At 40.0% G+C, this 143798-nt stretch overlaps 10 protein-coding genes across 11 annotated transcripts in view; 3 read left to right on the plus strand and 7 right to left on the minus strand.

Annotated features, from left to right (window-relative positions):
* The first annotated feature begins 1723 nt into the window (after nt 1-1723).
* Nucleotides 1724-9238, plus strand: ttll10 (tubulin tyrosine ligase-like family, member 10). The gene is made up of 11 exons (XM_062426609.1): nt 1724-2018; nt 2183-2315; nt 2483-2601; nt 2850-2970; nt 4167-4252; nt 6062-6248; nt 6507-6678; nt 7622-7762; nt 8063-8179; nt 8269-8362; nt 8550-9238. Exons 1-11 carry the CDS (start codon nt 1724-1726, stop codon nt 9236-9238), a joined length of 2154 nt encoding a protein of 717 aa, XP_062282593.1.
* Nucleotides 9239-9928: 690 nt separating this feature from the next.
* Nucleotides 9929-18679, plus strand: LOC133988102 (uncharacterized). 2 transcript variants are annotated; one of them, XM_062427644.1, is made up of 11 exons: nt 9929-10322; nt 12088-12202; nt 12942-13091; nt 13426-13512; nt 14663-14750; nt 14843-14979; nt 15080-15226; nt 16413-16499; nt 16786-16861; nt 16963-17039; nt 18167-18679. In XM_062427644.1, exons 1-11 carry the CDS (start codon nt 10228-10230, stop codon nt 18296-18298), a joined length of 1191 nt encoding a protein of 396 aa, XP_062283628.1. In that variant the 5' UTR covers nt 9929-10227; the 3' UTR covers nt 18299-18679. The 2 variants fall into 2 exon arrangements, with proteins under 2 accessions (XP_062283628.1, XP_062283629.1); XM_062427645.1 differs by having other exon boundaries at nt 12945-13091.
* A 59-nt stretch (nt 18680-18738) lies between these two features.
* On the minus strand, nt 18739-39060 carry arhgef19 (Rho guanine nucleotide exchange factor (GEF) 19). The gene is made up of 16 exons (XM_062427080.1): nt 38852-39060; nt 27053-27764; nt 26461-26952; nt 25324-25450; nt 25148-25233; nt 24799-25055; nt 24515-24675; nt 24252-24404; nt 23823-23952; nt 23562-23636; nt 23375-23464; nt 23086-23249; nt 21827-21985; nt 21533-21612; nt 21342-21446; nt 18739-21183 (listed from the first exon to the last, which is right to left on the minus strand). Exons 2-16 carry the CDS (start codon nt 27741-27743, stop codon nt 21029-21031), a joined length of 2925 nt encoding a protein of 974 aa, XP_062283064.1. The 5' UTR covers nt 27744-27764; nt 38852-39060; the 3' UTR covers nt 18739-21028.
* Nucleotides 39061-47107: 8047 nt separating this feature from the next.
* On the minus strand, nt 47108-60879 carry ano11 (anoctamin 11). The gene is made up of 22 exons (XM_062427032.1): nt 60699-60879; nt 60029-60161; nt 59706-59905; nt 59506-59613; nt 58379-58515; nt 58229-58286; nt 58039-58149; nt 57793-57958; nt 56996-57086; nt 55176-55272; nt 54918-55061; nt 54583-54720; nt 53055-53153; nt 52703-52805; nt 51318-51429; nt 51176-51230; nt 50578-50675; nt 49234-49370; nt 48867-49072; nt 48616-48752; nt 48274-48364; nt 47108-47361 (listed from the first exon to the last, which is right to left on the minus strand). Exons 1-22 carry the CDS (start codon nt 60828-60830, stop codon nt 47170-47172), a joined length of 2745 nt encoding a protein of 914 aa, XP_062283016.1. The 5' UTR covers nt 60831-60879; the 3' UTR covers nt 47108-47169.
* Nucleotides 60880-64414: 3535 nt separating this feature from the next.
* plekhm2 (pleckstrin homology domain containing, family M (with RUN domain) member 2) lies at nt 64415-83932 on the minus strand. The gene is made up of 20 exons (XM_062427031.1): nt 83406-83932; nt 81191-81297; nt 80754-80863; nt 80479-80578; nt 80221-80308; nt 79952-80126; nt 79244-79303; nt 77252-77537; nt 76363-77169; nt 76203-76272; nt 75409-75499; nt 73685-73749; nt 72561-72649; nt 71986-72118; nt 71488-71675; nt 70485-70550; nt 70172-70331; nt 69332-69511; nt 69088-69204; nt 64415-68921 (listed from the first exon to the last, which is right to left on the minus strand). The coding sequence occupies exons 1-20, from the start codon at nt 83463-83465 to the stop codon at nt 68784-68786; spliced, it is 3090 nt and encodes a 1029-aa protein (XP_062283015.1). The 5' UTR covers nt 83466-83932; the 3' UTR covers nt 64415-68783.
* Nucleotides 83933-84815: 883 nt separating this feature from the next.
* Nucleotides 84816-91147, minus strand: ddost (dolichyl-diphosphooligosaccharide--protein glycosyltransferase subunit (non-catalytic)). The gene is made up of 11 exons (XM_062427535.1): nt 90894-91147; nt 89530-89640; nt 89323-89409; nt 89127-89230; nt 88939-89033; nt 88443-88536; nt 87974-88122; nt 86301-86448; nt 86071-86191; nt 85853-85959; nt 84816-85491 (listed from the first exon to the last, which is right to left on the minus strand). The coding sequence occupies exons 1-11, from the start codon at nt 91126-91128 to the stop codon at nt 85342-85344; spliced, it is 1401 nt and encodes a 466-aa protein (XP_062283519.1). The 5' UTR covers nt 91129-91147; the 3' UTR covers nt 84816-85341.
* Nucleotides 91148-92502: 1355 nt separating this feature from the next.
* Nucleotides 92503-101976, minus strand: zbtb17 (zinc finger and BTB domain containing 17). The gene is made up of 15 exons (XM_062426610.1): nt 101002-101976; nt 99304-99566; nt 98979-99158; nt 98147-98488; nt 97950-98039; nt 97495-97772; nt 97074-97216; nt 96667-96967; nt 96379-96466; nt 95411-95527; nt 95168-95288; nt 94765-94895; nt 94386-94649; nt 94153-94242; nt 92503-92951 (listed from the first exon to the last, which is right to left on the minus strand). Exons 2-15 carry the CDS (start codon nt 99506-99508, stop codon nt 92503-92505), a joined length of 2799 nt encoding a protein of 932 aa, XP_062282594.1. The 5' UTR covers nt 99509-99566; nt 101002-101976.
* A 702-nt stretch (nt 101977-102678) lies between these two features.
* hspb7 (heat shock protein family, member 7 (cardiovascular)) lies at nt 102679-106187 on the minus strand. Its single transcript, XM_062427530.1, has 3 exons — nt 105830-106187; nt 103533-103657; nt 102679-103358 (listed from the first exon to the last, which is right to left on the minus strand). Exons 1-3 carry the CDS (start codon nt 105993-105995, stop codon nt 103179-103181), a joined length of 471 nt encoding a protein of 156 aa, XP_062283514.1. The 5' UTR covers nt 105996-106187; the 3' UTR covers nt 102679-103178.
* Nucleotides 106188-111419: 5232 nt separating this feature from the next.
* On the plus strand, nt 111420-135963 carry clcnk (chloride channel K). Its single transcript, XM_062426909.1, has 20 exons — nt 111420-111441; nt 119436-119552; nt 120455-120586; nt 120775-120903; nt 122287-122426; nt 122546-122623; nt 122827-122902; nt 123347-123472; nt 125027-125111; nt 125582-125683; nt 126389-126473; nt 127033-127191; nt 127952-128021; nt 128223-128333; nt 128655-128871; nt 133992-134125; nt 134585-134655; nt 135099-135179; nt 135625-135711; nt 135925-135963. The coding sequence occupies exons 1-20, from the start codon at nt 111420-111422 to the stop codon at nt 135961-135963; spliced, it is 2061 nt and encodes a 686-aa protein (XP_062282893.1).
* A 5544-nt stretch (nt 135964-141507) lies between these two features.
* fam131c (family with sequence similarity 131 member C) overlaps nt 141508-143798 on the minus strand; it is a 10414-nt gene continuing 8123 nt past the window's right edge. The window contains exons 4-6 of the mRNA XM_062427895.1: nt 142344-142589; nt 141985-142074; nt 141508-141776 (exon numbers count right to left, since the gene is read on the minus strand). Of these exons, the coding sequence (XP_062283879.1) occupies nt 141508-141776; nt 141985-142074; nt 142344-142589 (605 nt within the window). The remainder of the gene's footprint in view (nt 141777-141984; nt 142075-142343; nt 142590-143798) is intronic.

Below are 143798 nucleotides of genomic sequence, written 5' to 3' on the forward strand. Positions count from 1 at the left end.
ATATGATTTATGGTAATCCATGAAAAATAATGAGTCGAAGAATAATTGAAGCAGATGAATGCTGATATAAAATGATAAAACGATGTTAAAACAATGTCTTTAGTTTTTAGTTCGCTCGAACTTTCAGCTTAAGTAATTTCTAAACGTTCTTATGGTGAAATGTATTAAAATGTTTGATATTTTTACATTAGATAATTGAAAACATATTGAACATTTTTGAACGTTTTCTACCATAGATGAATGTCTCCTGGACAGATTTAACACATTTTTATAATGGCACTTTTGTCATTTACAGATGCTTTTAGAACATATTATTTTACCTTTTGTGTCAAGGTATAATACCCATTGAAAACTGGTAAATCCATTTTGATTGACACTCTGCTCTCATGTTACCATATGGTTCACACAACAGAGGCTTACAAGCAATTAATATTGAATGAAGCTAAACTTAGAGGTGGGTTGGGTGTGGGATACATAATCTTGAGTAGTTTGTTTGTCTTGAGCTGCTGTTGTTGTAAGATTCAATCTACAAGAGGCAACCGTTGCTAAGGGTCCCATTACCAGAGTAACCGCTGATTGTTTACATTGGTCTAGTGGGTTTTCTGAGTTGCAGTGTGGCAGACTATGGCTAATTTCAGTGGGCTAAACTGCAGACAGGCCATGTGATTTCACCTCTGTCAAGTCCATCCTTCTGTGGGTTCGCTGTGTGTCTGAGCCCTGCTGTTAGAGTGCAAGGTTGAACGCACATGGCGGAAGAAGAATAGGCTGAGTAGATTTTCATGGAGTCTGGCTGCCCATGTGTGACGCTGGAGTTACAGGTAAAACCCTTTTGGCTTGTAAATGTAGCTACAATAAGCTTCACCATATTTATTTGGGGTTTGTATTTATTCTCATTATTTTACTATTTGAAATATACATACTAATGCTGAAAGTCCTGAACACTTTACAGGTGCTAACAACCCTAATAGACTGAAAATCTCATTAACCTAAGACAAAAAGTTTTACTGCTCATGAGCCTTAAAATGTGAGGTTTGTTGTGATGGAGGTGCTGAGGGAAAGTTCACGAGGTTGTTACAGTTACGATGAGACAAATGAAGATGCAAATTTCATGGTAATCTCCTTTTTCGGTTGTGAAATATCTCACATACATGGTTGACAGTTTACTCTGATGGTGCTATAAGAGGAAAGGGATTAGCATTCTGGAAAATGCAAATATCCACAGCAGTTTAAAATATTGTGTCAGTGGCCAAAATGTTGGTCAAGTAATGGTGCAAGACGAAAGGTCAAGAGGTCACCATCATCATTGGGAAACACCATGACCATGAATCCATCCATCCCTCCAATAGTTGCTAATATTAAAATTGTATTTTCTTCCTTTTGTTCTTTTGCTCCTTTGAGCAGACAAATGTGTATTACTTTTCATTAGAGCTGAAGAAACAATGTGTCCAGATGCTTTGAACTCACTATAATCAAAACTGCTCTCATGTGACTGTACACAGACTGCGCAAAAACAGTATTATTAATGATGGTAAAATGGTACTTTTCTTCTTCTCCTCTCAAACTTTTTACCAAACATTCAGTAACTGACTCACAATATAAAAAACACCTTATTCCTGCTCTCCGTTTCTGACTGCAGGGTCACCGCATACCAAAATAGGTCCACCTCTCTTCTCATGTTGGAGCCTTTCTAACCGTCTCCAACAGTCAGCTCCAGCACGAGGTCATGTCGTCTGAGCGCTGGGTGGAGTCCTGCAGTGAAGGTCAGGCAGTGGAGAAGCAACAAGGGGAGGAAGTGGAGCAGGAGGAGGAAGAAAAAGTGGAAGTTCCCTGCGGCGACAACCATCCTGCAGGAAGCCTGAGGCAGGAGGAGCGGCCTTCGTCACTTGACCATGGTGGCATGCAGGAAGTGACATCAGAAGGTGGACTGGAGCAGGTCCAAAGAGAGGAAAAGCAGACAGAAGAGAGGAAGAGGTTTACTCACATGACTGTCAAACAGCAGGGCCGAGACAGAGGGGCAGGTGTGTGTCAAATAAGATGTCAGATGAGATGTGAATAAACTGAGGATGAAGACTTCGCACAAATGTTTGCATCCACATCACAAAGTATATGTGATAGAATCTACATGTTTATGAATGTATGAGTGACTATGTGCATCCTTGACTTCTGTTTGTTTGTGTAAAAGGATCAGGTGCGTGTCTGGTGGAGCGATACCTCCAGAGGTCCATCCCCAGGGGCTTGTCGAGGGAGCAGCAGGCAGAGGAGCCCCGGGGACCTGGGCCCTTCTACTATTTTGGAGGATCTAATGGGGCTGAAATGTAAGTAATATATGAAGTAAAACTGTTGAAGTTATCCTCTTTCAATATAAAATTAGAAAGGTGATGACGCCTAAGGAGAATGAATTTTAGTCTTATGTGTAAGTTCTGTTTTGTTGTGTGATTAAAGCAGAAGTGTGATTGATTTCATCTGGGATTTTTTCTTTTAGAGTGAGCAATTACTGTGAGAGCAGAGGATGGAAGAGGATTTACAACAAGCACAGGGAGGATTTCAAACTCAAGTGGTGTGAGACCAAATCTCAAGCCAACTACTGCAACTTCAGAGAAGGTAGTGGGAGTGCACTGCCTTCAATAATTAATCACAGCACGTAATCTTACTATATTTACTTCTCCATACAGTAAAAATGAACCACGTTGATACTTAACCTGAAGAAATGTCAAAGAAAAAAAATTTCAATCTTGAATGTCTTTGTTTTATTTCTGTTTTCATTTTGCTTTTAGAAAAGCTTTTTAGAAAAGAGGTTAATTGTCTTCCGTTCACATGAAAAAATCATGAAATCCTCATGTTGCTTCCAGGTGAACAGCTGGTGTACCAGATTCCCAACAACAAAGTGCTCACCACGAAGATCGGCCTCCTCAGCAGTCTGCGGGAGTACGAGCGAGTCAGCAGCAAGGTCCATCACGGTCGAGTATTGAGGTGAGGTGTAAGCGGACATCTGTTTTTAGCTGCGTTTGTCTGTATTTCATCTCTTATCCAGACTATATCCAATAGTCCAACAGTCTATTTCCTTTAGAGGCTTTACATTTGTGCCACAGATCTCCTAGCAACCACTCTGGTGCCATCATTGAAGTTCAACATAGGCTCGGCTCTGCAAACACTGATTGGAAAACATATCAGCTGGTTATATTATTTATTAAACAAAGCCGAATTGCATCATTAGAAATCAGGCTTTTACTCTGACTCACAAAGGCTTGGTATTGAGCATTTTGTGTGTCAATGATATAAACTGGTGGTTAATCATTAACAGTTAATGAGTACAGCTTTAAAACCTGATTCATTATACTGGCATGTTAAATGTCTGGTGGAGATTAATAACAAAACATTTGTTTTAGATCAAAGATGATCAAAGTTCAGCTGTGACATTTTGTTTTAGTGATTTGGCCTGCCTCTTATACACGAGTCACTCACAGTACAGTACAGTAAGAGTCGGCCTCAGTTAAATTAATTAATATTGCTTCTGCAACTGTTATATACATTTACACACCAGAAACCAAGGATTAAGTCGATAAAACAGAATTTGAAAAGCATAATTAAGACTGAAAATGGCAGAAATAGATTTTGGTCCATTTACCACAAATCCTGCATACTTTCCAAAAGTAGTAGTTTTTTAAATGGTATTTTTAATGAATTGTTCATCAATTCTGGGAAGCCACTGTCTTTCATCCTTTTGGAAGTTCAATTTTCAGAGATGGAAAACTTGCTTGAGTCAATACATCACATTGAAGATTATGTCTGGGACTTAAAATCAATCTGCAGCAACAAAACACACACATTTCATCTTTGAATAGCTACAACTGTTCAAACAGTAAAAGCAAACATGATGATCGCTGTAAAGGAATATCAAACTCAAACAAGTTCTCATATTGCAGTTGAAGACAATAATTGGAAAGCAAGGCTGTCTGAAAGGAAGGTTAAACATGTAAAACATTACAGCTTGCTTTGTCAAATAAAGCACTGCTATGGTCCTTTAAACACCTCATAATTGTGTGGTTTAAACATTAAGTGGAACTTTTTATTTAGTTTCGATGTTCAGTTAATGAAACACATGTCTAAAGCCCGCCATAAAGGCAGTTTGAAACATTTGGACTTCCTCCTTGTGTTTTACTTTACAGGAGGCTGAAAATGGAAGAGTTCATTCCTACTACCTTCCGCATGGATGTGAAGGGAGAGCGGGAGGCTTTCTTTGCCCAGCAGGAGGGTAAAATACATCCAAACATCTAACCTCCATTAATCTCTAACATTCAAGTGTCCTGATGAAACAACAACACAACACTGGTTCAACTGGATTTGTGTTTGGATAGTGGGCTCCAGTTTAAAATGACACAGATCAAATTCAACCTCTCGTGCATCAAAACTGAATAGTTTGTGCTCTGCGGTGTTAAGACAACAGTTGCCTTAGTGATTGTTTAATCAAGAGGTTGAGGATGTTGGAAAATAATGCACTTCACCTCCCATAAGGCCCTGATAAAATCACCAGGGGAACATGCTGTTGCCATAGAGATGAGTCAGCAGAGGGCAGGGCTGAGACAGAAACACAAGGAGAAACGGTCAACAGGGTGAAGATGTGGTGCTGCTGTAGCACAGGACAGAATGAATGAAATACATTAAAGATTACCACCTTTTTCATTAACATTAAGAGATGAAATGATTCACTAATGTCTGGATTGTTTGCAATAATACAGACACATGTTATTATGGTGAACAGGTTGTGGCAAACATGGTTATCACTAAGTAAACAGATGAAAGACACAGACAGCTGTTTTAGATCTCTGAGTGATGAATCTGTGGGAGAGTAGAGAAAAAAACAAGACAACAGAACCAGGAGCATAAAAACAGTCATCTCTATTCTGCACATAATAAACACTGGTTTATGATCATTAATTGGCACCATCACTGACAAGTATCACACAAAGAACTATTGAAATCTTCTTCAGATCTTAAGTATTTCTTTACATTAAATATCGGTGACTGAAAAAGCAACAATCAAAGTTTATTTTTTAGGTATTACTTGTTTATTATTTAATAGTTTAAACTCAGCAACCCAGTCAGTCCCATTTATCAGGACTGTGTGGGTGTGGTTTAGTCAAATATTGCTAAATCTCGATTGGTGCAGGGAAGTACATGACATCACTGTTTTCCAGCTGAGCCCTGTTCACTTTAAATTAGTCAGAGGAGCACAAGAGAGAAAAAACAAACAAAAGCAGAAGTCTCTCATGTGAAATAACCAAAATTGTTTCATCTTTGATAGAAAATGGTTTGTTCATGCGATTATTTTACTCAGAAACTTATTTCATTAAGAAAGTGACGGAGAAAAAAATCCATTTTCAGGGCATTTGAGTTAAAGTAGAAATGCTCAGTGTATAGGTTTAGTGCATTACAAGTAAAAGTCCTGCATTCATAATTTTACTTTAAAAGTATTAGTGACAAAAGTACTCGTTACACAGTAGAATAACCCTCATCAGAGTGTTACATTATAGGATTACTGTTAATCTGAACTACTTTATACACTGTTAGGTAGTCTAAGTGATTTCTTTTTTACACACATCTTCAGAGTAATGGAGTAAATAAAGTACATTTCTTTCCATAATGTAGTGCACTCCAAGTATAAAGCAGCAGAAAATGTGAAGTACTTGAGTAAATGTACTTAGTAACTTTCCACTACTGCATAATGCTTAGTTACACATTTGGCACAAGGTGAAGGATTGCGTAATAGGATTTTTAGGGAGGACCATGTTTAGATTTTGAACATTCAAAAATCAAGTTTTGGAAAATAAATACAATACACTAAGAATTAATAGATCAAATAATGGAGTATAAAATAATAACAAAAAACACATTGAAATACAACAGACAACACAACACAGCAATTTAAACCATGTAGAGCGGGACACAAACACACAAACAATATCTGTAGACTAGACTAGTGTATACACAACACCTGTACATGTCATGTGTTTTACATTAGCAGGACAGGAGTTTGTTAATGTAACCATATAACTGTTGCCAGGTGTGAGCAACAACAAGAGTCACATGTGGATCTGTAAGCCCACGGGTCTGAACCAGGGCAGAGGGATCTTTCTGTTGAAGAGCCAGGAGGACGTAGCGGCCTTCAGACTGAAGCTGCAGGACACGGAAGTCAGCCAGGCCAACAGGAAGACGCGTCACCGCCGGCCTCAAGCTCGCATTGTCCAACAGTGGGTAAACATACACAACTACTGGGTCTTTAAATATAGTATCATGTCCCAGTTTTCAATCTCCAAAAAGGAGGGAGGAAAATATCCTGCATCTATTTAAGACTCAGTAAGTTTTGAGAAGCACTAAAACACTCAAAAAGGCCGCAACATAAGGCTACATTAAATAAGAGGAATAACATACCTCATATGAGAAAGTGGACATAGACGTAGCTGTTGAAGTTGTCGGCTATCTTGAAGGTAACTGACTTTTTCCTTCAGTTACATCCAGAGTCCGCTGCTCCTGAAGGGGAAAAAGTTTGACGTGCGCTCTTACCTTCTGATCGCCTGCACCGCACCTTACATGGTCTTCTTCCGCCATGGATACGTGCGACTGACCTGCGACCTCTACGACCCCAGCTCCAACAACCTCTCTGCCCACCTGACCAATCAGGTAGACCCCCATACTGTCCAGACTCAGGTCAACATTTTAACCAAGAGTCCCCACACAGGATTAGATCATCTGTGGTGATGTCAGATTGAAACAAATCAGGCAGTTAGTAGAAAAACAACACATCCTATCAAAGAAGATTTAAGGAATGAATTATGACAATGGTGCTTCTTAAAGAGGCTTAACCTGTGGCCATTTCTGGGCACTGATACAACAACAATAAATCCGCAGGCACACAGTATACAGTAATAAATCAGTCACAGCTATTTAAACCGAAGGGCTTTTTTATTACTGTCTCATTATCAAAGAGGCATACAAACATCTTTGAAGCTGCTAGATAGTAATTATCTAAATGGAAAACCTAAACAATGCCCATACACTGCTTGCTCTTACTGACTCATCATTGCCACCACAGATCACTCTGCGGTGGAAATGATGTCAGCTGCTGGTACAGTGTGTAAGTCACTGAATAAAAAGAAGAAATGGGAACAAACGAGCAGTGTGCTGGCATTTTTGGTACTGTACATTTTTAAGGAAATGCTGCTTCACAAATTTCGTGTTACTAAGCACTCACCAAAAGGCCACATGACAAGACGGGGATCATGCAGAGGTCTTGAATTTTAGACCAAAAGATTTACAGGCACTCTGTCATTCATTCACCAGCTTGACAATAAATTGCAGGTTAGTTTTGATTCTTTGGATTTTACTTTCATATACATGTTAACTGTTTATGACTTCTTTATAACAAAAAAAAGTGTCATCTCTCAACGTAAATTGAAAAGGACTCAAACATGAATCATAATACTGGATAATAGCAGTTTGCTATTTAGAGATATTTGCATCCCACCCTTCTTTAAATCCAGACATGTCAGCTATGGCATTAACTGTCTCTGTGCCCCTGCTGAATGCTTCATGTGTCTCTGGTCCCCCTGCTGTCCGTCTGCAGTACATGCAGAAGAAGAACCCTCTGTACAGCCAGCTGAAGGAGGACACTGTGTGGACCATGGAGAGCTTCAACGCCTACGTCAACGACAGGTTTCAGGTTGCCAAGGACCTGCCCAGGGACTGGGTGCTGGGCGTCTTCGCAGTGAGTGCTGCTGTGTGCGTCGTAGCTCTCAGGGACCAATTAACGTTATAATGATGGTTGTTGGCACTTGCCGCTAATTGAGTTTGGATGATCTCACTCCTATCTGAGGATACATCATCTTATTACTTTGATAGAATATCACATGTGCTGGAAATACAACCAACTACAATGTACCTGTTTAGTTTAACAGAACCTTTGTATCACAAGTAAAAGTTTATATATAAGTTGCTTTTTCATCTTTTCTATCTTAAAGATGGAAACAACAGATTGACAGATTGTTTGTCCCTCTCTGTGCATCAGAAGCGCATGCAGCAGATCATGACGCAGTGTTTCTTGGCAGTCAAATCCAAGTTAGATTGCCGACTGGGATTCTTCGACTTGATTGGCTGTGACTTCATGGTTGACGAGGATTTCAAGGTGTGTGAGGCCTTGCTGAATATATTAACAGTGGTGCGTTCATGCAGCTTGTTTTTTGACTAAACGCATCCTCGTGTGTTCCCGAAAAGGTGTGGCTGCTGGAGATGAACTGTAATCCAGCTCTTCATACAAACTGTGAGGTGCTGAAGGAGGCGGTACCCAGCATTGTTGTGGAGACACTGGGTGAGCTCACCAGCTGATCACTTTAATCAAATAAACACTCAGTAGATTTGTTAAATGTAACTTTAAGGCCAGGCTCAAACAGAAAGGGTCTCATTTGATGTCACTGTTTGCATGGTACACTCACTGCAAATGTGTTAATGATGTGTGACACCACCCAACACATGACTTCTTTAATGTTCCTCTTTAGATTTAAGCATGGAGATCTTCAACAAGTGTCGTCTCAGACAGAGAATCCTTCCCCTAGCCAATCAGAGGGAGTTTGTGCTGCTGTACAACGGAGTCTCTCCTCTTGATTCAGTGCTGGCCTACAGCAGAAGCAATACAAACAGTGAATTCAACCAGAAAGTCACCAAAAAGACTCAGCCCAGGAGGTGTAAGTCAGGCATGGAGGGTAAAACTGTGCCCTCAGAGTCCCCTGATAATCCTGTGAATGTCTCAGCAAGCGGTGAAGGAAGTGGGAGTTCAAAGTCTGGCAACCGTCTCTCCGCCTCCACCTCCACCTCCACCTTACCTCTCCATCAAAGCTCTCTGTCAGCACCAGGACCTTCAGATATATGCATCAAAAACAGCACACAGACCGTTAGGAATAAGAAACCCCCTCCTCCTCGGGTTGAACTCAAGCTTAGCAAATGTTCTTTGCATCATCACTTGAAGGAAGCAGATGACTTGAGACACTCAAAGGCTCACATGAAGGTCATCAAGTCATCATCACCAGCGCTGACTGAAGCCATACCCATCTCTGTCTCCGGCTCTCCAGAGGCAACAGCACCACTCCCTCCTCACGAAGGACCTCCTGTGTGTGTGTGGATGAACATGGGGGAGGAGGGGCACCTGGTGAAGAAGAGCCCAGTCTGTGAGAGGAAAGAGGAACAGTGATATAAAAAGCTCTGTCTAAAAACAGATCATCACTTTTCACATCTGGTGCTGTTTTGTTATTGCTCAGAAATGTTTAATATGACAATAAAGACCATATTTATCACTTTAGTAACTGGTTTGATTTTATTGTTGGTTGTTAAGGAATCTGCCATAAAGAGCATCTTTGATTTCAATTGAAAACAAGCTTTTCCTCCAGTAATGGTACACTTAACTTTAATGCAATCACACGTCCTTCATCCTCAAATCAAAAGCAAGTGGAAAATGGAAAATACATCCATCAGTCGTCTTACACTGAGTCTTGTCACACTCCTGCCCTGTGGAAACACCAAAACAAGCAGAAATGACTGTGCAAAGCCTCCCACCATCTTACTGTAATTGTAACCAGATAAACACAAGGCTCCATTCTAGTTGTTGTGGCTTGTTGTTTTGACTGCAGCCCTTCACCTCTCAGTTTCCTAAGTCATAATTATCTCACTTGACTATCCATATTCCAGCCCTGTGCATGTAAACACAGGCACAGCATGGGCCGATCTTTCCTAACACGATGCTTTGAAACTGTTTTTGTTTGTCATGCTGAGGCATCAGTAGGTTCCCAGTGTGAATTCAGAGTGTAAAAAAAAAAGAAAAAAAAGTGAACTGAGGAAGCTGCTCTGTAAGACAGCCAACTGACAGGAAGGAAGGAACAGCTACGCTGCGACTCGACAAAACTTTTATCTTATTCCTCTTCAAAAGCAGCATCTTTCGTTCTCGGGGCTCTATGGAAGTACACATGCCGGCAAAAAGGGGGAACTAGAGCTTAGCAGCACCCCCTCCCCTTTTCCAGTGGACAATATCCTCTTTTGGACCCAACCAGCCCCTGCTTTTATGTCATCTCTTTGGCTTTAGTGTGGCACGCACACAGTGAGGATGATTGCACTGGCAGATGGTGCTCAGTGTGAGGACTAGAAGCTGAAGCTAAGACAAGGCGGAGAGGGACAGACTCGTCCGTCATGGGATGCTGCAGTGTGACCCAGAGGCATACTGGAGTGGACGAGGTGGGCCCTGATGAGATCGAGCTCTTGGAACTCTCTGGAGACAATTTAGGGTAAGACACAAATACCAGATCACAGTTTAAAGCGAGATGCAAATATAGAAATGTACTGGTGGGGGATTCACACACTTATGACTTGACTTGGATCCTGGATGAAAATATGACAGTGGAAATAGGAACTTCAGGGATACCAACATGACCATCCAAAATATGAATTTCAGTCTGCTTTGTTGTGCTTAACATCACGGCTTCAGAGTTTCATGTTTGAATGTGGTTTGGTTTATTGTGTGTCGTGCAGGAGGAAGCAGAGTTGAGTGTGTGAAGTGAAAAGGGCACATCGTACCGTAGCAGCTTCTCTTTCTACCTCTGTGGTTTTCTTTGGCATTTCATGTGTCACTGAAAATGTAAAAAACAAAAGGGAGGCATCTTCCTCCATAACCTTTTCTATAACTGCAGTGTATTCAGTGATACAATTTCTAGGATGTGCACATGTATATGCTTGTTTTCACATAGTAACAGAATGTGCTGTCAGACAGACAGCTACAGGCAGGTTAGTGAAGAAAAGGTTCAGTTGTAAAAAACCTTTTAACCATCATGAAAACAGCTGCAGGACAACACGTTATATCCACAGGATTTCCACCCACCAGCACCAAGCCGAACAACAAGAAAGGAGAACTAATTGGCTCCTTTTTTTGCTCAACGTGAACTTGGGAACTCAGTGATGCTGCACTGATGTGATTAGGAGATTATTATAAAGACAATAGTTGAAGCATGGAGGGGGTTAAGACAGAGTATGGGCGGGACAAATCCCCCGCTCATTCTAAAACTGGGAGATTAGCAGAGGCTAATCACAACAGCAGCCAGCAGCCCTTATGTGTGGCTGTTCAGGGGTTACAGTGCGTAGACAACGAAATGCAACATAAACACACACACAAATATACACATGATGAGATTTTTTTTGTGTGTGCTGAGATGTAACAGACAAATCCATAGCTGTGTCCAAATTCAATTGTTTAAAGTATAAAGTGCTACTCACAAACTGCCATGGCATGAACTTACAGGAAATTATGCAAAATGTATGCTCATTCACAAGACTCCACTGACAATTAGAATGAACAAAGAAAAAGCTAAATGTGTTTCCAAACACAACCCAAAGATATTCATGTAATACCAGTTTCTTTTCGATCCAATTTAGATGTTTTTCAAATGTTTTGCACCCATGAGTAGCTGCTCTACTTCTTTCGTGCATGCAGTTGTGTATATCAGCATCCCACTCACATTCACCAATCTCTCACTGATTTCAGTATGCTAAAATTAGTCACTTTCACAGTGCATATTCAGAAACTCAGAATTAGTGTGTAGTAATGAATTGGAGCACACTTCATATCTGTAAGGCTAAAAAATATATGGTGGTGACGGGTCAACAGGTGCATCTGTGTCTGCTCTGACTGCTGTAATCTGATTATGTCTGTCTGCTGCAAGGGCTGCCAGGGGCTAAAGACACGTCATTCAAATTGTGGTCATCACGCTTCATTCTTTATTTATTTTATTAAAGGCTCACTTAGGACTGTTGACAGTGTAAACGTGCTGGGGGGAAAGAGAAAACAGGCAGGGCACATGTTTTTCACATGTCAGAGTCTGATGTGCCCTTGAAGACAGCACCAATAGGAAATGTGGTTTAACAAGCAAACTTTACAGAAGACACCAGAGGCGGAACGCATGTACGTGCTACTGTGAAGCCAATCTCAAAACCACTAAGCACCCAGCACCGACTGTTGCAATGTGACTAATGTGATGTGGTAAAATACGTGTTTTTCAGGGTGTGGAGTCTAGGAGAAACCAGAATTCAGTTATCAATCAGAAGCAGCAGAGATGACCTGCAGCCACAGCCACCACCACCACGCTACCCCTCAGTACGACACCTGGAACAAGAGGTCAGTATGTTCTTTGTGTGTGTGTGTGTGTGTGTGTGTGTGTGTGTGTGTGTGTGTGTGTGTGTGTGGTAGTAGAAGACATAAGCAGAAACTCACAGCTCGTGCTTAATTTTGGCAAACACTTTAACACATTTGGGTGTGTTAAGATGTGCCAGTCAACAGTTTCCACACTGTGCTGTTATTTGTGCTGAGACACACTCTGCATACACACTGTAGAAACTTCCATGACCAAAGTGAGCGATCCTGAATTCCCTGTTTAGTATGATTCAAACTTTACAGGAAATAAAGGAGGGAGGAAACACACTTTTTTCCACTTGAATGAGAAATTGTATCAAGGTATACAAACCCCAAACCGAGTGACACAACACAGCCCTCAAGTATTTAACCCAAGGAGGCCAGACAATGATCTTTAATTTGGTTATGAAATTCCCCTGGTTGCACAACATTTTGCTTAAAGAGCAACAACTGGCGATTTGCAACAGTGAGACAAACTCCAGTTTGCTGTATTACACTTGACTCATCATTCATGGGAAACATGGTGATACTGTACATTTATCATGTGATATCAGAAGATAATATGAGAAGTTCCACAGAATGCAGAACAGCAACATACCAAGCATCAAAACATAGGGAACATGATAAATAATTAAGTCAATCTGGCAAATTATTATTATTAAGTGTCATTATCATCTGAAAATGATCAAATCAACAAATGTGGGCTTATGCTGTTTTGTGCCAGCAGGTGGTGCTGTGGGGCAGGAGCAGACAGGAGCTACAGCACAGGATTTACTCCCAGAAGCCAATCATGGGTTGGGAGGGCAAACCTCCTCACATGCATGGAGACATCATCCATTCCTCTCTGGTGTCTCTCTACAACAGCTACAAACAGGTAACATGGCACCACACTCATGGGAGTCAGCTGGGAGGTACTACAGTAGGTGTGACTCCACCATACCTCATCCTGGACTGGAGACGCAAATCCTTAAACTGAGTTTAAGATTAATTTTTAATACTATCTATCTGCTCTAGTTGGTGGAGTCTAATGCAGCATCCCAAAATGATCTTTCAGTTATATTGTTGTGTGTCTGTATGATCGAGCTACTGATCAAACAGTTAATGAGCCTACAAATCCATCAGGAGCCAAGACTCAATGCTGAATGATGTTTTGGTTTTGCTGCTTTTTTGGTGTTAAACCTTTGTCACAGATTCATTTGTCCTTACAGGAAACCAGGGAGCTCTTCCTGGTTTTATTCTCCTCCCACCTGCTGCTCCTCTTCCTGGACCATTCTCAACAAGACTTCATTTATGGGGTATTCTTTTTACTTCAATGTCAAATAGTGCTGACAAGAAAATACATTTGAGAAAAAACTACACTACTACATAAAAAACATGGTCCTGGACAAGAACACTAAAACCTATTTAACAAAAACTAAAATGAATTCATTTTTGCACCGCAGGAGAGCGGTGCAACTCACTGAGTTTGTTTGTAGGTTGTTGTTATAGGGAAGCAGAAAGCCACTTAAAAGTGCACTAATCAGTATTTTAACATAATGGCTATTTGTAATGTGATAGGTGTTGCTTATAGTGGCAAATCCACTGAAACTTACCACCCAACTCTCTGCTGTCTGCGTGATGTGGAAAAAGGCCACTACTTGCAAATGCTGCGTTTATTGCTCGTCTCGCTGACTTCTAGTGGCCAAAAAAGTCAAAAGTAAAAGGTGAAATATGTTATGGGTAACATTTTGAACCCGGTCCTTAATTCATTTAAAAAATGTAAATAAAGATGCAGCTCTCAGTATACAAATCTTTCTTTTAATGGGTTAGTCCTGTGATTTAGTATTGCATGTCTATAAAGTTTAGGAGAACAGATGAATAAAAGTATGGTTAAAATCTAAACAGCAGAGCCCTGGATCAAACACTGGATATCCTACTAAACTTTCATAATGCAACTCAGTAGTGCCTTTGCCTGGTAAATGTCGACATCTTTAAAACTTCAAACCAAAGTGTGCAACGCAGACATTCTGTTATACATTTTTAGTCTTTAAGCCTACACGAGATGACATGATCAAGGATTATTTTTACAACCTTTAGCCCAAAAGACATGACACTTCGATGTATTTTCAAAGGTTGGGTATGACTCTGCATAAACTGATCTTGATGTGAAAAATTGGCAGACTGCCCCTTTAATTTTTGTTCCCAAACTGGGGCAAACAGACTGTAAATAGTTTTATACTTTATAACACCATTGAGCAGCTGCAATGAATCTGACTAAAATGTCAGTATAAGTAGGAACACAGGTAGGTAGATCTGTAGACAACTGTAACTGGGCAGGGAGTGATACTACACTAGAGTGAATACCGATATAAGTGCTTGTTTGTGCTGTTCTTCTTGGGAATTTCTGCATAAAATGTCTCTTTTATTAACTTTTGTCTGCTATCATTGTTTATTATTATCTTGCAGGGCATCCTTCCCCTTTCTGGACTTTCTTTCCAAGCAGTCTCTGTGGCCCCTGACGCGTCACATTCACCACACATGTTTGAGATCAGCAGTGAGTCACTGGAAATAACCAAGTTCATCTCAGATCTGGCCACACAGTGTAAAGTACTGACACTAATGTATGCTGTTCATTGTTTTATCCAGGCCAGATGGTGGACTCTAAGGTCTTCATATGTTCCAGTGCTGCAGAGTTACAGAAATGGATACGTCACATAGAAGACATAACGTACCAGTCAGCGACACAACCCATGAGTCCTTCCCACTGCGCTCTCTCCTATCTAGTAATAACTCACTGCTGTATATCTGGTCACAGCTGCATATGAAAAAGCTGTCAAGTTAAGTTATAGTTAATACATTGTTCACATTTTTCTCCTCCCGTAGTTACCCTGTAATGAGCACTGGAAAAGAGAGGAGCTGAAGATGTACTTAATGCAGGCTCCAGTGTTGCAGTGGGAGGGCTCGCCCATACAGCACATGGGCCAGCCAGAATACCTATCTGTCGTTTACATCATCAACACTCAGAGACAGGTAATAAATAACTCTCTGACACTGTATTATTAATATCTATATTTTAACATGAACTTTTTTATAGTTTTATTAAAGAATGTTAGTCTTTGTCAGGTGCTCCCCTACATGTATAGAGGACCAGAAATGACAAAAAAAAATCAGTCGACAATAATTGTGACAATTATGACAATGAAAGAACAGGATGAAAGTGAAAATACAGAATACATTTATTGTATGAAACAAGTTCAGTCATTCATGCTTTCAAATTACTTTATTTATGCACACAATGATTTAAACATATGCATTGTATAGTTCAGGGTTGTCTAAGATAACAAAATGTTGTAAAATCTGAATTAGATCCATATATCTCCATACAAAAACAAAACAGCATTAAAATGAACATGAACATGCTAATTTACTGTGTTATTCCATCCATAGCCTGAGAACTTTCAATGTTTATTTTGTGCTGCCCTGACACGAAGATCTCAAGAGTATCTCAAAATCAAGACCACATTTCTGACAAGCTTATTTCCCTTCTGTTACAATGAGATTGTATCTTTTAACCTTTCGGATGTGGCTGAACCCTCCTTTGGTTTTTGAGTCATAAAGCACAAAGCAAATCAGGATTCATGCTACATTTGACCTGCTGGCATTGTAGAATGCAGATTGATTTGTAGATGTTAAAGGATAATTCAGGTTTATGTATTACCTACGGGCTTAGTTTATTAGCTTTGGCCATGTTGCCAACAACATTGCAACACTGAAGCCTGATGGAGCAAGAAACACTTGAGATGACAAGCCAACAGTGTATCATGATCATTTAAACCACTTCGTTAGAATATAAAACTGAAAGTGAGTGCACCCAAAATGTCAATAATAAGCTCTCATTGCACATGAAGACTGTCTTCATTCACCTTTGTTTTTACTTCAAATAATTTTAGTTTGTTCACAACCTGTATGATCGTGTGACTTATTTTCAGTGATGTCGGCACCTTAGCAGATAGCAATTAAATAAAGTACAATGATCATTATTAAAAGGAATGGTGGACAAAATGGCAAAAATAAGAGAATTTGCAATAAACTGCAGTCATTGTTTAAAATATAACTTGTGGTACATGTGAATTTGTAAAATAATATATCATTGTCAGTGGTTTGAACTGTATTTGACAGCTGATACAATAATAATTATTGCCTTTGTTGTTTGCAGGGACCCCAAGAAAGACTGATGGTTCTCTTCCCTCAAGACGTCCTGCTGCTGTCGGCTGACAACAAGCGGCTGAATATAAGATATGAGGTAGTGTAAAATGACTCTATGGGAAAATCCCTTATAATACCTCCTCAACCACTGTGGCATTACTGCTTGTCCCAGTAATCATTACACAGTGTTTGTTCTTTTGACACATGACTTATAGCATGGCTGAACGTTAAGTAACTCAAACCAGCAGCCTGCAACATCACTGAATGCATTTCGATCAGCAGCTGAAATCCTGTACATCATACTGTGATTATATGGAGGTAAACATTCTTGCACCTGATTCCACTAAATGATTTTTCTTCTTCTTCTGTTTCTTCTCTAACAGGGCAGGCTGGCTAGACAAAGCATCAGAGCCGTGGAGAAGTTTTCATTGTCTGGACGCCTTGACTTTGAGCTCATAGGTATATAAATCTATACTTTTTTAAACATTGGATTTCATTATAACACAACTAATCTGCAGTGAAGAATACAGTCATCTCACACATTAACTTCTGTGTTGTAGGTGACATGGTGGAGCCCCTGCATGTCTCTTGTACCAGCCTGGAGGATTATCAAAACTGGATCTTTCAATTACAACAGGTTAGACTGATGTGTTTTCTGACATGGTATGGTCCTTTAAACTGAACATATACACACAAACATATAAGATTAAATTAACATTATTTAGTTATTTTTGGCCAGTTCGGGCACTTAGCAGAACAACCTGAAAACACATGTGACATATCATCACCAAAGTTGTCACAGCTAACATGTTAGCAAGCTGTCATTTGGATTAATGTTTCTGCTTATTCTGGTAAAGAAGTACATGACAGTGGTGTTTGTTAGGCCGTAAAACAGAAATAAGGAACTTAAAGAGGCAAAAGGCTCCACACAGATGAGAGGAACTGCTTTTGATCTATTGGAAATATAAAAATATTGATAAATGCACCTTTCAGGTTGTAATACAATCAACATTCTTAATTACAGTGAGTATGAAACCCATCCAAAGATCTGTTGACATTTTTTTTTTTAAATGCTTGTAAATGCATGTATCACTTTATTAGGCAGATGGGCAGGTCAACCAAAATTTGGATTTCTCAAATTTTGTGATTGTACCATTTCAGATGGATCCTTTTGAAATTTAAGCTCAATTAGAAAGAACACACGAACACACACATATCTCCTTTCTAATTAAACAATTAACAACCCTACCAACTTATGTTATGACTTCTTGGGAAGCTTTTGAATCTTGCCGTACTGTAGACGCTGCTGCATGCAAACTGTACTGTGTAGTGTTTTACAGTCCTTTGTGTAATTTAGTTTGCTTCCAGGCAACCACTGGTTTAGTTTGGTATGAAAATCAACTTGTACAAACTTGTTTGAGATCTAAAGCGTACTCTGGTTTATTTGTTTTTTTGGCAATTTTGTTTCGGGATTGCTCGTTGGAAACATTTTGAACGTCTTCAGGATTTGATTTCCCCACCACAGAAGTTGTGTTGGTGCAGTATTGATAAAACACAAACAGCATGTTATGGTCATTTGAACATGGGATACATGGGAACTACTTTTTGCAATTTAAAGTCAGTCACAGTTTTTCTTAATTCAGGAAAGGAGATTTTTAATTTTTTTTTAGTTTTTAAGTTTGTGTTTGAGAGAAATATTGAAACCATACTTACTTAAAGCGTGAAGCAGCTGTGCATCAATGGGACTTTCTCTTTCATCCTCAGCCAGACAGAAGCAGCAACATTACTGTGAGTCAGGCTGCACCTCCAATCATGCCAAAGCTGCAGAGGAGCCGGAAGGAGTCCCAGGAACCGATGATAACAGCTGACCAATATCACATCAACGGACGCAGCTGACTCATCGAAATGTGGAAAAGCTGGAAATTTCTCAGTCATTACAAATCTAAAACAAAATGTGAAGATAGCACAGTATGTATATATTACTTATTATGTGTGCCACAAAATGCAAGAACAGCAGTGAAGAGGTTCTGAGAACTTCTCAACCTAATTTTGATGTATTTGGGGGATTTTGTCACATGCAGGGATCGAAGAGCTACTAACAGTTCTCTTTCATGTGGGGGGGAAACGGAAACAAGGCCATGACCCAGTTTAAGATCCCACCACAGCTGAAGAAATGTTAGATGAAGTGACCGTAGAACTGTAAGGTAGAATGAAGGAACTGTACATATTAGCTTACCATGAGATACAGAATGGTTTACTTTTTGACAATAAACTGTTTAAATTGTTTAAAGACTTATTTATTCAACACAACATAAAATGGAAGTATCTGTATTTATTCAATGGTTAAACATTTACAGTAGTGTGCGGAGACCCAGTAAACATCCAGTCTATTACAGTATTTATATTCATTGTGATATTAGAAATTAATCTGACTGCAAAGTTTATAGTTATGGAAGGTCATCATAATTATAGATTCTTATTAATATAAATTACAGTCATAAATGTAAATGAACCATTTAAAAATGAACCAAATGAATCATTCTTTATACATGTAGCCATCTACAGAAAAGTACATTTACATCAGAATCTCCTTAGAGAACAACCAGCTAGAGGAGTATAAATACACATGCTGCAACAGCAACCACTTAAATTACAACTAGCAAAGTAGACATAGAAAAAAAAAATAGAGTTATAAACATTTCATGTGCCACTGGAAGAGTTTATGTTTGGATGTTGATTACAGTGGTTTGTTACAACAGGTGTCAGCTCAGTTACACTGTGCTATTGGTCATTTGTGGATTTTTACACTTACTGAGGGGAATGATGTAGATGACGTAGGCCTATATGTAATTCAGTGCTTATTGTATAACAGTAAGATTTTATCCTGTGTTATAAGTGTAACACAATAATGTCTAGCTTTTATTCTACTGGTGCTAAACTGGGGCCAGTCAATGTTTTTTTAATTGTAGAAGTGACTCTTAATGTAGGTGTGAAGCTGCACATTTACCACACAGGTGGTCAATATAAAAAAGTCTCAAAGTGGATTTTGTACATTAGTCCATTTCATGTTTTTTAATGGTTAATGCTTGTATTATTTTACATTTTTCTTGCCATGCCACGAAAAGACAAAAACCAACAATGGTTCCCATCACCTTACCCTGCGTTACTCTCTCAGCCATAAACCCAACGTCTTTAAAAACAGGTCACACATGTATAGTTTCTTCTTTAAAAAAAAAAAAAAGCTCGGTAATCAGCTGAAGCAGCTGGGCACTGTAGTTTTTGCCTAAGGTTACTCAAACAGGAACAACTAGTGCATTTGTTGGGGACTATTTACAGCTGCAGATTTGTACACATTTGGTGCTCAATGAGTATTTATGGCAGAAGTATGTGGTATGTGGGAGAAATAAACCAGTGTGTGTGCTTATGGTAAGGAGGGAACGTGTCTCTCAGTACAGCTGACGTGTTTTTAATAGTTTTTGGACAGTAATAGAGCTGTATGCATACAGTAGCTAGAAAATACATGTTGGTGTTATAAGTTCATTGTTGGTTTGAGTCTTTTCATGGGATTTGTTGACAGTAAAAAATATATAAAATATTGCCAGCTTAATCCTTTAATCAGATTAGTGGGTTGAAAGAAATTAAGTATGTGTGTAGTGAGGCCTTGTAGAGAGGATATTCTGCCTTTCATTCGAATCCTGAAAATCATCTTAAAAGTATTTAATCACCTTTCTGTACTTTTCAGAGGCAATTTACCAATCCACATCTTTGAACATGCAGCAGTAAATCATCTGTTTGTTGTATTTCCAGCTATTGGATGGACTTAAACACAAAACATGCATCAGGCATTCATTTCTTGTAACTACTCTACAACAGAGCAACATTTCTTATCTGCCTTCCAAAAGTAAAGCAGAACTCAGTGGGAATAAAGAAAAAAAAAAAAAGAAAGATAAAAGGCCTCTGATGTGTCCTGATGCAGCTCAGCAGCAGGATCTGCCTCGGGGTGATTTTATGATGTTGCAATGTTACATGAATGAATCTCCTGCACCTCACTAAGATCAGTTTACTGCCTAAGACAGTCCAAAGAGAGATTCTGGCCACATGAGACATGATAGAAGAAAGAATGTAGTGCAGACTTTGAGTTAGCTTTGTGCAACTGTTATCCTCTCACATGAAATGAGAAATGCACACATTTATCTTTGGATGTGTTTACATGTACTACCTGTGCTGGTAAATGTGCATGCTTATATACCAAGTTTATCATAGAAATGCTAGAAAATCTCACATTTCATGAGATACATTCACAGGAAGCATGCAGAGTGGCAAAACTGTTTAAAAAAAAGATCTGAACTTCTGTCAACAGACTCTCATTGTATAAAAGCCTTTTAAACGCAAAATGTAATGGAGAATGAAAAGCCTTGCATTTGCATGTATTTACAGCTAGCATGCTAAAGGAAAATGCTGCTACCAAGTTTAGCAACAATGCAAACAATGCTTAAAAATGTTTTAGCATGTGCACACTATATGAAGGTCCCACATCCATCTAAAATTAAAACGATGATTCAGATATTTAAAAATGTAGCTTAGAAATTGAAATGCACCTTTGACACACAACAAGTTGCAGTAAAACTAGTCTTCTCCCTTTAGTTTCTGCGTGACACATTTGATGCGGATATTCTCTCGGAGATTGCGGAGGCGTGCGCTGCGACTTGTGATTTCCTCCACGTAGGTTTTGGGGAACCAGCCCCGTTCCCCGTCGGACAGTCTGATGCCTTCCACCCAGCCTGGTAACGTAAAACACTCTTTAGATATAATCAAACCAATACACATAAACATCTACTCCTAGTTTAAAACTCTGACAGACAGTAGGACACACCAACCGAAATTTTTATGGACAAAAGAAGTGTATTTCATAAGTTATTTTGATTTAAGAGGACCTTACCATCACTTGTGATAATCTTAGCATGAAGAATATCTGCCTTTTCCAGTGTTAACTCGTCATGCTCTTGGGCCTGATAGCTTTTGATGCATTGAACTTGCGATATGTCTGAAAGGAAAAGACATGAAAATAAATACATGTAAGGATTAAAAGGTTTATGCTGATTCATGGAGAACCTCCAACTCTATACTGACCAACATTCTCATTGGCTTGCTCGATGTCTTCCAGTGGATTAGATGGAAACATTGCTGTGATCCATCTGTGCTTACCGCTCCTTGGTAGAAACAAAACCAGAACAATTAGAATAACATCTGCTAAAGCAGTGATTCCCAACCTGGGGGTCGGGATTAATCTGGGGGTCATGAAATGAGGGATCCCAGGCAGACTTTGCTTTATTTTAAGCTGCAAGCCAAAATTTTAAAGCTGACTTAAATTGACTTAAAGCTGATTTATTGTTGACACTGCTTTGACAGAGTGTTGTTACTCACTCAGTATGTGATTTGAGCAGGATCTGGTGTTTCAGCTGCTGGCCTTCACACAGTTGCAGGTGGAAGATGAAGCCAGAGATTCCCTGCAGCTTCTGACTGAGATCCTTAACTTTGAGCTCTCCTATCTTGGCATGGACGAACACCATGAACTTCCATGTGCTGCAAAAAAAAGATAAAGATTAAGAGCGGACAGTGTGTGTCTAAATATTTCACATTTAGCTGGTGAACCTTTAAAGGGTACCTATTATGCTTTCCTTATTTTCAGTATAATATCACAATGTCGGATGTTCATATTAAACGTGGTGAAATATCAAGGTAAACATATGTAGAAGTAACCCTATGAGCGAAAAGCACTGGCTTCAGACTGCTCTGAACACAGCTTTTCAAACTTTCTGCTCATGTTTCATTTCCTGTAAATTCTTCACAATAAAATATCCAAGTAAAAGCTGTTAAAATGAAGAAATAAATCAGGAAATGTTGGGTTTGCATCAGCTGAAACTTAACACAGCTTTGATATGGCCAGGCTTTCTGGAAAGCTTGCCAATCAAAACAGAACGGGTCAGTATAAGATAAATAAGGAGTTTTTTGAACTGTGTGTCATACAAAGCTATTCTAGTGGAGTCGTACAATACAAATATAGAGCTGGAAATGAACATAATAGGTGCCCTTTAGAAATCCCCTTCAGAGATGTTTGAAGTCATATAAAAATGATTTGCTCTGACTTAGAGTCTGATAAAGTCTGATCTGGTTTTTCCACAAAAAAGTTATCAATTCCACACACTGTTACTTTAAAAGGTCGGTTAGAATTTTGTTCTAGTGTCTCCTCAAAGAACTGTTTAACATTTTGGAAAACATGCTTATTCATGTTCTTATTGAAAGTTAGATGGAAAATGAATACAGTAAATAATAAGCTTCACTATTAAACACCTATAAAAGCACAACAAGATGTGATGTATAAATTAGTACGTTTTGGAGGTGTAGGTACCTTTAAACAGAACCAGGCAAGCTGTTTCTGCCTGTTCCTAGTCTTCATGCTAAGCTAAGCTAACGATTGCTGCAAGAGAACCTGGTTCTCAACTTTCTTGACTAAATAAAGGTTTTAAAAAAGTTCAGTTAACACGCATTGTATTTCAAAAGACTTAGAATTTGAACTTAGCATTTACAGAAAACATACTTTCTAAACTTTTTTAGTCCATGGGTCATGAGTTAGTGAAAAATGTTGGTTCTGGGTCTCTTTGTATCTACTGCATGTCACTTACTCTTTCCTCCTGGACAGTAGGAGACAATCATTGAACAGGTGGAGGTACACAGGCTTGGTGGGTAACTTGAGTTTTGATCCCGAAATACTCATCATTTGAGTGTCCACTTCCAGGAGTTCACCATGTTTCACGAGCCAGCGTGATTGAGAGATCAGAGGAAAGATCTAGAGAGAAAGGAAATAACTTGCTGGATAAGAACCACAGAATAAAATATAAACACTGATGACGGAACAAAAGTATTAACAGCAGACTTCCTGGGCCGACATTTCTAAATATGGACATCAGTCACCTTTCCCTCAAAATTAATTTTCTTATTGAGGTGGATGAGTTCTTCCATCCTCTTCATTGACTGCACACTGGAGTTACATTCTTTGATGATCTAAGAAGACACATACCAACATGGTTATTACTGTTGAGCCTCACCAGTGATAATACTGGTACTCATCCAACTGGCTATTAGGAATGATAATCACTACCTTTTTTAGCTCATTAAAAGCTTTTGTGGCAGTGTCCTCATCTCGAGATCCTGGTGTCGTCCTCTTTAAGATATTCTGAAAAAATACAGAACTTTTTGAAGACATGCCAGAGCAAAAACAATACTCTTGTTGTGCAACTGTTGGGAGAGAACTTGCTGCGGCAAATTGCTTGGCCGGTTCCAATAATACCCTATTTAAACTTCCTCGCAATTAGGTTTCAAGTGCGAACATGAGCTCTGCAGTGAATGTTTAATTGTGTACCTCCACCAGCATTTTAAGACGAGTGATCCTCTGGAACGGGAGGATTAGAAAAGAGGTCAGAGGAAGTCTTTGGCAGATAGGGTCCTCCTCCAAACGGGCCAAGATGGCAGGGAAACGAGGGTTCTCGTGCCTGAGAGAATGAGACGTGGACATTTAGATCAACATTTTAATGTCTTTCAGTGAAACTAAGTGGAAATTCCAGCATGCTTTTTACCCTGAGAAAAATGTTCAGCTTACTCAAGATGAGCCATCTGCAAGTTAAGTCATGCAGGCGTAAAATAACACCTGAACAGCCTTAGAGGAAATTATGGACATCCAGCACGAAACAATTGGATTAAAGCATTACAGCTATGAATGTGCACTATACATATCTGTTCAGATCTCCAACAGCTAATGTGTTACAGACATACAGTGAAAACAGTTACTCACAGCAAACGCTGGTACGTCTGCTCTTGGTACGCCTGGTTGGTTACATAAGGTAAATAAACCCTTCGCAGAGCTGGGCAGTGATCCAGGACAATGTCACACACATCAAAACGCAAAATGTCTTCCTCCAGACGGTGCTCCAGGTCCTGAAGAAACCTACAGGCAATGAGTGAGCAAAAAACACTCAGAGAAGGAGCCAGAGTGACTGAAGTGTGAAAACAAAGACTTGAGGGCAAAAGAGGAACATTAGCAGTACATCACTTCACCTCTCACTGACATCTTTGACTTCAGGCAGTTTGGAAAAAAGCCACTGCCTATCCTGAGCTCCGAGACACTCGGCGAGCTCTTGTGACAACATGAAGTGGTCCACCACGATTATCAAACTACGTATGTATGATGCCTCAGACGTCACCAACTCAAACTTTGCCTGAATCAAGGAGGACACAGATTGTTAGCTCCAGACAGCTACAGTACATGAACTAACAGCTGGGGCAGCAGAGAAAAGAATAAGCCACAAAGACAACTACAAGATCTGAAGTGTCTTATTCACCTCCTGTAATTTCCTCTGCTCATTGCTGAAGTTATCGAGCTGACCGCTGGTGCGAACATCAGGGATGTCCTGCCACAGTGCAAAAGCCGAGCCTCGTGAAGAACGAAAGGAGCTGGATGGAGACAGATTGGATGGAGACGGGGTCCCGTCTGACCCCTCGTACCTGAGCCCCTCCTCCTCTGTGCCTGGCTCCTTCCCCTGCTGCCTCTGGATCTCTCTGTTGATGGCGACATCACTGTATTCTTGGTACAGTATCGCTGCAGGAAAAGGCATCCAGGTCTCAGTTTAAATACTGTAGGTGCAATAGAAGGAAAATAATGGAAAAAACTAAAATTTCAGGGAAACTTACAACTAGGCAAAAACCGTGATAAGCGATTTGAACTAGTGACAGTTGAAAGTGTGCACAAGTCCTCCTCTACGGATTTCTTTCGCATTCTGTGAAGGAAATGTGGAAAGACATTACAACATACTGTATCATTTAATCTTCACTGTTTTTGCAATTAAGTATTTTCAGTCTCTGTTTACCCGAGTTTTGAGCTCCACCGATGCATCCCATTGTCACTGCTGGGCAGTGGAGGATCAGGACCTACAGGACTGTGGGGGGCACTCTCACAAGAACCTCCTGAGCTGCGGTGCCTGGAGTTGGATTTATCTAAAGAGAATGAAAAGCAAGTAGTGCAGAAATGAGGTCCAGGGAATATACAAGAGATCAAAGACTCATGAAATGACTCTCAGTTTGAACCTTTCTGGTTTTGAGATGGCTTTATGACATCTTCCACTGTTTAAGACCTGCTTGTACCTTCTTAAACAATCTACAAAACCTGCAAAATATTTTCAGGCATTTTAGCCTGATGTGTAGTATGATATGGAACTAAGTCTGCAGCAAGACTTGAATCAGGGACCTTGCAATTACGTGGGCAGCATCTTAGATCTCAATACCCCCACAAAGCCCAACACTTTGCATATTTTCACAATCGATTAATATCTTAATTATTTTTCCAAATTACAGAGGAGTAATCAGTAGCCCTTCTAAATTGTCAGACAGCCGTGAAAGAATGCTCATCACAATTTCAGAGAGCCTGAGGTAACTTTTAATTGCTTGTTTCGTTTGACCAACAGTCTAAAACCTGAAGATATTCAATTATCAATGTTGTAAAACAGACAAAAGCAGCAAATGTTTGGCACTTTTGATTGATCAATGACGGCAATGAATTCTAAAAAGTGTAGTTGATTAACTTGGTCAGTGGACTCATTGATGAAGTCATTATGGTCTCTTCCACTGTATTAGAATATGCAATTTTTATCTAACTGTTCCACCACAAGCTGATGGCAGGTTTTATTTCCTACAACAGAGCAAATATGCAGGTTTGACATTAGGTGATGTTTCTGAGACAGATTCTAACCAGGTCTGAAAGCTCCAATCTGACCTATACTCAAATAAAGATCATTTTATGTTGTTTTTCCCGCCAATTTAACACATATCTATGTATCTATATAAAGTGCCAGTCAACAGTTTGGAAACACTCTCTTATTCAAAGGAATGGGAAGGTCTATCCACCAAGCTCATTGCCTGAGAAGCTGTTTTGTCTGTTATCATCCAGTGGGTTGTTTTGGACATTGTTTTGATGAAAAGTTATAAAGATGGTTCTGATGTGTACTCACTGTCTGGGTTTGGGCTGAGGCTGTGGGAGCTCTGTCGGTCCTTGGAGGAGACCCGAGCAGACAGCGACTTCCCCAGCTTCAAGGTGAAGGAGTTCTTCCTTTGGGACAGCTGAAGTCTGGATATCAGTTCTGAAGCTGAGAATCGCCGGCGCTCATGGTCCCCTTGACGACCACGTGACAAAAAGCTGCCCCCTGTCGCGTTTGACGTCTCTACACTCCCGCTGTCCTCCCCCACCCCTGGTAATGAGTCCTCTATTATTTGCAATGGTTCTGCAGGTAGATGTAAAATATCATTGTTATTGAGGTTTGGGAGATCTGTAGCACCACCTGTGGATGAAGGACTTGTGGCGGTCTCTAGTGAAGATAATCCACTGAGGTCCTCCTCTAAGAAAGATGCAAAAGGTCCGGGGAAGATGTAGTCTGCATCCAGGATTGGGCTGCTGAGAGATTCATCACTGGCGCTGTCTGGGGAATAAACCTGCATCTTTCGCCCTGGAAACAAGAAAATGACTTTAATAGAAGAGAAGAAATGTTCTGAAGCTCAATTTGTAATGTCAACTTTTATCAAGAGTCAAAACAGCACAACACTCACGGATAGACTTCTCTTTCAGTGACCCCTGTGATGTTCTCCTCTGTGGCTGCCTGGAGTTAGGGCTCTGAAACTCAGGACCTTCAGGTGAAGATGGGGAGCATAGTAACTGAGAATCCCACGAGTCTCTGTTTGTGTATAGCGAGGACAGAGGGAACGATAGAGGGAGGCTAAGAGCTGAGTGGAGAGGACGACATACTGTTGTGACAGTTTGTGGTTTTTCAGGCTGCTCCTGCATAGAAATCCTGATGCCATCTTGGCATTCAAGCACACCGTCATCTGCAGGTGTACAAGAGTTCAAATTCAACCTTGTTTCATGCTCATCGTCTGTCCTTTGGCAGCTGTTCTGCATATCATTCAGTTCGTTCAGTGTGTGGCTGTAACCGTTGAGGGGCAGGGGATGTGTTGTGCATTGTGCGTCTGGAATAACAGTCGGCCTCGGACAGCCATGACCGTTTAGTTTAGGAGTCACTGGTGGTTGTAGCTCAATAAAAGCCAAAGTTTCCTGCTGGCACACAGCGACGTGCTTGTGGTGGCACGGGTGAAGGAGAGACCTGTCCTCCTGGGCCTCACTCAGAGCTGGGGACTCTCCCGAGCCAGGGATCCACATGCTGGGACTCTCTCCTCGGCAGCGAAAAGCGTGAAAGTGAGGTTGGAAATCAGGAAAAGGTGAGAATCCATAACCAGGGAGCATGACTGAACGAACACATGGGAGCTGCAGAGGGAAGAGGGAGAAAACAAAACTTATATAAAGTCACAGTTCCCACAGCTGCAACACCAACAGTCTAAAACTAAACAAAAAAGGTACACATTTCTCAACACAGAGTGACAATGCTGGTTGTGTTACCGCAGAACATAATTTACTGCATAATCATCTTACACAGTGATTCAATTTTGCAAGCTGGAGAAGGAACAGGAATGTAGAAACAGCAACCATGAAGAAGTATCAATATGTTTTGGTAAAAAAAATGTCATGAACGAACAGCTGGTCACTGTTACTATGACAAAAAAAAGTAAAGTTTACAAGCCTTATTAAAATGATGACTTTATTTTTAAATTCAATATTTAAAGACAAAGAAAATCCTTTAAACACATACATGAAGATACTGAAGTAGATGAATATAAATGATATAGGTCCAATTTCTGGTCTGTGACTTCAGCAATAGGGATATTTATACTATAAGTGAGTTACGCCACAATATATAACCTGTTTAAAATGTTGTTATCTGTGATCACTTGTTATATTGATAATATGGACAAAATGTTGGTTAGGATGATTAAACTGTCTGAAAACATTTGTGGATTTCTGCATAAACGCCTGAATCCAACAGAGAAGCAAAGGGGCGTGTCCTCAAGAAATAACTGGTATAATAAAAAAAATAATACAACAATGAACCACTTATCCAATCAATAAGGCTGACTGAACACAACTCACTGTTACAAAGTTGGCTTAATGTTGCCACGGGATACCACGGACTCAACCAAGTGTTACACAGTATATTCACTTGTAAATGTGGATGTTTAGTTGATGTCACTTTTTTGGGATTCATTCAAATTCATTTAGGATGTGTAGCATGCACACAAACATACACACACACACACACACACACACACACAAGCCCACACACACGCACACACACACACACACTGAGCAGACAGTCCTGGAGTTAGTGACATGGACCCTGAAACTAATGACACATGCAGGATGTGTCCCAGTCAAACCGGTCTTCACACACACACACACACACACACACACACAACTGTGGATACACACACACACACACACACACACACACACACACGCGCATACACACACACTTAAGTCTGGTGCAGTGTGTCTCCTGAGCCGTGTCTTCCTGCTCTAATTAAAGACCTCTCTTCACGCAGTATTCAGCCCCTGTACTTAACATCTCTAGACACACACACACACTCACACACACACACACTCACACACACACGCACACACACACACAGACACACACACACACACACAGAAACACATCACTCCAGACAGAATACCACAACAGACGGACACACAGAGGAAGAGCGGCACATCCTCAGCACTCTCACCTTTCACCTGAGATCTATACTCATCTATCACTCCGGTTGTTGGTCTACTTTCCTGTCAGCCCGACTGAACATTTACAGTGAGCGTCTGTCAGAGAGTCCGCTCTGCTGACAGCTTGTTTAAACACACACTAGTGGATCTGGGTCTGCTTCCTGAACAGGTAATCCTCAACTTCTGACTTAAACACCAGGTAAAATGAATGGTGCTGATGGTAACTTCCAGCACGCACAGTCTCATGTGCACGGAGGGGTGCAGAGTAAACTAGTTTTATATGTTGTATGTAGCACACAGTCACAGACCCACTTAATTTATTAATTTATAGCGGCACCTTGTCGCCAAAAGAAAAGGTGGAGCAATACAAATATAACGTATTTGTTCTCCAAAGTGATATAATCATAAACCTTTGTGTTTTTGTAAAGCAGATAACTAGTAGTGTTTAGCCTATCAATTAGCCTGGCAAGCATAGCCACTATAACCTACTTTGACAGCTTTCACAAATTTCCTGTGTGAATATAGTTGTGAACGGTTTCTACTATCAGAGGCTGTTGAACCAACATAGTCATCACACCACTGTTTTAAATATGCTCCACTTTGTTCATTTTTATTCAGAACAGTTAGTGACAGTTGGTGATGAAAGAAGTTGTAGTTACTCTTTGATGCCTGTGGACAGGCAAAAGGTAAAAAGTACTAACTATAGAGAAACTATAAAGATCCTCTTCCAGTTGTGTTTTAAGACATCCATGTAAAATACACTGCTTGAAACAAAAAATTGTGTCTGATATGGCTTTTCAGCAGAATAAGTTCAGTTACCTTATTAAAAATCCTTGAAAGGACAATTAAAAAATCCAGAATCTAGAAAACTGATATCACTTTTTTAAGTTGTATACTGGACCATGACTGGCTCCAAAATAGTAGCGATGTCATAAATCATGATCGTAGGTACACGCCTCAAACTCACATTTAAGGTGAGCACAGAGACACTTTCCTTCTCATGCAGCTGAGTGTGAAAAAAGCTCTCTAATGTCAAACTTGCACGTACATCATTCTGTACAGTAAAGCTCAAACACTCGGAAAAAAGTAACGGAAAAAACCCAAAAATGTTTTCACTTGGAGGAGACTTTACCTATTTGTTCTCTAAGGTTATATGTCTTAGCCCTGAGGCTTTGTTTTAGTGAAAGTAGGTCGGGTAGCAATTACCTAGCAATGAGGTGTGTTAGCATAGCCACATTAGCTGACAACTTACAAAGTATTATTTGTTTAATTTTGTGTTTTTTTAACTTGGAGCAGCTCCTCCATTTCTTTATGTGTTGTGTTGTGGGATAGTAGTATCTACCAACACCTTACCTAAAAATCAAATGGTTTTAGTGTGCAGGCCTGTGTTTTTAGCCACACTTTAGCTAGTCATTTTTCCATTGTAAACTGCTACAAACTCTCAAAACACATAGTATTAGTATACAGCGTAGTGTGTAATTTGGGGCACAGACAAGGTCACAGTCTGTGAGTGTTAATTGTTAACTTTCTTATCTCTTTTCGGCAGGTTCTTTGTTATAGATAATTCTGTGAAATTATACCCTTCAATCACGCATTTCCTATTTGTATAGAGTCTAATGATTATACTCACTAAAAATTTTAATTTGACACATATATTTTACATTATAGTTAGTAATATCAAATTAAACTGGACACCTGTAATTAACATGAGTATATGAGTGTCCCGTAAGAGGATAAAAGCATCAATTAATCCTTTTCTTGAAAGCATAACTTTGTTCATGATGGTGTTTGTTTGCCTGGTGAATCATAGTTTACTCTCCTCTTTATGGAGCGCACATGTGCAGTATGCTGTGAATATGAGGCTGTTGAAAAGCCACACCTGTTCTTGTGGCAACCGTAGGCAGCCCACTCAATCCTATCTCTCTGTTGCACACACACTCACACACGCACGTTTGCATACATGTCTGCGCGCAAACACAAGTGCACACACGCACATACACTAGTGCAGGCACAAATGGTTACCTGTTCCCTGCTGTAGACAAAGGCAGCCTTTATCTGTATGCCTGGGCCAGGCTGCCCTGAGCACAGGACACCTGAGAGGGTGTGGGAACTGCTTATACTGATCCACTCATATAGTGCAGCCACTGAGCCATATAAACACAACCAGAACACTGTTGCATAATGAGTTTATTGGTGTCAACCTGATTATATTGTAATCCTGCTGTAAACTTTATTTGTTCCTCGCCGCAGTCAAATCTAAATTAGTTCCTTGTTTATAACGTGCTTCAGTTTCCACAATCATCTCAACTTTCAATGCAACTTAATGCATGAATGTTCACATAATCCTCCATCAACAGCCAAGTTGTCATAAATCAACACACAATAAATCAACTCTGTGTAGAGAATTAGTTATCAGCTCATTTGATCAAGAAACCTCAAAGATTCCAAAAACTGACTATAAGCCACATCCCTCAAAACATGAAAGCATCCGATTACACGTACGGCACATTCCTCGCGCTGATACAATTATATCACGCTATTAAAATTTCAATTCCAAAGACGTGTAATTTCCTTTGTCATAGCAGGGGTGTTATTTGTGACTGTTATGGACGTTGCTGCCAGTGTTTCCCCTGTAATTTCACTAGGCTGCTCTAAGACGGTGTGTCTGCATACAGTTAATGAATAGCACTCTGGCATGCGTCTAATGCCAGCAGCCATACGAGGAGCACTTTTAATCTTAAACATTTTCCATCTTGAAGGACTCAGAATAATCCTTTAATGGAGTGTATCACATAAATATGAGCATGAATCCACTTTGGATTCAGCTCCATGACAGAGCCAAATGTTGTGTAATCGCATAATTAAAGTTGGTTTGATGTTTGCCGGGGGGGAGAGGGTGAGGGTGTTAAAACAAATGGGTTTACAGTTGGAATTGTTTGTGGTTCATAAAGGTGAAGGCATACATTTTTATGCTGTTTACTTTTTTAATTTCGGGGAATGTGTCGGTATCGTTAATTTAATGGTTTGTGGAGGAAAATCACCGCTCTGTGCTTGGTTGATAAGAGTTGATAAGAGTTGGCAACTACTACTCTGGATGTGGATGTGGGTTTTACTGTCAATAAATAATGGAAAACATGATTCTGCTGAATTTTTTAGCATGGAAACAGCAGTCTACTTTGTTTTGCTTGGTGTGGTTCTGCCAGGCTGATAGGGTACGTGCTTGGATGTAACATCCCAGTGCTTGGCTTGGACATCATCATACCATCAACATGAACTCTCTCTCTGACCAGCTGACTGACTATAATCCAAGCAGACTTTTCAGGTCATTGGGTCAATGGTGGTTTTCAATGGTTCGATATAACCAGCCTTAATCTGAATATGTGCATTTCCACTGCAGCCTCACAACAGGAGATAACTGCACTCATCATGTCATCCATACCTGGAGTAAAGAGTCACATTGACGGATTATTTAAAAGTTGCTTGCAGTTTTGAGGAGCGGGTGAAGAAATTCAGGATGCATAACACCGATGTGGTCTTCCATTTTTTTAAACAAAAAGGAAATCTCCTTTGGAAAATAGCGTCCGTCCCTTCCCCCCCATGCACAGTGCGTAAGTCTGGTGTGTTTGGTGAGACAGACTGGAGTGTCCTGACAGTGTGGTGTGAGCAGCTCATGTGTGTGTGTGAGATCACAGTTTAACTCGGTCACATTGGACCACTAATTGCCAAGCAGTAGACTAAAGAGCCCAGCATTGTCTGCCGAGACAAGACACGACATCATTCAGCGTCACTTCTGGGAAAACTCCGGGCTATCCCTGTTTTGTGAAACCAGATTTTGTAACATTTTTCTATCAACTCTGTGAAAGTGAAGACTGAGTTAATATAGTTATTGTGTGTTACTGCAGGTTCAAACTACAGTACCTAAAAATGCAAACCTCAAATTTTCCACAAACATTATGCAAGCTTGTGTGCTGGTTTTCCATCCAGCTTTTTTGATGCAAATTAGATGAGTTGAAACAATTAAAGGTAACTGGGGACATGTTGATAAAATTATACAATAAGCTCTTATGCTTAGATGTTATGATGGTAAAATCTCTATCTCATGTATCGTCCCTTATAGTTAGCTGATTGTTAGTTGAACCGTTGATAATAAAGTTTCACATTAGCAAGTCCGTCTGAAAACTTTCCCCTAGGTACTGTTGTGCTTACAGTGTCAATTCTTCAAATGCTTTACATTTCTTCTTATAGATGTGTGATTGGATGGGGGATTTGCAACAACCTAGCTGCTGGCAACGCACATGACTTTCAATGTACACTCTGAATACCTGAATGCAAAGCCAGGCTGTTATCTTCTTGGTATTTTAATGGGCTTGATCTCAATCGCCCAATCGAAAGAAACTCTTCAGTGAAACTTGAATTCCAACCTGAGAAAGCGCACCACATGTCAAGGAGACACGTTAATCTGCATTTTTGTTTGTAAGATCAGACGCCTCAATGGTGCGATCATGGCTGAGTGAATTCAGGTCAAGCAGTTTCTTGGTATTCGTTCCTCACTGAGACAGGTGAGCACCCCAGAGGCTACAGAGGAGGCGGGCTGGGTTGGGGGGTTACCCGAATGTTTACACATGGTGTGGGTCCTCCTAATCCTTTACTACAGCCTCGGGCAACTTACCCACGACCTTCCGAGACATTATAAAGATGCATGCTGACAACCCGGCTTACAATCACAAAAAAGCAAAGACATACACACACAAGGCGCACCTGAATGTGAATGTGTGTGTGTGTAAGACGCTATCTGCCTTTGATTGAAAGCGACAAGACGTAGAGAGGCCTTTCCTGACCTTGTCCCACCCGGGGGAGGGGAGGGGAGGGGGGATTCCCACTAACAGAAATGGACAAACAGCAATCTCTCATTTAATAGCCTGAAAAAATGGCGACCATCTCACGCGTAAACGCCAAGACTTTTGGACCTTTAACCTTCCCTTCCCCCCTGTGCACCCCAGCTTTACTCTTCCACCATAACAACTGCAGCTGAATGAAGCTGACATAGAGACACACAGCCAGACACAAAGGAGCTATTGACAAACTTATGGAAATAACCTGATCTAATTATGGTGCTTTGTCATAAGTCACAAAAGCTACCAAGTCGATGGAGGGCCAAGGATCCAACACGCGGTAAATCCAGAAAAGCTCATAATCAGTACCTTATGACAGATGATGGTTATCTGTATGCAATGAGATTGTAAGAAAAGGAGTGCTGATTTAGGATGTTTTGGCAGGTTACATTGACATATGAAGAGTTAAATCCAACACATTAGGAAACCTTCTCAGAAAATTTAGCACTGTCAGCTTGTGCTCCTTTACTCAGTATCTTTAAAAGACACACCTGACTCCACCATCCACCTAATTTTACCACTAACCCAGCACAAGTTCATTTTATGTTTGCATGAAGCCCGAATCAATTATTTTTTTTCCAGTAATAGATACCAGATGCTTTCATGGCTGCAACAAATTTTCATAATTGATTCCTCTGACGTTTCCCAGGGCACTCAGTGATGTCATTAAATTTTATTCCAACCAGCAGTTAGATATTTAATTTACATAATGATATATACCTAATATAAAGCAGAAAGTCCTCAAATCTAAGCTGGAATGAGCAAATGTTTTAGAAATTTTGCTTGATAAACAACTTTTAAGCATTTAAAGGGAATGGGCTGTCGGTTTTCTACATTTTCTTTTCAATCAATCCCATAAAAACATAGAAACCAACAATGAATTCATCCTACTAACAAGTATCTTCTGTTTACCAAAAATCTATTTTATACCTCTGTGCCACAAAGCTCCATTGTTGTCCAAAAAACAATTAAAACCACATCAGTGAGCCACATTTTTGCACTGGGAGTTCCTTCTTATCACGAACATGGCCGATGTTATACTGAATCAATCCTACATTCACCATTCTGCTGCTGTAAATACACACTAGAGCACCAAGAGTATTAATCCACAGCTGAAGATAGTCCATAACAAATGCAGTATTTCCTCCTGTTTTTGTGAAGAACTACAGTGCCCAGCTGTTTCAGGAAATACTTTTGCCTTTTTCAAAGATAAAATTTTATGTTTTTGACCTATTTTTAAAGATGTATGTCTTCAGCAGGACCAGTGGGCTTTGGGGCTGACTGCTATAGACAGGGTAGGAAAGTCATTAATTATTAACACCAGCCTCATCATTTTACAAAGTTACACTTAACTGCTAATAATTGTCTGTTCATCCACTGATCATACCAGCACCAGAAACTCACCAGTAGCCCATGAAAAGAGTTGTTCACATATGTGCTGTTCTGTCTGCTTTCTGCTTGTTTTTATGTTTTGGCCTAAATTCATCAGAAAAGAGGATGCTGGGTTTTCTGGACTCAAACTGTCATCAGAGCACTTTGATTCCAATCTGATCCTTTGCCACTGAGCTCTCAAAAGCCTGACCTACTTCACAACAAATTGCTGATGCATCTCTTGCATCCATCTGCTTGTGCGCTCACTTGTACACTCTGCCTCCATGTTTTTGACTTTTTCTGCTCTACTTTTCCCCAGCTGAGCACCAGCAGTTTCTCTTCACAACACTCCCCCCCCCCCCCCCCCCAGCGCCACCAGCCTCCTCGCTTTTATTATCTGGACAGGTATGGACAAGCCATCCGTTGGGCTGCTTGTTGTTTTGAAATGTGATCGTGTAAAAGTGGAACACACCCGACGGAGCTGACCATCCAGAAATGATTCTACTTTTAGCCCAGAGCTGAAGCTATAAAGTATTCAAAAACCAAAACTCTGAATTCCAGCAGCGTCATCAGGATTAAAGCGATGAATTGAAAGAGAGCCAAACGCCCTAAAGAGCTGCTGCTGCTGAACGTGAGAGCAACACCTGGTTTGAGATTTTGTTTTTTTTTTCTTCCCTTAAGTGCAAAGAGGCTCAAAAACCAAATATTTTTTAGCCAAGACACATATTATACCGCATGAGTACAAATGTGAAACACACACCGCGTCGTATTGGCCGAGCCGCAGTGTGAAACAACCTGAGGGCTACAGTGTTAGACAGGTGTGCAGCCACGCAGTCAGGGCAGCGCTCGGCACACATCGCCTCGAGGCTGAAGTTTCTTCTCATCTGCTTTAACCTTCACATATCAGCCAAATATTCTCTGATATTAACTATTAAATGACAGAGCCTGTGTGCTGCTGCCTAAAAAAAAAGAAAGAATGATTTGTGCCCTCGAAGGGGGGTAGGAGCTCTCTCACTTCCAAATCAAAGCCAAACACATTACTGTATCATTATTAACTGAGTGCACAACTCAGTAGGTGGTCCCTTTTATAGTCAAGTTCATGTCCAACTTTGGAGGTGCCCCCCCCCCCCCAGATGAGACCCTCTGACACACAAGAGACACTTTTCCACATTCCCTGGATGACTCGGCACGCTCATTCCTCTGAAATTGACCGTTAAGCCAAGACAGGAGACAAACAAAGAAACTCAACTGTACACGTGCAGGAGAGAGGGCTGCTATTATGGGCTATTAAAGCCGCTGCTATTTAGGCTTTGAGCCAAAAAGCTAGGAAAAGTGACCCAGTCTGCTCAAAAATGTCGGTGTCAGTGATGTTTAAATAGCAGGGTGCTTACAGTCAATGATACCTAATGGTTGTAGCCTAGCTGTAAGAAAAGAGGTCAGTGCGTAAGACAGGGCAGAGACAGTCACATTCAGGTGAGCAGCTTAGCATGTGGGCACGTGCATGTACACACCATAGGCAGCACAGGTCTTATTTGCATGCACACAGTGAGCTGGGGAGGGGAGGTGAGGGACGACGTGTCGGGTGTGGGAAGGGTGAGGTGTGGCATCCTGGATCGTTTCCCCACAGCACCTACACACATACACACACACATATACACAAGCACAGTCTGACTGGCAGGTGATGGGGCAGGTGCTCTCCAGACATACGGGGGGGGGGGGGGGGGGGGGGGGGGGGGGGAGGGAGGAAGTGGGAAAAGAAGGATGGGCCCTGTGGTGTGTTATAAATCTGTGTGTGATATGAGCAGGCATGCAGAGTGAAATCAAATCTAGCGCATTTACATGCTCAACAATTAGAAATTCAATCCCAGCTGCATGGATTCAGGAATACTAGATTTGTTGTTCTTTCCAATTACATAAAATAACATTAATAATGATAACAATAATAATAATAATAATGATATGATACTGTTTTGAGATGCCCGCCATCATACAGGATATCTACAGCCTGTAATAAAGTGCAGTAAAACAGGTCAAGGTCTTGATTTATGCCTTCTGCCGGTACATGTCTATCCAATGTGCAGGTGGTGCGTTCAAGTCAGACATACCGTAGTAAATCAGATAATCCAGAAAACACCCACAGCTATCTATTTGTGTTATAGACAAAATATGACTACCCATACATGCAGCCACGCAGCAGCAGCTGTGAGGTCACAAGACAGTACACTTAGTCATCAAGGAGGCAGACAGAAAGCCAGCCATCACCTCAGATCACCTTGTTGGTGAAGGAGTTTGAAAGATGTTGACAAAAAAGTCCCAGTCACCACAATGAAAGGAAGGGATCAGCTTCCCTTGTATTAAAAAAATGATAGGCTGGCTGTTGAATGTCACAAATGTCTTATTGTTTATGCCTAATGAAGTGGTGCCAACAAATCTGGCTCCACATGAGTGAACAATTAAGTTATGTGGCAGGGGTGAAAGAAAAACCCAGATCACTTTGCACTGAGTCTGGGAAACACACATGTGAATCTGAATGTATGAACCAATACAAACATTCACACACATTGGGGCACTCACTGTCTGTCAATGGTTGTGTCCTCGCCTGAAGCTACGGAGGGGGGGGGGGGGGGGGGGGGAAGGTGTTTGAGCCTTATGCCAAAATGTCAAGCAGAAGAGAAGAGAGCAGAGAGAGTGTGTGCGAGCTGCGGCGCCAAGTTTCAGCCATGTACAGTTTTTAACAACCCCTCATCCGACATACTCCAGACATGCACTTACCTGCCCCACTCTGCAACAACTCATTGCTGCACTGTAACCATCACATTCAAGGCTCACCTAACTCTGCACTGCATTGGGAGCCGCAGGAAACATTACTGATGCAAACAGCGACTTCTTCCAAGAGAATATATTAATAGAGAAGCTGATAAAGCCTCTGGCGGAATCTCTTTTAGCTGGATATTTGGTTATCTGCAGCTTTAGTGTTGCAGGAAAGTGAAAGCAATGGTAAAACTGTCAAATTTAAGACATTAAATAATGCTTTTTATTTCCAATCATGTATTCCACTGCAATGCACGTGCATTACATTCAGAGCTTTATCTAAAGAGCTGGTTTTGTTAGTAGACAAAACAACATCCAGAGGAACAATGAATGTTGTGTTTGCCACCTGATAACCCATCTCAGATTCGTGTTGTCTCTTGAAACCCACATACAAACAGTATCTAGCTTTGCTTACAGTGCATATATGCTGTCAGATAACAGCAATGCACCTGACAAGCTGCACAGCACCACTTTCTCCAAGTGCACCGTACAAAGTAGAGCGTGCAAATCACACAGCTCAACTTTCACTCGCAGCACCAAAATTCTCCCACTTGAAGCAAAAAAAACAAAACAATGGTATTGACATGAAGATGAAATGTTCGAGTGCAGATTTCTCTGCTTCGCTCATTTCTCTGTGAGAGTTGCTGTTGTTGGTTTTCAGTACTGTACCTCATTGGCGTTTAGCAGCCTAGTGTGTGTGCTGGATGGTGGCCAGCAGCAGTGTGTGAATCCAGGCCATCCCAGGGTCAGGGTGAGCCACTCTGCTATCCATTGCTGCCTTGTGTTCCTCCCGGCTTCTCTCCTCCCTTCTCCTCTTCTTCAGCTTTTTTTTATTTTTAAACGCGAGGTACTTTTTAAATGTTGTGCTCCAGCTTCTTTTGCCTGTTTCTTCTGCTTCTTTTTCCTTGTTCGCTTCCACAAAAAAACAAAAACAGGTTGAACAAACAGCCACCACTTGCTGCTCTCAGAGCTACTTACAATGCAGATCCCTTCTCTAAGCTCCTCTGCTCTCCCTTCCCTCTCGCTCCTTTCCCCTCCCTCTCCCTCTCCCTCTCTCTCTCTCTCTGCTACTGTTGGGAAGTGCTCTCTCATTTTCTCTTATTCTCCACCCCCTCTCTAGCTCTTCCACTAACTAATAGTTATTTAGTGTCTCATTTCAGCACCTGCTTTAAGACAGAGAGAGGAGGGAACAGAAACTTGGAGAGAAAAATGTTGCTCTTCTGTAGGAGTGTGCAGGAGTAAAAAAAAAAAAAAGTGCATGTGTGTGTCCATGTGATGGTGATGGGGTCTACTTTACCAGCAAAAATGTATGTATTGTGTGTCATCATGTACTGTTTGTTATTTGAATGTGTGAGGTGTACATTTATAAACACACATTCGAGATCTGTGCAAACAAAAGTGTACATTTGCATGGTTGTCTTTGTGCATGCATGCATCACTGTGTATGCTGGTTGTTGTGTTTGTGAGCGCCTGCATGTAGCTTGCACTAAATGTCAGACTGTGAGTTGGTGACAGAGAAGCTGGTAAGGCATGCTTGAACTCTCATCTCTTTCAGTGCTCCCTGCTTGCTGCTGTATCAACTATGTTCACTAATCAAACATGAAAAGAATGGGGGCAGGGGGGATAGGTTACCTCGGGACAGCAGTTTACTCAGCAGTGGCGGAAGTCTAATTGTCCCCCTTTTTTTTCCAGAGGAAAACAGGTCGCTATATATGGAAGCCTACATGGGACTATATTAAAATGATGATGTAAACTTGAATGTAAAAATGTAATTCCACAATAGTCAAATGTTGTTTTAATTTTCAAATTGTAAGAACATGTTAAATTTTAATTATGATTTAAATAATGCTCGTACAAATGGAAAATTAGGCTATTGTTTATATTGCATTTTAATTTTCAAATATGATTAAACTGGTTGTCTTTGAGTGTGAAATGTCAAATGTTTTCATTTTCAAAATTGTTAGTAAATGGCTTTTTAATTTTAATTGCGACTTAAAGGTGCAGTGTGTAGAATTTAGTGGCAGTGGACTTGGAATCCATAAATATGTTTTAATTTGTTGTGAAAAATATTGTGTTTTCACCTTAGAATGACACACATTGTTTATGTTGCATTTTAATTTTTAAATTGGAATGAATGTTTGAATATTGCCCACTGTTTAGCAGGGTATGACTGTGAAGAGCTTTTCCATTTTCATTTTAATATGATTAAAGGACGCCCATATGAGTATGTGAAAATGCAAATATGCATTTTCATTTAAATCTTTACTCAAATAATGTTGAATTACACAAGTTCACAATACCATTTTAATATAGTCTCCAACAGTCTTCCATAAATGAAGGCTTGAGAGTTGTCTGTGATTTTCACTGAAAAAATATGTTTTGAAGTGGTTATGCTGATGACAATTTAAAATAGTCTATGCAGAACAAAATGTAGGATTTTCAATAAGATTTCAAATAAGTCAAAAAAAAAAACCTGTGTCAAGTTTGATCAACACAGCTGTTAAACCCATAACATATTATTTACCCTTAAGTAACTTTAAAGCTGCACTAATCATTATTTTTATATACACAATGGATCACATGACTACGAGTTGTGAAAAGTCTCATTCTTAGTGACAAACTTGCAGGAAATTTTCACCCAAGTCGGCAGTTACTCCGCACTGAGCTATTTAGCCTCATTGTTTTGGTTTTCCAGCCTGCAGCTCTGCTCTCATCAGCTTTGTTTGCAGCCACAGCAGGCAGTGAACTGTTGTCAGTTAAAACAGATCTGATAAATCCACCATGTGCTACCAAGTGTTAAATGGCTGATAGTCAATGTTAGCACCTGGCAGAAGAACACAGTGGAGCATTTAAGCTGTGAAAGAGTCTGATATTTCCCTCCCTCAGGAGTTATCAGAGACTATGTTATACCATTGAATCAGTCTTAAAACCTATGCACATAAACAAGGTGTGTGCACGTGACCTTTTATTGACTGTGTGGTCACTGACACAGCTGAAGACTATGTGTCCCTTTGTTCTCTCAGGTAATTGCCTGTCTTTAACTGTGTTAGTGATCAAACCAAAGATCCAATCAAAGGCCATGGTCAGTATTCAAAGTGACCACTTAAAGGAGCAGAGCCTCCTCAAAAGTCTCAAAAGTCCCTCTCAAGGATTTTTTTCTGTTTTTGGATACTGCTCCATGAAAGCGTATCAGCTGCACACACCTGGTTTTCATGTGTGCAGGTTTTGAGACTAATTAAACACCATACTATATGAGCTAAGAGGAGAGTGCATTGTATATACGGGCTTGTAGTATGTAAAGGAGTGAAAAATTGGACTTACATTTGTAAGGTGGCCACAAGCAAAACTCCAAATGAATGCAAAGGCTGCTCTGCTTCTGCTGGACGTGTGAACTGTTTGCTCGAACCTTCTGCAACTTTATAAGATAATAACATGTCAATGCCATGTTTTCATGGTTACTTGCTCCTACCTTCAAGTGGCTCAAAAAAATGGATTAATATAGTTTTAACGTTCGGAGTGAAATAATACCATACAAGCAAATTAATGAGGTTTTAAGGGAGTTACTAACATGAACTGAGCCTGTCCTGATCTAATTTCTTATACTGTTTATGCTAATCTTTTCAAATATCTGCAAAAGGCTGCAGGATAAGATGATTATCAACCTTCAGTGGCACCGTATCTGCATGAAATGATCACTGATATCGTAATACTGAGTTAAAACATATCTCCCATCCATACCTATGTGCATCATACTTTTTAAAAGGACCTTTTCAAGGGAGTTTTTCTCACATGCCACGCTGCAGTTCCTTGTTTGCAGCATTGTTACCTCGTAGCTGTTTTTGCAGCCTGTGCATGCAAGCGTCTCCCTCCTCACTGCAGCAGTCAGTGAATGAGCCAGCCGGTGTCCGCAGTACATACCTGTGCTCACTGACATGTACTAACTCACTCTTCCTGCAGGCCATGGCAGAGGAACGCACAGCAATCATAACAATCAGAAGATGAATGTGGCCAAGAGAGAGGAAAGGGGGAGAAAAAGAGAGTATATATTAAAAAAATAAGGGTGAGAGGTAGAAGAGAATAAGGGTGAAAAAAGGGTGAAGAGGAAGAGGAGGAGAAGAGGAGGCAAGATAAAGTATAAGTCAGAAGTTGCCCAAGGCCACAGCCATTGGTGGAGTTGTGAGGGGAGGAGGGAAAGGAAGAGAGAAATCATTAAAGAACACCTGTCTGTTTCTGACTCCTAATAAATCAGTGTCTTCTTTATCTGTCTGCAGGTTTCTCTGCTGTCTGGAGAATGTAATGTTCTTTGAAGGAAGGGCAAGATGGAGAGAAGAATGAGAAAGTGGAGAAGGTAGATGGGGAGGCATGATAACGTTTAAAGTTCATCCCTTTAGCACAGTGAGTACAGAATCACTGACACATCAGCATTTCAGAGTCATTTGCATTCATCAAACTAGATTTATTCTGGTCTAAAAGGTCTAAAATGCAAACAGCTCACACAAAATATGTACTATATCAACACACTATTTCACTCCACCATTGTACACGAGCAGCTCTCAAAAATCCTCCATATAAACACTGTGCCGAGGATTCAAGTAGAAAAGACAGACATGCTCAGCATCAATGGACAGTAAACAACATTATATATACAGTACTACAGTGTATGTGTGCGCACGTATACAATAGGGTCCAATACAGTCTGACACCACTCTCCCATGAGGAAGTGGTCTCAGACTGTACATTCATCTCAAAGTGAAGACACCACATCATCTACATAATAATAACAGTTCTGTGAGCTCACAATAAAAGCATTGTAAATGTTAGCAGGAAATAAAATATCTTAGTGTATCAGCAAACTAAACTTTGATCTCAAGTCACTGTTCATAATGAGTAAAGAACCATAAGAGTAAACTCAAATTAAAGGGGCACTCTGCTGATTTTGCACAAAAAGGTCACTGTAATAGTCACGGGAAGAACTACTCATCCTGTGAAAACAGTTTCTAGAGAATTTTTGTCAAGGCTGACAAAACAAACCCTGAAGATGTAAACAGGGTTATCTCAGCTTGGGTTAGAACTGTCCACAGTTTGTAAGGGAGAAGACTGGTGTGGAGTTTCATAGGCATTTACCAGGCAGGGAGGGTCTTATCAAGTTGCAAAGTGGATCTTTGACTCGAAGAACCAGCTATTTTCAATGCAGCTGCTTATCGTATTGTACTGATGATTCAGCCACTATGCAGAAAATGAATTTCCAGAACTTTGGATGAGTGAAATAACTCCTCCCATTGCACAACTCTACGAAATATGCTATTGTTTGATTTGGCCACTCTGCTGCATTGTCCCCAAACTTTATGAGAGTGCAATACTAAATCACTGGAGTACCCCTTTGCTGTCATTTAAAAGCATTTAACATAAATGTAATACTGTGATGCATAGTAGAGGACACTGGACAGACTGGAGCCCCAGAGGACCCACTCAGGGTCTTGGGCCCACACTTTCTAGTCAACCATTACCTTTGTAACTATTTAGGAAACTGTCTTCTCACACATTTGACTTCCTTTCCTTTTGGACCAAGTTACTGTTGGATCAATTCCCAGTTTGGGCATTGTGAGTCCTTTTCAGAGCAACACATGTGTTTCCTAACATTTAAAGATATCAAATGCATAGGTCTAGTATGAATATTCAGTGCATCAGCCTAAAATCGTTGGTTTAGGTGAGTTTAGCCTCCAATACACACCTGCCCATCATAATGTTGACAGTATGACAGTCTTTACTTAGGGGAAAAGTTCACTAATGTTATCCCAGATGCAAAGGAGTGTCTTTTATTCCTCAAATAGGCCCCCCCCCCCTCCATCCCACCACTCCTTTTCCACACTGGAGTCCTAACTCATGTTTCCAAAGGACGCGTCACTTGCTTCAGGGAAGGCAGTGCAGTTGGGTTTGGACACGGAAGGAATGGGGAAGGAACAGAGAGAAAAAGGAGAGAATTAGTTCTGTCAGACTGACTTCTGTAAGAGGCATGAAAAGAGAAAAAAAGCTGACAGAGAATCTTTTCTGCAACAGGTACTGAATTATCGCTTACCATTATTATACTGTATTCTTGTGGCACATTCTGATCGTAAAAGCGACACTGGAAATAAACATATTGCCTCAACTACTACTGTATGCAACATTTTGGGAGTGAGACTAGAAGATCAATGCGAACCTGATGCCTGTGTGTTAAGTATGAAGCTGGAGTCAGGATCCATTTGCTTAACTGAGCATAAAAACTAAAAGCAGGAGGAAACCTATGGTCAAAGTAAAAAAAACACCAAATAAACACCTACTAATACCTCTAAAGGTGACTAATTAACATGCTGTAGCCCCTAACATAAACAGAAATGTGTGTGGTTTCATCGGAACTCTACAGAGACCAACACTAAAACTTGTGCTTTCCAACTTTATCTAGTAATCAGATACAGCGGAGGAAGTATTGGCCAGATGGATAAACTACTGCGTGTAAAGAACGCATACCTCCTTCTAAAATCACAAATTGTGTTTCTTTTATGTTTCTGTTCATGTATAATGAAAGAAACCAGACACAAGGGGTACCCTGGTAGCCTACTGGTTAAAGGTGCAGTGAGTAGAATTTAGTGGCATCTAGGAGAACATACTTACACTTAGTGTATCACCTGAAAATAAGAACTGTTGTGTTTTTATTACTTTAGAATGAGGCCTTTATATCTACATATAGAGCGGGTCCTCTTCCAAGGAGGCCGCCATATTGCACCGCCATGTTTCTACAGAAACCCAGAACAGACAAACAAAAGTCTGGCTCTAGGGAGGGTATTTTGCATTATTTGTGAGTTTCGCAGCAACCATAGGTTTTCCTACACTCTTGGAAGAAGGAGGACTATTCTCCATGGACAATCTGAATTTGTCCATGGAAAATGTTTCAAAAAATACTTTTCAGGTGATTACTACTGATTACCACTACCTATAACCCTCTTACATTGTGAGGCAGCTTTATTCATGCTGCTGATTGTTGCATAACTTGAAGTCTGACAATATGGATACTTGCGTGATCTTGTGAATCCAGCTGCCTTGCATGGTAAGGGGCTAGGGGAGATGGCTGACAGAGGAAAGTATCAACTATGCTAACAGACAGAGTTAGGCTGTTTCCAGTACTTAAGCTAAGCTAGGCTAACCATGGCCTGTATCCATAATGAACACACAGGCACATAAGATAATTTATAGTGAGGCTATGGTGTACATAGGGCTGGGCAATTCAGTATCACTATTTATTGAATTTGAGTGGTGTCACTTTTGTTAATAAGATAATATTGTGTTAGTCTTAAACAATAGTGCTGTCCAAATTTCAGCTTTACAAAAGATTTTAAATAAACATATTTGAAGAGTTGTGGGTGATGAAATAGAGTGGATCGCAGTTAACTGCAGTTGACATCAATTTAATAATTTTACATGTGACTTTTTCATGATTTGCAATACAATACATATCTATTCCAAAACATAACTGAAAAATACACTAACTGTATCAATCAGCCCTTGTTGAGCAGCAGTAAAATTGTGTCCTCAGCATGCATGCAGTCTCCCCACATCTCACCCCTCCTTAGCAATAAGACAATCAGCTCTAAAACTGAAACACGGGCAGCCCCACCAGAAGACAATGACTCTGACAATTGTGTGGTACTCACCTGTCCTCCTGCGGCAACATTCACTACATGAAACACACGACAACAGCATGGGTCAGAGCACAGGGACACACACACACATGAGGAGGAAAATACACTCTATAGGACTGTATCCTCACTTAAGAAACTGTGGATGTAACAGGCTTGGTGTGCTCGGGTACAAAACTTGACCATAGACACGGGCTGTATTTGAACTGTTCTACTGCCTACTGTTTACTTCCTGCTTCAATGTAATGATTTTTTTTTTATTCTAGTGAAATCATTCTGCCGTACGTTGATGTTAAACATCAACAGCAGTGCCGACAGAGGAAAGTATTAACTTGGCAAACAGACATCAGCCCACAAGCTGTATGGATGTAATAAAATCCATCTGATGCTGATATATTTAGGTCAGATCCCACATAGATTACCTTTAATGATCATGTTGCCTGCAGTGTATCGAGTTTATGACAGCTAGTTGGGCCGCAGGTGCTCTGTGGAGGTGTATATGTGGGTGGGTGAGCTTTTAAAAGCCTTTAAAATCTGGAATTTACTTATGGGAATCAACAGTCTCAGTGACAGGTTTATCACTGTGAACACTACTGCTGCACTGTTTCAATGATCACCTGTGTGGAACCATAGGGACAACATACATGTTATTGTGATATTTTGGGCAGATATCATTAAGCTAATTATTTTATTAGAAACTATTAATACTGTAGATACATCCATACATACATACGTTTTTCCAATGTTGTTTTGCAGCACTTTGAGCATCATCAGTTCTTTTCACCTCTATTAAATCTGGGGCAGCAGATATAATTAGTTATTTATTTGAATTGAAGAAATAAACTAAGATAAAACACAGTCAAAGACAAAGACAATACAGAGGGTTTATGACCAACAGATTAGCTAGGTGAGTCAGGAAAGTCAGAGTGAGCACATGAAACTGAAACCTTTGTGTGGCGGGATTAAGTAAGAAAATGTTTCAGTGAGATATGGTTGAACTGATACTTGACGTTTCTAGATATGATCAAAGATAAGGTTGATATCCTCTAACTTGATATCAATCCCACTTATGATATATCTGCATATATCAGCGTGATCATGCTCTTAAATGGTGACTTCATTGGACTACTGTAATTCTTTTAAAAAAGGGTCTATGTGAGCTTTACAAAGCTACATTTCCCTGACAATAAAATCCCCTGTTCCAGAAATCCTTAAAATCTCTTTCCTTAAATATTCAATTACAAAACTGGAATGTAAGGTTTTATGGATGTGTGTGTTGAACTGCATTGTGTGTGTGTGTGTGTGTCCCATGTTCTACTGACCTGGGCTGGAGGTGCCTGGAGAGACAGGGGCGGCACCTCGGCCTCGACTCACCAACAGGGCCTCCTGATTTTCGGTCAGAGCTTGCTTGGCCAGGTAGCGCTCCCTCTTAATCTTCAGCTCCAGGGATTCGGGGACATCAGGTACGATCCAGTCGATGGCTCGCAGTACAAAGAACACTACATGCTGGAGGAGAGACGCAAGCAGGCAACGAGACATTTAAACTTCCTTGTCAGACTGACAAAAACTGCCTTTCTGTCACAAAATCATATCGATTTTAAACTTACAGTTTATTGCACTTCACACGTGAAAATATGTGCATGTTATGTACTACTACTGAATTACTTTGTCTTTGTACCTCAGGATTCTCATTTTGGTGAAATTGTATTCAGCTCCATTTATTATGCTCTGATATTCTCTGATATCCTGAAGTACTTATTGATGACCCTAATTTTTCCTCTCTGGAAATACACCTCTGAAATATCCATTACTTTCCCAAATTTCCATGGCAGCCAAAAACTTTACTACTTGCTCTATAAATCCCCTCCACTGTGTCCCTCTCCTTTCTCCTGCTCTTTTCCTAGCACTTACATGTTTGTTCAGAAAACTGCTAACCCAGAATGCTTGTCCTACTTAGTTCTGGACGTCTGGGTTTACATTTACTCTACTTGTGACCCTTTAATGAAAATGCAGCCAAATGCCTGAAATGTCAGTGTAAACGAATAACAACGAGGAGAAGCTGAAGGAAGAAGGGAGAAATGTAGTGAGTCAGAGTGAAAATGGATGCAATTTAAAGTGAGGAGAAATGGTAAAACCACACAGAATGTCAGCTCCAAAATAATATACGAAATGAACTACTGATTCAGGTGAGTATCATATAGGATTGAAAAACCTACAAAATACAACAATAGAGGGTCAAATGACCAGTGGTTGAAATATGCACCTGGGAATGGAGGCACAGCCAAGGACGAGATGTAGGTGAAAGATAAAAAATGAATGACGTACATTAAAATCACTTGAACGAGCAGAAGGAAACAAATGTGCCCTAATAAAGAAAACAAATAAAGCAGCAGAGAGGCAAAGCAGCTTCCTTCATACCTCAAAAGCAATGATAAAACCAAGTCTGACAGCAAGGAGTTCCCAGTAGAAGAGTGAGTAGTTTCCATTGTTGTCTCTGAATGCTTTATATCTAAAAAAACAAAATATAACACAGTTACTGCAGAACTCACCATGTAATAGTCGGTGTATATGATATGTTGGAGTGGCACATAAGAAACCTGAGCAATGTTAAACATCAGTAATACTACCCTCTATTGGTCAAGTCTATGACCTGAAAATGTCATATGAATATGAAAATGAAGATGAAAACTGAAACGTTTTGAAATTTTGAAACAAGGATCTTGCAAAAAGTGACATGAAGTCAATCAACATATTGTGTACCTGCACATGGGGTCATCTGAGTAGTTAAGCGGGGCGTAAGCCAGTGTGAAATTGACGTATCCACTGAGATCATTATCAAACTTGTACTGGTAGAGGAGGCGAGGTAAGAAATCTGATGTGAAGGCGATTAGGAAAGCCTGCGGATGGACAAAACATAATGTTGAAAATCTATCTGGTATTATCATGACACTCATCCACACTGTCATGCTTGCAATGATGACATCTTGTAACGTCGTTGTCGGTCGACTCACATTGGCGATAACGGACAGGTGTGACAGGGCTTCCAGAATGTTGAACCAGACTCCGATGTTCTGGGCTCGCTCGGCTACGGGCCGGCGGTACTCGCACACAAACTTGTGGGCGTCCAGACGGATCTCCACCCAGTTGTTGAGGAGGGCGAAGAGCGGAGCGAGGGGGAACGCAGCCACGAAGATGGTGATGAACCCGAACTGGAGCACTGCAGCACAACAGTCCGTTTTAACATGTGTGATCAAATCTGACACTTGTTTTTTAGTTTTAAAAATGTTCATCATACTGCATTTTATTGAATTGTTAATGCAGTTTATTGTAGAACAAGTGACATTATATCTTCAAGATGCAGCAAGAGAGGATACTTGCCCATCTCCAGGTACTCTTCGAAAAGGCCTTCACACTCCACCAGCTGGTAGTCTTCCTCCCAGCGCTGAGGTTCATGGGATGCCTTACCCCCGAACACCTTAGCCAAAGACCTCTTCTGGCGCCAGGCCTTCACTTTACTGTCAGAGCAGAAAGGCAGAACGTGTTAAAAACAGCCTTGTGATTTTGTAACTGGGCCTACAAAACCACAAAAGCTCAGCTGGTGAGGATGTTTTCTCTTCTGTGTACATACATGCAATTCTGAATTTCTTCACACTGCTTTTCATTACTGTTAAAATATCTTTTATTGTTTTTTGTGTCTTTTCTGTTATATTGTCCACATGTATTACATGTGGACAACTGAATTAGTTTAGAGTATTGATGATGGGTTTTTATTTTTGTCATAATGGACTCAAAACTGCACAAGCAAAGGGTGATTGTTCTCCTGTGGCTTTGCAACTGATACCTTAGTAATACATTCTTCATATAAATGCCTCAAATCATTACCAATCACAAAAATAGCACACAATAGTCTTTTATTTCTCTTGAGATAATGACACAGGCTTCTCTGTACTGTCTCTGATCCCGAGGAGGAACAAACACACTGTCACACTCACAGCAGGTCAAAGCAGGTGTTTTCCACCAGCTATTCAAGTGAAAGCACCCAGTATGCCAGCTACAATATATGATCTTATCAGTCCAAAAGCAGCTGCATATAAGACATCACTTCTGGGATTAAAAATACATGATGATTAATGATGATGCTTTACTACAAACCCTCATAGTTCTCTTTTTGGAAGGCTCCTAAAAACTGAAAAGATGGTTACACTGCATTACAGCGCTACTAGTGGTCAAAATGTCAAGGAACACTATCTTTAAAATTTCTTCAAAGGTTTCCTGACTATCTGTGACAGCACTTTGTTTACTGAAGTCCTCTATAATCCTACCTTGGCTCTAGACACTGTTTCAGTGCCACAGAGCTACACTAGTGGGCTTTACTCTACTGGACAAACTCCTCTGCAATCAGGATGCAGAACCATCTGATGCAACACTTCAAAGCATTACGTCATGCAGGTAAATTGTAATTTTGCTGGTTCTGCTGATCCTTGTTGTCAGATATATCTAAACCCACACTGATGATAGCTATTATCTTTACAACAATGTACAATTCAATTTCATGAAAGTAATCATTTTAACTTGGTAAATTGCACTCCAGTCAGTTTGTAAAGGCCTCTTTTTGCAGTGGTTTATAATGTCTCCTGAAGCTGTTAAGTAAAAGCAAAGAAACCGTGAGATAAAAGAGACAGACAACATCATATTTTCAGTAAAAAACTGAAGGACACATACGGTAAAATGAACTCCTGAATGTTGTTGATGAGTTGCTTTCCCACCATGATGATGAAGAGTTGTTCAGCCAGTTCAATGAGACAGCCACCAGGACCACACTGCAATATAAAGACACAGAACAAACAAACAAATGTTTCTATGTTTGGATCTGTGATTTGTGATATTTTACCTGTGACATTTATTGTGATAAACCTTCCTATTGTGTTCATACTTTCAAAGACACTTTTATATTTTCTGATCAAAATAAGGCTCTTACATCCTCCACAATGGCCTACTGAATAAAATGGAACAAACACACACACACACACACACACACATAAACACATTGATCTAAGTGATTTTTGGGGCCATTGCATAGACTCACATTCACTTCCTGGAGTCCTAACCTAACCTTAATCTTAACCACTGACCCCAAAATCAGCCTTTTCTGCTCAGAAAATGGATTAACATACACACACACACGATATAATAATAATAATAATTTCAGCTTTTTTTTTTCATGCATGCTAATGAAATTAAACATAGGTCAAATTTGAGCCACAAACACACTCCTTTTAAAACACAATAGGAGGGTTAAGATGTAGAAGAAGAGACTCACGTCTTCATTTCTCATCCCAAACAAGGTCCCATAGTTGGTAGGGTAACCAACAAACCTGCCCACACAGAGGTAGGTAAAGGTAAATACTTTCTTTCTCACACTATATTGTTTGTGTGATCGTTGTGACTGACTCATGTCTCACCTTCCTTTAAAGAAAGCCACATAGAAAGGTGACGAGTAGAAATTGACAAACTGGAAGATGTACACCTTGAAGATGAGGGCATTGTCATACTGGGTTTGTGTTCGGTGCATCTCTGCCACAGAGAAAACAATAACACACAGTGTTAAACACATTAAGCCCACTATAATCATTTTAATGTTTCCCTAATGTTTTCTCTTTCAAATATGCTTGGCTAACAGGAATTTTTAAAAACCTGTCTGATCATGTGACTACTCGTTTTTTCCCCTTTTGACTTTTCATAGCAGGGTTTAGAAATCTAAGCAATTAACATGGCAAATCCAAAGGTTATTTTAGCCAATGAAAGTGATGGCTGAACCTATGACAAACAGAATAGTCCTATTCTTTAAACTTCAAGAGTGTAAATAAGTATTGACAACAACTCTGAACAACTTTCATTAGAATGAATGGGACGCCATTTTGGAACAGAAGCACTAAACATTTAAGCTTAATATCTGTGCCTTTTCCCCCTGTAACTGGGAGTTTCAGTGCTTATACATTACTGTTTTCCAAGTGGAGATGCCAAAGGATGGCAATAGCCTACTGGTCAATCTGTCTGTCAACCACTTGATTGAGAGAGAAATGTTGATTGGATTGTTACTACATGTGACATTTATGTTCCCTTGACTCTTCATCTAAGCTAGCACCATCAACTGGTCGATTTTAAATGTTTAAAGGTTTATGACCACAACTCATGACATTCTCATCAGCCTCAGCAATCATTTTTGTTTAGTATTCATTTTCATATCAGCAGATGTTAGCATGCTAACACACTAAATTATTAAATTGAACATATGTTAGCACGTTAACAACTACTATATTAGATTTACTTCACTATGACTGCTAAGGATCAAAAACAAACTTTTGATCTTTTATGTATCTTACAATTTTTTGTCTTACAGAGCTACTTACAAACTGTCTTTAGCTAAAAGATAGCTAAGTAATAGTACCTGGATATCATCACTATCTTTCTAAATGTGACATAGAAGGTTGATGTGCTGTCTAGCTGTAACTAGCTAATAAAGTCTCCCTAAATTTGACATTTTGTAGAGGCTAACTGAGTTGAGTGTCTTTAAGAGTTTAGACAAAGGTTAAACTTTGTCTCTTGATGGAATCTAAATTTGGAAATGTTATCAAAGTTGTCAATATGAACTAATTAGAAGGTTGTCATTATTTGTGTATCTATTTTTCCTGTGGACCACCATAATGCTGCCAGATGAATTCAACTTCAAGGTTTTCATCTACTCTGTGAGGAGCTTCAACTTTTAGTTAGTGGAGATCTAATGAGAGGCTGATATCAATGTACAGTATTATAGTTTGAGGTGTTTGAAAGGATTATTGTTTCTTACCCCATTTAGTGAGCTGCTCAGCTAATGCAGTGTAGACGCGGCCCATCAACAGGATTAGGCCTAGATTTACAATACTGCTGGAGATGTTGGCAATGGTACCTGCCTGGAGAGGAGAGCACACAAATGTATGGAGAACCAGTATACATACACACATAAACACACACCCACACACACACACACACACACACACACACACACACACACACACACACACACACACACACACACACACACACACACACACACACACACACACACACACACACATCACAACCTTTACAACAAAATGAAATGAAAACAGAAAAAGTTAAATCCACATATCCGTCTGTAGCTCCATGTAGCTCTGATATACCTCTGTGCGCAGGACGGGACTCCCAGTATGGAACATCATCATGCTGATGATACCGCGGCACATGACGACCGTCACCAGGAAGATCATCACCACACACAGCTGAGAGGGAAGACACAGGGATAATGGGTTAAAAGATTAGGAAAAAAAGCAGAAAATATACTGAACTTTGGAACTACAACATCTCTCTGAAGCAGTTCATGAGATTCATGCAGGTTTCCCCACTCTCACCACTGTAGATTTACTGCCTGCACACCATCACTGCCAAAGAAAGTGCAGCGAACAACATCATCATCATCACTCCCCACAGCTTGCTGACTGGTCCAGTCTGCTTGCTGCCAGGCTCAAATCAGGCTTGACTCTTAATGAATGATTTCTAGACTAACAACTTGCAGCATACACTGAGTTTAGGTGATTAAGTTGTTAAGGTGTGTGAGGTTACATGTGCAAACCTCTACTGATAACACCAAGTGATAGATAATAAGAGCTCTTGTAGGAAAAACAACAGTTCTGCATGGAGATCAATTACAGTAATTTTCCTAAAATGTATACTTTTTCACGATTGTTCCTTACAAATTGTTGCTTTGAATGGGAAGCCCTGATTAGTATAATACACAGTATGTTTCCAAGGCTATCCCACAGTGAATCACGCAACCTAATTTTCACAGGCTCTAAAAAAGGAAGAGATGATGCTTTGTACATATTTTAGTACCAGTTTAAATTCACTATCTATTTATTTCAGGAGGAAACATTTCCTTGCTTTGTTTTCAACAGTAAAAAAGAAAGCTACCCTTCAATGTCAGACAGTCCTCTTTGTTTGTTTTCCAGATACGTGATCATGGATACTGTTCTATTCAGTTTCCCTTTACAGGCTGTGTGTGTTGGTGCCATGGCACCATTTTAATTTTTCCACCTTCGTCACTATTGTCAGAGGAAGGGTGGGGGAAAGCTGATCCTCAGATCCCTTTTCAAGAACAAGTTAATCCTGGATTGAGCCTCAGTGTATGACTGAGATTATCAGATCATATCCAGCCCTGTGGGTGAATGACCTGGATGCATTATTAGACAAGGGCTCAGTTACCACTGCAGGATTCACTGGAACAGCACACAGGTGTAAACTTCCACACTTCTTTCTCACCAGTAAAATCTCAAAAGACAGTGAGACTCTCCAATGAAACTACGTACAATAAGAATGACTTAGAATAACAAAAATAAGCACATGTTTTGTACATACTTGTATGGGATCTGATTAAGATTTTGCATCAAAAATAAATCATGGAGTGTGATCATTTCCAATCAAAATAATCAAACAATCTACATTGCATTAAACAGATTGGTGCCTCTGACTTGCCAACGCCTGATTCATGAATAATTGCTCATATTACCAAACCAATATATTGACGTATCCCTACAAAATGTATTACAGCTCTTAAAAAGGTCACAAGGAAAGAATGTTCTGTTACCTCAAATACTCCATTTACAGTAATGCTGAATTCATAAACCTGAAAATCATTTTTAAACAGTGTCTCACCATCATAATGATGACCATGGAGCCAGTGAACATGCGGGACAGTCTGGTCTTCTCTGGAAAGTAGGGCTCTTTGACTCCAGTCACTGGGTTTTGTTCCATACTCGGTGCCATAGCTGCAAATTCTGGTCGAGGTCGCTCCTGAGGGAACCCAGTGATGATATCAGCATTAATGGATAGGCTCTTTGCTGGTTTTCTGAGGAGACTACAACTGCAAACTACATCTGGGGACCTAAAACAAAGTAATGCACCTCACGCCAGTGCCAGGAGAACCCCACACTATTCCCATTGTTCTGCAGGTCTACAGGCTACCATAAATATAGCATCAAAGAAAATACCTCTTCTTCATGGAAGTCCATGCAGTCCCAGTGATGGGCCAGGGTGGCCATCTTTCTCTTCCAGTACTCCAGGAATGTTACTGCCCAGAAGGACATGAACACACTGAAGAGGACTGTGCCTGGGTGGTCAAACAGGTAGCCCAGCTGCAAGGTAGAAAGGTAGAGTGCATTAATTTGGGAACAAATATCAGCTTTAAGCTTTAAGTTAACCATCTGCAGACTTCTTAGTTTCAGTAAAATGTTGTGAAAGGTCATTACCTTGGCCATGGTGCAGATTTCAGACAATTTCCAGGCCGTACATGTTTTACAGAGAGGACACATCTGATAACTAGCTCCGCTGTTACAGATTTCTTTACTGTTGACAGACACATAGACACAGATTAGTTACAATAGAGAAATCACATTTTAAAGCTCTCAAACCAGGATTGCTTTTCAGATTTGGATGAATCAAGCAGATATAACAGAAATAGAGATATTTTGATTTTAAATCACATGTAGTCATAATTATTAATGTGAGAACTAAGGGATTAACTCTAATAGACTTTGCATGCACAGAGTACAGTGTATATTGATTCCTGGATGAATGAGAAAAAGCATCAGATAATAGGTGTTGAAATTAGTGTGCAAGCCTGCTGCCTGGGAATAGAGCTGCATTTTCCCTTATTAAAGTTATTCAGTGAGTTATTGAAACCATGACTACACGTCTGCTCCACAAATAAATCCGGGAATCATCAAGAGATGCCTTTCCTCTATATTCATATAAATGGAGATTAAGCTGCACTAATTGTCCATTACCACGAGACGTCTGCAGTTTATCTTTCCTGCAGACTGGCCTGCACCCTGTCGCCAGTCATCAATGGCTTTAATCTACAGTGTGAACTAATTAACTCCATGAATCTGAGACATTTGACTGTTTTCTTTCCTAAGATATTGACTCATCTTCCATTCTCTCTAAACTCCCTTCTTGCTTTGTAGGGGGATTCATTTTCCGTCAATGACACCAACAGGATTACACAGCAACAGATTGGTAATACACACACACTGCAACATTAGGGGAGACACACTGAAAGTACATGTGTGTGCTGTGTCAGTATAACCCACTGTGGTGCTGAATAATGTGTAATGAATTGGGCACAGACATATCCCACGTGGACTGTATAATTATGAGGTTTGTTTTTATGCAGAACAGGCTGGGCTTTGATGTATTTGCATCTCAAACTGTGCTTGTTTAAACATAATTAGGGGAAAGTGTGTCAGCACAGTTTTACATTTTGGCCAATTCCTTAAAGGCATAGTTCAACATTTTGGGTAATATGCTTATTATCTTTCTTTCTGGGAGCAAAATGAATGCATTAATACTAATCTCATGTCTGTGTGTTAAGTACAGAGCCAGACTATGGCTATGGTGTTGGAAACAAGATTGGGTCAGTAAGCACAGGATTTGGTTTTGGTCTTTGTGCAGACACGTTGGTACCAAACCTGGCAACCTCACTGTAACGACAAGACCTCGGAAAGTAACTGCGCCCAGTTGCTGCTGCTTGCCAATAAATTGTTTCACCATATAACTCACACGAAAATCACAAACTGCCTTTGAAAGTGCTATTGAATGGTAATTCCCCATTGAATTTCCATTCATTTCCCAGGATTTTCTTGAGACTGTTGCTTTATAGACATCCTCATTATGCGTCCTGACTGAGAATGAGTGGAATGTGACCACAAACACACCTAGTGAATTATAGACTATTATGTTTGCTTATTTTACTTGTCGTTTTAATTTTGTGAAACAACTGCTTAAACGTTTATCAGTGACATAATAGCACTTAGTGTAACAATAGCATAAGTATCAAAGAGTCACAAGAGAATACTCGACCAGCTATGTTGCATAGTTCCCCTTAAAAATTTGACATCAACTAAATGTTACAGTCACATAATCGTCACTTCATTAATCGTGTTTTAAAATGTTGATTTCTTTAGCTCTTCATGCATACATTTTGTTAATGCTACATTCCATATAGTTCCTTGTCATTTTTTAAAGTTATGCAATAATATAACACTTTCTGTGTAGTGTGTGGACTCACGCTGGTGTGTTAGTGCCCATGGACATGACTCCAGACACAAAGACCAGGGTGCCAACCAATGCCGCAGGGAGCAGCCAGGCTGTGTAGTAACCTGTAGAGACATAAAGCTACTTTAGGCTGCAGATTTTAGCTTATGTGCAATTACACTGCAGCATGCCGCTGTTTAATGCTGGAATATCCTTGATGAAGAGACTATATTGGGATTTCAGAAGGAGTGTGTCTCGTGCTGCAGATTATAGTTCTATTGTCTCAACATGAACTGTAGTTTGATGTTCTGTAAATAGTAGAGGCCCCTTTAGCAGCAATTACAGCATTTAGTCTTAGTGAACAGATGTCCACAGAAGTCTCAGCTGTCTGTCAAGAGTATTGCAGGATTTCCTAGCAGATCTATTTATATTTTGCTGAATTTATTTGACCTCTCCACCTTTACAAACCTTCCAGGGTGAGAAGCATCAACAGCATCGGACCACAGGATCTTTTTTACTTTAAGAGTGACCTTCAGTCCACCGAACACAAAATTCACAAACCAGCTGTTGGAGCCTTCAAGTTACAGATGTATTTAATCTAAATTACTTGTGTCACCTTCAGTAAAATCAGATTTAATTGCCGTTTTTCCATTTTTATTTTTTATGTTGATAATTTATTTGAATTGCTGAACAAATCTTGGATGTGAGCGGGAAGGCTGAAGGTGATCTCTATTCAACTTCATGTTTACCTGACTAACAATTTATATTTGAGGAGGTCTGACTTTCAAAAAAAAGGAGAAATTGTCTGACTGAATAAGAATTCATATTTACCCAGCCAGGCAAAGTAGAGGGCAATCTTCTCTCCATAGTACTCCCTGATGTGGTCCAGTGGTTGGTACTTGTACCATTTCCACCAGCGGGCCCAGTAGTGGTAAAGAATCTGCCTCTGGTTCAACTCGTCAGGACGGATTTCATATCTAGGAAGCTGAAAAGGGCCCTGTGGGATAAAACATGCTGAATCAAAAGGGAAAGCAGTAGAAAAAACAGATTTCAAAGCAGATATAAATAATATCACACCTCGTGCAGGGGGAAAGCTGCAGTGTACGCCCCTTCATTTACAAGTCTGTCCACGCCAACCTCTGCCCTCTTCCTTTTGCCGTACACCGTCCCGGCAAGAATCTCATACACCTGAAATAATACGCAAACTCTCACTCCATGACAGAATAATTTACAGTACATACAATGTGGAGGAAGCCCAGTTACTCACTACACGGTGTCTCTGTATATTAGTGAAGTAGGTTTCATGGTTGTCACAGCCAAGGAATCTAAAAAAGACAGACATTCACTTAGCCAATTATACTATACTGTAAAATAATGTAAACTGATCCTGTTATTACTAAAGTTAACCAGAACTCACCTGTTCATCTTTGACTTGCGAAAGGCACATGTGTAATAATCCAACGGCCTGTTTGGTACTGACTCTGTCATTGCGTTAGGTATGCATAGTCTTTTCAGTACCCGAGCAGACGCGTTTAAGTCCACATTTGGTTGTGCCTGGAAGCCAAACACACAGTCATTCAGCATCTCAAGTTTTATCATCAATGTCTTTATAAAGTTATAATTCTTAAAGGCTCAGTTGATTTGGTGACTCTCATGGTTACTGGTGTTAATGCCTCAGAAATGATACTGTGGAAGCAGCAAACATGCCTTCAGTGGCTAGACTGTCAATAATGCAACAGAAGAAGAGCAACCCACATCTGTTAACAATGCAGCCACACAAACTCTGAGATTAGAGGTTTTGTAAATAAGAAAAGGAAGACAGCCAACAATGTCCTCCAACAAGGTAATCAGAGTTGTCATCAGCTTTTATCCTCTGCATCGCTTCCAGTGGGTAGTGATGCAGTTTTAATGATGCAGTAGTAGTGATGTACACTTTTGTGTCCTGTCAATCCTTTGTGCAGGGGAACACATTTGAATCTCACTCAGGATAGGCGAACTCCATCAGTAACAATAAAAGCTGCAGTTTGATGTAATAACAACACACAAGAGACTGCAGCCATGCTAGCATCTCTGTGAGGCTGTGTTTAGGCAAAGAGGAGCTGCTTTGAGCTAAATGCTAGCATCAGGATGCTCAACATGCTTATATGCTCAAAAATGCTAACATGTATACTATGCTTATGCTCATGTTAGCAAGCTAAGGTACTCTAATTAGCACTAAACACAAAACACAGCTGAAGCTAATGGGGTGTCATTAGTTTCGCAGTTATTTAGCCATAAAAGTATTGAACAAATTCAAATGTTGACCTAATAATGAAAAGTTAAGGGACCCTGAGGGGGACGTGAATGTGTCTGGCAAATTTCAGGACAATCCATCCAATAGTTGTTGAGCCTCAGTTTTGGACCATTTCAATTTGGAGCAAAATGGTGGACCAACCAACCACCTGACTGAGAGACTGGCATTGCCATCCATAGAGACAGTATACAAATCTAAGTATTATAACTTTAAATTAGAAATGTGTGATAATTATAAACAACTGCACTGACCTGTAATGGAGCTCTCAGGCAGAGCTCCTCAGCATAATACACCATCACATCCCAAGGAGCACTAAGTTTCAGAAAGTGTACTGTTTTTTTTTCATTTGCAGTTTCCTCCTAAATGAAAGAAAGGTAAGACGTTCAAATAAATATTGAGCAGACTGAGAACTTTTAATAAGACAAATGATCTTCAGTCTAATCTTCAGTACCTTCTCCATCAGCAATCCAGCAACCTCTAGATTCTGAACAAACTTCTCCCGCCACTGTGCCAGCTGTGCCTTCCTTCGTGCAGACCTGCTATTTTCCTCAGTGGGCGCAGCCTCCCCGTCCTCACCAGTCACCTCATCCCTGTCCCTCCCTTTGCCTCGCCGTTTCCTTCGAGAGCGAACCTCCCACACCAGCACAAAGTCTACAGCCAACATCATCATCAACATTAAGCACACAGGTCCAAAGGTTAAACGAGGGACTCACTCCGTCATCCATCATTGAGCTTATGACAGCTAATACAATGTGAGCTGCTGATGCTGCTTACCAATTTTGGTTCTTCCATCTCTGAAGTAATTCCCTGGCTGTGGAACCGGCTGGGTACTTCTTGTATTGAAGTGAATATCGATTGGGTCATTATCATCCCTATCCGCATCATCATCACAAGCTGCGGCTGAGAACTGAAAGTATTCACGCAGTTTAGTTATCTAAATTTACAAATTAAAAGCAAGTGATAGCTGCTGTCTGTTTTCTGCTCCATTTCCTGCATGTAAACCCACTGCATTAGATATGGATAGTTAATTTCCTTTGCCATTACACAACAGCATAAAAGCCTCTACTTTGCAATAAAGATTCCAGAAAGATGAGATGGAAAATGACCACTGAGCTTTTTACAGCATGCTTGAAAACAGTCTTTCACTACAGCAAAGTCATGTTTCACCAAAAGATAATCTTTAATTCACAAGTAATATACTGCACCTCATAATACTTTATACTCCTGGCACATATCACACAGAGGATAAAAACCCTTCTAGATACCCTTCCACTGCAACACCTCAGAGATGTCAGTGAAGGGATGAGGCAGGGGAGCAGGGTATTCAATGGCGGCTGTGTGAATGTCCACTTATTTTCAATATTTATGTGATTCATATATGAAAGGGTAACACACTGCAGTATATGTAGGGTTCATAGGAAAAATAAAATAAAATAGTGCTTACATATCTTGGCGGGATGAAGCACCCATTCTGCAGACTTCCATAGCTGTCTGTGGTTTGGGCTTCACCCCCATAGTCCAGATCCAGGAGGACATCTCGGTCTCCTTTCAGCAGCTCTGAGCCCTTCCTCAACATGACGTGAGGATGACAAAAGGTCCTGCAGATTGATACACATACTGAGCATTGAAATTGAAATTAAACATGCACATGAAATTAAACTGCAAAAAAAAAAAAATCATTGCTTATTGCCTAATTATTTCCCACTACGACTACAGACATGATTTGAAGGAAGGGACTGAAAAGAAAGAAAAAAAAGGGTGATACTCTACCTTTGTTGTGGGGAAGACGAGGCTGCTGATAAGGTCTGGATTTTCAGCAATATGTGCTCTCCCTGTCCTCTCCCTCCTCTCTATCTCTGCATCCGTCATGCTCCTCTGCTCCACAGCTAGATAGCTGTGGAATACCGTAATGGACCTAACATGCAGGCAGCAACTTGTACTTTTCTGCGTTTCAGCATCAGGATATACAGTACACGGCACATCCCCACATAATAAATAATGTAATAGTCAGTCAGAGGCAGAGGGTGGGAGAGTAAAACCTGAGCTCTCACTAGCACGCTCATGATGAAGAATAAAACATGTGAGGGGGGATTCTCTGTGATATTATTGGGTATTCCTTCATCCATGCAAACTGTTTCGTACATTGCTTTTAATTGGTCTGGAAACGTTCACACAGTTATTATAAATTATTAACAGAACAAGAAAATGAACTCCACCCCTCCTGATATCACGGGCAAGACACTGAGATTGAGCCTTCAAATGCTGTTGGCAAATATTAATGAATCCATCCACATCCACACTAAAGGTGACATGTTTTTTTTTCTCCAACACTCCTCCTCCTTCCTCTCAGTAGACCGCATTGCTGCAGTCAAAACAGAGCAGAATGTAAAAAGAGTGTGAAAGGATAAGCAAAGAGGGGGAGGGAAAGGGAGATGGTGGGAAGAAGCAGGGAAGTGTATAGCTAACGGACTGCACGGTATTAAAATTGCATAAGAAGAGAAGTGAGAAATTGGAGAGCAGAATCAATGAGGGAAAGCACATTAAACTAGCTTTAAACACTAGTTAATGGGGGGAAATGTGCTGTCTGGATAATTAATAGACCAGAGTTCACTGCAAAGCAGCATTGCAATTCTGGGGGTGAATCTATATACATACAATACACCACTCTAGAGGTCTCAGTCTCTGCAATCTGAGATTCCAAGTCTACTTTTGAAAGGAATTAATAATGATAATATAAGAAATAAGTTCTAACTGGGGCTAGTCAAATAAATTCTATATTACTATAAACACTCAAATGTTGTATAAGTAATAACTGTAATATTATACATAAAATACCTGAAATATCAAAATGTGCCAATGTAGTTTCTTTGTGAAAATAAATGTATTTTCTGGAGAGAAAGTGAGGGGGCGTCAGTGTACTTCCTTCTTTACTGATCAAAGATGTACAGACATTTACGGAGCACATTCACGCTCCCCAGAAAATGAACCCTCTCCATTTCCAACACTATGAGCTTTCTTATAGCCTCAACCTCAGGACAAGGTGTAAATCTGCATTTAAGATACCTTGTAGTCCAACAGGCAGATTTCCTTGAAATTTGATGAGCACATTTATGGATCGAAGAGGATTAATCCTTTTCATTTCAATGAGCCCATGGCCTCCCCTGAAGGATCATTCCTAGGAAATTGTATCACTACTGCTGGTAAGGATTTAATCATCAATATGGCTTTAATTGCATCCTTAGTAGGGCAGGGTGGTCTGAATGGTGGAAAAACTGGGTTAAATTATTAGTGAAAAGTTCCTCCTGTTTTAGGGCCACAGCCGTTTTTACATCTTTATTGGACAAATAATACTTTTCTCTTTCCTTTCTCTTAAGTTTGCTTTGTACCTCCCATAGGTCATCTATCTCATCAATCTGACAGCGTTTCTCGTCCTTGACTTGATATTTGCTGAATCATTCTGTGATTGTGATCTTTCTCCCTGTAACTTCAGCATCCTTTTTTTAAATCTGTGCTGCTTTGTTGCAATCATTTGAAAGAGGCATTCGTGTCTTCTTTATTGTTCTTAGGTTGTGTTCAGTTCCCTGGGTGCTGGCTGATATCAGTACTTCTTTACTGTCGCTTCTAGTCTCGTGCTGTGGTCCCATTGAGCACTTTTACTACAGCACTCCTGGAAATAAGGATTAAAACACTTTCCTTTAATCGTTTTTAATACAGCTCTGTATTGCAGTGAAAACAATACAGAAAAGGAGAAGAGTTCATGCTTGTTGAAACCATGGTAACAGCACAAGTACACCTATGGTGATATTATTATGTTACGAAAATGATAAAAATGTATCTAAACAGGAGAAGTGGTAATTTTTTGTTTCCCTAGCAACTATAAAATAATAAATAAAACCAGAGGCTGTGAACATTAACAGCTCGTGGCTGTGTTGAATGTTGTCTTCTCTTCTTTTCTCCACTTTAAAATCACCCAAGGTTCCTAACATCTTTAGTTATAATGAACATACATTTAACTCAACCTAACCATCTGTAAATGCTCTAAACATTTTCAATAATTCCTAATTGATTCTTAGTAAAAAGTGGTTTCCATACAGAAAATGTCCACCTCTGCTGTTTTAGCAAAGTGCTCCAAACTCCAAATTACATAATAATCCCAAAGATGACAGCTGGAGAGGCGTACACTATTTGCTTTTGCTTTGATACAATTAGGAAGATGCTGCAGTGGATCAAATAAAATCAGTTTCAGCATTTTACACATTTCAAAATAAATAGGAATCCATGGGTTTAAAGAAAAGACGTGGTCTTACACAGAATAACTTGTCAACAGCCCAGTAAGTAGGGTACCAACCTACATGCTGTGGTGAAGCCTCTCAGTGGTGAAAAGGTGCGAAAGGTAAGATGTTGTCCTAGTTGTGCCACAACAGGAAATACAACTAATATGAACACATAACAGAAGAACATAAGTGCTCAGTAGCTGTACCTTTAATGAATACACTACATAGTAAGCATACACCTGAACATATAAACCCAAGTGTGACTTTTGAACATTTAAAACCATGGCCATTAAATCTGCTGCTATGACAGCCTCTACTCTTCTCTTCTGGGAAAGCTTTTCACATGACCGTATAACTTAGTTGCAGGTTTGCTCCCATTCAGCCTCAATAACATTCATGAGGTCAGCTGCTGATGTTTAAATGATAAGGCTTGGCAGGCTAATGGCACTCCAATATATCCCAGATAGGCCGAACACCTGATCCTAGTTTGAAACAGGTTTCAAGAGAAACTACATGACCTCTACTGGTGACTGGGAGGAACTGCAACATCATAAAAACTAAATGTATCTAAGACACTATATCTGAAAGAGTACAGTAAACTACAACAGAAGACACTAATTAAGCAGTGTTTTGATTTTAGCAAAAAGTACAGTATGCTTTTCACCTTACACACAGCTGATCCCTTACCTGAGAATCTTCTGACCCTGCTCTAACATGACTGTCCTTATGTTTTCAGACTTCTTTCTTTCTTCGTGCATCTTTGCAGTCGGCGAAGATCTGCCAGAAATCCCTACTCTGTCCTTATGTTTTGAATGCATTGTATTTCACTGGTTTGACCTGTAATAGAAATGTAGATGTTAAAGCACAGATAATGGTGCACAGGAACCAAGGTTTCATTTCAATTTATTCAGTTATGCCATCCATTTCACAAAGGTTTTTTTGTACATGTATTACCATTATGAACTGTATAAAATCCTCCGGACATGCACGTCTGTATGTGTGAGTGTGAGTTAAATTTGATTAGTGCTCTATTTACAATTCAATAAAACTGCTAAACATAATACAAATATTACATGCAGTATACATTTATGAACAAAAATCAAAGAGTGCTTCTTTTTTTCAAATGCATCGCTTAAAAGATGTCATCCATCATTGGCCAGCAATGTCCCACATTCAAAACACTGCTCAGAAAGACTAACTTTGACTTTTTCCTTTATATACACTTCAAGGGCCATAACTCCTCCAAGCAGTAAATGTCTTCTTTTTTTTGATAATCCAACAAACATTTCAAGTAAGTCCAACTATTGCAACTGTGCTCTCCCGGGTCAAAAAGCCCTTCAGTAATCAGTGAGGGAAACGATTCCAACTCCTCAGCCATCAAATCATGTTTGGAAATCTACTGAATTATTAAAGGACTTTTAGGTAAAAACCTTTTCCACCATTTAATATCACTTTGCAGCCTCCTCTCTGTGCGCAAAATAACTTAATGTTCCATGGCGCATGCAAGGAACCAAAAAACAGGGATTTAAAAAAAAAAAAGATGAATTAGACAAAACAGCAGTAATATTAAAAAAACCGCATGGTGATTTTTAAGGTTTTGGATGTGAAGTACCTTTTTCACCTGAGATTAGATTTCTTTGTAAAGGAACAGAAGATAAGTGAGACCAAGTGGCACTTAGAAAAGGCTTAAAGCACTGATTAATGCTGACAAGAGTATTACAGTGTAGCCGAGAGAGACATACATTTATACAAACATACATATATGTGACATATGTTTGGTTCTTGGTATTGTTTGAAAGTTTTTGAGACTGGTATGAATTCAAAACCTGAATTTTTGTACATGACTGCCATTACTTCTGTGTTTGTTTGATACTTAAACCTACGTACAGCACGTATTTTGACTTGTCTCACAAAAGAAACCAGAACCACAACATGAACATTGATGATTGTTTTAAGAATTCGAATAAAGTCAGCCACATTATACGCTGTAAGGCAACTACAAAAAGGAAAAAAAGAAAGAAAAGGTGATTCATTTAGTTTAAACGAATTGGCCATATCATCCGATTTAGTCAAGGTTGTCATAAAGGCAATATTGTCCTTGCAAAAGAAAACTCACACTTATTTGAGCCTTGCAATGCAGTTACTGCAGTTACACACTGCAGTAGATTAATCAGCATTAATGTCAAGGACGCATGCATTTCCATCTACTGACCAAAACAGTAGGGAAACCAAAAAGTGTTTGCTTTCTAATTCTTATTCTTTCTCCAAATAAAGCATATTATTATATGATATTACAGGTCATTCAAAAGCTTTCATCTGTTATGAACAGATGCTATACTTGCTCTAAGTTGAAAGGCTATATAAAAGGTATTATAAACCTCAAACATGGTCCTATACCACTATATGACAGCTAATGGCATGATCTAATTTAGTGGAGTGGCTGGATCTTACTGTGCAGTACAGTATGATGCCACCAACCGCTGGTGCAAAATATAATGGAGCAGCTAAAACAACTGGTAGCTCTCCTTTGTTAATGCTTTGCTGTTTGTTTTTTCACACAGACCATAATTCTTCTCTAACTATCCACACTACTGGGGAAGTATACTTCTGCTAATGCAGACACACAAACATCTATATACCAAGAAAATATTTTTTGCCACCACTCCAATTATTCACCACGCTGAATAATTTAGTTACAGTTGTTCCCACTTTCTCTAAAATGGAAATGGACAAAAAAAAAAAAAAAAAGATATTAACATAAAACCACAACAACTGACCCCATTCAAAAAAGACAAACAGCGAAACAATGTGCAAGTCTGCATGGAAGCCTCCACTCGTCTCTACACAGTGGAGAAGAAGGCAAGTCTGTTGCATTTCCTGATAGAATTCATGACAACATTTAAATTGGTAAAGCGAGATCTCAGATCGAGGAAACGAGCATGAGCATGTCATGTAACAGTGCAAGAGAGAAATACATTCGGTTGAAGTCGGAAATTTACATACACTTAGGTAAACTCATTTTTTAACCATTCCACAGATTTCATGTTAACAAACTATTGTTTTGGCAGCTCTGTTAGGACATATATGTTGTGCATGAAACAAGTAATTTTCCCAACAATCATTTACAGACAGATTATTTCACTTGTAATTCACTATATCACAATTCCAGTGGGTCAGAAGTTTGCTTACACTAAGTTGACAATGCTTTTAAACAGCTTCTAGCTCATCATCTCTATGCTTGACATAGCAGGGAAATCAAAGAAAATAATCCAGGAAAATGTGGACCTCTGCAAGTTTGGTTTGGGAGTTATTTCCCATCACCTGAAGGTACCACGTTCATTTGCACAAAAAAAAGTAGACATGTATAAACACCATGGGACCCTGCAGCCATCAAACCGTTCAGGACGGAGACACGCTGTCTCTTAGAGATGGGCGTTCTTTGGTGCAAAAAGTTCAAAAAAAGTTCACAGAACAACAGCAAAGGGCCTTATGAGGGTACTGCAGGAAACAGTTACAAATGTGTCTATATCCACAGTAAAACAATTCCTATAATGACATAACCTCAAACGCTGCTAGCAAAACCAGACTACAATTTGCACAAGGGTACAAAGATCTTAGTTTTTTGAAAAATGTCCTCTGGTCTGTTGAAACAAAAATGGAACCGTTTGACCATAATGATCATCGTTATGTTTGGAGGATAAAGGGAGAGGTTTGTAAGCCAAAGAACATCATCCAAACTCTGATGCACTGGTGTGGCAGCATCATGTTGTGCTTTGCTGCAGGTAGGGCTAGTGCAGTCCGCCAAATAGACGACATCATGATGAAGGACAATTAAGAGGATATATTGAAAAAAGTGTGCGGGCAAGGACGAACAAACCTGACTCAGTTAAACCAGTTCTGTTAGGAGGAACAAGCCAGAGGTCCAGTAGCTCATTGTGAGAAGATTGTGGAAGGCTATCAGACATGTTCGACCCAATTAAAAGGCAATGCTACCAAATAGAAAACTTCTGACCCACTGGGAACGTGTTGAAAGAAAAAGCTGAAATAAATAATTCTGACATTTTACATTCTTAAAATAAAGTAGAGATCCTAACTGACCTAAGAGAGGGAATGTTTATTAGGATTACATGTCAGGAATTGTGAAATTGTTTAAAGGTGTATGTAAACTTCCAACTACAACTGTATGCGTGTGTGAACGTGAATGTACACGCACACACACACACTTCATATTGATATCCCCATCCTCTCAGGAAAAAACAAAGTTATAATAATTCAGTGTAGAGGTTCAGTACGTGACCTTCGCCAAACCAAAACCAAATATCCGACACATCCAAACCCATTAGTGATTACAGCGCCCACTTGCTCTATAATTGTACCACAGTTAAAGTTCAGCAGAATATTTTGGAACTCTTAGAAAGCAAGGAGTGAGTTTTATCTGCACATAGTTGTACGAGCCACAGTAAGCATTACTGATTTTTTTCAGTTTTTGTTTTGTGCAAGACAAGTAGTGAACTTTTCCACATCGCAAACAAGCAGCTGCTTCCCCCCTTCATATATGGCTTTCGCTATATATACACACCACAAGAATACAGATTGAAATCATGAATAATTATTTTATGTCACTGTGCAGGGAAGCTGTGGGATCCTTATCTAACTTTAAATCCATGTCTTCATTCAGGTTCCTCAATGTGGTTTTATCATTCTCAGTCCTGTCTTCACCTCAGAGTCAACAGTTAGAAGAGGAAATCTCTATTTCAGTGCTCATTTTAAAACAATGACTCAATTTAGCAGGAAAATACACATCACATCATGTGACACCGAAGCTTCCCCGAAACCAGCCGAAATACCACCATTTGTCACTAAAGGTCAACCAGTGATTCAGCATATTTTTTCTATATTGCAGTTATTTCTACATATATAAAATCTGTTGTAACTTTGTGATGGAGGTTTAATTCACTTCGTTTCATGTGAGAACATCTTACTGATGCATCACTCTGTTGGGATTTTCCATATGCATTGTTACTCCTACAGATGTTTCTTTAATAGAAACACTTAATCAGTGAATTAGAGGTGCGTCACCGGTTTACCGCTGTGGTACAACAACCAGTAACCATATCCCATTAGTTTCTCAGTCTTTCAAGTTAGAGGTCTCAACTGTACCCAGTAACAGAGTTAAATCCATGTATGCCAGAACTAAATTAGACTGTCTCACTATCAGTCTGTGTCAGTGGCTACCCACAGGTTAGTGTGTGATGTCAGCACCAGGGCTCACGCTGGGCTCTGCCACGGGCCAGACTGTCTGCCCGCTGCCAGGCGCTCTTCATCAGGGCGAGGGCCTCACTACAACGCTTCTGCACCGATGGATCTGATATCTCATTGTGGGGAAGGTCAACCTATGAACAGTAAGGGAATGCATGACAGTTCAATCAGATGGACAGCCAATGGCAGCAGTTGTTGGATTTAAGCTCTGATATTTTGGAAGAGCAAATGTTGGAATTATTGTAATATCACAGCATTTCTTTCTCTTAAATCTCTGATTACATCACCCTATCTTCCCACCTGGAAAATGGCTTTCCATGTGTTGTCCAACACCTCCAGCAATCGATCTCTCTCTTCACATCCACTGAAATACAAGACCCATGGAGGGAGGAACTGAGAGCGATCAGCTGCAAACTCCTATCCACAAAGCAGCGGGAGAGAATGGGCAAAAGCTTAGTGTAAAAGTTTATAAAAGGTCCTTAATGAAAGCTACTTCACACATTACATGTTCATTAATCATTAACACCTGGAGACAGCCACTTACAATGACACAGTATTCCTTGTTAGCCTCCACGCAGACAGTGGTGACGTCAGAGATATCAGCGCTGCCCAGTGAACGGAAGAAGCTGGTCTGACAGTCCTGATGGCAAGTTAGCAGCTTCCTGTCTGTCACAACCAGGCAACATGGGATACAAGGGGTGGGCGCCACACCCTGAGGGATGACCTGAAGATGAGATGGTAATTAATCTATATTGATTGACACTGTGCATAAAATAATTTATATAAGCAAAATTCTGATGCCTAATGAGCTTTTTCAGAGAGGAAACATTATTTACAATGCATGCCGACAGGGAATATTTGTCAAGGAGCATTCATGTAAGGTAATTTCTGGTTGACAGCTGTGTGGAAAGCCAGTTCAACTTGAGTTTAATGAGCTTCCCACCAAAGCTTGATTTAAGCATAACAATGTGTAAGTTATGTGTTATTATCACTAAAACAAAAGCACTGTTTGTTCCATTTCAACATGATTGAATGATTTTTCCTTTATGTTAATGTGAATGGAGCCCACATGTTTGCATTATTCCTGGAAAAATGGTCACAGTTCAGACAGACTAACTCCTCTGTAATAGCTGAAGGCACGGAATGGACAGAACATGTGACTGATTGCTGTAAAGTATCTAGGCTTTCATCATGTAATACAAAGCTAAATATAAGTCTGCTGAAGCTAAATATAGGTCTTTTTATTGACTGTTTAAAACCTGTGTGCACTAATGAAAAGACTGTGTGGCACCCATTGCTGTCTCCCCACATCCATCTAATATGTTATATTCCCAATACTAGATCAATACTGGGTGCAGTGCACTATGTGAGTCTCCCTCATTACCCCTTTGGAGACAGACTGGCAGAGCACCAGCATCCAGTCGGCCATGTCCTGTTCATTGTCGGCGCTGAGCTCCAGTGGGGGGCGCTCTGTCAGGATGACTTGGAAGGCATGGGGACGCTCTGTGCTGTTTGAGCGACGGCAGCCTCCACAATGCTCTCCTCTGATAAGGAATGAGGAGGCACAAAGAGCATTAAATTATATCAGTAAACATATGTTCTCCCCATCTTTCCCTTTATGTTGTTTATTGTTTTTGAACACTAAACACATCACAGGTTTACTCTACAGTGTAAACGTTCAGCAAGTTGAAGCTTACCCCATGGTGACTGACAGTACGGGTGCCACATCAATTTTTTCTGCATACAAGTACAGAATCCCATTGCTGCAAGGAAATAAGGCAAATATTTATTATTCAACTGGTCAGAAGCTCTTAAATCATGTAATATAAAATATCTAGAGAGCCTGGACAAAATAACAGGAACATCTTACAAAAGTATACAATTTAACAACAACCCACATTGTAATGTTTTATTTTTTTTGAGATGGTGGCAGAGGGGTGTTGATTCCACTTCATACTAACTTTTGAGGCCACACTTTTTTTATTGGTGTAACTGAAATCATGCAGATGTCAATATTGTAATGATTTGTCTGAGCCTCTAGTGTACCTTTTAGGATTTTAGTCTTGCTTCTTATAAAGATGCATTGCATAAATAAATTAATTATGACCACGTGAATTTAAAAATATTATTATTCCTGTAATAAAAGAAACCATCAGCCCCTACCATGTATTTTATATTATATTATGAACCACTGCACAGACTGGCATGAAATCTATTAAACTGCTTCGCTCTATAAAGGGAGCACAAACAGAGCTCAGGCTTTCAGCATGTCTGGAAAAAAGCAGATGTTGAAAAGCGTGAAATGCCAAAAGGACACCTCACTTTTAATATGTTTGGCATTTTTTTCTAAAGCAAAGTGTGAAGTGGGGGAATTAAGTACTAGGGGTTGTGGCAAATGTGATCAAACCCAATATAGTTTTGTCAAAATACAATATTTTAGTCCATAAATGTTACAATAGAAAGTGACATTCATACTTACTGCATCTGTAAGGGAAAGTGAAAATGGCAACATACTTTTAATGTCAGATTAACATGTCAGATGTAGAATGGAATTTATATATATATATATATATATATATATATATATATATATATATACACACACACACACACACACACACACATATATATGTATATATATTTGGTAGTGCATAATAATACCAGTTGAGAAGGGGACTGATGTCTACAACCTGCCCATACCTGAGGACGAGGTAGCAGCTTTTCCACAGCTCTTTACCCAGGTAGGAGTTTCCCGCCCGGTAATGTACAGTCCCCTCCTTGGTGCTGGACGATAATCTAGAGCTTGGGACACCCTGGGGTGACAAACTCATGTCCATAGGATCCTCCCAGTGGACCAGTGAATACAGGTGGATAGACACTTCGTATACCTGGGGAAACAAGAAAGCATTGGTTTACCACTGCTTTGAAAGTCAGCACAAGAATAGAAGAGTGATAAATGGAGACTTTTGAGGAATGGGTGAAAAGCTTTGACACCCAAACCTTTTTAGGATTACAAAAAGGACTAAGATAATGTGGCCACAATAAACTTCCGGCAGTCACAGGACTCAAACAGAGGTGACATTTACAGTAGTGGATTACAAGGATTGTACTTTATGCATAAACTATGCCAGCCTGCTTTCTGCAATTAACAAACATGCAATAAAGAACAATTGTATGTGAAGTTTGAGATATCATTACCTCACAGTTAGATTCCTGGGAGACAAACTTAGTGAGAGCAAGTTTTTCCATGGTGGCATCAGTCAGCACGGAGGGATACGGAGGCTCACGACAACCCTTAACCATGGCTGACTTAAGATTAGACAGGAACCAGCTGTAAGCAAAGGAGAGCGAAGGATTAGATGACAAAATCAGGCAATTTTAGATGTTTCCTGTATATCTTTATAAAGTAAATATTCCCGTGGAATACTGTATTTAAATATTAATTTAACAGCACATTAAGTCTCATGGTCACCGGTTGTTATTGTGATTGGTTACCAAGCTTAAAGAGTCTTATCTTATCAGAGGACAGGATAGAGGAAGAAAGAGGAAAGTGGTGTGCTGCTGATAACATAAATCTTGCTGTTGAGACTGTAATGGACTATAATGGACAATGAATGATAAACCTCATCCCTGAAGTATTTTGGTTTAGTTTCTGACTGTGTCCATTTGTCAACTGAAAAGAACTGAAGCCAACTCTCAGCTCAGAGTAGCTGTGGGTACGAGAAGAGAACCAGAGCAGGCTGGCACAGACACAAAGATACCGGCACACTCACACAGTCAGCGAGGCATCAGCCGTGTCCAACAGGAATTTTCTTCGTCTATTGGTGCAAACAACCGTCACTGTCTGTTGGTCAAGGCCGACCTGAAGGAAAACAGCATTACAACTCATTTAATAGACATAATACTAACCTCAGGCTTCATCATCCCACATGGCACCTTATTCTTAAGTCTACATTGTTTGTCAGAAGCATTATACAGGGCTGATAGTGGAAAAAAATCCTGAGCCTGAACTTTTTTCCTTAACATTATTTGAAAATAACCCTTTTTACTATCTCGCCACTTATCTTCCATACTGTCACATTGCTCTTGCTCTGACTACAGATTATACTACAGCAATACAAAGAAAGCTCAGTAGGTGGCAATAGTACTCCAAAGTAGAAAAAGATTTGATTAGTAGCCTAACCATTGACTTAGGGCATGAACAAGGACACTGATTAACTTTTTTAAACATAAGTGCAAAATATGCACCATTTATTTTAAAGTATTACAGTTTTGAAACAGTTACAGTGCAACAGTGAACTGTAGATAATACTGTAATCCTAAAGTTGTTTCTTCAAAACAATTAAAAGTTAAGTAAATGACAGGAAATCTACAAATATCTAAAAATAGAACACTAACAAATATAGTTTACTTAAGAAAACCACCATTCAGTTCCATTAATAATACCAACAACAAAAAATAAAGTGCTTAAGGAACTGGAAAATAAATAATGAGAAATAAATAGAGAATAAACAAATACAGTTTACAACAGAATGGGGATCACTTTCGACAGAACGTGAAGCGCCTGCCATATTGTCAAGACCCAAGTCCCGCCCTACTTCTGATTGGCTAGTAGGCCTATTGTTAGTGTGGTTGAGAGTGAAAGCTGTGCTTCTCTTGGATCCAGAGAAATTTTCGCAGTCACGCCGGTACACCGGAGATCCAGCACGGCGCCGGAATACTATCAGCCATGATTATACAAACGTTGTGTTTGTGACATAAACAAACTTTGAAAGATTCCTTTAGATAACCGTAAGAAGACATCATGAAGCTTAAGGAAAAAACACATGTATGTAAAATAATAGAAGCCGAATCCATAGACAAATGGGAGGAAATAGCAAATCCTTCATGTACTTACTGAGAGATAGTCCAGCTCATTATAAGAAACAGCATCTTCTACTGTGTAAGGCTTCTCTGCCGCACCTGTGGAGAAAAACAAAAGTACATCCAAGACATGCAATGAGTACATGCCAAAAATGATATATTTTCTTACTACAAAATAACCTTGCTCCCATTTGCTAGACCACTGTGTAGATCAATTGATTTGACTCAGTTGTCACACATCTCACAATCATCTCATATTTGTGGGGATCTTTAAGAAATAGAAACTCTTTCATGGTAATGGTCAATTTAAAAGATCAAGGCTTGTTTCCCCTGTGTAAGAAAATTACTGTGCCTACCAATACTCATCTGAGTATGTCCTGACATATGACTTGTACTGCTTCACCCCTTCTAACACTCTTTACCTGGTCATTTCTAAAGGCCTCGATACAACTCTAAAACGCACTCTAGATTTTGGGGCTTCAGATCACTTTTGTATTTTTTTTTCAACGTTTGCCTAGATTCCCAAACATATAGCTGGTTTAAAATTTGGCACAATACACTCCATTTGTGCAGATACATCTGGTCAGCAATTACACTCTACAACGTGCTCTTGACCTAATGCCTAAATGTTAAAGAATATTCTCAGCTATTTGGTAGATGATGTCCTTAATGCCCCCCTATTCTCTGGAATCTTCACCTTAGATATCCAACATTTTCAATAAACACCATTATTGAAAAAGAGTAATCATGATCTATGTGTTCTTCAGAACTACAGACCAATCTCAAACCTTTGATTCCTCCTGGGAAAAATTATTGAAACAGTTGCATACAAACAATTAGACATGTATCGGTCATCTAACTATTTGACGTTTACCAGTCTGGTTTTAGAGTTAACCACAGTGCAGAAACTGCGCTGGTCAGAGTTGTTAACAATCTTAAAATTAGCTCACACAACCATAACGTTTCTATTCTTGTACTTCTTGACCTTAGTGCAGCCTTTGACACAGCTGACCATATCATTCTTCTTCAGCACCTCCAACACTGTTAGGCCTTAGGGACCGAGTTTTAAATTAGCTTTCTTCTGATCTTACTGTGAAACCCTTTTCTGTTTCTATTGGATACTTTGAATCAGTTGCCGTCAGCATTCCACGTGGAGTCCCTCAAGGGTCAATTCTTGGTCCACTGCTGTGTCATTTGTTTATGCTCCCACTTAGGTCCATCATTCAGCAATACAATAATTCATATCAGTTGTATGCTGATGCTCACTGAGTACATGCAAGACAGATCCCATAGATTATCAAGCAAAGGTCTCCTCACTATCCCGAAAATAAATTCTAAATCAGCTTATAGTGCCTTCAGTCATTATGGTCCTACTCTCTGGAAATTCTTTATCACATGAAGTAAGGTCTGCTACAACAGTGGCTTCTTTTAAAAGAGGTCCAAAAACACATCTATTTTTTGGTAATGTTTTTAGTTAGCTTTAATATATGTGATAAACAGGCTTTTATTTTAGAATCAGTATAATAATAATTATTATTATCTTATCTTATTATATTTACATATGTAACACCTTATTACTTTATATGATCTTATCCCATACGTTTTTGTCATGTGTAATCTTTAGCTATTTTTTTTGCATTTTATCTTGAAGCACATTGAATCTACACTTGTTGTATGAAATGTATTAATTAAATTGACAGGACTTGACTATAAGAAAATTAAGTCAAAGCATGATGTGTTGGGTTTGTAGCTACTGACCTTTCCTAAGCAGATAGATGTAACAGTCAGTCAGCAGCAGGTAAAGGGGCTGCAGGTCTCCCTCCATATGGCCGGTACTCATCCTTGCCATCTGAAAACAGACAGACAAATTGCATCAAGTATTGGCAACCGTAATACTCAGTGTTTTGATTGTTATTGATGAATTCTGGCGACTGGATAGCACATAGCAAAGATCCAGGTGTGGAAGCAAACACTTTTTTGTGCTATAGCATGAGCATAGTATTGCTACAACAATAGTAAACTAGCAGCTGCAAGAGTCTAACACACAGGTGGCGGTTTTCACTATTTATGCTATGTGGGTCAGATACTTACAAAAAGATTGCTAATTTGAAATTCTAACCAATCTACATTTTTTTCATTGTTAACACATATGTAAATACCCCCAAAAGTCTGAATTTTGGGTTTAAAAAAAAAAAAAAACTAGTATCAGTCACATAAAATACTACAGTCTTAGTAAAAGCACAGTTAAAAGGCAATTGACAAATTGAAGCTTGCAACACTTCCAACAAGGAACCATCGCCAAACCACTTCTCCAATGTCAAAACAAGTTATGAGTCAATCCATAACTTAACTACCATACTTCCTGGCTGACTAATGAGAGAAAAAGGATGACTGTTCCAGAAAATTAACTTAAATGTTATTCATAACAAGCTGGTTAAAAGGCCAAAGAAAACACTATTAAACAGATACTTAGCACATATATTGAAGTTTTCTCCTAAAAATCAAACTTCAGTAGTGTCACAATGAATAAAGAATAGTGCCTCAGTTGTCACCTTGAAGAGCTGCTCCTCATTCTCTCTGAATACATGGATCATCAGAAGAAGCAAGTGATTGTTATCCACCCTGAAATATGAACAGTGAAGAAAATTAACCACACATTACAATTAGGCAATATTACATCAACAAAAGATTGATTTTGTAAGCGGTCCTTACTTAAACTCTGCAGGATGAGAATTTTCTGACGGACTAAGCTTCTCTTCTTGTAGTAGCTCTTCTGCCTCCTCAGCAGTAAGTGCATTCGTGTCCGTTTCCTCTCCTTCTTGTACGTCATTTCCTCCGTTCTTCATGTTGGACTCCTGTCCTGCTGGCGCTTTTGCCTTTCCTTCATCATCATGGCCACCTGAAAGAGTTTGCGACTTGCTATGCTCTGTAGAGTCATGGTGGCCACCACCCGTGGGAGCAGAGTCTGGACTGTTGGGGGTAAAGCAGCATAAGTCTGTTGACGCGGGAGAGGCCTGCAGGATGTCGGGGCTTGTGGCCAGAGGGGTCTCCCGTGAGGCTGGGTCAGGTGGCTTGCCGCCTGAATCCTCTCGAAAGGGCTGCTGTGCAGGAGGCTCGGAGCGCTGATCACAGCCTTTGCTATTTTCCTCCTCCTCCTCCTCTGGGTGATCCCAGGCTTCTTCCTTATCCAGAACACCGTTGAGCCGGTCCATGACATCACGGAGGGGTTGGCCCACGTTATCCATGGAGGTGTCTGTCATCTCAGGGAGCCGTAGCAGGCCTTCTAGTCCGTCTTCATCCCCTTCCTCCACAACCTCAGTTCCCGCCCTGCTTCTCCTCAATTCTCCTTCAGTGTCAAGATGAATTACTGTGCAGTTTAAAGAATCTACATCATCTGAGCCCTGGAGGCTGTTGTCCATTTCCATATGCTCAGAGGAGACTGAGTTGTGGATGCTGCTGCTGGAATCTGTGGAGCCCTTTCCACGTCGCTTCTTGGCTGGTTTCCTTCGTCTGGCCATCCTAGAAAAGCAGACCGGTTAAAAGTTCTAAATACAATTTGATTAACTATGTGGACAGAATGTGAACCTATATCTAGATGTACCTTATGACTTCCAGCTCATTGTTAGTGCTCTCTGTGTCATCTCCAGTAATGACGGTATTGTAACAGCTGGCTACATGAACTGGCGTGACATCGGCTGAGGTGTTGGTGGTGTTAGTGTCCGAGTCCTCGTTGAAGGGGTTGTATCTAGATGTGGGACTGTGTGGAGAAACATGAGCTACCTTCACCTTGATGGTGCCGGCAGAAAGGACCACTGTGTCGCTGATGACCGTCTGGGGGTCAGAGCCACTGGATCGCGGGCAGCTGGCCTGGTCGGTCAGGTCACCCTCTACCATGAAGACCATCAGTGAGTTAACACAAAGGCAACAATCACCCACATTTTCATTTATAATCATAGAAATACACAAAATGTTTTGGTACTGTCTCACTGATAAGTTGAGTGGCAAATGTAGTTTAACTTTAGAAAGTAATTTAGGGTCGGTCATTTCTAGTCATACATATGATGGATGATTTGTCTGTTTTAATCGCCAATGAAAGGTTGACAATGTGAGACAATGTCACAAAAACTTTGTGTATTTCTTCATCAGCAGAGCACATACATAAATGTTAGGGGCTGCAGTGTTCTTTGTAGTATCAGCAGGGTCAGAGAGGCACAAAACGCAATGCGTAAGACATCAAGAAGGTAGACAGGCAGCAGCTTTCTTTGCAGTGGCACAGGCCCAGGTCAAGCATCACTGTAGTTAGAGGTGAGTCATACTAAACAAAACATTTGAATATCATCATATGAAGGAATCCATAAAGGCTTTTGACATTTATGACAATTTCTTACAACTTTGCTTATTCATGTGATAGCATCCAGCCATTTCTATACAAGAGAGAAATGGATTTTGCTTTTAACGATTATTTTTATGCTCATTTAAAATTTGGACCATAGTATTAACAGTCAAGTAGACAAGTGCATATTGCACGGGTATATTGCAGCTTACTGCAAACGGGTCCAAGCACAATACAGAAAAATCATTTGCACTCTTTCACCTTGACCAACCATCCTTGATTGTTATCTTGGCTCACACTACAGTTTAGCTGAATCTAGGCCAATGCCACACAGGAAGAAGAAGACAGGACAAAAAAAAAAGATCCACCAGACAGACAGATACACAGTTCACTGAAGACAGACTGGATGAGGTGAGTATCAGCTACATCAGGCATTCATCTTGCTGTGGTAAACAATAAGGCAGAGTGAGCATTAGGGTCATTCCCCTGATGAGTAAAACATGCACAAAATGACAACAGATAACACTTCGGTATACACACCCAATTCCCGTATTGCCCAAAGTTACCACCCAAATTATTGTGTATGTTGATGCCTATATTTTTGCTTGTTAACTCATAAAAGCATCATCATTTAAGCTTTGCTTTAAAATATATGTGTGCTGACATGTTTTACCAGAAATGTAAATACTAATATTTAGTCAGATCATCCATCGTGTTTCCACACAATGCCTTGAACATGTCCCTGAAAAGTTAATTTTGATTATTCTAAATTCTTTATTGAGTACCTTGAGAAGGATATGGTGAGATAAACTATAAGTCCAAGTGTTAAATGTAAAGATGTGTTTATACAATTATAAAATAAGCTACTGGCTACCTATTTTGTTTATCAAATCCAGTTACATAACAATCATAGTTGCATATTACCTAATTTAAAGTAAGCCAAATATAGTACCTGAAAATGTGTAGTCATGTGCCACAGAACTTAAGAGCAAACCCAACATTCCTGCCAACTGAATGCATTTTCCCAAAACTATGGGGACTTTATCAATGTCCCTTTGATTCCTTTGCTTGTTTTCATGTCCTAAGATCAGCAGTATTTTTCACCAGTTAGCTATATTTTGCATATTAACATGTCTTATTATTGGCTAGCGCACCCAACATGCATTAAGCACAAACTGTGTGGTGGTCATGCCAAATAGAAGAGAGGCAGAGAGGGAGGGATGGAAAGGCGGGAAGGGGAGGGGTTGACCAATGTCCCACCTTCCCAGTCTGCACTTGGCATTGACTGCAACACGGGGAAGATGTCACCGAAATCATAATCTAAAAAAAGGAGGGATAACGTTCAACATTAGAGAGAGATGGAGTGGAGATAGGAGAGAGGAGGTTGAGACAATGGTACAGAAACAGAATGGCATGACATGTGGTACATGAAAAAAAATAAAAAGAATAGTCTGTTGGAACTAAAACAGGGGAACTGCATCAGTACTTTGTGGACAGTGATGGGGAAAGCATTCAGCATTGAGTGCTGCAATCACCAATGAGAACATTCTGTAACCATCAGCCTCTTCAAACGGGATCCATTTGATAAAATGCACTTTGGTGTCTGTGACTCACAAGTGCCTGGCAGGATCAATCTAACATCATGCCATTAGCTTGACATCATTGTATGAATTTGCGCCAAAGCGTATGAGTGTGTACTCTCACTCCTGCAGGGCCTGATCACATCATTAACCCGAAAATAAAGGTTGACATTCTCACCAACTAGCGGGAGAGTCACATCACAATTACTCCATATAATAATAAGTGTCCATATTAGAGCCATTTTGAGGTATAGCAGCACATAGAACTGATGCTCGATACTTGATAGGGCTATTGTAGAGCGGGGTGACACTGGCTAGCCAATAACACTGATAAAGCAACCTAAGGGATCAAATTAAACAGGGGTTACAGAAAACCACTGCACCTTACCTTCACTTGAGGGGGCTATGGCACTGTCATCCCACTCCAGGTTGGTGGAGGTGAGGGAGGTGAAGGAATGCAGGGACAAGCTGTCAGAGCTTGGCAGCCTTTCCTCAAAGTCCAGCAGGTTCTGGGGTTTGTAGTATTCTGGCATGTATGGGGCCACGTCCAGATAGGGTACATCCTGAGCAAGCGGGACGCAGCAGGAATGTTAGAGACATGTTACTAACTCATGAGCTGAGCATTTGTATTGATATTGTGATGAAATATATGCTAACCAGCTCCAGATCAAAGCGAATGAACTCCAGGCCTGACACTATTGTGAGGAAGAGTGTGAGGTGGTCGTGGCTACAGACCAGCGCATTCCTAGAGGAGACAGAAATCAGGTGGCTTCGTGTAAGTTGACCGAAAAAATACTTAAGCAGTGTCTAAAATGTGACATCAGCCTATAAACAAAATAAAGTATTTCCTGGAATGCACTTAAACATGTTAGCATCAATTTGTGAGAGTGTCCGAGGACTGGTATTTGAACTTACTTGAAGTAATACTTCTGTAGTAATCCTTGGTTCTCCTGGAAGAGCCGCAGGTAGCTCTCTAAAGAGCTCTCGCTCAATGCCAGGTACAACCATGCCCGACCTACACAGAAAAGTAAACATTTTCTAAGCATATAACCCACTGAAGGAAGAATGGTGCTGTTTTTTATTCCCCAAGTACTCTACACGTGAGGGTGTTTGCCTGTGAGAGAGTGAGAGAGAGAGAGAGAGAGAGAGAGAGAGAGAGAGAGAGACAGAGAGAAAGAGATATGTCTCACTTCGACCGAGGTTGGTTGCTATGTGTTGAAGCTCATCTATCTGACGGACAGCCTCTCTCCTGGTGAAGTGAAGCACCAGGACCCAGTAGCCTGAAGAGATGTCCTGCAGCCTACAGTGCAGAAAAAAGTCAATATCATGTGCATGAGGTACAAAGGGGACACGGGAGGCTAGTGACAGTAGAAAACTCACTTTCCACAGAAAATATTTGTAGGTTAAAAACTGTTCAAAATTGCCCTAAAAGCATGCATTGTGAGACTTGTGCCAAAAACACACAAGAATAATAGGATTTATAAAAAGGAATGCATGACTAAATAATAATAAATAAGATTACTGTTGGCAGGGTTAGGGTTATGCACATTTCCTGTTTTGTACGTTTCAGTGTGAATTAACACACTTTTATAAATATATCATGTATACTGTCCAGTAAGCCACTTACCCATACAGCAGAGCATGGTCAAGGTGTTCACAGAGACGCTGCAGGACGCGGTCATGATTTCGGATGGCTGGAGTCTCATCCTCACAGGCTGCAAAGTAACTCTGCAACTGTAGAGAGACACAGTTTTTAGCGGTTTGTTTTGCAGAGAAGAGGGAAATTGTTAATTCAGTTTCAGGTAACAATGTTACTACTGTTTCTGTTTTAAAAAAACTGATTGTACTTGAAAGGTTATCATAAAGGACACTTCTTTAAATTATACTTATTAAAGTGTCTATTTTCTGAACAGGTTGAACTTGTCAGGACTGGCTGGCTTGGGTGCACAGATCTGGGGAAGAGTGGTTTTATTATTTATGCTGCATACACGTTAAACCAGCTGCAATTCATCACTTCTGATGCAATCTACTACTGGTGTGGGACACACCTTGCAGTGTGCATGGTTACTTCTACAAGACCCTGGGGCTCTTTTTTGGCCATAATGAATTTCTAACCTGATGATCAAAACACAACTCCTATTAATGATTTTGTAGAATTGGCAACTTATTGTAATTTGATTGCTTAGGCTAAGCTCTGTACTCTCATACTCTGGATTTGGAACAGAAAAACAACTATGAGCAAGTTTGACAGTGTTTAGGAGTGTTAGGAATATTTAGGGACAAATATATAGTCCCTAAAGTTTAGGACAATACAGGGAAACAATTGTTCTACAGTACTACATATAGTCAGAGCGACCCAGGAATTTAGGGCCGAGTTGTGGAATGTTCTTGACCGGCAAAGTCTATGACCTGACCTAAATCCACTGCTGAAGAAAAGGCTGCTGACAAAGAATCTTGAAACAAGTTGGTTGAAGCACATGCCTGACAGACCATCAACAGGAAATATACCATGTGTCTACTGGTGTCTGTGGGTTTGAGACCACAAAGGATCAAAAACCAAGTTCTCAGTATTATGACTGTCAAGCTGTCCCTTTGTTCTCCTTAAAAGTGAAAGGTGGCACTTTCATACTTATAGTTATGGTTTCATTTCAAATCAAATGTGCTGGTGTACAGAGCCAAAACAACAATAAATATGTCACTTTCCTGACACTTTACTTACTAGCTGCCTTACACCCTAGGTATTTTACTGGATGGGAATCACCTACATTAATTCCACATTTCTATCGACACATACGGAGCTTAGAGTTACATGCAGCTATACTGAAAGGTACCATGTATTCATACAGATAATGCTATGTGTGTTTCTTTGAGGATCCGCCGTCCTGCATTGACCTGCAGAACCCAGAGGCATAACCAACCCAAGTGTATGATAAAGAAGCTTTGAGACTCCTCACCCAGAGAAAGATCAGTATGTCCACATGACTAAGCAATGTTTGTCTGAGTTAAACGCGGCACACTCTTTAGAAACCTTGAGGCATACCGTTTCATAAGCGCTTTTACAGGCCTTATGCTGATATAATGATAAAAACAATAAACGGGTTAAAGGGCTGACTTACTGACTCATTGAATTAGACTAATGTGGGTTAAGGAAGTAAGACTCACTACTCAGCTCTTGATACACTAAGGGTGGAGCTTTTTGATGCAATCATAATGGTTATGAGTCTGGTGGACTTATAATGGGGGATAATGGAGAGAGATGAGGAAGCCCATGGGAAACAGAACTCAAATGTACATGCATTTGGACAGTGAACATGTAAACAAGGAGAGGAGGAAGAAGAGAGCTAACAATACTCTTTGACGGTTATTAGAAGGGTAGTTCTCCAATATTAGGTATAGCATAACAAAAAGAAGTCAAATATTTCATAACTTTGATGGGAATTAGGAGAAAATATCTTTTGGCAAACCCCTTATGTTGCAAATATGTTCCCGCTGTATAACGTTACAGGTTGCAGGTGTGTTTACATGCCGCAGTGAGCAAACACTAAGGTTGGTGCCATTTATTGTGCTCCTTTGTCAAAATGAAACTAGAACGTGACAGCTGGCAGATGTAAACATGAAAGTAAACTGACATTTTTTAGGGATTAGTTTATACATTAATTAATGTCATCAGTGAGGGTAAGGCCCTTGTAAGATTGCGAGCTGGTAATGCCCCTTCGACTTGAAAGTTGCCAATAGATGACCTAATGTTAGCCACAGTAATTCAAGCATGTGAACACACTTACACTAAGTCATATGACAATATTCAGCTTGTTAAATGTGCTCACCAACCGATAGGCACTCACCTTCTTGACGGACAGGGAGATGTTTTCCAATATGCGGTCCTTCACTTTGAGTTGATCCATCACTGGTCTGTCAGCTGACTCCCAAAGCAGAGCTCTTGTTTTGCTAAAGCTAACGCCGCCTTAGCTAGCTAACATCTTGCGCTCAAAAGGCAGTTGTCTTCTAAACTAACGACACGACTTCGGCTGTCAATTTGACACGGAATATATGACAGCAGTGTCAATAAACAACTGTCAGGTTATGGCTAGTAAGCGGTGTGCTAGGTCAACCTCTAGCGACGGACACGGTTAGCAGTTAGCCAAGTGATGTTGCTTTGCTTCGAGTAGCCACTTGACTTTTCTTTTTTTTTAACGGCGGACTGGCTGAGGGTGGCTAGCAAGTTTCAGGAATCCAACCATTCATTAGTTTTAGCCTACATTTGTTTATCATACTTTCCGTTTCTTACCGCTAGTTCGCTATTGTTAACTACTTTCAGTTACCTTTTCGCATATTTTACCTAGCAGCGACATTCAGTTAATTTGATTGAAGTCTCAGCTGTCTCACGTTACTTTTGTGCTACAGCTCAACTCCCCCCGTCAGTGGGTGACGTCACCACTATCCTCAGCGCGTTTTGTTGTAGTGTGGGAGGAAGAGGAGGAAGACTCAACTAATCAGCTGTTTTATGAATGTCGGTACACATCAGGAGTCTGGAAAAAAAAAATAATGAGGATATTTTGACACTCAAACCAGCCATTCAATTAAACTGGGAGCCAAGGATGTCATACTATACTATAAAAACACAAAACAGAACGATCAGACTTTTTTAAATTTTTTTTATAACATTGCCCTTCATATTTATTCATTTCGCATCCATAAAATCATTTGTTCGTCGTTTGAATTTTTTATGATTCGATTTTGAAAGTATTTAGAGCCTTATCCAACTCATAAATAAGAAATGTGCATAGTTAGTATGCTGAAATCGAATTGTATTGCCTACCGTGGCTGTTATTTTGTATTTGAGCCTTTTTACCGTTTACCAAATTGATCTTATAACCAAACTGAAAGTGAAGTTAAGTCCTTTATGTTTTCTTTATTTCATTATGATGCCTAATTGTTTTATTATTGTAATAAACCTGCTTTTTGAACAGGTTCACATCCTCTCAATCACCTGCATGCACCTACATGAATCATGTAAAAGTAGCTAAAACACTATTTATTGAACCCTCCCACTGACTGCAACATGAATAAATGGTTGTGTCATTGACAGGTAGTTTCTCAAAATTCACATGAATTCTCCAATACTAATTTTCTATGACTTAACTACAATAGTAGGCAACAGTCACAGTGTGTAGTTTTACTAAGTTAAAAACCTTGAGCAGACAGATTTCACTCAATTGTGGACTTCAAAAAACACATTCACAGAGGACAGGAACTGAGTGGAATGTCAATATTTTATTGTTTAAGATGACTCAAACTTTCTTGAAAACACATTTAAGTCCTATCAAAAAATCAACAGTTGGCATATTCAGTGCATGTAGTTAATCACAATAACCTTTCCTAATTGTGAAAGTAGGGGTCAAAATTTAATGGATGGATGTATTTCATGTTCCAAGGCAAGTGGTCTACTTAGTTTATCATTTTATCAAATGTAAAGCAACTTCATACAAGCGCTGACTGAATTCAGAACACATACAGGCCTTTGAGTGATTGTTAAAGTACAAAAAACAACGAAAGACAGAAACTTAACCACTGCATTACAGCCAGCTCCCCTTTGCCCTCAAAACCCAATTACTTGGGTGCCCACATACCCGAACAGAAACCTTGTTTTGTTTTTTTTATAGAGGACTGCAGTCCAAGTCCTTGTGTGAAGACTTGTGAAGACATTCAATTTCAACTCTTCACACCTCAAGTTCAATTATGTAATCTTGTTTCTCCATCCCCGCTGTTTCTCCTCTGCATTTAGTCTGACTTCTCCTTCTCTTTCATGTGCAGGAAAACTATGCTGAAGACAAAGAGTCCTCCCATCATGGAGAAGACACTGGCGTAGTATGGGTAGGCTGAGGGGATGAAGCGCTCGTACTGAGTGTGCTGGAGGGGACGCACCGACACCTGTGGTAAAGAAATATGATTGTAAGGGTTAGCTCGTTCTACAGAGAGTGGTTGTCAAATGCGTTATAAACAAGGAAGTAAAGTAAACTAATGACTGTCCTACTGGTCAGCTTAACTGCAAGTGATGACACAAAACATGGAGAAAAAAAAAGCTGTTGCTATTGTAGCTGTTGTAGTTCAAAGGATATGCAACCAAGACATATCCTACCTACCATTTCCAGTTAAGTAAAAAGAGTAAATAACTCTAAATGATGTATTATTATTATTATTCTTAATTTCTTCTAGTATTATTGTCCCTATATTTTCAGTTGTCTGGAGATTATTTGGGTTGTCCCAACTGAAGCAATTCTGATGAACTGACCTGAGTGGAGGAGTAGAGGTGTGTGTATCCCAGACGGTTGTAGTCCACTTTGAACTGGAAGACTCCGTACACATCAGGCAGCTTGAACTGGACGCTGTATTTACCTCCTGGTAGAAATACAACACAGCATTTAGCATTTGTGACTCATTTATAAGGGTGTCATCACAAAAAAGCACATTTTAGTTGTTGTTGACTGTCGTAAAACCACAGCAGCATACCGTTTTTCTTGAGGTAAGTCCTGACGAAGGGATCAATCCTCACAAACTCAAGCTGAATGTCGTCTCCATCAAAGGGAATCCAGCGGCCTTCAGAAAGCATCTCAATGACAATGCTGTACTCCTGCATGAGACAGAAATATAAGTTAAAAACTATACAGCATGTCATTCAGATAAACGCAAATATCTTCAGGGGGATGATTGTTCTTCTATGTCAGAGACTTTAAACTCACCACAAGGTCGGTGATGGTGTATGCTGCAGGGGGATTGCGCTCTCCCACGGGATGATGGGTAACGGCTCCCACCCTGAGGACTCCAGCCTCTTTGAACACCCAGCCAGACAGAGCCTCAGCCAGCTCCATGTTTCCTGTCTGCTCGTGCCTACCAGAGACCATAAGAAGGACAGGAGTGTTCAACCATAGCAGACTGATAACTTGACAATACTTAATCTTAGTATAGTCCAGTGAGAGTCGTCCACCTCTGATGAACACATTTGAAACCGTTTTTTTAAGAGGCACAGTTTGTAAGATTTAGTGGCATCTAGTGGTGAGGCTGCAGACTGCAACCAGCTGAATCCCTCTCCCCTTACCCTCCCTTTCAAAGCAGATAGGAGAAACTTATAGCGGCTCTGAAGCACGCAAAAAACATAAAAGGGCCCTCCCACGAGCCAGTGTTTGGTTTGTCCATTCTGGGCTACTGTAGAAACATGGCGGTGACACATGGCCGGCTCCTTGGAGGAGGACCCGCTCCCTATGTTCATATAAAGGGCTCATTCTAAACTACCGAAAACACAACAATACTCAGTTTCAGTGTTAGGTGATTAGGCCTGTCACAATAATGACATTATCGACCTATCGTACAATAACATAATTATCGACATCATCATGTCTATATATGGACTTATCCTATGATACATGGACATGACCTTCATCACTTATTTGACCTCAATATTGCCACACTTCACATTAGCAAGAGGAGCATAGCATTAGCTAAGAAGCTATTCATGTCACATTGGCTAAGCAAGTAGTTGCCTTCATTCTTCACTGTGCACGCCCTGAGTGGAGATTGCAGATGCGAGCAGTGCCGATTATATGGAACTAAAGGTAAATAACTCTGTCCTGGCCCATAATGGCAGTCTGTGTTTTTACAGAAGCATAGCAACCACTCTCCAATCCCAACCCCACCCCCATTGCATTATTATGCTTTTATATTATCATTATATCAGTGGTATAAAATGCTCTTCAAATGACAGTAATATTGTTAATCGCGATTATTTCTGGGACAATGTATTGAGTTATCGTGACAGGCCTATAGGTGATGTGTTAGTTTTACGCTAATGAAAACATAATTATGAATGTCCATTTCTGCCAGTAGATCCCCCAGAAATCCTATGCACTGGTCCTTAAAATGATTCTGAAAACTTTCCTCGTTTGTGCAAATTTAGGTTCATTTTAAAATACTGCCAATTACAAAAAACATAACAGCTATCAGAAAAAAATCCCATCCATGACTGCACCAAGAGTCATAACAGTCTTACACAGTACAGTTTAAGTACTCAGATTTTAAATTTGACAACAATCGCTTAAAAGAATTCTCCTCAATTAAGTTTCTCCTCACTCAAGTTCATTTGTAGAATTAACTTGAGAAGTTCAAATGTATGCATAACTGGGGACATTTCTCACCAGTGAGAAGTGTTTTAAAATGCACAAAGCTGCAGGTTTAAGGCAACATACAGTTCATTTTAAACACTGAACTGTAGGGACTTGCAAACACCTGCCGTAAAATGGTTGAGTGGAGTGGAAAAGGAGACTGACGGTAACCAGGATGTCACTTGATGACACTAAGTAATAGGATCCATGAAATTGAAAGAGGAGGCATATGATGGAAAGGTGAGGCCTAATGTTACCTTGGGGAGCCAGGAGTGGCCTTCTGCACAGCTGAGTTGAAGAAGGCATCGCTAAAGAAATCCAGGGAGCCACTGAAAACCACTCTGGCATTGTTTCTGGCCTGCAGACCAGCGATCAGCAGGGTGTTCTTTCCAACAGCATGGGGGTACTGAAGAGAGTAAAAAAAATGGGAGCTATTAGTCAGAAACAAAGTAAAAAGATGTTTGATCTTCTGTAATTCATTTCTAATATAGAGAATATAATGCCATCTATGGATTCTGATGTTCCACCTAGACACTGCATTTCCAAGCTTAGCTACAGATGAGGAACATTAAATAGAATAGCCATCCAGCCCTCCTGTAATTAAATTCCCACTTGCCTATCTTGGCAGAACTTTAGCATATAAAGATACTCCTTATTAAGCTCAGGATATACAGTAGGATGATCTTTATATTGTGTAGATACGGGGTTTTTTCCCACCAATATTACCTGAGAGATGGGTCTGTCAGGGAAAAAGGAGTAGGTGGTTGAAGAGCCAGTGAGGATGTCCAGGACAAGGGGGTTTTCTGGGTCTGCCACCATACTGGAAAAGGGGAGATGTGGCATATTAGTCAAACTTCATATAGTTTGCAGTGAGTGATGCAATGAATCTTCAAATATTACTCAACAGGTGGGACATCATGATTGTCTTTTCCTACAATATCCTGTGAAGTGGGTAGCTGGTAGCTGCTCAAACTATTATTATTATTTAATGTAGTCGTTATTTAAAATGTGTTAATATGGAGGAGTAAAACAGTGAATCAATGTCTTTTCTCGTGCCTCTTGAAGAGACAGTAAAAACATACTGAATGCTTGGGTGAAGTGCATTAAACTTAAAAACCAAGATAAATAATTGTGATCAAATCTAAGCTCAGATTCAGTTCATCATAATTTTTTGGTACAGTGTAATTCTTGTTGCCATTAAATCCTGTCAAGTTGTGCTTACCCAACGCCCTTGAATAAAACGGGTTTGTTGGTGGGCTTGCCGACAATGGTGGGAGCTTTCAGACGGTTCTCTGGGTCAGCAACAATCAGGGTGTGCTGGAAACAAAAAAAGATCACTTGTGTCAGTGCTTAAGACTGGATTTGTCAAACAAACTGAAGTGCCTGCTGTCTGAACACCATTTTGTTTACCTCTCCAGGGTCAGACACATCATAGTTGTGATGGTCAATGACAGCAGTCTTTTCCTCGTCGAACTCGATGCCACACTCGCTACCCAGCTCCCTCAGAGGGTCGCCTGTTCAACAGCAAAAGAGTGTTAATATAGAACATTATTATAGGAATTTTATAGTATAATATTACAGCAAGAGCTTTTGGAAATCAACTGACCAATATCTGAATTGGCAGCAACCAGGACGTTGCCTCCACCATCAATGAAGGATGTGATTGTCTCCACATTTATATTTCCTCCAAAGTCTGCAAATGACCAAAAATAATGACTTTTTATTGACAGTTTCAATAAAAGCCATAATAATCATAATACTTATTAAATATATATGATAATTGATTTTGAATTGGGTTAGGTGTGAAATGTACCTTCAACCGATGGTGAAAAGATGATTAAATGGTCATACAGGAACTGGCCATATTTGATCAGAGATAGGGAGGGGTCATCAGCTGTCTTGAATGTGAGGTCAAAGCCACGATCTGAAAAGGAAAGATACGTTATCAGCAGGACTGAAACAATGGCACACTTGTAATGCATGTTTGCAGTAACTTGAACAAAATGCATCTAACAGGATCATAACATTAAACTCTGCATGCACCAAAATTATTACTTATCAACTATGTAATATCACAGTTTATATTATAATAATTATAATCTCTGTCAGCTAGTATACACATGATCAACTTGTACTGCTCAAGTGGGAATGTTGGGATTCACAACCTTCATAAATTACCCAATGACAAGTCTAATAAGCATAATGGCAAGAAGGTACAGTGTAATAACAAGTGACTTAATATTTTAGGACGCCAATATGAAACACCCTGTTGACAGTGTTGTCTATGTTAAAATATACATTTTAAATATAAAAATTGTATTCTAATTTCCCCTCCATCAAACACATCAGGCATAACTTAATCTTTGGTTGAAAATGTTACCTTAAGTGTAAACAAATAAGAGAAAAATGGTAAGAAATAAAATGTAAACCTAAAGGAACATAAAAATCACATATTTGCAGAGAAGGACTAATGTTTTTTTCATTCCCTTCTTCTTGGAATTCAATGTGTGAAAGCACAGGACTGATATTTATGAATGTCATCAGACAATGATTTACGTTTATTCAGAACAAATCTTATTTCTTTGTATGATGAAAGAGGGAAAAAAAATAAAGTTTGCTATACATTTTGAAGAATTGTGATTAATTTATAATGTTGTGTTTGGCTTTAATGTCCTGTTGAAAGAAGGGTATTTTAGTTTATCATCAGTGTGTTCTTGATTTTTTTTATTCAAAGAGATGGGCTGGTTTGTTTGTGTTCATGTGGCTGTTTTGTGCATGGATGCATGACTGTGTGAGGTGGAACCCAGGAAGAACAACCAATGCTAGTGCTAATGGGGACACTGATAGAGAAAGAAAGAAAGAATAATACTATTTGGCGTACTAGAAGTAAGCCGAACTAAAGAGTGGGTCCGTATCAATTCACTACATTGTAAGTTTCAGTTATAAAGCAGGCGTGACTGCGACATATTGTTTAAAATATATTAACTATCAGAGACCTGAATGAAGTTTGGCACAGCGAACATGCCGAAGCTAAGCTAATGTTAGCAGCCTTTCTTACCGACATAAAGCTCAGTGCAATAAGGCTCCCCGTTTCCTGAAAGCAACCTTTTCCTTTTTCTCACAGCACATGTTCTTAAAGGGTATTTCTAAATGAAACATCTCAAATCCTGCACTGACCTGCCAGACTGCGGAAGAAGATTGAATGGCTGTCTCTGATGTTGAGGTTGTCCAGCAGAACCAGCGTCTTCCCGTCAGCCGAAGCACAATGCACCATGGAGACTAACGATAAACATAAAAGGACAGTGTTGTCCAACAGTCTGAACCTCCTTTGGGTCATCGTTCCGGCCCGTTTGTTTGATGCTGATACAGATCCGGACCGGTTCGTCTGCACGGCTGCTGTCAACGAAGCCATTTTGCTGCAGAAGGCGACGTCAGCGTTAGCAGCTAACTTAACTTTGACCCCGCGATCCAGCCAATCACAAACAGGAACGCGTCGCCCTGGTTGCCATTCCACCAATGGGATAACAGTTTTATTATAACACTGACTCAGAATACCACACATATAACTACATCTCATACATCCATGGTTGGAGTACTCAAATATTGCTCCCATCCGTTTTGCTACTTGTTTGGCTCAATCATTTAAATATAATGAATGTGTAAAACTGTGAATTGTTCCTGCACTTACACATTTCCTTAATTTGTGTGCCAGAATAGCACCTTTCAAAACTTTACCTTATTCTTGGACTTTCATGAGCAATGTAAACATTAAAGAAACAAGTGCCTTACAGTTTTTATCGTTATAAAAAAATAACAGCACAACACAAGACTAGTCAGTTTGTGTGATGATGCTTTATTGATCTGATGATGGCTGCCAGTGGGTCTGAGCAACGTTAGTGACACCTAAGCATATCTAAACATCTTGCAGGTGTTAATTTAAGGAAAAACAATGACATAAAATATTGGTGACATGAAACTATCACACTGCATCATGATTTCCAAAGTGACAAGTTCACTGCAATACAAGAAAAAAAGCTGTCTGGTAACAGAATGAAACGTTAAATTGTTAACAAGTTTTTTCATCATCATCCATATTTGTTTTAAGCTTTTAACAGAGGTGTTAAGACTTTTTTTAGAGGATACATAACAAATATACAAATATAATACATACACAGCATTTACAATATTTACCAGAGCATGAACACATGGCATCCAACACCTGGAAAAAGGAGGTAACAATTTCCCCCAACTCTTAAATCTTTAGTACCCATATACATGTTCATGTAAATAATCTCTGTATCATATTTTTTCCATGAAAATACTTCAATTAAGTACAATAAAATATTTGGACTGTTTAAGGAAAATGTACACATCTTATCAGAGCGAAATGGAAAAATAACAGCTAAATCTTTAAGTTATTTAAGTAAGACAATTGGGATCTACATATTCTATACAAAGGACAATGCACAGTCCTGCATTTCAGTCTAAAAATAAAGAAACTATGCCAAGTAGTATAACCACCTCTGAAAGGATTCACAACAATATAAATCACTGGATGTCACCTTGTTTGCTGGATTAAGAGTACAAAACACATCATTAATGACCAGAACTCATGAAATAGCATTGAAGTGTTGTATGTTATGAATCCAGTAAGGTTTACTTTTAACATGGGATTCTCAAACTCTGAGGCTCATTACATCACATTATTTCTTGCATTTCATCTTTCTGTTTAAGTTAGATAACTGTTATAAACAATATTTCATCTGCTTGTCAAAAGTTTGCCCCACTACCCCTGACTCTCACACTCCATCTCCTCTGTCTTTTCTTCCTCTACCTCTGCTGCAGCATCATCTTTTTCCTCCGCCTGGAGCTCACTATGGCTTTCCACATCTCCATCCTCGTCCCCCTTCTCAGAAATCACCCCTCCTTCCCCTTCCCCTTCCCCTTCCCCTTGTTCTTGCGTCTCCCCCATCTTCCCTCCTTCTGATCCCTCTCCGTCCTGGGCACGGAAGATGAGCTCCCCTTCATGGATGACCTGTTCAGCTGTGGGTTGCCATGTTGCGGCAGTGTCCCCCTCAGCAGTAGTAGCTGTGGTGTACTGGTAGAAGTCTGAATCCGCCTGAAACATGACCAAGGCCTGAGCTGTGTGGATGCGTACATGCTGAGCTAGGGAACTGGCGTCCAAGAATTTATCACCACATGAATCACAGGCATAGAGGATCTGGGTGTTGGGGTCTGGAAACAGAAAAAGTGTTGATAAACTAAGTTAGTCATCCACATTTCTTGTTCCATTTTAAAGTTAGAAATGTCAACACGAAAGGTTCTCAAAACCAATGTGGCTTTCAATAAAACTAAACACAGCAATATGTGATATCATATTTACATTTGGCAACATCTAGCATGTTATCACAGCAACTGCACAGTTCAAAATTCTTATCCTATCAATTTATCCTCAAGATTTCCAAAATTAAAGTTACTTGAAATATTATATTTGTATTTTTTCACATTTTAGCCAACTTACAATAATTTTATATTTCACATTATTTCTGCCTAACATCTCAAAACCATAAAATAGTGGCTTAAAACTTGATAAAGATAATCCATGACAGTGATAAAATATTTTCAAGATTGTTTTCTCGACATCTGTTTCCACAGTCAACAATGGAACCCTGGCTTTTAGGCCAAAATAAATGAGAAGCCTTTAAGGGGCAAATTCCATCTGCTGATGAAGATCATGCAATATCATCAAAAGCTCCAAAACAGCTACTAAATGGACTTTGTGGGGAAATTTGTCCACAACATCGTGTCACTTTTTTTTGTCAAACCTGTTATCATGTTGTAATAAAGTCACACACTAACAACACAAATGTTAATTAAGGTAGCACATTACTTACTGGCAGCAATTCCATTTCAATGTAGAGTTTCATTGTTTTCAGTTGAAAATCAATCATCAAATGTTATTTTACAGAGGGCTTCTGAAGCCCTGTGTCTGTTCAAGCATTTGTTTTCTTTGGGTTAAGTCAGGATTCTTCCAGTGATTTGATTCTATTTCTAGCATCATTGATTAAGTCTGTGTTTACGCAAAAGTTCTTGAATGTTGAAAGGTTGAATGCTTTACTGACACCAAGGACAGGAAATCATGTGTTTTCAGTGAGATATAAAATTATAGTTGTTTTCTATTAAGCATATTGACAGATGACAATAATACTGCTGCACTATTTAAGCAAACAGACTCTGCAATGAGTTCAAATCTAGCATGGTATCCTAAAGCCACACCCACACAGACTTGTACTTTATCTGAAACCATGCCTGATATCCTTTTATGCTCTAAAGTACCATCTCTGAGTCTATTCTTTGTATGGTTTTCTGATGGCCAATTAGATGTTATTCAAATACAAATGTTGGAGTTCATGTGGTGACTTTCTTGCAGTCTTACCTGCTTCTTGCACTTTCTCTACTGCCTTGGTGATTTCAGCTTTCAAAGCCTCAGTCTCGTCTGCAGACACTGAAGCAGCCACTGGCACTACTGTAAACAGACAAATAACAGAAGATCAGTCACTTATCCTTGTTTATCCTGATGTTTCTTTAATCATCCGCAGAGGATGTTATTTGTCAGGGATGCTATTCAATTCCCCTAAAATTAACACCGTCCTGAGGATGCTGTCTAACCTGTGAGCTGAGCTACAGCACTGGCTGCCAGGGCCTCTGTTGCCAGGGTGACGATGTCCTCTGTGGTGACGGTAACTATGTTGATCTCGCTTTCAGAGGTGCATGCCCCGGCACACCCGTCAGCCCCCTCGTCTGAGCTGCCCCCGGCGACCACCAGCCGCTTCATGCCGGCCCTGCCGTGGTGGACGGTCTTGACATGGGAGCGGAGATTGTCCACCCGGTTGAACCCCCGGCCGCATTTATCACACAGGAAAGGTTTCTCCCCTAAGACAACAAGATAGTAAAAGAAGAATGAGCTGCTCATCAGGCAAAAGGAAGTCCCCCCTTTCTCCCCACCCCATCACCCTGAATCCCCATAATTAATTAACTCTAATTTTACCTGTGTGAATGATGATGTGCTTTGACAGATCTCCCACATTGACAAACGCCTTGTTACACATCTGACACTTATGTGGGCGGACGTTGTCGTGATGTCGAATGTGATTGGCCAGTTGACTGGACTGCACAAACCTGTTCAGATAGAAACATAAAGATACAGCACATTACTCATAGGGCTAGTTAACAGACATTAGTCCCCCCCCCCATTGAGAATTGTAATTTGTCTGAATGGACCTTGCAAATCCTTCACTAGTATGAGCTGTAGGTACTTTGAATTTTCTATCAGTGCGTTACATTTTGACAGTGTTGAAATGTCCATGTTGGATAATTTCGAGTTATATTCACTAGGAACAAATGAGTATGAATAATGAGCAGGTTAATCTGTTCTTTTGTGTTCAGCTGACCTTTTACCGCAGCGATCACACACGTAGGGTTTCTCTCCAGTGTGCTGGCGGACGTGAGCGATGAGGGAGCTGGCCTGGGTGAAGGCCTTGCCACAGGTAAGACAGACACAAGGCTTCTCTCCTGTCAAAATATGAATTATTGTTCCATAGTAGGATGTAGATAAAACGTGTGGGGTTTCAGACTGATAAAATGAAGATATGTTACATGCTTTCGCATTTTATAGTGGTTTTATATGAGAGTACCTGTGTGGATGCGTTCATGTCGCTGCAGAGCTCCGGGGTCACTGAAAGCTCTCTGACAGTGCACACAGATGTACGGTTTCTCCCCGCTGTGAACCCTCAAGTGTCGCTTCAGATTTCCTAAAAAATTGACACCAACAGACAAAGGTCAAATGCCTTTAAGCAAAAAAAAACACAAAACAGTCCATTGCTCTAAGACAAAATGCAGACTAACTGAAAGCAGCTGGATTTGCGGTACAATCCAACCAATAAATGCCAATCTTTACTTTATGCCTCTCTTCTGAATTGTAAAAGTAAGTTTAAATATCTGAAAAAGTCGGTATGATGAGTTTATTATACGGTACTTTATATTTCATATAGGGTCTGTACATTTAAAGTTGAAGCTCAGTCTGTGTTCCACATGATTCTGTGCTACATGTCAGTTACTGAGAACAAAGAAACCCCTTGTAAAATCCTTCCAACCACAAAGTCACACAAGTCAGGTAATTGGCTCACATGTAACAGGTTTGTATAAAGAGGAAACTATATCTGTGTAACAGATGTGCTAACAGCATTGGTATCTGCTTACTAACTTTAACTGCAATCATGCGACAACAGTAGGGATTATTTTCATCATCAATTTAATCTGTTGAATAAAAACACAAACCTAGCGATTACTTTTCTCTATATTTATATAGTTTCAGTACTATTGTCTACTAGTAATGAAAAGATTAAAGTATTTTTCTGATTTGTTCTGTGCTTCCTGCTTTGAGAGTGTGAGCTGGTCTCTGCTGTCACACTGTGATCTTAAATAGTCTGAAGGACAAACATGGCACCAGGACAGGTCTTTAATAGGTACAATTACTTTTTGTTAAGAAGTTGAGTGCCCTTCATTATTTTACTAAAAACATCAACCTCAGCAAATGTCTTACAAGTTAAGATCACTATATCAAAGGAGAAGACAAGAAATGTGCCACATACAGTCCTCCTACCTGAAGTGGTAAACTGTTTGCCACATTCCCTGCACTTGAGGGGCCCGTCTGTGATATGGATTTTTAAATGAGCTTTCAGATTTCCTATCTGAAAAAAACACACACAACAATCAGGTCAGAAGTTAACAAATTTGATAGAAAGATACCCGAATATGCCAATATGATCATACGGATATAGATATATATATATAGCATGATGTCTGTTGTATTGTAGTGCAGCGGTTGTTGATGCATGTACGTTTATAAAGGAGTGACACCATTATTTAAACTAAACTAAACTTTGTCTACCTGGTTGAAGCGTTTGTCACAGTGCGGACACTTGTTGCCCTTCTCTGTGTCGTGTGTTTCCAAGTGTCGCATCTTGGCAGTGGGGTCGGAGAAGGCCTTGTCACAGAAGTCGCAGTGGTACGGCTTCTCGCCGCTGTGCACCAGCTGGTGCCGCTTCAGGTTGCCGGACGTGGTGAAGAGCTTGCCGCACACCTCGCAGCTGTACCGTGCTTCACCTGTGTGGCGCTTGCGGTGCAGGTTGAGCAGGCTGATCTGGCGGTAGCTCTTTCCGCAAGTAGAACAGCAGTACGGCTTCAGGGGGCTGCGAGGTGACAAGAGCTCAGTTTAAGACAGAAACTTAGCAGAGCCCGGTCAGTAAAAAGGAGTCGATGTAAACTACACGTCTCTGAATTAAATAATGAATTCACCTGTGTGTTTTCTCATGGGCTTTACAGGCTGCTGGGTCAGAAAAAGCCTTGTTGCAGTCCCGACAGGTGAACGGCTTCTCTCCTGTGTGAATACGCATGTGTCTCTTGAAATTACCAGTGTGGGTGAATTTCTTCCCACAGTCCTGGAAAGAGGATAACATGTCATAAAGCGTGAGCTGACAAACATTATTATGCAAAGATGTATATGCAAATGTAATATATGCTAATTTGCCTTTATGCAAATATGTCTTCGCAGAACAACAAAACAGCTGACTGTGCCTGGAGCTGTTTGGTATTGGCATGATAATGATGACCGGTGCTATTCCACACCTTTCAGCAAAACATGATACAACCACTAAAGTTTTAAATTGTAAATGCATTTGAATTCCTCCACACACACACACACACTGATATTTCTCACCTCACATTTGTGTGTCACGGAGCTGTAAGGCTTCGACTCGGATCGGCTGCTCATACACGCTGACTGAGTTTGCCTCCCGTCCCTCTCGCTGCCCGAATCGACACCATCCCCCTGGTGGCTGCCCTCGTCGTCTTCCTCCACAGCCCCCTCCTCATCATCAGCCTCCCCATCGCTGTGCTCCCTGGAGTCGGCCTCCTCTCCTCCGGCATCCTCTGCCGGCTCCTCCGCCTTCTGCTTAGTCTTTACCCTCGATGTGCCCTCATCCTCAGAGTCATTGTCTATAGGTGCAACAATAGAGAACACATAAAAGGACATGATGCCCATATGTCTTTTTAAATTGCTCAAATTCCTTGATTGATTTGTCTGAAATACTGTTTTTTTTAATATTCTGATTTTCAACACATTTCAGAAGCAGTGGAAAGCTCAACAGATGCAGTAGAACACAGCCTGCTCACCGGGTGGGAAGTTTCGTCGAGGAGGTTTTCTGATTCTTCTCCCCCGAGAGCTCATGTAGGATGAGCTGCCAGCAGATTTGAGAGGCGATTCTGTAAACAAATAGGAAAGACTCCTATTTTAATGGTCAAATAAGCTGTAATGCATCTTGCGGCCTGCCATGATGAGTCAGACTTGAAGACTATGAATGTGTACTTACTGGGCATGTAGTCAGCGTCAGAGGGATCGTCCTGAAATTCAGTTGCATCTTGTGTAGCACTTGCTTCCTCCTTCTTTACAGTTATCTTCTTTTGAGCAGAGAGGGCTGTAGTTTTAGGGGGTCGTCCTCGGCCCAAGTAGGGTCTGGCGGGGTTCGGCTGAGAAGCAGTCTGTTGTGTTTCAGTAGAGACGTCTTCAACATCTTCTTCCAAACTGTCCTTACTTTCTGTGGGCTCGGGATCTTCCGTGGGGATGCTAGAAGAACTCTCCTCTGCTTGTAATGCCACCTCTGACAGGTCTCTCTCCAGTTCCTCCCTCTGCTCTCCTTCACCTGTTTTATCTTCTGATTTGTTCAAAGAAAAGATGGAGAAGACGTTCCTTGTTTTTAGTACAATTACTGCAGTTAAGACTTAAAGAATTAAAATGTTGAATCTCAATCGGTTTGTGTTAATGGCTTGGCAGAAACAGCAATAGATAACAAGAGTAGCTCTGATCAATTCTACACAAAAAGTGGTCAAATTTCTTGTTTCTTTCTAGTGCAGGGTCAGCTACCAACCAGGGAGAGATGGAAACACAGGAAACATCATGCTATGGGAATGGGCAATTCAGGGGAAACACTTGAGGTAGTAAAATTAATCGTAATAAATTATGAGCAACTGATGTTATTAACCTTACCTCCCCCTTTCTACATTAGCGTCAAACAAATGACCTCGTTAAGCATTTGCAAAATTAAGGGCACAGACTATGAAATTAAGGATAAAGTCATTAAAATGTAAAAAGGATTCCTTTATTTTTTATGAAAACTTTTTTTTTTAAAAAGCTATGTGACTCACCGACAGCGAAATCCAGTGTTATGAGGGACGGAGTTGGATTTGCCATTGACTGGTACGCAGAGCAAGCATTTACGATCTCTTGCATTTGCAGAAAGTTCGCAACAGTCAGCACGTCTTCTACGTTCTGAGGACTTAAAGTCAGCTTGGCTGTGTACATAAACTCCAGGACCTGACCCAAACCTGCAATGACAATCAGCAATACAATAGTTGCTGCATTTACTATAACTGAGGTAAAGCATTGTGATGCAACATGAACTAAAATGAATCAATTAAACACATGATTTGAAAGTATGTAATTTGAGTCCACAGCCTGACTGGAACCCACCTGCTGCATTGCTGATGTCCAGATGCACCACATCTTTCTGGTCTAGGAAGAGGGTGCGGAAGTAAACACTGCAGGCCGCCAGCACAGCTTTGTGGGCCTTGAAGTCCACCCCGTCCACGACAAATGTGCAGTCACATAGCAGGCCCTGCTTGCGCTGGCGGTTAAGCTGCTCCAGAACCTTCCCACTGTGCCACGGGAACTCCATCGTGTTGAAGGCTTCCTGATGGCCGAGGAGGCTGGCGGGCTGGTACTGGCTGTGTGCACTGCTGACGAGAAAAAGTCACATGTTCCAGTTTGGAAAAGGTCAGCAGGCTGATAAATGAAGACTTTAAGCGAAAATATTGCATCAGCCCTCAAGAAACATATGGAACAAACTACAGCATTATTTAAGTTACAACAGTAACACATTTCTCACAATTCCAATTGCATAGTGACTGGTAAAACCTATCTAACCCCTTTTTAAAAAGTCTAAGGAAACTGACAAATTGAAGGAAATACCATCATAAGGTGTCACCAGATCAGCTTCAATTCACCTTGGCATTGATTCTACAAGTCTACTGGAGGGATGAACATCATTCTTCCAAAAGATATTTCCTCATTTGTTGTTTTGATGATGGTGATAGAGAGCGCTGCCTAACATGTCTGTCCAAAATCTGTCATAGGTGTTCAGTTGGGTTGAGTTCTGGTGACTATGAAGGTCATAGCATCTGATTCATATCATTTTCATCCTCATCAAATCATTCAGTGACCCCTTGTTTCCTTTTGGATGGGGACATTGTCATCCTGGAGGAGACCACTCCCATCAGGATAGCAATGTTTAATCTTAGGTTAAAGGTGATCATTAAAAACAACTTTGTACACAAACCATGGCAGCAAGAATAACATAGCCTCCCGATCCCATCACTGTAGGGGTCAAGCATTCAGACCATTACTGTCTTTTCCATTAATTTGTCACTTGTCTGTACTTATTTGCATTTAAAGGACAGCACTAAGTCTGAACCTATTATGGATTATGTGAATACATTTCACAATTTAAACCATATATAAACGCACACTGACATTTGTCTTGCGTTCCTGCTTTGTGGCACTTTAAAACTCCAATTACATCATGGGATGTAAGAAAATGTGTTTGTGCTGTATGATTGGTTTACAGTGGTGTCTGCACTGATGGGTGGATACCATAGACTGTATATAAAAAGGTGGATACACTGTAAGGCTATTATTCCCACATGTCACCAACAGCAAACATCGGAAATGTCAACCTAAATATGTGTCTAACAACGGCAAAACGTAGCTACAATAACGTTACGTAACGTGTTGGGAAATAATAATACTAAAACTACGCCAGTGGCAAAATGAAATAAAGCTCCTGCTAACGTACTGATGGTCACGCTACTACAAAAACAAAATACTGAATTTTTAAACATTGGACAAAATGTTTTTATATAACTGTAACTTTATTTCTCTGAAACTTTTGACAGCTTGGTTTGACAGTGCTATACATCGATTCCAATGCCTCCATCCTTGCGGCTTTGTTATCCGGGATTAATTTAGCGTGCCTTAACATGCATGTTGTGCAGGAATAAGATGGCGGGCCGACAGCTCGGGCCTCTCTCTATCTGTTGTTGTTTTCACAGAAAGCTCTCTCTCTTCACTCGGCCGAGGCGCCATTTTTACAGAAACCAGCAGCTGAATTACCTCCTTATTATCGTTCCTCACTCCGGGTTCAAACAGCCGGACCAGGCGCTGTTACGGACTTTTTGGCTCAGTTAGGAAAAATAAACCCAATCGAGTTTTTCGGTGATCGATCCGTTCCTGCCCTGCTCTCCCTTGGCCGCCATCTTCCTCTCTCTGATCGATTGATACGGACCAGCCGGATGTGTCACAGGAGGAGCACGCGCACTGTGAACACTTGCGGTGTTGATGATAACCGCGTGGCGGTGCTCGAGCTCTGCTACGTGACATTGGCAACAATACAGTTAATAGCCTCTTTCTTATCACTTTATATGCATCGCTTACAACATGTGTGACATTGATATAATAACAGAAAGCAATTAGGCATCATAATGAAATAAAGATAACATAAAGGACACAACTCACTTTCAGTTTGTTGATACAGTCACCATGGTAACAGGACAAAGGCTCAAAGTGATAGAAAAATACCCTCATAGAAATGTAGCTAATAAAATCTGATTTCTCTCTTTCAGAAAAATCTTGGAGGATAACTGTATGTGCATATTTCTTATTGTTTATAAATACTTTATAAATTCACCCATGAAGTTCAAACCAGAACTTTTTTGTTTTCATGTAGCCTTCTAACATCCTTGGCTTCCACCTTAATTGAATGGTTGGTCCTATGTTTTTTATCCTCAGACTCCTGATGTGTGCTGAAATTCATTAAAAGAGTTGTTTAGTTGTGCCTGCTCCATTTTTACAAATTGAAGACAAATGTGTTGGTGGGATACATATTATGCACAGTTTTGTACTATTGTACTGTTTTCAATTAGTTGGGGATTACAAATGTATAAAGTTCTTGCAGATGTGAAACTACAACCACCACCAGCAACACATAAAATGTTATTTGGGGCTTTTATCAAACCAGTTTATTTACAGGTGTGTTTGTGTTACTGTGTCGAATAAAACACATTTTTGTATCCATCTCTTTAAGCTTACTTAATCCCACATTTGTATCGTTCATCCTCAGGGAAAAGCACACCGCAATACAAAGGCCACAGCATGGAGTGAATTATCTGGCTTCTAAATGATTGTGTCTGAATAGCACTTGTGAAATTCTTTTCTTTTTCTTTTCTTTTCTCATGAAAGCAGCACAGATGCATCATAAATGCCTCCAAAGAATTCTGAAAAGGAGCACCTTCTATCTTTTGTTCAGTGAATGAATGCTACTCTGTTTCGTATTGATTTTGAGAGTAGTTTGCCTTGTTGTGTTCAGTGCTTATTCACCTTCAGGCCTCCATTTGTCTTAATTTGAACTTTATCAGGATATGTCGGGATTGTTGTCAGGGCCAATCGTACTTGCAAATATATATTCTGTTGAGCATGTCAAACGTGAGTCTGTGCACCACAAGTCCATGTGCTCCTCAATTCAATATCCTGCTTCAAGATCTAACATAGGACATTGCACGGTGTCCTAAAATATCAATTTATTATACCCGGCCTGAATGCCAGATGAGGAATTCCTATCTTTTTTTTTTTCACCATAGAAAAAATTGTAAATCCAAACATTGATTTCCGATCCTTCAGTTAATATTTCCACTGTCACATTTTTTTATGCAGCTCTCAAACCTCAAACTCCAAGCCCAGTACTTTTAATAAATACAGCTTGTTGTGCCAAACATCAATCAAAAGAGCAGGATGTTTATTGTCAAAGCTGGAGAATTTTATTCACACAAATAATAATATACAATAAATTATTTTTAATGAGAAACCATCAATTTCAGGGGGGCATTAGCCTACGTTTCAGAATAGTGTTAGAGGACAGAAGTGAAATAGTGAACTGATCCATTACCTAACTACTGTGTGTGTGTGTGTGTGTGTGTGTGTGTGTGTGTGTGTGTGTGTGTGTGTGTGTGTGTGTGTGTGTGTGTGTGTGTGTAACCTTGTGCGAATGCTATACATGTACGAGCCATTGGTATATGCAGGAGATATTACTGCTGTATATGGTGAATCAACTCAGAATATAAATGAACAGCATCAGGCATTCAGCCATGAAGTGAGGATGTGGCATCTTTTATAAAGTACAGAGTCGACTCTCAGAGTATTTCATGTAGAATGACATCAGTGAGGACAGGAAATAGAGGAAGTGGCATTAAAAAAACACAAGAAAAGGGGTTTGTGATGAGACAGTTGATCCCTCTCTAGATCTTGATCTCGGTGCGAAAGGTCTGTGCATGCTCATGTTTGGCTGGATGTCGCCGTGCCCGGACTGTTAGAGTCCCCTCAGCGCCCAATGAGGATGTCACCGAGGTGGGGTCCACATCCTCAGGTAGTTGGCACTTGTGGGTGAATGTATTCATCACCGAACCATCCTGGGCCAACTGTTCAAAGAAAGAATATTAGAAATAACTTGATATATTGTGAATTGAAATAAATGCTTTGATGAGTGGTTCTTCTGCTCACATTTAGACATCCATTAAGGCCACAGAATTCTATCATGGAAAGACTATCATGGAAAGATGTTACTATTCCAAATCAAAAGGAAGGCTGCCCACCTTTTCTGCATGAACTTCAATCTGGTTGTTGGATGTGGTGACGATGACATCCTCAGGCGAGAAGTCTTGGACATCAACTGTGAACTGGTAAGAATCCCCAAGAGTCTTGATATTTCCAGCTCCACCTGAAAAGCACCACAAGATAAAAGAGGCAGTAGATCAGAGGAGGAAATAGGAGTTTATACATGCAGATGGCATTCATGAGGAAGCAGGTCAGAATAAAGTGTGACTTAAAATAGTGCAACATGTTATATTATTTTTTGCTTGTTTTCATTCCTGTATTCCATGCCAACACTTAACCATCCTGTTGAATGATGTAGGTTCCAAGCTGAAATAAAATATTATTCATGCTCATTATTTTCTCATTTGCTGTGTGTTCCCACAGAATGGCCATAAACATACCAGCAGGCCAAGCTGGCCCAGATCTGTGTATTTACTGGGAACCCAATTTTACTTTTAGCCTGCTGTTAGTTACCCACAGTTTTATTATTATCCACCTCTTTGAAAACATGAGAAATGTGGTTCTTGTATGTATTCATATTTCAAGTTTATCCACCAACCATTTTGCCCAAAGACATTTGAACATTTCATATCCATAACCATGAAGTCTGTGTTACTGTCTGTGCTGGTCTGTTGAGCATAAAGTCTCTTTTTAAGCATGAACAGATCTGGACAAACATGGAAACCAACTAAAAAAATTTAAAAAAAGCAATGTCTGCCTTCAGCTTCTACATTGAACAGCCGTGTTTAAACAACAGAAGTAAAGTTGGTGGCATATTGATGACCATGTTTATTTTTTGATATAAATATACATAGTTGGCTGTATATTGTATACAGTATTGTAGAAAGTCATGTTAAGTTATTCATCATTTGTGTCCACCATGATGAATGTAAGGCCACTGTTGTATGCTGAGTGTAAGGTTTTTGTTTTTCTGGTCCCACTCCTTTAATACATTTATCTCTTTGAGCGATGAGCTGGAAGAGGCAAAAAGCTTCATAGAACTGAGGAGCACTGCACAGCTGGGTGATAATTCTTTGTGGATTTGTCACTACAAATGACACCTTTTGCATTACACATAGTCATTTGATCAAAATAAGGATTAGCACAGCTTTAATTAACTGTGGAGAATCAAGGTCATGGCAGTGGTAGGCAGTAACAGGATACAGTGGAGAAACAAGACTAATATTTTAATGCAGTCTGTTACAATGTCTGGTCAGTGACGCTGTCTGTTGAAGTGAGTCTGAGCTCAGTGAGGAAGTACGTGGCAACATGACCTCACGAGCACGCCACCGAACTGGAAATGAGTGTGTGAGTCAGATTAGCTCTTACTTAACATATGCAGGGTAGATTGGTTATGTGACATCATTCCAACTGTGTGTGTTTGTGTCTGAATATGTGTGTGTGTGTGTGTGTGTGTGTGTGTGTGTGTGTGTGTGTGTGTGTGTGTGTGTGTGTGTGTGTGTGTACAATAGTCACTGGGCAACCATCTGGTCATTCCTTATGCAGGCGTCATCCTAGATACTCAGAGTGTGAAGTCACAGTGCTGGCAGTGAGTCCAGCATTCCCCGCCTTGTGAGTGTGTTTCTGTGTGTGTGTGTGTGCGTGTGTGTGTGTGTGTGTGTGTGTGTGTGTGTGTGTGTGTGTGTGTGTGTGTGTGACTTGCTTTCCCTTTAGCTGCACACACCCTTAGGCTCATGTGCTGCACCTATGGATGCCTGTGATGGCTCCAAAACAATTCTCTTCTACGAATGACACATGGAGCACTTGAACTCTGAGTCCATTTAAAGATCAAAAGTCACACATTCACACGTCTGTGTACACCAACAGTGAACCGACACTGAACAATTCACACCAGCTCCACACATTACTTAGCTGGAAGATGCCAGCCACTGTAAAATGAAATGTCTGCTGTGTCTGAATGTATATTTAAAAGAAATACATAAATGCTTGAAAAAATTGGCTCTGTTGGCTTATTTTACACTTCCTGCACTCCATCAAACAGCACCATGACTACACTTGTGTTTACTGTGGAAGCATTTGTCCAAACACATCAACCACTCCAGAGTCCTTCTGCCTTTTAAACTCAGTCCTGCCTGCCTGTCCCTCCTCTGAACTGTCACCTTGGACATGTTTAGCCACCAATTTATGGAGAAAAACATCACACTATAAGCAAATAGCTTCCAAGCAGATATATAAATGTATTTCACAGTCAAAGCTGTCACTTTGACCTGCTGTTACTATCCGTTTTATCACTTCTCTATAAACAACATCAGTTATAGAATTGCTTCCAACTTACTGGAAAAGCCCAAGGCGTTGCTCCCAGGCCTCATGAAGGAGCCAAAGTCCTCAGTGAACAGTCCCCGGCTCTTCTCCATGTGTGGGTTACCAGAGGAAGAGGACGAAGATGAAGTTTGATGGAAACTACGCTCCGATCGATAGGCAGAAGAGTTGGTCGCACTCATGGATGGCTGAGAGTGCTGGAGAAGGCAGAGGAGGAGAGTAATGGAAGAGAAGGAGGGAGGCGGAGAGAATCGTTTCTTCTCGCGGCTCTGGGAGGCTCCCAGTGGCTTAAATGTAAAAAAACAAAACACACAGCTCTTCTTTCCTGCTTTTTTTTTCTTTCTATTTAGTTATTACTTGTTTGAGATGGATGAGATCACCTATCCACACTTTTTCCCACTGTCATGCAGCCACTCATCCAGGGCCTTTATATACTGTATGACCCTGTGCATGATTGGGAGGTGTGCACACGTGTCACAGCTCATTGGGAAAGGGTAATAGTGGTCTATATTTATCATGAGACGCACAGACCGACTGAGAGAAGGGTCTGTGGTTGGAAAAGTTCTGGGCATTGAAGGGCCTGAAGTCAAGAGTGGAGGGGAGAGGGGGATTTGATAGAGAGAGGTAGAGAAAGAACAGGGTGAGAGGGAGGCAACAGTTGTCATTCCAGACACGCCATCCCTGAAATAGCTTCCCTCTCCTCTCTTTAATTTTCCCATGCGCTCCATCAATTCACTCCTTTCTTAATATTCAGCGCCATGCTTTTGTCCTGAAATTGGATCTTCACATGGCTGTGCCATTAAATGACATAACACCCAATGTTTTTACAGCTGGGTGATCATCAGACATTTTCATACTAATATCCCATTTGAAATCATTTGTTTATTAATGTAATCTCACTTTATATTAACCCCCTGAACACACAACATTAGGATGAAATGATTAGTTAGAAAATGTTGTTTTCTCCTGCTGAGCTGGATTAAGGGAGAGGGAAAAAGGAGCCTTGACTCTTATCTCAGAGGGTAAGTTGGGAGCAAAACAAAGATGGAAAGAATGTGCTTGAAAACAAAGCCATCAGTGGGAGCAGCGGACTTAGTAGTGACATTGCTTTGAGGCTAATAATATCTGTTGGACTCATCATGCTTAGAAAACATTCACTGCACTTCTCTCTAATTTGCTAGTTGGTATTGCTGACAGATAGTCCATTAATATCCATGTATGGGGCTGTTATATTAGTGTTATCATGACAGTATGTATTTGGCTTCTGCTTGGTCTTTACTTTCACTCAAAGGTAGGTTGCTTTTCATTTATGCTTTCATTGATTGACATCCCAACCTTAATCCCATAGACATGATAAACAATATGAACGTCAACTATCTGCCATTAATATCATCCTAAAATTGGAATTCATATTAAGGCTTCTGCTGTCTTTTGTTTTGAAGCCATGTTTGAAAGGTTATCCTGCATTACAAATGACAGCCACACAGTGATATGTGTTTCCAGTCTTATCAGTATAAAGCCCAGAGCTCCCTACTGGAGGTCTAAATCCAGCCCAGCAACTCATCACCTCCCTGCCAGGAAGCACACAGAGCCTCCTCCCCTCCCTGGTAACAGCATGTGATGTTGTTGGTTCACAGTGGCCTCAAAGTTAGATATCAACCAGACAGTGTCTTGTACGGAGGATCACAAGTGTAACAGAAATAGTAATAAAGCATTTAATTATTTAATTAATAACTAACTGCACAATAAAAAACAAGAATTAACATATCGGTTTACAAATCAATCAATGAGTCCATAAATATATAGACTAAATTACAAAGTAGCTCATTATTTTATATTTTAATTTGCATTAAAGAGAGGAATTATAAAAATTAAATAATAATCCGTCAGTACAACATTCAAATTCAAAAGGGATTTACAAAAAAAAACAATAATCAGGACATCATTCAAAAATACATTAATGAACTCCTTGATAAATAATGGAATTTCAAAATCAATTTGAAAATGCAGTTTTAAATGATTAATAAATATAACTGAAATTGCCAACTGAATTAAGAATACAGCTTTTAATCGGGCATTTAAAATGGCAACTCCCTTTCTACATGTTAGTTAACGGACACTTAGCCCTGAAAACAGAGTAAGTATAATGATAGTTATTTAAAGTTTGGATTTTCATGGGTTGGTCCTGAAGATGATCCACTGCTACAGCGTGTAATTTACAAAGATGTGCTAACAGTAGCCTATGAGACCATGTAAACTCTGCCGTCATATTGAGACCCAGCACCTAAGTTAGGTGACCAAGCCATGGGAATTTTTTGATTTGAATGGCGGTCACAAAGGAAAGTAATTGTGACATTTAGCACCAGCTAAAGGTGTTGGTGTTGTTAAAAATAATACACATGACCCATTGAGAACTACAGCTGAACTCAATCAGAATTACAAACAACACTTTGACATTTGAAAAATAACAGAGCAACACAGAGACAAAATCAACTATGGATCCATCTGTAAAAAACTGTATTAGGCCTTTTGTTTAAACAGCAAAAGTGCATCAAAAGAAGGGAAGAGAAGTCACATGCTGAAGTTGTCAACAGGCACATGACAAGCCCACACTGCTATGTGACATTTTTATAAACTACACTTATAACAGCGTATATGATTGTGAGCCAATATTTGTATTGATTTCTGGTAAGTAAGTGAGTAAGCTTTACAGCTCAAAATTGCATTAAAAAAAAACTGCAAATCTGGTCATATAAAAACATACTAAGCTTCTTTCCATCAGCACTGGTGTTGGTATCAAACCCTCCCTGAGCTAAGAGCCCTGCCTAACCAGGCTGCACAAGAGACGTTATGGGGACAGAATGAAAGAGGTGTTGGTGTAGGGAAACTGCACCAATGGTGAGATGACAAGAGCTGGATAAAGATGAGAGGGTTGCAGATGGAACATTAATAAGAGACGAGCACAGATACTTCACTCACTACTGTGTATCAGAAATGGTAACATATAATATATATATATATATATATATATATATAGACACCTACTATACAGTATTTAGCTATATAAAGTAATGTAATTCTTTCTGATAAAAGTAAGATCAATAAACAGAGAGAAAAGAGATGGGAGGGGTTGGAAAGCACAGTATAGGGGGAACAATGATGTTTGTTGGACAGAACAGCATTATTACAGCCTGAAGGAAGGAGTTCAAAAGTCAAAGTTTGTCCTGCTAAATGGAGTGTAAATAGATCAAATTTGAAATTAGTTATTCATAAATGATTGAAAAGGGAAGCTACAACTACAGAAACAGTAAACTGACTGACAGGTGACCAGTGCAAAATGCAATGAAGAAGAATGACGAACAAGAATGACAACAGAGAGGGAGGAAGATACGTCAGAGAGGGAATCTGATCCTGTAGTGTAATCCATGTTGTCTCACCAGTGACATTGAATCACCTCTATATGTGTGAGCTTGTGTGTGCATTCCTATCTGCCCACAAATACACTGAGACACACACACACACACACACACACACACACACACACACACACACACACACACACACACACACACACACACACACACACACACACACACACACACACACACACACACACACGTGCTACAAGTCTGTGTGGTTGACTTCAGCTGCTGCGTGTTACATAAAATTGCAGACAGAGGGACAAATCGCAGCGTAGATAAATGGTGATGGGATTTATGGCTAAGTTGAAAGGTCATCTCACAGTAGATGGACCGATTTTTATGCAAATGTGGTTTATGAATAACAAGCCACTATAAGACTATAAGACTGGGAGCTCCATTCACCATCTCACTGACCTTCATATGGTAATCCTGCACATCTCCTGAAAAGCATATTTTAAAACATTTACAGATCTTATTCCATCTAAAGCTGCTTTATTTCATTTTTTGGTCACTGGTGGCGATATCATGAATTGAAAATGCCAAATTGTATATATTTCTATCACATTATCACAGTTTTATTGCAAATTGTTGCTGGTGTGGTCAGAAAACCAAAATAATGAGCTTAAAGAGGCTGAGAGACTTGTAGAGTTGAGGGGAACTAAAAAATTGTACAAAAACATGCTGTGTCTAAATGCTGTGTTACAACATATTTAACTCATTTCATGAAAGCAACACTTTCAAAACCTAAATCACATGATGCCTACTCAGGGGTGGAGTTAGGGGGTCGCTTTTGGAACTGCAGCCCTGAATGTTTGTATAAATGTATATTAATTAATGCTTGTAGTAGTCATACAATGCAGTAAAATTAAATTCTGCGCATGTCAAAAAATGGCGAGGAGCCCTGGCTCTGAGTACTCTCAGCTTAGTCCCAGATCTTGTCAACACAAATCCGCCTCTGGGCCTACTGTTGTCTGCTTGCCCCTGGGTTCATAAAAATATTAGTAGGAAAAGAATTCTAAATCTCATCAAATCACAGATGTAATTATTAATTTTTATATAGATCTGCTTCCATTAAATACAACCAACAAGAGGATATTTAAGTGACTTTTCACTCTCAAATAAAGCTTTAAATGTATGCAAATGTTCAGTGTTGAGAATTGGAAACTGTGTTACATAATTTAATTTGGCTATTTTCTTATTTGTCTGAGCAGAAGCTTATCAGTTCGTCTGCACACAACAGCAAATGTTAATGAGAGTAGAGTAAAGTAATTGCTGTCTGGGTCTCACCTTGGTGTTCTGTTGCCATGGAGACAAGTTTTTATACAGAGAAAAGCCATCGGTATGTGAGCACCCCTCCATGGTGTATATACGTGTATATGCATGGGTGAGTGTGTGTGTGTGTGTGTGTGTGTGTGTGTGTGTGTGTCTGACACTGACAGAATACAGATTTTAAATATCTTAAATAACACAAGTGCTAATTAAAAGCCTAAAGGGGAGGTGGAACTAAAGGAAAATAAACATTAACTAAGTGCTTATTTAAAGTGTGTGTGTGTGTGTGTGTGTGTGTGTGTGTGTGTGTGTGTGTGTGTGTGTGTGTGTGTGTGTGTGTGTGTGTGTGTGTGTGTGTGTGTGTGTGTGTGTGTGTGTGTGTGTCCAGTATCTGAACAATGATTACCTTGACCTTGACTAGGGTGATTGAGTACTGTTTCATTAAAAGTCTTTTTTCTGGTCCACGGGAGCTTTAAAAATGAATCACTGACACGAGGAAAGTCATGGCAATGACATCTGTTATATCCATCTGAGCTGTAAAATGTTAATCACATTCACACATTCATGGTTATAATATAGGGCAGATAATCATGATAAAACTTTCAATTTACACCTGCATAATTACACAAGAACAGCAGGAAATTATAGTTCTTGACAAGGCTCGCCAAAGCCTTTTTGGGCCCCTGAGCAGAATGTGACCACCTACTGGATTTTACCAGCACTCAAATATCATGTGGTCACACAACAATGAAAAACACTGATATAAAAAAACTAAAGTTTCAATAGACCAGAGTGCGAAGCAGCCACAAGACATGATTTGTTTTGGATGAGTTGTGTAGGCATGATCATTGATACTCCCCACAAACAGAGTAGCTCATGTCCATCACTGAATGGAACATGTCAATTTCCCGCTGCATGACGGTAAAAGGCATTGAAGGTTCTTGTTTTATCTCTTAATTAGGTGCTTTTTTCTCTGACCTTCTATTTTTTTGATATTCATGCACCACCACACCAAGGCAAATTCATAATATGTGCAAACCTAGTGGGCAATAAACCTGTTCCTGATTCTGATCACTGAAATAGAGGTAGAAGAGACAGACTGAGGAAAAGTGGGTAGCACATAAAGAAAACTGCATCGTCAATAACATACAACGCATCCAAATTCCAATACTGATGATAACAACCTCATCTGAGGCAGGATTTTGAACTTCAAGCAGCCCTCGCCACAAGATGAATTCTCTATGACAACATGTGTGGGCAACAATACATGTGATGGCCAGTCAATTAATCATTTACAAGGATTTGGACAGCTTAAAGCACATGTGCCTCATGACATGGTTTAAAGTTGTGCTATGGAGCATATGGTGACTGGTATTCTGACTGGTTCCCAGTTGTTGTTTTTTTACTGCAGTTCCACTAATCAAACAGTTTGTGGTGTTAATGTGCCAAAAAAAAAGCAATATGCCAGCAAAGGCAAAGTGCTAGCTAGTAAACACTGATGTAAACGATGATTCATTTAATTATTAAAAAGAATCTGCTTTGCAAATGTGTTATGAGGTAGCTACGTTGCACATATTTGTGAGGCCTCAAAAGATATACACAATGGGCTTAGCATAGAAACACTGTATGTAAACATAACTGTGATTGCTGACAATAAAACTCCAGAGCGTACCTTTAAGTTATATCATAATCATCTATTCGGCTGCTATGTCCCTGTGGTGTTGAAATATTGTTTAGAAAATGTCCCCTGATTAGGTTGTTTCCATGGGAACCACAAGTCCGCAACGATTATGGAACCATTTTACTTGCAAAGGCACCATCATCATCATCATATTTTTCTGTCCATGTTGTGGGGGATATATTTGTAATATGCAGCCCTCTTGATAAGGTTGGCTGTCTCATATGGGAACCAAGGTCAGGTGGAGCTGTGTGGTGCTTTGTGCAGACAGTCTCAAGGTAGCAAGTCTTAAGGTAACCTGTGTGTAGACTACGTGACTTAAGTTAACTCTAATAACCAATAGAGGCATAAATGTGTGAAGAATAACCTTATTGGAGGTTGTAAGGCTAGGGATTTAGTGAAGGGTTTGAATGCTCTTGTCCAGAAGTAGATGGCAGAATTGAGTGGTATTGCACAGTGAGTCACTTGCACTGTAACTCTGTTCTCCTTGGTCAAGCTTCAATAAATGTTCCTCCATAAAACATCGCCTTTACTTTGGCTTAACCAGCTCCACTATTCTTTGACATATTGGTGTCATGATTACCAATTCCAAAAAAACGACTGACTGGTACGTGCAAAGTTTCTTGCCTTGCCAAGTTTTTGTTTGATGGAATTAAAACTCCTGTGTATTTTCTACAATTTGGCTGAGCATCTAAGGCCTGGATAAGGTCAGAGCTTCAGTGTCTGGGTACGATGTCCTGGCTGAACTCTCTGAGAGCGTTGCTCGGGACAAAATGTGCCCTATCAACCTCTTAGTGGAAGCTCTAATCAAAAATTCAAACCCCCGCAACGCCACAACAGGGTGGTCTTTTCTGGAGCAGTGTCAAGGCTGTGCTCCACAGAGATAAGACCCACAGATAAGACTCTGTTGGGAAAGGGGGTTCTGTTTTGCTTCTAGCTGCCAAGTTTAAAAATTGTGTACAAAAGGCAAAATGTCTTTTGAATCTGCAATTATATTTTTCTCAAATCACTACCACTGCAAAGAAAAAAAGGCAATAAACAAATATGGAAACTTTTAATGCTTCTGGAGCTTCTATTGAGATGCATATGCTCAATGTTTTAGTGCGAATGCTGTGAATATGTACTGATGCAGTGTTTTATGATGTGTTTTGTCTTTAATGCTTTAAAAATTGATAATACTAAGCAGTCTAAAGCAGAGGCTGGAGATGAATCTGTAGTTAATTCATTAGAAATAAATGATGAAAGTACAGATGTAGAAGGTAAAGCAAGCAAACAAAGAAGCACAGATTCACAATGTTCCTGATCTCATATTGCAGTTTAAAGCAATGTTTTCTCCACACATGCCTGCAGGAATTGTAGGTATACAAGAAGCCTGGAAGTATGTGTTTCCTTTTACTTTGCTTATGTGTGAATGGACAAAGACTGAATGGCCATTTGAGGGATTATAAATACATGAAAGAGTGCATGAAAGTGTGGTCGGGTGTGGCTTATCAGCGGTGTGGTGTTGTAAGTGAGGATGAGAGGTGCTCAAAGTCAGGGTCTGAGGAGTTGAGGGATGTGATAAAGCAGTGCACAAAGTATGCTGCTGCGTGTCATATTCCCTTGTTGGAAGTTGTGATGAAGACCAAAGCTGAAGAAATTATGAAAATTAAACAGCGTCATCCTAAGAATAATGAGGCACGTGCTAGGGCAATGATGCATGGTTGGGCAAAGCACCAGGGTGACGCTCCATCCCTACAAACGGCCATGTTAGTTAAGGCTGGCTTTCCACTTCTGAAGTGTCTGACAAGCAAATATACTCTTTATACGAAGCTGTCGAGTGGCAATAAAGCAGATGAGACAGGGACAGTGAAAAGACAGACAGATGAGGATCTAATTTTGCATGCTGCAGCTGCTGTAGTTCAGAGGAAAGAGAGAGAGAGACAGCGAAGTGGACGTGAGGAGAGTCAGGAGGTTTCTGGCTTAAAATCTGTTGCGGTGCAGGCGGCACCCAAAGAGGAGGGGTCTGTCCAAGCTGAGCAGAGTGCAGCGAGTACCTCTGCCTCTGTACAGCAGGGAGAGATAAAGATAGCAGGTCAGAGAAAAGCACCTTCTCCCCCTCCCTCTGCTGCTAAGACTAGATCGTAAACACAAGCACAGGCTGTAAATTACCAAGCTCCTAAAATCATAATTGATGATATGGCTGTTCTCTTGGACCCCAGGTGAAATTTTGGATATGACTAAGAAAGCTCCTAATCCAATCAGTCGCCCAGATGAATATCTGGCATGGCTTTCACAAGTGTGTACCGTATACAATTGCCTGGTGCCTGATGTAAGACAATTGGTAACATTCACATATGGAACTGAGTGGGTTTTGTGCATAATGAATTTACTTTCCCTGATCCTACAGAGGATGGCCAATGGCCTGCAACCAAAACCCTGATTAACTGGGAAGCAAAAGAAGCTGTCATGAAATGTGCACAAAATCGCAGTGATTTTTCAATTGTTACTCAATGTGTACAGGGGAGTAAAGAATATTTGCCTGAATTTATCCAGTGATTTATCCAGGTGTGGGACACCCATGCAGGCATAAAACAAGAAGATAATGAGCTATTTGCCATCCAAACATTCCTGGAAAACTTGACCACACATTGCCACAGCTTACAAACTTGTGGTTGCTGATTGGTAGGACATCAGTTGGAAATCAACAATAAGTAAATTAATGGGGATCTACAGAAGTCAGGTTTTCTCAACAAATAACGCAGGCTCTAAGCCAATGATGCAACATGTAAACAATGGCTGTAAGAATCAAAAGGGGGGTGGACAGAACCCTAACAAAAAGAAAAAGAAAAAGAAAAGGGGAAACTGTAACAACTGTGGCAAACCAGGCCATTGGGTGAAAGAGTAAGAGTTAAGCCCCACATCATCCTGGCATATGTTATGACCCAAAATGGTTACCCTGCTTTGCCAGCCACCCCTCCAAACAATTCAGCTTTCTACTCGTCCCACTAAAGATCCAACCATGAAAGTTGAGGTTAATGGTATTACCGTTGATTATTTGGTACAGTGAAGCAGTTCGTTCAGCTCTTAAAACTGCTGAGCAAGTGTGTACACCAACATCTAATTTTGTTGCTACTGTAGGAGTTGCAGGCATCCCTATTGCAGAGCCACTTTCAATGAAATCTAAGGTGAGAGTTGAAAGTTCATATGTACAACACTCTTTTATAATCTCTGAAAAGAGTCAAGTCAATCTAATGGGACATGATTTGTTGTGTAAACTGAATTCTACCATTCAATGTGCTCCAGATGGATTATTTCTAACCATCCCTGATGACAAAGCTACATAGGCAGCCCAATCTATTGATTGTCTGTGTTGCTGGACGATACCAGAGTATAACATATTACAAACCTTCACTTTGCCCAACATTCAGCAAGTTGCTAAAACATCAACAGCATTTAAATTGACAAAAACACAGAGTGAATTGTTTCATGTTAATAATTCATATCCACATGTCACCATAGCGGTCAACCCACGTTATGAGCCAAAACATGTTGGGGAAATGTTGGCTCGATGCCAGTCATTTCCCCAACAAGCCTGGGTGATGGACTGTACATGATGATCATGATCAAATTTCATTGCCCCAAAGTACATTTGTGGTGCAACAGCCTCCTCTTTCAGTACATTATGGAAACCCTTCAGAACTCTCTGAAGTTCCAGCCAGTTTATGGGTTTAACATAAAAACCATGTGTCATTTTAAAATTCCGCTGCACCTCACACTCAAGGCTAATGCTAAGCTGCCAATGATTAAACAATACCACTGGCCTCCAAAAGCAATCACAGGAATTGAAGGTGTAATCCAATCCCCCCTGGGTCAAGGTGTGTTGATTCAAACCATCAGTCCATGCAAAATTCCCATTTTAGCAATTCCAGAGCCAAATTGTCCAAATGAATGGCAATTTGTTCAGGATCTGCAAGCCAGACACCAGGTCGACATTTCTCAAATTCCACGCACTACACAGTCATTTGTCATTTGTGTTCAACATTATTTTAAATTCCTATGCATTCAGGCAGCCAGAATCTGTTTCCATTTAAAGATAAATAGGACACACCTGGTGCAGGGCTTTGTTGAGAGTCCTACACTATATGCAGCAGCGGTAAAAAGTGACATGGAAGATTTGCAGTTTCCTGGGAGAAGCACTCTCCTACAACATGCTGATGAGCTGTTGATAGCTTCATCAAAGGAAGTTTGTCATTCTGACTATTTTGCCCCTGCAAGGACTGGCTGAGTGTGGTCACAGAGCTTCTTAGGCTAAGCTGTAATTTTGTCTGCTTGAATTGACGTACTTGGGCCACATTCTGAAGGATGGACAGTGCCTCCCATCCCCAGAGAGGGTGAAACTCCAGACCAACATGCCTCCTCTTAAGACCAAAAAGAAGATGCTCTCATTCCTTGGGTTGGCAAATTATTGCTGGGTCTTTGATTATGCCGCTATGGATTCTATCTTATGTGCAACCACAGTGCAATCAGCTCTTCCTACTGTGCAATAGACTGAAAATATGCACAAAGACTTCCATGATCTGAAAACTACACTCACCACAACCCCATCCTTGGGTCTGCTATATTATCATCAGCCCTTTAATTTACATGTACATGTGTGGCTTTGCTTTGGGCATCCTTGTTCTGAAACATGGGTCACATTACCGCCCTGTTGCGTACTGCTCGTCATGACTGTCACCTGTGGTCCTTGGTATGCCAGGCTGTCTGAGGTCAGTGGCCACAGTTGCCATTATGGTTAAAAAAAATCATCTTGCATTATACTGGCTCATGATTGTGTTGTGCATGTCCCTCATTCAATGTTGCACATTTTGAACACCTCTTCTACTCAGCATGTGACAGCTGCACATCGCTGAGGATATGAGGCAATCATTCTTTCCAGTCCCCACATATCATTGAGGTGCTCACCACCCTTGAATCCAGCTACTCTCATGCCTCTAATTGATACAGAAGATGATCACAATTGCATTAACACAACTGAAATTAGCACATCCCCAAGGCCAGACTTGGGGGACAATATCTAATTCTGACATGATCCTCTGTCTACACCAACGACTGAGCTTGTAGACCATCTGATATCAAACATCTTGATGACTATGCTGTAGTGAATGACTGGATCATTTTAGAAGCATGAGCGTTACCTAATGGTACTTCAGCTCAAGCATCATATTTTGGTAGCACATTTGTTGTAGACCTTTTTGCAATCATCAAATGTCACACTATTGGGTCTGAGCCTGTTACATGTGGAAATGCTACAGATTCTACAGCCAGACAAGCTGCCATTTCCTCTTCCTCCATGGTACACCAATGTGCCACCATACAACCCGCGAATCCAATTAGTGTACCTTCATTTAATGATGTTGTGGAAATGCAAAACCACTCTGATGATAGGGAGAAAAACATTTGGTTGCATAAAGGTTGTGCCTGTGATTCAGTGTCTGACTTGTGGCTCCACCCCAATGGTCGGACTGTTTGTCCTTGTTCCCTCATCTGCTGGCACATGTTGCACACCGGCCCACACATGTAGGACAAGGAGGAATAAATGAGGTTATTTGTTCAGAGTGGTTTACGCCCGGCATCACACAAATCTCATAAAGTGGACAGATTATACATTTACATATGTATACAAATGCCAAGTTGCCAAGGTTGCAAATATGTGTTAGTACTGGTAGATATGTTCTCCAAATGAGTAGAAGCATATCCTTCTAGGAGAGAGGATGCAAAAAGAGTTGTCAAGTGCCTGCTGAAAGAAAATATTCCTAGGTTCGGTATACCACAGGAAATAAATAGCAACAGAGGCCCAACTTTTGTGGCAAAGAACACTCTCAGAGTCTTGCAGCAGTGCCATGATTTCTGTGGCAATTGCATGTTCTTTATCATTCTCTATCAAGTTCAGGCCAGGTTGAAAGGAAGAACCTGACCAAAACAATGATGTAAATGTTGAGAAATTTTCACTTACAGGTTCTCCCTCATGACTTACAGGTTCTCCCTCATCATTAACACTAAGCTGTTAGTGTTAATGATTAGGGAGAATCTCTCAGTAGGGTGACAATCCGAGTAGAGTTCCAATCAGCAAAGAAAAAGTGAAAATTAGATTTTTTTTAAAAGGGCATTTTCTATACGAAGACCTACATGTTCACTGCAATCACTAAGAAGGCTATGAAAATCCAAATCAAACCCTTTCAAATGTAGACTATCACCACAGGAATATCAAACATCATGGTCAGACTGCTATGGGAGCAAATGTTTCTTACAATAAATGGCTGCTTTTCAGCACTTCCAAGAGATTGTAGAGTGAATTTTAACAAAAATAAACCATAATACACATTTTGCTACCAAGGAAGATGTCATCAGCTGTCAAAGACAAATTTTTCCTTCAAAGGAATTATTTGAGATGTAGGGAAAGTATTTGCTAGAGTCTTTGCTGCTGGGAACTTGGGAACTGCTTTATAAATAGTAATATATCTATATATCTGTGTATCTGTATCTATATCTATATCTATATCTATATCTATATCTATATCTATATCTATATCTATATATGTATATGTGTGTATGTGTGTATGTGTGTATATTGATAGATCATAAATAATATTATATTATAAGGATATATTGTTATGCATAAGGATAAATTCTGTAGTACTAGTGGTTGACGAAACAATCCCCACTCAAGGTCCAATTACTTTTTTTCAGGGCTGTTGACATCATCACTAGTAGTGCCAGATGTTGTTTACATACAGTTATTATGATATTCATTCTTTTCTGCAGTACAGTTGATAATATCACCAAAAATCTTTTGAAAGGCTGAGAAGCATGAAAATGTCTCTCTGCATATCTGCGATAAAGACAGATGAAGGGCACTTACACATGTTCCTCCAAAGGGTTAATATTAGCTACTCATCCAACCATGACTGCCCCATCACCTTTATGCTAATAGCTTTACAGAGGTCAGTTGTACTACCAACGCACCTTCATTAAATACACACACACATAACCATAAGAACACTCGCAATTCAACTGGTAGGTAAGTCTATTCGTCTTCTATTTTTATCCTGCAGTGGTTATAGCAATAAACAATCATTGCTTGTATTAGGTGTATTATATATACTTTTTATCCTGACTGATGCAGTGTGTTTGTTTGATTGTGTATTAATCACACAATGACGCAACACTTATAGACAAAATGAAGAGGCTGGATGAGGCTCCTCGGAGTGAAGCCCACAGAGAGAACAACAACTGGGAGCGAGAAAATCATTCAGACACATCCCATAATAAGAGTCCGCTTCTAGCTGATCCATGGAAACCATGCAGACAGTCCCGAGGATTTGTCAAAGGTCAGACTTGAGTGGAAAATCATTACAATCTGTTCAATACTGACCCAATCAATACATCAGAGAGTAGCTATTTCGGGACCAATCTTCATCATGCATGTGATATCATACAAGAATTTAAGTTTTTGTTTGACCTTAATTTGAGAACTAATAGATTATCTTTGAGGTAAAGGACAACACAATCAATGTTAATCAAAACTGAAGCAAGATATCAAATAAGAGTTTGAATATGATGATATGCAATGCAATCAAATGAGTCGTGGGGAGACACATTGGAACTGTTTTCGTCAATAGTGGCTGATTATTCCATTAACGTCCATTATCCATTTACTTAAACGTAAATATGATCTGTTGCTGTTAATTTTGCACATACAGCATACTGTAATCTGTAATCTGATTGGTGAGTGAGGTAACAAGTTGGACAGACAGCAACGTGGCACAGATGTTGTCATGATATTGTTCTCTTTCTATTCACTTTCTCCAAGAAATCTTCTGGTACAGCTTTTCATTTCTAACCGCTGACTTCAGCTTTCTCTGGGAGGCCTTCTATCCCAAAATACTATGACCTGGACAGCCTTGTTTCTCCAACAGGCGTTCTCGGTTACACTGTTGTGCTGGTCAATAAAGATGCAGTAGTTAAAAGACAGTTACTATTTTCTGCTTGACCAATCACTTTATGAGCAATGCCATGATTTTGTTCTAAAAGCTCCCAAAAGCGGGTAATGAACAATGGAAACGAAAACAGAACTTTTCACGAGAATGGCTACATGTATTTTTTAAAGTTCAACATCAGTTCTAATTCAAAAAAGCCTGTCTAAAAGTATCTAACTAAATAAATATGTGGTCTTACAGACATTCTCCAAACACAAATTAAATGAGGCTAACCAACATTTCTGTGTCCACAGAGTGGCTGTTGAAGCTGAGGTGTTTTTTGGGAACAGTGTGCAGAATAGAGTGGTATGGCTATGCTGCTCTTGGCATTTTGACCGCTATCCTCAGCTTTCTCATGGACCTCAGCGTAACAAAGCTGCTGAGAGGTACACACACACACACACACACACACACACACACACACACACACACACACACACACACACACACACACACACACACACACACACACACACACACACACACACACACACACACACACACACACGTACCTTTCAATCTGAGTGAGCTAAGAACACAGATGATAAATGCTTTTCTCTCATTTCACCTGCAGCTCATCAGTGGCTTTATATGAAGCTGGAGGGCAACAGTCTGCTGCAGTTCTTCTGCTGGACTCTTTACCCATCATGCCTCTGTGCTGTTGCTTCATCGTTTTCCCATCACATCTGTCCCTTCTCCACAGGTCTGTCCGACAACACAATTATATACTTACAGTATGCCAAAAAAAGAAAGAAAAGGTTTTGGTTCAGGAATCAGTTTTCAAAGGCAGATCTACACATTGGCAAGCCATGCTGACCATGTCAAGAGTTTACAGAATCATACCAAATAATAAGATTAGTTATAATATTAATAAAGATAAAATGTTTCTGTTGAGCAGAAAAACGTCACAGAAACATTAAAATAGTTAAAAAGAAGAGAGGAGATCCTGTCGTTTGGGGAGGGCACTGTTGTCCAAAACCTCTCAAACCAAGCCAGTGTGATGGTGAATTTACAGTTAACATAAGATATATGCTAAAAGTAGTATCTTCTCAACTCACTGCTCTCAATGTTTAGTTTTTTTCACATCAGGCAGCTGTTTTCAACGAAAAACAACTTATAATATCTACCTTACATCAAATGACAGACACAAAAGCTAAAAAGAGACATTTTCACCTTACAATAGCAAAACAAAGCTAAAGGGAAAATGAATATTGGACTTACATTTGTCAGATGGACACAAACACAACTCCAAATGAAAGCCATTGTTTCTCCACATCTGATAAATGTATAATTGTTAGTCAGGCAAATCATCTTATATAAAGTGGCAGTATGTCACTGCTGTGTTTGCAGCTTGTTTTCACTGCCCCCAAGTGGCTACTAATGAGTTATTGAAGGTGTAAGTATTAAATTATTGATGCTAAATGCAGATTTAATACCTTTATTGTAGCTTTTTGATTTCAAATTATACTTGTATCAATGAATGCCAGCTAAATGAAGGAATTCTGGCTGGTCTAATTTTGAGTGAACTATAGACATGACACATGTCATTTATTACTTTCCATGGGTTTCATTGGCTAGAACATGATCAGATAGGCTAGGCATCCCATATGATGTTGAAAGGCTACACTGAAGGCACATTAAAGCATACAGTATCAGTACCATCATGTGGGTTTCCATCTTCAAGTATTCTTAAAAAAGATTAGATAAAGTATTGTTAAGAATTTTTTCTTTTCTTTCTTTTATAGCAGCTTTTTTTCCATCTAAAGTAAATGGCACTGAGAAAAGTCAGGTATGATATCATCTTTGAAAGTCAGTATGAAAAAGTCAACTATGATGTTATCTGTCTCACCTTTAATGTGTTTCCAGGAAACAGATCTCTATGCCTGGTGTATGCTAATGTTTTTGTGCAGTATATATACCAAGGCTTGGTGTGATATAATATAAATGAAGTCCCTGTCATCCCATCACCTTGCCACTAATAAATAAAACAACTAAAATAATTTCTTGTATATTCTGGTGGAACAGCTTTTGTTGATTGCTTTAATACCTTTGGGCGTTTCAATAATCTTATTTCATTTTCCCTCAGGTTCGGGGATACCAGAGGTGAGGACCATGGTGGCCGGCATTGAAATGCCTCATTACTTGTCACTCACTAATATGTTTACCAAGTTCCTGGGCCTTATCTGTACACTGGCAGCTGGTAGCACTCTATTCCTGGGCAAAGTGGTGAGAGACATCTTAGTATAGCTGCTTTACATACAAAATATGCAGGCATCCTTTTATATTATGTGATGTCTACTTTGTTGCTTGCATGAACAGTTTTCTATATTTGTCTCTAACATCAGGGTCCATTTGTGCATCTTTCCACCATGGTGGGAAGCTACCTGAGCAATCTCTGCACTCTTATACAAGCCAATAAGGAGGTAAACTCACAGTGGTCCAAATAATTCAAAAGTAGTGTTCACCCACTTTACCCAAAATTTGAGCGGTGCACATATTTAAACAAATGTATAACTTAAAGAAGAATTTAAATAAAAATCAAAAGGCATGCTACTGTAACTTTCCTTATAGGATATATAAAAAAGTCATTACAGAAACAAAACATTACAGCATATTTCTCTTCTAGGAGAAAGCAGCTGGGGAGATGCTGGTTGTAGCTGCAGCAGTCGGGGTAGCCAGTTGCTTTGGAGCTCCCATTAGTGGTGAGAGAGTCAGTAAAGGTTCAGAATTAGGAATCAATGATTTTGTATGTATGTATGTTTGTATGTATGTATGTCTTCTTATCAAACATATTTTCATTTTTGTTTTCCTCTTGTAAGTTTCACATATTTTGTCTTCCCTTTTATCCTCCCTCACACCTCTGCTCCTTTATCATATTTAGATGTTCCTTGTCTCTCTTTGATTGTCTCATCTCTCTTGCCTAATATTTTGATCCTCTCATCTCACTGTTTATTTAATTTTTGCAACCAATGTTCAGGTTTCAGTAACTCATACTTAAACTCCATTAGTGCTCGTAGTGTATGATAAACTCAAAATTGCATTATTACAATTTACATAAAACATTAGACTGTTTATTAATGCCTGAAAACTCTCATCTCCATCTATTTTTTTCCTTCCTCTGTCCCTCCTCTCCTCTGCTGCTGTAGGTGTGTTGTTCAGTGTGGAAGTGATGTCCTCTCACTTTTCCCTGAAGAATTACTTCCCATGTTTCTTCTCAGTCGCCTGCGGGGCGTTGACCTTCCGCCTGTTCTCAGTGTGGAGTGGAGATGGAGGTAAAAGAGGCCTGACCAGCTCTCGCCCCCTCATGGTCAAAAAAGAGAAGGTTACATTCACCACTTTGTCAGGTGTCCATAAAACTAACACTGAAAGAAAGTTTCCTTGCTGTAATCATTCCTTGGTAAAAGATCCCCTTCGAATGTGCTTTCAATGTAAGTGATGGGGGCCAAAATCCACAGTGTGTCCACACAGTCACTTTGTGTAAACATGTTCATCTGGAGTTTATCTGAAGCTTATATGAGTCATATCAAGTGGATATCTGCCACATCATCATCATCATCATCATCATCATCATCATCATCATCATCATCATCATCATCATCATCATCATCATCATCATCATCATCATCATCATCAGCAGCATCATCATCATCATCATCATCATCATAATCATCATCAAATTCCCTCTTTATGTTTCCTTGAACAGTGTTTCTGTGTTGAGCTACAGTGGAAGTATAGTATCGAAAAGAGGGACCCTAACCCTAAAAATACTGTGATGTTGATATCTACTTGATTTGACTCATTTGGATGACTGAAGCTCCATATTAGCTTCAGATCAACTTTAAGCACATTTTTTTGCCCCCCCCCCCCTCCCCCCAGAAAAAAACAGCTCCTGACTGATGCTTTAAGACAAACTTGAAAAATTTTGAACCCATCCCTATCAATTTCACATGTCATTTATATTATAAGGCTAAATTTAGTGGACAACCCTGTCCACACATTACTGGGACTGCTTTTTATGGGTTCAGCAAGGTCTCTTAGTTCTAATTACTTTCTTAACATGACAATGCCCCTGTACCCCATACACCAGGTCCAAAGAGAAATGTTTTTTCCGGTTTTGTTTGGGGGAACTGAACTGGCTTGCAGAGTGCTGACCTCAATTCCATCCAATAGCTTTGGGATTCACTCTGTTCCATTTTCCGAGCTTATTACCTGACATCAGTGGCCGACCTCACTAATGAATATGTCCAGCAAATCCCTGCAGCCAGGTTCCAAAATCCTGTGTAAATATTCCCAGAAGAGCTGTTACAGCAGCATATTAATTCAATTTTGAAATGAAATGTTCAATAATCACATAAAGCAGAAATGTTCAGGTGTCCATATACTTTTGGCCAAATAGGGTATACACTGAAATTAACAGACAACACCAACTATTTGAAAAAGATCTGATGCTATTTTTTTCTACATGTACATATTTGTCAATAAGCATGGTCATATTAAACAGCAGCATTTACATTGAGTTTGGTTTTACCATTTCAAGGTGTACTGACACAATACTTTAAAAAAAATAAAAATAAATGTAAAGCAAATTAAGCAAGTTAATGCAATACTCTGGTAATTCCAGCTTGTCAGTGATGTTGACAGCTATTTAATAACCTGTCATGACAATAACTGGGAACGCCAGCTTTAGCAGACTTTTGTTGAAACAGTCATTGTGACAGACTGTAAATTTCAATAAAAATGTAATGCAATAAGGTGAGGGACGATTCAATTTTAAAAGGCTGTTGGGGAAATTGGAGGGATTACTCCAATTTGTTTTGTATCCACAGAGACTCTTCAGGCACTGTTCAAAACTAATTTCCCCACTGCTTTACCTTTCTTCCCGCTGGAGATTCTGCTGTTTGCTTTGCTGGGGTAAGTTTATTCTTGACAGCATCTCCAGAGTTAAACAAGTTCTCTATCTGTCTGTGTTTGGCTTAATGTCTGTTGATGGAAGACAATTTTGTTTCTCTTCCGTATGTACTTGATTGTTAATTCAATGAGATAAGCTATTTTGTTTCTTGTGCTTATGTGGATATAGAGTGCATGGGTTTGCTTGGCTGTATGGGTAGTGGATACCAGGAAGAATAGCCAATGCTCGCACTGGTGCTAATGGGGATACTAAAAAAAAAAAAAAAATCATATCAGTCACAGTGGAAACTCTGTGACCAGTGTTGCTGTGTTTTATTTTTGCGTTACAGTTCTAATTAGCATTCATAGGTTTTTCGTTCCTCATACCACTAATTTCCTGACTTCCTCCTCATCATCATGATTTCCGCAAGTCTAATGACATCCGTCTATTGCTGCCTGGGTTAAAATAAGCCTCTTGTCTCTGACTTTAACAGGCTGCTGTGTGGAGCCGTGAGCCGCTGCTACCTCTTCTGCCATCGGTGGATCCTGCAATTCACCAAGACAAACCCAGTCCTCCTCAAGATATTGACGACAGAGTGAGAGCTCAGTCTTTTTAATTTGAAGGCCAGATTGTGATGCAAAGATGAGTCACTAGCTGCATTAGACATAAGATTTTGGGTGACTATATATTCAAACAGATTAAATGTTCTAAATACATGGTGTTATGTTCAGGATTATTCACATAACACAAGAACACATCAAAGCTAAACAACTTTTACGACAATTATAAATATAATTTGCACTTCTAGTAGATCTAAGTAGTGTACAATGCTACAGGGAGCCTTTTGAAAGATTGGAAAAGATTAGAGCAGGCCTAGTTAAAATGGTAAATGGCTGCATTTATCCAGCGCTTTTATCTAAAGCGGTTTACAATTTTCTGCTGCGTAGCACACTCACACACTGATGGCTGCAAGCTACTGTACCATGCAAGATGCTGGCACAGTATTTTGCCATGTATACTGTATGTATTGGTCTTTAGCACATTATCTTGTCAGCATCTTCAGTTTCTTGCCCAAGGACATGACGACATGTTGACAGGAGGAGCTGCGAGGGATTGAACCACCAGCCTTATTAGTCTGATTAGTGGACAGATCGTCCTACCTCGTGAGCCACAGCCGCTCCTAGTGTTAATGGTTATTCTGAAGCAGTCAAATGATTTCAGCTTATTTAAATTTCACAATGACCTTAATGAAAATGACATTATAACAATGGTGACTGTACATGTGAATGTCTCTCTGCAGGAAGGGTCTGTATTCAGGAATGGTGGTCTTCCTTCTGGCATCTTTGACGTTTCCACACTCTGCTGGCCAATATATGGCTTCTAAGGTGCATGCTCAGAATTTAAAGGTCATACATACATAATCGATGAGTTAGAGCAGCACTGAATAAGATATTTTGTGCGTTATCTCCTTTGTCTTATTCAACAAATCCCATGAAACGACCAAGACCATGTTCTATTTAAACACATCAATGATCACATCGACAATAAATGTGGGCACTGACGTTTCCTCTGAGTTGAGGCTGCTGCCATAAATACTCACTTTAGAGCACCAAATGTGCATTAATCAGCTACTGAAAATAGTCCCCAACAAGTGAACTAGAACTACTGATAATCAGATTAAATTGCCACATAATTTTCACTAGCTTATGGTCTTAATTTTCTGTTCTGGATGAGGGTTATTTTGTTTCATTTTGTCCAAACTGACCGTTAACTAGAGACATATTTGTCATTTTCAGTCATCACTGAAGCTTTTAATTTTCTTTTTTTCCCCACTGGATTTGTTTTCCTTAAGAAAAATATGGAATAATGCAATAATCCAAGAATGTTTCTTTCATACTATATCTTCTTGCATTCAGACAGTGATTTGAATGTCATCTCTTACAGTACACCATGAAGCAGCTCCTCACCTCCTTACTAGACAGCAGGCAGTGGCTCTCTCAATCCCACAATGCCTCTGTTCAACTGGAGTCCGAGCCTTTGTTGGAGTGGAGCTCATCAGGGAGTCCTATCTATTTCTCTTTGGCTGTCTTTCTGCTTATGAAGGTACAAACAAAGGCTAATTAAGGAAACTCTTATCTCTGTCCACCTGCACTTATAACCAACAGGAACCGTAACAAAGGCATTAGGTTTTGCCACCCACTCCTGCTGTCCTCCTGGGTCATAGTGACCCATAATTGGCATACAGTAATTGACATTTTCACAATAGAGTAAAAGAGCTAAAGACAGTTTAACCTTTGAGGCTGAAATGTCTTCCACAACCTGATGCTGACTCATAGCAACACTGCTAGTAAAAAGGATGGATTTCGGGATTTAGAACGGATAGAAATCACAGCAACTGGCTAAGTGATGGCTGAGTCACTGGTATCAATCAAGATCGACCACCCGATATCTATTATTTCCCATTTGTCTTCTAAGGGAGGAAAAGCGTACTATTGCACGGGTAGGCAGAAAAAACAACACTTGAACATACATACGTAGACATTTCTTGATTGAGTTTCTAACACCTGTTTAAGTAAACCATCTCTAATGCATTAAGCTCTATAAGAAATCCCCTCCCACTAGTCAACCCTCTAGATGAGTCACTTACCTCAATAATTTTTTCTCCACATGCAAATGTGAAATGTAAATGAGCATAATTCAATATTTATTTGTGTGAAATTGATTTGAGAGCATTGCAAACATTTCCCCGCACACAGATTGATAGTGACCCATCTGTTGTATAACATGTGCAAGTAAAGCTGTTGTGGCTATTCAGATGCCAAAGAGAGATTAGACAGTCTCTGTCTCTGTTGTCGGTTCTCAGCTGTGGATGTTGGTCCTCGCCTGCACGCTGCCTCTGCCAGCTGGATACTTCATGCCAGTCTTTATCTACGGTGAGTAAAGGGAAAGGACTTTGATGAGTTTGTTGTTCAGAAAACCTGAATGGAATCAGTTTAAATTTAACTTGAATGACTTTTTCACGCTGTACATTTTCACCACAATGTGAAAACTGTGGGAGTTTTTTTCTGGGCAGGGTAAAGGGACATTTAAAAGTAGAAAAACTTCAATTAATTGCTTTGATTTCTGTTTTCCAGGGGCAGCTATTGGGCGTTTGCTAGGTGAAGGAGTGGCTTACGTGTCCTTCACTGGAGTGACTTCAGACCAGCAGTGGGCTTCTATAAATCCTGGGGGCTATGCTCTGGCTGGTAGAAAAACCTGATTAATATTTATTGGTTTAATAATTATGTATTATCTCACCTGTATATCAGCAGTGTCTAAACACAATTTCACATGTAATTATTTGACGTATTCAAGCAAATATTTCAGTGTCAGTCCAGATTAATAAATATTAAAAGTTTAGATGTATGTAGATTGTTGATGGTAATATCTGTGCAGAATTGGATTTTGTATATCAGATGTAGACAAAACAAGATAGCTATGTATATGATGTTTAACAAAATGTATTAAAACACTGATATATCATTAGAATGTCAACTAGCAACTGTAATATGCTTTCTGCCTTGTAGGTGCTGCAGCATTCTCCGGTGCTGTGACTCACACCTTGTCCCCAGCTCTCCTGGCTCTAGAGTTAACTGGCCAGTTCAGCCATGCTGTTCCCATCCTCCTTGCCACACTACTGGCCAATGCCCTGACTTGCTCTGGGCACTGTCCTTCTTTCTATGATGCCCTCTCTATCAGCAAGAGGCTCCCACACCTGCCCTCTCTGATAAAAGCCTGTCCCAGGTGAGTAAAAACAAAGACTGATTAAAAGCTAGTGCCTGTCGTGGTTCAAGTGTCAATCTGCATCTGGAGACTAGCAAACACTGCTATTTTTCACACCTGTTGGTGTTGGCTTGTCCACATGCTGCGTTATAACTAAACAATTTGTCACTGCTATAAATGTAATATTGAAACCACAGTATATCGAAACACCACACAACATTCTGCTGCCAAAGTCAAATTAATAGCACAAGGCTTTTGTGATAAGTGGACATTTCCCCAAATAGCTGGAGCTATTGATGACCCACAAATTAATATCAGAGCTCCTCCTGACACACCAGCAGGTTATTTTGATAGAAAAGGCCATTGTCAAATTGTTTAGCAAGGTGTGGTAGGCGACAAACCTAAGTTCTGGGACATAGATGTTGGGCAACAAGGTAACATCCACGATATCCCATGTTTTTGCCCCTTTGGGACAGTATGGTAGAGACGACAGAGGCACACTTTTACCAAGAGTGACTGAAACCTTTGAAGGGATTAATGTGTTGCTTGTTATTTTAGGGGATTCAGCCTACCCTCTGCTGTCATGGGTCATGAAACCTTACTGTGAGGTTAGAGGAATAACACGAGCAGGTTTTAATCATCACCTTTAGTGCTTGATTTATGCTTCGGTGTCGGAACGCATGTGTGAGTGTACCTTTGGGTGCCTCAAAGACTGATGGAGTTGACTCCTTAAGTTATGCAATGCCTACATTACCCTGGTCGGCCAAATCTTATTGGCATGTTGTTTCCTTCACAACTTTTGTGGAGTTCACAATTAGCAATTCCTTGATGGAGAAAATTTGAAGAGGAAGATGAGGACGTCAAGAAGTCATGTGAAACAAGGCTCACCGCAGGACAGTAGAAGGGTACATTAAATGAGATGCAGTTTGTAGAATAAAAAATCTAAATACATTTTTTTCTAGAATCTAATGTCAAGATATCTGTATTTAGTTTTTTGCATTGTGTTGTTCTCAACATTCTTTCTTTAAACATTTCTTATATGAATGTGTGATGCATGGATTGTAATGATGACCAACAAATAACAAATCCAATGTTTATTAACCTTCTTGTATAAGAATAGGCTTGTCACTATTTTTAGCTGAACCCAGGTGCAGACAGGAAGAGACTAGCCTGTAGTAGCAAAAAAAGTCTTTATTTCACCAAAGAACTCAGGTGTAGAGATAGTCTTGAAAGGGTGGCAGGGTGGGTGGCAGCCAGGCAGGCAGTCTTTATTGAACAGAAATAACAGGAATTAAGATGGCGTAACTGGCAGTTAGGACGACTTTCAGAGCTAGAGCGGGCACTTCTCTACCATGAGTATTACGACAATCTGGCAGGGACTGGCTGCCTGTGCTGGCTTCTTATAGAGTTGTGGTGCTTGATTACAGTCAGGTGTTGTCTTGGGATGCAGAGCAGGTGTGTGGAGAGCAGGCAAGAGGGAGAGAGAGAACGAGCAGACAGACAAAACCGAAACACACCAAGCACAACCAAGCCACACAAAAATATTACTTCTAATTAGGGATTCACAAGTTTAGGTCCTCAACATAGGTCTAACTCAACCAATAAGACTGACTCTGAACAATACCATTATTATTCAAATGAGTTCTCTCTTTATTACCAATCCAACAAATTTTATAACGACGGACTTGATCAACCAGGAATGTACTGGGATAGGTTTCAGTGAAATATTTTATTAAAATAGGTCTGAATTTGTAAAATAACTCAATGACTCAATTTCACAAGTTGAAGAATAGCTGAGCTGTGTTGTTAACACTATATGCAAAACAGTGGAGACATCAATTGATGCCATTGATTGCCATTTCATGGAGTGGATGACCTGCTGTGGATGGACTGTTGATTGTGGAGCATGGTGCAGTGGTGGGTAGAGCAGGTGCTGCTGTGGAGGCGTTGGCATCATTGGTGGTGGTCCAAATAGATTGGTGTAGGATTGTGGAATGTAGGAGGAATGTGGCTGTGGATAGCTAACTAGATTCTTGGACTTTGTAGGCTTCTGTAAAAAATTTGGTGTGAAAGCATCCAATTTTGCTAAGTGTGAGTCAGTTTGATGTGTTTTTCTCAGTTTTTTAGCAGGTGACATCCAGTATTGCGATCTCATGGCAATCAAACCATTCAGGGTTTGACTGAAAGCAACCTGAGACCACCTCTGTGAACTTGGCCTGCTTGTTTTGTTGTGTATTTGAGTGGGATTGGATATTACAACAACTTTCACACTGTTGACACTGTTGATGTGATGTTGACTATCATCTTGGATTTTTAGTTTGGGGCTGGTGAGGTTCATCTGACTTTTCCAGTCATAAATCTGACTTCAGGGCGTATTCCAGTTCAAATTCAGACTTCCGAGTACAACTGCAATGCGCCATGTAGGCTACAGGTGTTGGTTGCCAAATAGTGAAGTTCCCCTTGTTGTGTCAGTCAAAACACAAAGGACGCTAAGATAGAGTAAAGTCTTCTTTATTGATTCTCTTGTAGAGTAGGCTTAGGCAGTATCTATTTTTTCATACCTTCCTACCTTCTTGATTTTTCACTTGGGTATACAGTGTTTGATGGTATTTGTGTAAAGAAATGCAAAAATTGAGCTGCTAGTGATAGAAGTAGCATGTCGGACACTACGCGTCGTCCATATTTATCATGAATTTATAAAGAGAACTGGATACAGAAAAAGTGCTGGGCTTTGAAGCCAATTTGACATAGCAGCCAAACCATGTCGTCGTCACATGATGCTGTTAGGCCAAAAAATATCTTTTCACATAGACTTATATTGAGAGATGTGTGTAAGTACTCTCACCTTTCCTCTTCACCCTGTATACAGCCGACTTCAGATACTCCACAGACAGTTGTCATCTCCAGAAGTTCTCTGATGACACTGCCATTGTGGGATGTGTGTCAGAGGGGAACGACTGTGAGTACAGGAAGGTCATCATGGACTTTGTCGACTGGTGTGAGCAGAACCACCTCCAAGTAAACGCCAGCAAGACAAGGGAGATGGTGGTTGACTTCCACCGAAAACCCTCCAGCATTGCACAGGTGAACATCCAGGGACTTGATATCGAGAGAGTGAGGACATACAAGTACCTGGGTGTCCACTTTAACAATAATCTGGACTGGTCAGATAACACTGACTCAAGAAGGGTCAGTGTTTACACCTGCTGAGGAGGCTTGCATCTTTTGGTGTGTGCAGGCCACTGCTGAGAACCTTCTTGGACTCTGTGATGGCATCTGTGGTCTCTTATGCAGTGGGGTGTTGGGTAAGGGGATGTTCTGAGCGGGACAAGAACAGACTCAACAGACTGATAAAAAGAGCTAACTCAGTCTGTGGCTGCCCCCTGGACTCCATAGAGGTGGTGGGAGAGGAGGGTTTTGGCCAAACTGTCCACCATCATGGACAACACCTTCCACCCTCTGCATCAGACTGTGAGGGCCATAAGCAGCTCCTTCAGAGACAGACTCATATACCCCAAGTGTAAGAAGGAGCACTTCCGCAGGTCTTTCATTCCCACTGCAGTCAGACATTTGCACTTTAAGGTCCTTTTTTAGTTTTTAATTTTAATTTTATTATTGTTTTTAAATGTTTTTTTGTCATATCCGTATCTTTTTGAGCTGCTGTAACGATGAATTCCCCACTGTGGGATCAATACATTTATCTTTATCTTTATCGCTTTTAAGTAAGCATCAGAACCCCCTGCGAAATGACTCGTTTCACAGTCAGAATTTGATCCATTTGGTCCGATCAAATTTCAAAAGTTCAGATCTGCACGATTTAATCATTTTATCCCCATTCAAGTTAGCTGGAGTGTTAAATTAGAAGTTAGCCGTCTTGTCCAGCGGAAGTCTCTGGTGCATTTGGCCCATAGAGAATATGCAGTATGTTTTCAGGAAGTGGGTTTTTTGGCTTCAATTGTCACTGTGCAACTTTCATAGGAATGACGTGTATCCAGTTCTCGTTATACATCCATATTTACAGTCAATGAACTGTAACAACATGGCAACATGTAGCATCAGCTAGCATTACTGAGGCACATGGAGGGCAGTTTAGCTTAGCAGATATGCAAACATCTAAAAGCATCAGTGAAATAACTAAATAAACCATGAAACCTCACTAAATGTTTTGTTCAGTCTTTAATAACTTGTTTTCACTGTGCTCTGACAGCGTGTCTCTTGCTTTGCCTATTTATAACTTACTGCCCTGCTTCATGTACTCAACAGTGCAGCTGCACACCTTCGCCACAGGGGGGCCCTGTGGCGTAACAGTCAACAGCCCTTCCAGCAATTTGTGACAATAAATGTAATTGTCTTACAACTGTAATCAAGACATAAAATGTCAAGGTGAATGAAATGAACAAGTGCTTTGAACAGATACATTTCTCAACTGGTGATAGAAGCAAGCAGTTTTTGTCTTAGTAAACTGTTCACCAGCCAGACTGATTTCAATCCTTAAACTGGACATTTTAATATCTGTTAGATACCTTAAATTACTTGAATATGTTTTGGAAGTGTTTTCTTTTTTTAAACAAACATTTTCAATGCTGTACTCTGTGATTATGTGAACACTGGGAACTTCTCTGTCTGGGCTTCTAACCTGTAAATAAAATCATAAAATACACTGCAGCAAAATGTAACTGATATTTGCTCCTGTTTCTGTCTGAACATAAAAATGACAGATCCTCTTTTGTTACAAATATCAGTGTACATTTTTATGTTAATTAAAAGCAGTGAATAGTTAATAGAAAGTGCATTAAATGCATTAACCTCAATAAAAATGTGCATTTACTGTTGTCCCACCATAGTTGAACTATTGTGTCATTCAGCTAGATATGTCCTTGGGAACTGTTTGGAAAAGGGCAGGCATCTTACATTGTCAGGCAGTTGGATTCCTGAGATCACAAAAGAATCCTCATAGGACGCTGACTGGTCTAAAACACTGGTTCCACTGGAACCACTGGCCAGACAAGATGGATTCTTGTGTAATTGTGTGATCTTGTAAATCCAGTTGCCTCGCAAGATATATATAATTTAATTTAACCAACATTTCACCCACAAAACAGCTTGTGTTCCAGGTGTAACACGAGTCATCTCTCTGGCAGGCTTCCCTCTACACCAGTCGGACAGGTTTTGAGAGCTAAAGCGGTGCAGCTTCAGAAAGCAGCTGGGCCAGTGGAGGTTCAGCAGGCTGTCAACACCAGCGCTGAAATACAAATCCCTGTGGTGGACTCACATGGTACGCATACAAAGATATTTGAAAGTATTTTACCCCAAACTGCTGGCTTAGTCATATTCTGTCTAAATCGTCACACAAAGTTTTAAGGTATGCAATATTGGCACAAAGTATTTGGTTGTCAGCAGGATCCTTGAGAAAACATCAGATACATTCTGGTCACTTACACCAGATGGAGCTTGTTATAAGGAGAGAGGAAAGTGATGAGAGAAATGATGAAACATTGTGACAATTTAAAAAGCTGCAGCAATTCAGCAGTGAAAGTGCCTCAATAAGGAGCTGACAGGTGTGAGAAAATAGTTGGTTGGCCAGCTGTGCCTTTCAGCAGCAATCACATGGATGAATTTTTGTGTTTCCAACAGACCATTCTCAGCCCACAAGAGAGCTGCACACACTCTAAACTGTAGCGCTGACTGTGGCAAAGAATATTAATTTCCTCTCCTCTCCTCTCTTCTCTTAAAGAGTCGCAGATTTTACTGGGGTTTGTTCTCCGATCAGAGCTGCTGATGTTCCTGCAGTACTGTAAGACTGAGGTAAAAGGCTGGATGGAATCAGACAAGTAGCTGCAGAGTTAGGTGGAGGAGTGAACTATCTCATGCTGCTTAAAAGCCAGATCATGTCTTTAAAATCCATTTGACTTTGATTGAATTTTTTTAAAAAGGAGGATGGGAGCTAAATGTGCATGCAGGGTGAGCTGGCTGACGTAAAATCTCATTTTATGACAGCCGACATCTAGTTTAAAGCATAATCCAGTGATAGAAAAAGACATAATGAGCTGCTTATCAAAATTAATTTTAAATGCCAGATTTATGGATTGATGGACAGCCCATCTACACTAAAGAATTTTTTTTTCAGGGAATAGAAGCTGTGAATCATGATTTCTGAGTTCTGAACTAATACTGAATGCTACTGCATGACAAAAATGCATCTAAGGGAAAATGCATGCAAATGTGAATATGTATGTGCCCTTTTTCAGACTATGGAGAAACATCTGGATGAGGTCTGTTGCATTCATCCATCCTCGGCCCTGTTATCACCACACAGCACCGTTCAGGAGGTAGGGAGGCAGATTAAACAAGAAAGAAATGTTTTAATTACTATTAAAGCTCAGTAAGTGTTAATTACTGAGCTTTAAATGTATTGTTAGACATATTTCTGACAAGCTGTTTCCAGTCTTTATGCTAAACTAAGATAACAACACCCAGCTCCGTAATCCGCCAATTTTACACATCAAGGTTTGTTTGCAGGTCTTACATTAGCTGCTGCTAGCACAACACACCTAAAAGACGAAGAATTCATAGAATAAAGAAGACAATATCGCTGGTTCTGCTGCATCGATTTTTATCCTCTTTTAAAAACTGTCCGTCATGACAGTGTTATAGAAGTGCCATGCTAAATCAATGAAGTGCTCTTTTAGTGCACACATACACACAAAGACAAAATGGTGAACTCTTTTGTTAAAAATTAGCTGCTTCAATCATGTTTCTTCTGCGTCCTCACAGGCCCACAGTATGCTGAGTCTGGTTGGAGCTCAGACCTTGTTTGTCACTGACAGAGGGAGGCTAGTGGGGCTTATTTCTTGGCCAGAGGTAATGAGTGTTTGCATGTGTTGTGTTTATGCACATTCACAAATATAATCCATAATATTTTCTTAATGACTCATGCTGTCTGTCTGTTATATTCCTCTGTGGGTATTGTGTGCCTTGTCCTTACGTAGCGCAGAGAAGGCAAAATGGCTACTTATGGATTCAAAGCAGTCTCTTTCTCTCCCTCACTGCTTCTCTTTCTCGTTTCTCCTCCAGATGAAGAGAATATTAGAAGACTTGGCCAAAGAAATCTAAGCAGGGACACGCAGGAAATAAACGCACCCCTTGACCTTTTTAACATGAATCCATCTCTGTCTGATTACCCGGCTCTAATAATGATAACATTTCTTTATTCCCCAAGCGTAGAAATATTTCCACACAAACAAAACTGTCATTAGTTGCAAGCTCCTTTATCAGAGCTTATTGTCTTGCCTTTTATGGTAATTAACAAGATCTTGCCCACTGAGGAGATAGTGCTCTATCTCATTCTCTGAACCACACTTTGTGACACAGCAATATTAAAAGTGTGTCTTCCCAGAATAATATCCAAGGGGGATGAACACAAAAGCCTGCAAAACAGCTTGTACACCAATTAACACAATGTAACCCCTCTGGTGTGTTTTTCCTGCTAAACTTCACTTCTCAGTAGGTATCTACTTAGTATCTGTTGGCTCCTGCAGGGGCATGTTTAACTACAAGTTGTGTGTACTTCGTGTCACTACAGACTGTGCTTCAAAGTAAACCATAAGTTTAAGATGGACTTTTTAATCTTTCATGCAGCCATTAGTTTTTATTCATTTCAGTACACTTAAAAATTCATGTTACAGACCACTGAAACTATTGATAAATCACATCACATGTTTGAACATTTCCGGGTTTGCCCCCCAGAAATGTAAAAAGACACAACATACATGCATGACTCTACAAAACCTGACAGAAACACATACACTGCACCAATATTCACTGCAATTGTATCATGTTCCTACAAACAGAAATATGTCATCGGAGCAATTAACACATCAATTCTGAACGTAACTTTAAAGCGGAACTCCACCATTTTTAATGTCAGATGTGTTTTTACAGTACTAATGCATATTATGTGAAAAAGTTATATGCGAAGGAGGGAACTACGCTAAATCTGATAAATTGCTTCTTCACAGTCTATCAGGAATATGGCAGAGTTGCCTTGGTAACGAGGTTCCTGCTCAGCTTGATTGCAGTTCAAATTATTGTCAGAGCCTTTTTGTGTGATTATTAATATTCAGAAAGCACATAGGGTGAAGATGGGTCAAAAGTAGTGCCTGAAGCAAAAACATCAAGAAATGATGAATGAAATTGAGTATATATATGATTTCCATGGTCTCAAATCACTCTATTCAAAACATCTTCCCTCATGAGTGTTGCTGAACATTCTTGTGCATTGAAGACAGATTCTTAACAATATTGTTTTTGCAGATTTAGCCATCATTTCTATTGGCTTGATAACATTTATTACAATCTATCATGGCTGGGCTCATTACCTTGTAATATTTTGAGGTGTTTAGTGGCACAAAAAAAGCACTCATCCTCACTCACGTTTACGCCATCTAGTGGCCACAGTAATTATCATCTGGGGAAGTGACGCAATTCAGATGATATCAGTACAAGATGTTTGGTAAAGTGACTTGATATGATTATTCTGTTTTGTTAGGAGGAGGTGGGATGGGTAGATGGCTACATAGACAGTGGACTGCTGTTTATCCACTATCTGCTGGAAATAGTGGACCACTGTTTGATTCCCACTTCTTGTTTCCAACCACGAGTATTATGTTTCCAACCATAAATTGGGATATGGCCTCAAAAACCACACCTTCAATTTGTTTACTGTTGCCAACTTGCCATGATGACAAAGCTCAGATCATTTTAAGAAAGTATAAACCATATTTCAAGTGATCATTTTAACCCAAACCAAGATTTTTCCCTAACCCTAACCAAGTGTTTTTTGTTTCTAAACCTAACCAGACCTTAACCATAATGTTGTCTCACCATAAAACATCATTATTTCCATCACTATTACAATATTTTGATTTATTTTAACAGTTTTTCGTAACAGTTTTGGAAAGCCGGATTGCATTACTACGTAACGTCTGCTAGATATGATAATGCAATCCAGCATAAATGTAACTGTACGCTGTATTTGCTGGTCTGAATTTTAGACCTGTCCTCGCTCTTTTATGAGGATGTATTTCTCTGTGAGAGCACCCACAAACAGTTTATCTTGATCTAAGTGTATCTTTAAAACACATTGGGTAACATTACATTGTGTCATCTGCAACTCACCAAATGAGAAGGCGATGTTGCTTCGGAGCAGCTGTCAAAGTCGTGATATCTGGCTGAATAGACATCAGCTTTAGGTGGAGATCAGGCCCAACATGCATTTATTCTTACTTTGTCTAAAGCCACAAGTGCTGAAAATACAGTTTCACACAGATAGGCGGTAGCAATAGGCATCTTACCGTGGACATGAAACATGGTCACTGATTTTCCTTGGAGGCATGGATTAAGTCTATTTAAGTAGCTGAAAATGTCAGTCAAATATGCCAACATAAAACACTTAAGTCACAGAATTGATCTGACAGTTCAAACCGGGAGTCCATGAAAAATGTCCTGACTTCATCATGCAATTCAGAAAGTCGAGTGGGCACCTTACTATGTGAAAGTCATTGGATTTAATTGGGTAGGTGATTGCTTCCCATCCACCCACATAATGTGGCAAACAGACATGACAACAGTGGACAACCTTAGATGAAATTTACTGTGCTTACTGCTTCATCCTTCATCTTTAAATCCCCAGGTATCGTCTTTGTGGCCAGAGCCTCTCTGTGGATACTACAGTGAACATCTGTATCCAGGGGATCCATGTCTTTGACCTTTTCATTACTCCAGCGTGTTTCCCCAACCAGGCTCTGTCAGTGATTATTTCCACACACTTTGCCTAGTCTATTTAATTGGGAACCATGAATGTATTCAGAGTTTCAAAAGTCGTTTGCCAATCTAGGATGTGAGAGTCACTGTCCCATGATAATTGGAGACTCTGTGCTCTTACAGGGCATTTCAACCTAACCTGAGGGCACACTCTACTAAGTTTGGCTACTTCCTGGGCATTGTTACAAGGCATAAAGATGCATTTCTTTTGGGCCTGCAGGAACCTTTTGTGTCTGCAATGGTCGGGAGTACACATTTAGTCAGTACAAACTGAAGGTCGAAATGAAGTGAAACGTTTGGGTTGTGCAACAACCCTGTTTTATTAATGAGAACAATCTGTACAATCAGGCCTCGCTGACACCTGTTCAGGAGCTGATTTCCGGTTACTAGAGGAAGCTTTACAGTGTGTGATAGTAAACTGATAGGCAGTCTCAGTCAAATGGGGTCGAGGGACCCAGCCACAGCCTGTCATGGCCAAGTGCAGACCTGTTTGAGTGGAAAAGACTATCAATTTTTTCAATGCCTGGAGATAAATTGACTATCAATTTATTCAATGCCTGGAGACAGCAAATGGCATCAGTACAATATTTGTGAAACCAGGGCTATAGCACAACCCAAATGTTTTTGTGATCAGCTTTGCTAATTGGTGGGATACCTCCACTGCCTTGATGTATTCACTCCCACTGACACGTGGATTCAATGGCCTTTCTACAGCTGAGATACTCTCTCAGATTTAAAAAAAAGAAAAGAAAAAAAGTTGTGAATCTTTGATGAATACTGTCTATGTTTAGCTTCTAGATGGTGGCACAGCTTGCATGGCTTCAGGGCCTTGTTTGCTTGCATCTCTGAGCATAGCACAGACAGGCAGGGGAGTGTCTTCTGGTCTCACAAATTCCAGTGGTGGGTACTCACTTGAGTACTTTCTATGAATCCTTCTTTTTGTTTTTGTGCATTCATTTTGATCTTCTGATAATTTGCTTACTCAAGTTGTTTCTCCATTAACAGCTTTCCTTTTGCCACCTGATAGCCAATGCTCCATTTGGACACTTTCCCCAGCAATAATGAGGCATTCCTCCCCATGATAAAATATAGAATAAATTCTAGATACAAATTAATTCAGATAAATGAAGAATGAAAATAACAAATCCCATGACTTTGGAAATATTTATTATTACCATTATTATTATTATTATTATTATTATTATTATTATTATTATTATTATTATTATTATTATTATTATTATTATTATTATTATTATCATTATTATTATTATTATTATCAGCGTTGTTGTTGTTGTTAATCATAAATATTTTATGGTAATTTCAAACTTTTCATGTAATTAGTGTGAATGACCTCTTGCAGCCCACCTGCAGTATCTATCAGGGAGCTGTGGCCTAAACTTTGGGAATCTCTGCTTTATGGAATTTTTCCAAGCAATAAATGGCACTTGGGGATTTATTCATTTAAGAATATTATATCAGGAGATGACTAATGTTAAATTTGAGCAAGTCATTTTCAAAGGAATGCAAGTGCAACATACCTGTCTGGGTCTCTAAATCGAATTGAGTCCCACTTGGGAAAAGCTGCTGTGGTCCCTGTTAAGTTGCTAGATTCCTGTTGATTCCAGACCCTTCAGACACTACATGGATTTTGATTATACAATCATTCTTCCTTTATGGATCTACAGTATCTCCACACTCAACAATGCAGTGACTTTCAGCTTTTCAGCATCAGCGTGTCCATTTTATTCAACAATCTTTCACTCTTCTACTGTGTCACATTTCCCTCTCCAAGCAGCTTCACTGCAGCACTAATTAAAACTCAAATCAGGTGATTGTTCTGCTGCAGAGTTTTGATTCATTATGGATATAATCACACTAACCATGCACAGCCTTTTGTTCTGTTTTGGCTGCCTCAACTGAACACCCTTCAGAGTTGCGTGAGATAACAAAAGGTGAAAAGACCAATGATGCGCTACACAGCACAGCCTCACTCTATGTAAACCTTACCATGACAGGTAACACTAACACCTCCATTCGCCAATCGTCCCTCATTCTCAAACACACACATGCTGACATACATGCAGGAACACACTACATGCCAGCTGACAGGTTTTGTGTCATTCTCCCTTTCTGTTTCCCTACACTCATCTTTTCTGCAACGCTCCCATGCACAAATCACTCTCAGACAGAAAACTGTGAATAATAGCTAATCATAGTCATGACTCAGGCAGATAATTGGGTGCACACTCTCTCTCCACTAGACTTCTTCTCTTTACTTATAGACAAGAAATTTGAAAGAGACACATTCTGAATTTCTTTGGTAATATTTACTCTGCTCAGACAGCTTTTGGTTGGACTGCACATTATTACCCCTTAACTAAATTTGTCTTCACTGACAGATTTCATCTTCTTAATATGTCAACATAAAAATAAAAAAGGATCAAAAACAGAACTGGAAACCTTATACAGCATATAATAAAATCTATGTTTTATACCAAGATATTTACACCAGCATTGTTCAACTCTTCACAGTTCAGTCTTACACATAATATGAAAGTGTTTGATGTACATTGAATAAAAAATTTAAATGCAACAGTGGAACTATGTACATTCACAAAAGTATATGCCTCAACCAAAGAGAAAATACAACTTGGAGTCTGCCAGTCTTTGTGTCTGAAGACCAGGCTGTTAACACTTTCCAGACAAGCCATTGGAGGAATTGCCTCTTGAGATATCTTGCGGATTGTCTGTGTCAGTCATTGCTGGTGGTTGAGACCCAAGTCTTCTTACTGAGGCTCAGAGATTGCCATCGAGATTGTTGGCTTGTTAAGCCTAGTTATAAAAAACATCATCCTCAGATAGCGAGCTGCTGTCTACGTGTCGGACAGCAGCCCCTGCAGTCACAGCGCTTCTACCCTCAAAAGGACGATCTCTTTGCAGCTGAGTGTTGGACATCTGGGAAACGGAGTCCACTGGTTGTGGGACGAACAGGCTTGTCACCCTGCTGTCGCCATAAGTCTGGGCATGGATGCTGTACAGGTGCTGGGGAACTCCAACGCTTCCACCATCCAGCAGGAACTGAGACAGGAAGTGGCTTTGTGCTACGGAGGAGGGACAATAAAAGAATCAGTCAAATACTAAATCAAATATAATGAACTTAAATGTACAATATATGGATAAATGACTTGAGCTTTGGATTCAAGGGGAAGTTTGCAATAGACCACTTAAAGAAATTTGAAATTAAAATGAGTGACATTTTATTTGTTTTAAAAAGCTCTATTGACACACAGATGATCCTTCATGATGAACCTTGCAAGCTGGTGGAAGGCTGCTCCAAGCTGTCGTTCATGGACCACACATTCATGGCTGCCTCAGCCAGGGCAAACTGCTCTGCCACTCCTGAGGAACAAAAGCCACACAAACACATTTTATGCTGCTTTTCTTGGAAGTCAGCTCCCTGTTGTTTTTTTTAACCAAGTCTACCAGCGTCACAAAGAAATCGAATAAGTACACTAGATTTGTGTCACTGTCGTAAGGTCTATTGATTTTTGTAGATGGTCTCTCCTGCACAATCGTACAAAAACAAAATGCCCAGAGAGATCTGAGTGTCACTTCATCTCCACTGACCACATCTTGTTTCGCATGAATTAAATTCGTCTCTGTCTCACCTGCAGCGAAGCGAGCTTCCTTGATCTCATCCGTCATTTGGGAGTAAAATTGTTCATCCTCCTGCAGCTCGGCCCCCATCCCCCCCCAGCCTCCACCTCCTTTACCCCGGGCCCTGCTCCAACTGCCCCCACCTCCTCTGGCCTGGCCGCCTCCTCCCCAACCTTTCCACTCAATCAGGTGAGCAACTCGCCCCTGGGCCATCGCTGTCGGCTGGGTGATATGCTCTTTTATCGTGGCCACCAGACCTAAATAAGGTGAGGAGAAGGAGGGATACATATTGATAAAGTTGATTAAATAATTTGTAACATGGTTGAAAAGATATGATATACAGTTAGTGTTGTAGCAGAGGACAGGCCAAGAAAAGGAGAGGAGTCATATGGTTATATCTAAGTAGAGCTTCGACATATATTTGCATAATTGAGAAGTGAAAGGCGAGCATGTACTCCTGATTTACATAACTTGAACCATGACCTGCTGCTGCTGCCTTCTGATGTAATGCTCCATAGAAAACAAGCTTGAGAATATCAAAACCAGATTGTAACAACACCAAGATGACTTTGGAGAGCAATGTACATTCTACAGTACTGTAATAAGCTCACTTAGATAGGAAACATCATAAAAACAACATAACATGTTAGAGCTTGATGAAAAACAAAGACATTTTTAATAATTGGTAATACTAAATAAAAAATTCTACTTATTAACAACATCATTTTAATAATCTAATAGAGGTGCTGTGTCTATGTATCTCATCATAAGAATGTTAATAACCCAGCGAAATTATGGCCAAAACTACAAAGAAGCCATCATTTCTTCTAATCAAAAGAGACAACAGTAGAAAGGTCTTAAAAAATAAAGAGATGAAATGAAAGTGACTGCAGGAAACTATTTTCATAACAGGAAAATTAAGCAGATGTGAAAGGACTAAAAAAGAAATATTGAAAAGGCAAAGGTGGAGAAAGACAAAGAGGAAGAAAGGTTAAGTTAAGAAAATAGGGGAAAAAGGCAGAAAACTATCAAGACTAGTAAGAGAGGTGAACAGGGTAACAAGCTTGGAAATGAGAAAAATAAGACGCAGAAGAGAAGGGAAGCATATTTCAGAGCCAGAGGTGGATATACAGTTAAATAATAGAAGTGAGCCAAGAGAGTTGGCAGCCTGGGCTAATTGAAACTGAGAAAAACATCACAACGTGTTATTTTCATCTGAGCTCAACAACTAGAGACTCGTCTTTGTCTTTTGTCTGTGCACTGTGACACCCACTGCTGCCTCACTCTGCATCCACACTGTGACGACTCTGTTATGAGGCTCTGCTCTGGCTAACTGTCACTGGTGAGGAGGCGATGTGTGCATTTATTCGAATAAAGTGCACACAGCAGGAACATCCCATTTGTTTTTCAAATGGATTATTTTGAGCTTTCTGTTCACACAGCTGTGTTCAAGTCACGCACCAGTA

Source organism: Scomber scombrus, chromosome 10 (assembly GCF_963691925.1).
Source record: "Scomber scombrus chromosome 10, fScoSco1.1, whole genome shotgun sequence".
NCBI lineage: Eukaryota > Metazoa > Chordata > Actinopteri > Scombriformes > Scombridae > Scomber > Scomber scombrus.

Coding starts and splice junctions, on each gene's coding strand:
- ano11 (XM_062427032.1), bottom strand. CDS start 60,830: ATGTTGAGGAAGGGCTCAGAGCTGCTGAAAGGAGACCGAGATGTCCTC. Junction 55,273..56,995: donor ATGGGCACTAACACACCAGC/GTGAGTCCACAC, acceptor GTCTGTCAACAG/TAAAGAAATCTGTAACAGCG. Junction 51,430..52,702: donor TGAGCAGCTCACTAAATGGG/GTAAGAAACAAT, acceptor TCTCTGTGGCAG/AGATGCACCGAACACAAACC.
- plekhm2 (XM_062427031.1), bottom strand. CDS start 83,465: ATGGATCAACTCAAAGTGAAGGACCGCATATTGGAAAACATCTCCCTG. Junction 72,650..73,684: donor ATGAGCTGGACTATCTCTCA/GTAAGTACATGA, acceptor GTTTTCCTTCAG/GTCGGCCTTGACCAACAGAC. Junction 68,922..69,087: donor CATGGAAAGCCATTTTCCAG/GTGGGAAGATAG, acceptor TACTGTTCATAG/GTTGACCTTCCCCACAATGA.
- clcnk (XM_062426909.1), top strand. CDS start 111,420: ATGACGGTAAAAGGCATTGAAG. Junction 122,427..122,545: donor CTCTATTCCTGGGCAAAGTG/GTGAGAGACATC, acceptor CTCTAACATCAG/GGTCCATTTGTGCATCTTTC. Junction 127,192..127,951: donor CTGTCTTTCTGCTTATGAAG/GTACAAACAAAG, acceptor GTCGGTTCTCAG/CTGTGGATGTTGGTCCTCGC.
- arhgef19 (XM_062427080.1), bottom strand. CDS start 27,743: ATGCTCCCTGGTTATGGATTCTCACCTTTTCCTGATTTCCAACCTCAC. Junction 25,451..26,460: donor CCTCAGCCCAAACCCAGACA/GTGAGTACACAT, acceptor CATTCTCTTTAG/ATAAATCCAACTCCAGGCAC. Junction 23,465..23,561: donor CTTTTAATGAGCTAAAAAAG/GTAGTGATTATC, acceptor GTGTCTTCTTAG/ATCATCAAAGAATGTAACTC.
- ddost (XM_062427535.1), bottom strand. CDS start 91,128: ATGGCTTCGTTGACAGCAGCCGTGCAGACGAACCGGTCCGGATCTGTA. Junction 86,192..86,300: donor ACACCATCACCGACCTTGTG/GTGAGTTTAAAG, acceptor TGTCTCATGCAG/GAGTACAGCATTGTCATTGA. Junction 85,492..85,852: donor ACCTCTACTCCTCCACTCAG/GTCAGTTCATCA, acceptor TCTTTACCACAG/GTGTCGGTGCGTCCCCTCCA.
- zbtb17 (XM_062426610.1), bottom strand. CDS start 99,508: ATGGAGTTCCCGTGGCACAGTGGGAAGGTTCTGGAGCAGCTTAACCGC. Junction 97,773..97,949: donor TCGACGAAACTTCCCACCCG/GTGAGCAGGCTG, acceptor TTGCACCTATAG/ACAATGACTCTGAGGATGAG. Junction 96,467..96,666: donor GTGACAAACGCTTCAACCAG/GTAGACAAAGTT, acceptor TGTTTTTTTCAG/ATAGGAAATCTGAAAGCTCA.
- ttll10 (XM_062426609.1), top strand. CDS start 1,724: ATGTCGTCTGAGCGCTGGGTGGAGTCCTGCAGTGAAGGTCAGGCAGTG. Junction 2,971..4,166: donor CATCACGGTCGAGTATTGAG/GTGAGGTGTAAG, acceptor TTTACTTTACAG/GAGGCTGAAAATGGAAGAGT. Junction 6,679..7,621: donor CTGCCCACCTGACCAATCAG/GTAGACCCCCAT, acceptor GTCCGTCTGCAG/TACATGCAGAAGAAGAACCC.
- LOC133988102 (XM_062427644.1), top strand. CDS start 10,228: ATGGGATGCTGCAGTGTGACCCAGAGGCATACTGGAGTGGACGAGGTG. Junction 10,323..12,087: donor CTCTCTGGAGACAATTTAGG/GTAAGACACAAA, acceptor CGTGTTTTTCAG/GGTGTGGAGTCTAGGAGAAA. Junction 14,751..14,842: donor ACACATGTTTGAGATCAGCA/GTGAGTCACTGG, acceptor TGTTTTATCCAG/GCCAGATGGTGGACTCTAAG.
- hspb7 (XM_062427530.1), bottom strand. CDS start 105,995: ATGAGTGCGACCAACTCTTCTGCCTATCGATCGGAGCGTAGTTTCCAT. Junction 103,658..105,829: donor CAACGCCTTGGGCTTTTCCA/GTAAGTTGGAAG, acceptor GGTGCTTTTCAG/GTGGAGCTGGAAATATCAAG. Junction 103,359..103,532: donor TTGAAGTTCATGCAGAAAAG/GTGGGCAGCCTT, acceptor TTCTTTGAACAG/TTGGCCCAGGATGGTTCGGT.